Source organism: Labrus bergylta, chromosome 16, assembly GCF_963930695.1.
Source record: "Labrus bergylta chromosome 16, fLabBer1.1, whole genome shotgun sequence".
Taxonomy (NCBI): domain Eukaryota; kingdom Metazoa; phylum Chordata; class Actinopteri; order Labriformes; family Labridae; genus Labrus; species Labrus bergylta.
The window spans coordinates 19,242,689-19,386,867 of NC_089210.1; the positions used below are offsets into that span (position 1 = coordinate 19,242,689).

General features: G+C 40.3%; 22 long non-coding RNA genes across 25 annotated transcripts in view; 21 read left to right on the forward strand and 1 right to left on the reverse strand.

Moving 5' to 3' along the window:
- The first annotated feature begins 3,213 nt into the window (after positions 1-3,213).
- Positions 3,214-12,729, forward strand: LOC110004405 (uncharacterized). The gene is made up of 3 exons (XR_010668925.1): positions 3,214-3,439; positions 9,500-9,601; positions 12,320-12,729. It is a non-coding gene; the product is annotated as an uncharacterized lncRNA (long non-coding RNA).
- Positions 12,730-14,098: 1,369 nt separating this feature from the next.
- Positions 14,099-15,706, forward strand: LOC136183113 (uncharacterized). The gene is made up of 4 exons (XR_010668928.1): positions 14,099-14,232; positions 14,436-14,591; positions 14,671-14,846; positions 14,944-15,706. It is a non-coding gene; the product is annotated as an uncharacterized lncRNA (long non-coding RNA).
- Positions 15,707-16,096: 390 nt separating this feature from the next.
- Positions 16,097-17,703, forward strand: LOC114922066 (uncharacterized). Of its 2 annotated transcripts, none has more exons than XR_010668927.1 (5): positions 16,097-16,228; positions 16,367-16,606; positions 16,701-16,849; positions 16,941-17,032; positions 17,564-17,703. It is a non-coding gene; the product is annotated as an uncharacterized lncRNA (long non-coding RNA). The 2 variants fall into 2 exon arrangements; XR_010668926.1 differs by having other exon boundaries at positions 17,561-17,700.
- Positions 17,704-26,448: 8,745 nt separating this feature from the next.
- LOC136183114 (uncharacterized) lies at positions 26,449-36,033 on the forward strand. The gene is made up of 3 exons (XR_010668929.1): positions 26,449-26,674; positions 32,735-32,836; positions 35,554-36,033. It is a non-coding gene; the product is annotated as an uncharacterized lncRNA (long non-coding RNA).
- Positions 36,034-37,338: 1,305 nt separating this feature from the next.
- LOC136183116 (uncharacterized) lies at positions 37,339-38,301 on the forward strand. The gene is made up of 4 exons (XR_010668932.1): positions 37,339-37,473; positions 37,677-37,832; positions 37,912-38,087; positions 38,185-38,301. It is a non-coding gene; the product is annotated as an uncharacterized lncRNA (long non-coding RNA).
- Positions 38,302-39,345: 1,044 nt separating this feature from the next.
- Positions 39,346-41,327, forward strand: LOC136183115 (uncharacterized). 2 transcript variants are annotated; one of them, XR_010668930.1, is made up of 5 exons: positions 39,346-39,469; positions 39,608-39,844; positions 39,939-40,087; positions 40,179-40,270; positions 40,799-41,327. It is a non-coding gene; the product is annotated as an uncharacterized lncRNA (long non-coding RNA). The 2 variants fall into 2 exon arrangements; XR_010668931.1 differs by having other exon boundaries at positions 40,802-41,327.
- An 8,527-nt stretch (positions 41,328-49,854) lies between these two features.
- On the forward strand, positions 49,855-59,440 carry LOC136183104 (uncharacterized). The gene is made up of 3 exons (XR_010668916.1): positions 49,855-50,080; positions 56,141-56,242; positions 58,961-59,440. It is a non-coding gene; the product is annotated as an uncharacterized lncRNA (long non-coding RNA).
- Positions 59,441-60,746: 1,306 nt separating this feature from the next.
- On the forward strand, positions 60,747-61,718 carry LOC136183107 (uncharacterized). Its single transcript, XR_010668919.1, has 4 exons — positions 60,747-60,880; positions 61,084-61,239; positions 61,319-61,494; positions 61,592-61,718. It is a non-coding gene; the product is annotated as an uncharacterized lncRNA (long non-coding RNA).
- An 89-nt stretch (positions 61,719-61,807) lies between these two features.
- Positions 61,808-65,013, reverse strand: LOC136183106 (uncharacterized). The gene is made up of 3 exons (XR_010668918.1): positions 64,070-65,013; positions 62,318-62,896; positions 61,808-61,897 (listed from the first exon to the last, which is right to left on the reverse strand). It is a non-coding gene; the product is annotated as an uncharacterized lncRNA (long non-coding RNA).
- On the forward strand, positions 62,753-64,345 carry LOC136183105 (uncharacterized). The gene is made up of 5 exons (XR_010668917.1): positions 62,753-62,876; positions 63,015-63,251; positions 63,346-63,494; positions 63,586-63,677; positions 64,206-64,345. It is a non-coding gene; the product is annotated as an uncharacterized lncRNA (long non-coding RNA).
- Positions 65,014-68,229: 3,216 nt separating the features above from the next.
- LOC136183117 (uncharacterized) lies at positions 68,230-74,575 on the forward strand. Its single transcript, XR_010668934.1, has 2 exons — positions 68,230-71,377; positions 74,096-74,575. It is a non-coding gene; the product is annotated as an uncharacterized lncRNA (long non-coding RNA).
- A 1,306-nt stretch (positions 74,576-75,881) lies between these two features.
- LOC136183118 (uncharacterized) lies at positions 75,882-77,229 on the forward strand. The gene is made up of 4 exons (XR_010668935.1): positions 75,882-76,015; positions 76,219-76,374; positions 76,454-76,629; positions 76,727-77,229. It is a non-coding gene; the product is annotated as an uncharacterized lncRNA (long non-coding RNA).
- Positions 77,230-77,887: 658 nt separating this feature from the next.
- LOC114918036 (uncharacterized) lies at positions 77,888-79,480 on the forward strand. The gene is made up of 5 exons (XR_003806670.2): positions 77,888-78,011; positions 78,150-78,386; positions 78,481-78,629; positions 78,721-78,812; positions 79,341-79,480. It is a non-coding gene; the product is annotated as an uncharacterized lncRNA (long non-coding RNA).
- Positions 79,481-90,301: 10,821 nt separating this feature from the next.
- LOC136183128 (uncharacterized) lies at positions 90,302-91,274 on the forward strand. The gene is made up of 4 exons (XR_010668950.1): positions 90,302-90,436; positions 90,640-90,795; positions 90,875-91,050; positions 91,148-91,274. It is a non-coding gene; the product is annotated as an uncharacterized lncRNA (long non-coding RNA).
- Positions 91,275-92,308: 1,034 nt separating this feature from the next.
- On the forward strand, positions 92,309-93,901 carry LOC114921532 (uncharacterized). Its single transcript, XR_010668949.1, has 5 exons — positions 92,309-92,432; positions 92,571-92,807; positions 92,902-93,050; positions 93,142-93,233; positions 93,762-93,901. It is a non-coding gene; the product is annotated as an uncharacterized lncRNA (long non-coding RNA).
- Positions 93,902-104,722: 10,821 nt separating this feature from the next.
- On the forward strand, positions 104,723-105,699 carry LOC136183127 (uncharacterized). The gene is made up of 4 exons (XR_010668946.1): positions 104,723-104,857; positions 105,061-105,216; positions 105,296-105,472; positions 105,570-105,699. It is a non-coding gene; the product is annotated as an uncharacterized lncRNA (long non-coding RNA).
- Positions 105,700-106,722: 1,023 nt separating this feature from the next.
- On the forward strand, positions 106,723-109,063 carry LOC114922065 (uncharacterized). Of its 2 annotated transcripts, none has more exons than XR_010668945.1 (5): positions 106,723-106,854; positions 106,993-107,232; positions 107,327-107,475; positions 107,567-107,658; positions 108,190-109,063. It is a non-coding gene; the product is annotated as an uncharacterized lncRNA (long non-coding RNA). The 2 variants fall into 2 exon arrangements; XR_003810270.2 differs by having other exon boundaries at positions 108,187-109,062.
- Positions 109,064-118,069: 9,006 nt separating this feature from the next.
- On the forward strand, positions 118,070-127,653 carry LOC109976275 (uncharacterized). The gene is made up of 3 exons (XR_010668922.1): positions 118,070-118,295; positions 124,356-124,457; positions 127,174-127,653. It is a non-coding gene; the product is annotated as an uncharacterized lncRNA (long non-coding RNA).
- A 1,300-nt stretch (positions 127,654-128,953) lies between these two features.
- LOC136183112 (uncharacterized) lies at positions 128,954-129,925 on the forward strand. The gene is made up of 4 exons (XR_010668924.1): positions 128,954-129,087; positions 129,291-129,446; positions 129,526-129,701; positions 129,799-129,925. It is a non-coding gene; the product is annotated as an uncharacterized lncRNA (long non-coding RNA).
- Positions 129,926-130,959: 1,034 nt separating this feature from the next.
- On the forward strand, positions 130,960-132,552 carry LOC136183111 (uncharacterized). The gene is made up of 5 exons (XR_010668923.1): positions 130,960-131,083; positions 131,222-131,458; positions 131,553-131,701; positions 131,793-131,884; positions 132,413-132,552. It is a non-coding gene; the product is annotated as an uncharacterized lncRNA (long non-coding RNA).
- Positions 132,553-136,588: 4,036 nt separating this feature from the next.
- On the forward strand, positions 136,589-142,068 carry LOC136183121 (uncharacterized). Its single transcript, XR_010668939.1, has 2 exons — positions 136,589-138,870; positions 141,589-142,068. It is a non-coding gene; the product is annotated as an uncharacterized lncRNA (long non-coding RNA).
- A 1,305-nt stretch (positions 142,069-143,373) lies between these two features.
- The window catches only part of LOC136183120 (uncharacterized), a 977-nt gene continuing 171 nt past the window's right edge, over positions 143,374-144,179 (forward strand). Inside the window, exons 1-3 of the long non-coding RNA XR_010668938.1 lie at positions 143,374-143,508; positions 143,712-143,867; positions 143,947-144,123. This is a non-coding gene — a long non-coding RNA (uncharacterized lncRNA). The remainder of the gene's footprint in view (positions 143,509-143,711; positions 143,868-143,946; positions 144,124-144,179) is intronic.

Here is a 144,179-nt window from a genome sequence, read left to right on the forward strand (position 1 = left end):
CAGACAACACGCTCCCCCTGCTGGCGCAAAACCGGAAGTGTAAAACAATAACAAAAGCTTAAGACCAAACCAATCAATTACCAATATGCTTTTAAACTTAACCTTAGCAGCATGAATTAACATTAAATTATAACTAGTTTTTTTTAGCATTTTTAAAGGATATACAACATTTTAGAAAGACACTAGTTTTAACATGTATTATTAATTTAACTTAGTGCACAATCTTATATCCATTACACTAGCTGGCAGTTATTTGCTTGATTTGTAGTTATATGAGCATGAGTTATTATTCCGCTTGCTGCTTTCACTTATTACTTGTCTCTCCATATTAAGTCCGAATTATTTTGCCACTGTTACTTTGTCATAACCAGAGCTTGAAACTAACTTTTGTCAGGAAGCTGGGTTCAGAGTTTCAGCAGTTGATATTATTTTATTTGCAGTCTAAACCTGGTTGAGCTGCCTACATGTCAGGTGAAACTTACACACTTCTTAACCACAGCCAACATTTGGCTGAGAGCAGGTGAATTTCAAGACCCATTCAAAACATTAGAACACCTACATTGATTGAGCAAGTATGTATTATTATGTCTTTTTGTAATTTCTGGGTCATGCTCCCATCAGCTCCCATCAGCCATCAGAATTCAGAGGTTAAAGTCACATAGGCCTTACCAAAGTTTTAATAATGTCAACATATGTTTTTGTGTACATTGTGACGGCCCCTGCTTGTATTTTTATAAGCTGGTGTCTATGTACTAATGTGCCTGTGTTTTCCTCGAGATGCCAAAGGAGATGGTCTGCATCCACTTCAGTTGGAGCACCTGGGTCTGTTGCCCAGCCGCAGCTTTCTGCAATCTTGCTCTTTTTTTGCCCTGCCAGACCAGTGCCTGCACCTTTCGTTTCATGAAGCACTTTGTGTAAGTGCACTCTTCAATACCTTCCACCACACTATGTTTTCACACACACCCACACGCAAGTCTGTGCGTTAAGATAACTGATTGTAGATTCATATTTTCTGTGTCTGTTTCACAGCAAATCAATGGTACAGCATTTTCCTAAACACATGAAAAATCCTTGAGCAGATGTTGACCAGCTTGAAAACGTGAAAAAAAACAAAACAATATTGAAGAGTTCCAAAGAGTTCATCAAGCATAATCAAAGCTCAAACGCTCACTTTTTAATGAAAACGATCCATCAGCGTGATCGTAGTAGATTTGAATGCCATCTACACTACTTCAAACAATATTTTTTTATTAAATCACACTCATGATTGATGTGGATAAATACGAGAGGAGGGTGAGCAGAGCAATATTCCCCGACGTGACAACCATGTCACTTTACTTATAATAACTTTTTATTAATCTTAACCTTTAATAATTAATTAGTCAATGATTAAAACTGTAGGCTATGTGTTGCTACTTTGAGAGACCAAGTACATTGTCCATGAAGACAATTCAAAAGATGTCCCATTTGCACTGGGAGCTGCAGCGTTACTACAGCAGTTGTTGGGACACCCCCACATGTAAAGCGGTCAATCAAAACTCACAACAGTGACAGTTCGCCTGAATGATGCAGACGCACAGTGACGGCCCGAATAAGGCTGCTCAAAAGTGGTGCAAGTTAACAAACAAATGAGAAGAAGTTTTGATGCTAACTTTAAGATGCTGGTGATAAAACTAGCAGAGTCGACAATCAACTGCCAAGCAGCGAAGAAATATGGTGACGCAGAATGCAATGTACAGATATGGCGAACCCAAAAACACCGTCTTAAAAATGCTGACAGTCAAAGAAAAGCTTTCCGTGGTTCTGTGGTAATTATTGTCCATTAATGCATAAAAATAAAATAAAATATTTTTCTGCGTTTATCTTATAATTGCAGGACAATCTGCCAAGTATGGGGGCAAACGGTATGTATTTGAATTAAACAATGATAAAAAATTAATTTGTGTTTGAAAATCTTTTGTCTTGTGACCAAGGATTGGGAAAAAAATGGATGCGCTTGCAAAAATAACCAAAACACAGGATGTTGGTTTGTGAAGGAAGAGCGTGATAAAGCGCCTTTACTGGTCGGAATCAACTTTAGCATTAGGGGAGGAGGTTGTGGCCAGGTGGAGTTCCGTAGCCAACCACATCCAAAATGTCCACACGACACGATATATTGTTTCATCGTCATCATGATGTGCGCATGCGCAATAGTCACATCGCAGGACATGCATCTACAAAAGAAGTATGTCTGGAATAAGATAATTTACTCTTTATTTGGGTAATTGCAGGGGTCTGCAAAAGAGACATTTTTGCCAGTAGCTCCACCCAAAAAAATCTGTCTGGAGCCGCAAAATATAGGCTAGGCTATTTGAACCTTTCAATGACGTTTATACAGCCTGTCTATGTAATGGATATAAGATTGTGCACTAAGTTAAATTAATAATACATGTTAAAACTAGTGTCTTTCTAAAATGTTGTATATCCTTTAAAAATGCTAAAAAGCTAGTTATAATTTAATGTTAATTCATGCTGCTAAGGTTAAGTTTAAAAGCATATCGGTAATTGATTGGTTTGGTCTTAAGCTTTTGTTATTGTTTTACACTTCCGGTTTTACGCCAGCAGGGGGAGCGTGTTGTCTGAGCGTCATTCATTACACCATTGAATGAAAGCCAGCAACAAGGTGTTTGTTTCTTTCTTCTTTATTTCTCCCCTTACAGGTAAGAATACTGGTTAAAAGTGAATAAAACCAAGTATAAATGTGTTGTAAGTTTCCGGGAACAAGTTAGTGATATGTTTTCTGTATACAAAGTAATTTCAGTATGTTTATGAAGCAGTTTAAGCATGAATGTGTTTGCCGTGATGCGTGCATGCTAGCTTGAATCACACAGACAGAGAGCAATAGAGACACGTGTAGTGCGTCTACTGAGAGTGTGTTATTTAAGTTGTATCGGTCAGTTGAACAATTACAGTTACATGGTACAGTTTAAAGAAATATCACTCTGCAAGTGTGTATGTGTATAACTACTAAAGCAACTAAGAAAGAGTTAAATGTGTTTACATCAAACAAGCAGTAGATTATACAATATTGAGAAATACTAGCCTGTTATATGACAGATGTAAAGGTATTAAACAGTGCATGTATGTTCATCTAAGTGTATAATATTGTACAATGATAATATGATGTGTTATTGCATATTATTCATTACACCATTGAATGAAAGCCAGCAACAACGTGTTTGTTTCTTTCTTCTTTATTTCTCCCCTTACAGTACGCTGTACAGGGGTGTAACATTTGGAGGCACCGCTGGGATTGTGTGTTGCCTGGGCCAGTGTCTACTCGAGATTGATGTCCCAGAGCATCGTACAGCCCTTTTACATCTACCAGACATCGAGAGCAGGAGGTGAACCGGCTGCAGTGGTATCCCGACACCTGAGAAAAGTGTGCATGCAATCTGAGGTATCACGACATACTAGGAGGGCAACTACCACTCCTCAAAGGTCAAAGGCACTACTTAACCCAGACACCTAAGCTCTTCTGTTGAAAGATGGATTCATCAGAGTTAGAGAAGTTACAGCTTGAAATAATAGGAGGATTGTGTGCAATGTCCAGAGCCATTTTGGTGGAATTACGTGACAATCTCTTCATCGCAGGCCCAGAATTTGAGCATGTCACTGGCATGGGTCGTGCAGCACTCATCACACTCATTTCAAACCACATCCAGAGAGCGGAGTTAGAGAAACTGGAGGACAAAGGTATGTCTGACTTACTCCATCTACAAGACACAATTTCTGAGCTCCAGGTAGCTGAAAAGAAAGATAAATCAGGACAGATAAATGCCCAAGGAACACAATTAACAGAACAACAAAGAGAACGAAATCAAGAAGAGGAAAGGCTAGTGAAAGAAATTGAGGCTCTGCAGCTTCAGTTGACGACAACACAGGGGCACGGGAAAACAGATGATCAAGAAAATATAGATATCAACAACAAGGCTTCTAGCAGAACATCTACACAGAGCGCATCTCACTGTCATCCACCTTGGCATAAAGACTTTAAAATATCTGGTTAAATTGGTGAGCCTGGACAGAAGGAGAGACTCACTTTTTCAAGTTTAGCTCGACAAATCGAACATGGCCTGAGCAAAGGAGTTCCAGAATCTGAGATTGTGGATGCCGTGATAAAAGCAATCTCCCCTGGCATGCAAATTCGTAGCTACCTAGAGGGAAAAGCTAACTTGACCTTACCCACATTAAGACGGATACTTCGTTCTCATTACCAGGAAAAGAGTGCAACCGAACTCTACAAACAGCTGACCTCAGAAGTTCAAGGCATCAAAGAAACTCTGCAGAACTTCCTCATTCGTGCTTTTGACCTCAGACAAAAGATTTTGTTTGCCTCACAAGAAGCAGAGTCAGGCCTCAAATATGACCCAGGTTTAGTACAGAACATGTTTCTTCACACTGTGTTAACTGGGCTACAAAATGATAACATAAAACGTGACCTTCGACCATACCTTGAACAAACTGACATCTCTGATGAACTGTTACTTGAGCGAATGAACACAGCATGTGCTTATGAGACGGAGAGCCAAAATAAAAGGAAGCTGTTGGGACAACAACGTCCTATAAATATTCACTCAGCCCAGTCCAACACTGCTCCTGTTGAAAAGAATGAAAAACCATCAACTCAACAGAACTCAGGTAAAATTCCCTCAACTGTATTGACTCAGCTTGAAGAAATGAGGTCTGAAATGACTTTGCTGAAAGATCTTAAAGTCGAAGTATCCCAGATAAGAGAGTCTATGCAGCAGCCCCAGTACATGTATAGAGATCAGCAGCCTCAAACAAGAGGATTGGATGGCACATCAGCTCAGCAGTTCCCAGGTCATCAGATGCAAGAATTGCCCCAGAGATACTGGTACACGCCTGGCCCCGGACAGAGAGGTGAGACTGCACAGTATCAGCAAAAGTTTGCCCCACAGCGCAGCTTCCCACCACAAAATCAGAGACGTATGAGGAGATGTTTTAGCTGTCAACAGCGGGGAGCTGAGGACTACTGTACACACTGTTTCAGGTGCGGCAGCAGTGAGCATTTCCTGGCTGGTTGTCGAGCTAGAGGACAAAGACATGTTGGAGGTGACCCTTTAAACGGGGAAAGGTCGCTCGCGCGGGACAGGGAGTGACCAGTCATACAGAGAGGTCCCAGCACTGTGCTCACTGTGGGAAAGAAGGTGAAGAGATGAGACTGAAACAATGTGCATCATGTAAAAATGAACTCTACTGTTCTAAGTCATGTCAAGTTAATGGTTGGGCTGTGCACCAAGAAAAATGTGTGCCATTTTCATGTATGACTGTGAACACTCACTCAAAAGGAAGAAAACAAGCAAAAGTGGCTCCTCTGGTAGGAAAAAAATATGTGATCGACTGTTACATTCAACATGAAAGAGTTCAAGCTTTGTGGGACTCAGGTTCCCAAGTAACAATAATGGATGAACAATGGAAACAAGAACACGTACCAGACTTGAGACTGAGAGACATTTCTGAAATTCTGGACAGTGCAGATACTCTTGACATTGTGGCAGCAAATGGTGAGAATATACCATATGCAGGCTGGGTGAAGATTACTTTCAGACTAGCTCCAGGAGAAGCAGTCACCACAGAAGTTATAGTTCCAACACTTGTGATGAAAGGTAACAATCTGTTTCGTCCCATAATTGGCTCTAATGTTATCGATCTCATTATAAACAGTGAATCAAAACAGTCCAGCTCTAACAACAGAGAACGCCTCAGTCACGCAGTGAGGGCAGCATTCCCTGATCTCAAGCCAAACCAAGCAGAAGCCTTTGTACAGCAAGTAAGTGTTGAGCAAAATCATGAATATGTTGTGAAGACAAAAAAAGACAGGATCAACATACCAAAACACATGTCTGTCAAAGTTGAGTGCCATGTAAATGTGTCTGCACCAGATGAAGATACAACACTTATCTTTGAGCCAGATGTGAACCCACGCTGGGCTGAGGGACTTCAATTCTGTGACACGCTTGTAAAAGTGGGAAAAGGTAATAAACCATCTATTACTGTTAGTGTACAGAATCCTACAGACCATGACATAGTGCTGGCAGGAAGGACTGTGATTGGGACTGTGCAGCAGATTCAGGCAGTTTATCCAGCTTCCATGCTAGAGGGTTGCCGCCCTCCACCTCCAGCAACTATGAATCACATCAGAGTTGAAAAGAAACACAGTAATGACAATTTATGGGACCCACCTGTGAATCTGAGCCACCTCAGCGAACCCGAGAAGGAGATAGCTCACCAGATGTTGAGAGAGGAGTCGGCTTCATTCTCAAAAACAGATGATGATATCGGCTGCATAGAGAAACTGCAACTCAGCATATCTCTGAAAGACACTGAACCTGTCGCAAAAACATACCTCTCTGTACCTAAGCCACTTTACAGAGAGATGAAAGATTACTTGCATGACCTCATCGCACAAGGCTGGGTGGAGAAGTCAAACTCACCGTATGCATCACCAGTGGTTTGTGTACGAAAAAAAGATGGAACTCTGCGGCTGTGTATTGACTTCCGTGAAGTGAACAAGAAAACCCTTCCTGATCGCCAACCGATTCCCAGAGTGCAAGACATCATGGATGGCCTAGGTGGAAATTCCTGGTTCTCTCTCTTAGATCAAGGTAAAGCTTACCATCAGGGCTTCATGGCTAAAGAAAGCAGACCTATGACAGCTTTTGTGACACCTTGGGGTCTTTATGAATGGATTCGAATACCCTTTGGTTTGATGAATGCCCCAGCTGCCTTCCAGCGATGTATGGAAGAATGTTTGGAAGGGCTGCGTGATGAGATCTTCATACCATACCTGGATGACACGCTTGTCTTTAGCAAATCATTTGAGGACCATGTTGAGGATGTGAGAACAGTGTTACAGCGACTACGTCAGCATGGGATAAAGTTGAAACCAAGTAAGTGTGAAGTCTTCAAGCGTGAGGTTCGTTATTTAGGACGTATATCTGCAGAGGGCAGCAAAATGGACCCTGCTGATACGCTTGCTGTCAGAGCTTTAAAGGAGAAGAAACCAAAGACTGTGGGAGAGCTGAGAGCTGTCATGGGACTACTGAGCTACAGGGGTGTAACACTAGCAAGCCAAAGACACAATATGAAATGTGCCCTGTCATATAGGTTCACTTTGCTAGTTTTCTGTCTTGTTAATAACGACCCTGGCCTCTTACAAAGTGGTCTTGTATCCTTGTTTTAAGCTTGCCAGTTTGTCATTTTACGACACATAGGCTAACTCAAAGTCTGTCTTCTTGTTTGACATTTTATAAATATGACCACTGATGACTGACTTGTGCTCTTAACTTCTGTAGTTTCTAATACCATACGAACCTGGAAGTGTTTTACAACTTGACAAAGTCAGCTGGTTTAGGTATCATAATATTTTGTTGTAAATCCCCTCGCATAGTTTCGCGCACCTCGCCGTACTTCCGGTGCCAAACTGCGCAGGCGCGTACGATCGCTAACATACGTCATCATTGTGTCAACAGGGTTGAGTAGACACTTTGATGTGTGATGTAACAATCCATAACTCGCTTATAATTAGATTTAGGATTTTCAGATCAAGATTGTGAACAGACAGTCAAATTTATCAGAATAACTATATCCCTTTAACTGAACCCAGAGAAGTCCATCATAGCGAACAGTCATGAAATCAAACAAAAAGAAAGGAAGGAAGGAGAAAACTTTAAAAAGCTCTCAACAGAAAAAGTCTAATCTCAAACAAAGCACAATGGATCCATCTAACATGGAAAAGGAAGCAGCATCTTTATAACGATCAACACAACGCAGGGGATAATTAATATGGACACAACTTCGTCCCTTTGCAATCATTTGGAAATGGATGATGAAGAGGAACACTTTGCTGAGAAAGTAATGCTACTGAAAAATAGCTTTTGTATTATATTCAAGTCATTCTTTGACAGCCTTACTAAGAGGCAAAAAAATGATTTAAGCAGAGGCATATTGGACATGGAGGGGAAGAAGAAGCTGACCAGCATGTATGCAGATGTGCTGAGATTTTCCGTAGAGACAGTCGCTCCACTGTATTTTCATGATATCGTTTGCAACGAGTTGAACTTAGGTTTAGGTCATAGAAGGGCCAGTAAAATCTACAATGAAAAAATGGAACAGAATTTAAAAGGCTCCTTCAGCGAGGCTTTCTGGGAAGTGGTTGGTGCTGACGCATCGATCAGAGTTACTCCCACATTTGCAGAGGCTTTCCTCAATATGTTCACCAATGGCGATGACTCCATTATCTTAAAGGCTATGAAAGATTTAAAACAACCCTTTGTTGTCCATTCTGGTACCTGTGCCAAGTGCCCAAACTGCAGAGCATGCAGAGGGGTGTTCAAAGGTGTCATAAGGACATTGAAAGATGTTCTCAAAAGCCTTTGCAAACAAATTGACACTTCAAGGAGCCACAGAAATGCAGATATCAAAAGTGAAGTCCCAGAGAAGAAGTCAGTCAATTGGCGGAGCAATGAAAAGATCGACACAGAGCAGGGGATAATTAATATGGACACAACTCCGTCCCTTCGCAATCATTTGGAAATGGATGAACTTTATGAGTTTGCTAATACAGAGGAAAGCTTTGTTGAGCAAGAAGCAGAGAAGAAGTCAAAGTGGTGGAGCATCTTCATCAAACAGAAAAAGAATAATGTTCAGCCAACTATTTCTGAAGAACAAGTCATAGTCAAGTCAAATAGGTGGAGCTGGTTTAAGAAACTGAGGATGAATAAAGTGCAGCAAGTTGGAGTCAAGTCAAATAAGGGCAAGAAGAAGGAGGAGAAAAATACTCCATGGCGATTCCTCTGTTGCTGTGACTGCGAAGTCTTGGAATAGCCCCCCCTCTATACCTCACCAACCGTTCATTTTCTCCCCTTTTATCTCCCCCTTTAGCTCCACCCCCTCCCCAAACCTTTCACTTTATCACCTTATTCCCTCAGTTCTATAAAAACTGAAGCTGATAAAGTTGATTGTTGAAATTATAAATAGTGCACAACAACTGCACAACTTATTGAAAAGTAATTAATATTAGACCCTAGCTTTCCCTTTTCTACCTTTTAATCCTTGTCTCTCTTATTTAGGTTTACTCCGGGTGCTCCGGTTCCCCTAACACGAATTCTTAATTCGACTATAAAAAAAAATCCAATTTGAAAAAGAATAAATAAAGTAATTGACTTGAACCAGAAAATGACATGGAAAAAGTGATTATTTGCAAGTTATCTTAGGTTGACTGTTTTTTTCAGAGTTGATCTATGCCACCCACCATTCTGATGTAGGCTACTACACAATGTCTTCTGTTTCTGTCAAAAGAAATCAAAACATTTTAACCCTAACAATATACTGTCTCCCAATTTGGTGTCTTACTACAATTTAACTTTTGTAATGGAACTTTTAATCTTTTCCTGTATATTATATTAATTGAAATGTCTTTGTTGCCATTTAACAGGGGATCCAGCCAGAGTCAGTGGATGAGATGGTGGTTCGGAAACCAAAATTGAAGTTGGTGTCAAATCAGGTGTAAAATCCACCTTGTATGCAGCATATTCAGGTGAGTCAACCATATGAATGTTATTCTAAACATCTAGGATAGGATAGGATAGGATAATACTTTATTGATCCCCAGAGGGGAAATTCGGGCGTTACAGCAGCACAGACAAGAAAGCTCAAATACACATTAAACAGAATAGATGAGATAAATAAAAATAAAAATAAAAAATAAAAACAGGGGGTATATACAGTACAAAAATGAATGTTGAAGTTAACTGGGGGGAATTGAGAATTGAAACAGTATTTGAAGAGAATGACAAGATAAAGTGACAAGTGATGATTAAAGTGACTTGGTATGATAAATAAATGGTATAATATAGTGCAATATGAACAATATAGTGTAATATAATGAAATGTTATATAATATAGACTAGTATAATAATAAATATATAGAATGTACAGTATATATGTATATATATCTATGTATATACGCACACACCTTGAGGATCCTGGGACTGATGTTGTCTGGTCCACTGGCTTTTCTGATGTGGAGTCTGGAGAGTTCTCTTTGTACCTGGCTGGTAGTAAGAGTGAGAGTGGGACAGTGAGCGGGGTGAGGGTGAGGGTGGGCTGTCCTTTGAAGCTGCTGATGAGGAGCTGAGAGAGGGGGGGGAGGTGGTCAGGACCTTGATGGGAGGAAGAGGAAGAGCAGAGTCTCCAGCAGAGGTGTGCAAACAATTGCAGTTGGCAGTTCTATTAAAAACACACAAAATATAACTGATGAATCCTCATATAATCTTGTGTGGTGGGGCCCCTTCCTGACCCGGGTGTGATGTCTGTTGGAGAGAAATTGAAAGACATTTAGCCACAGCTGGGGATCTGTAAGATTCTTCATGGACTTGAGGAACTCACCATGGTGGAGTCCAAATTTGGTCTTGTGCCCTTCGGATCAGTTCTATCATACCAGTGCCCCTTAGAGGCTACTAGGGAAATAATGAAACATCCAAATGCCCCAGAATTCCCTCTGCTGCCTGTTGAAGGCTACAGGTTTCTAGCTGACTTTGAGTTTACTGCTGACTATGAGCAGCATTACCACCTTGAGAGCCTAAAGGTGTCTCACGAACTCTCTGCTGCCATAGAAGCTGAGACCAGGCAACAGTCTGTCAGCCCGCTGTGGGTCTCAGTACGAAAGCCAAGAGTGACTGCCAGCAGGTTCAGGGAGGCATGTCATGTACGTGGTGAGTTCTCAGCAAAAGCCCTGGCAGCGCATATTCTTAAAGGAGCGCCACAGACCCTGGCAATGAAAAGGGGTCTGAAGCAGGAGCCTGACATAATAAAACAGTTTTCTGATTTGTTTAATTTGTCTTCATTGTGCACCCTGATGCACCTCACCTTGGTGTCAGCCCAGATGGCAAAGTTTTTGACCCGACTGAAACTCCACCATTTGGACTGGTGGAAGTGAAATGCTGCAGTACCGATTCTGTTGCTGAGGTTAAGCACCTAACACCAGTCAGAGGTCAGGCCACACTTAAAAAGGGTCATAAATATTACTGGCAGGTTCAGGGCCAACTTGCCATCAGCGGACTGGAGTGGTGTGACTTTGTAACTGACACGCACACACACAGATCTCACAGTTCAGAGGGTCTGGAGGGATGAAGACACCATTCGTTCAATGAGGCAGCAGCTTGACATGTTCTATTACAACATCTATATGGATGTGTTTCTCAAGTCCAAACATTGAGTACTGTATGTGCTATCAATGCAGTTTATGAATTGTTGAGTGAAAAATCATAACCTTGTAAATAAGACTGTTTAATTAATGTTAAATGAAATGTTTACATGTGCCTTTTAATGAATTAAAACTAAAATGTATTTGTGTAACTGACTACAGTTCTGTTTTTTATGCTGCACTAAATAGTTATTCTACTTGACATGCTGTGATCCCATTTTAGATAAAAATGAGGAATATGTGATGTGAGGGTCTGTGTTTACTTCTTTTTTATTCAAATGTTAATCTCTTGACTTTGTAATGTAAATAAGTAACATATCATACACAAAATAATGAACATCACATATATACAATTCATGTGTTAATCTCTTGATTTGTAATGTAAATAACATATAAACAAAATAATATACATTACAGATATACAATTCATGTATACATTACATTTGATTAATTGTCATTAATAACTGGGGAATGTGCTAAATCCAACCAGCTAGACAGGCTTGTCACCTTTGATGTCCAGGGGGCCTTGGTAGTTCGTCAACAGGCAGCAAACTGCCCATAGTTGGTTGATGGAGCCGGCCAAGGAGAGAGGAACAACCCCATCCCAGATATGGTATTCCTTGACACGTCGTATTATCCTCTCCACCAACACTCTCAGGCAGGCAATAGCTTGAGTTTTTCCAGTGTCTGATGTGCTGAGCTGAGGGGCGGTTTTTAGTGGGGGGATGATCAGTGATGCCCCTACCTCTGCCAGCATATCCTCAATTAAAAACCCTTTGTCATTTATTATAAGACATTTGTTTTCTATTGAACCCCGTGAAGTCATGGAGTCTGTGGACAGTGTCAGCTTCACACCAAAAAATTTAAGTATTAGAAAAAATAGTGTTTAAGACTGGCATCTATTATGATGAGCTGCAGCTACCTTGTTCAATATTATTCCTGCAGATGTGGCTAATAACAAAAAAAACACCCTGAACTGTCACATGTAGTTAACTGTACATTTTGTCTTGTCTGAGGCATTAATTGAACACCTTTGTATTTCTCCTATAGACACAGTGTGGATTATTGGTGACTGGTCCGTCGAGGTGCCCAGAGAGCTGCAGAGACAGAGGAAGAAACCTGAGCTTCAACAACATCTGCATTTGTTGGTTCTTCTGGGGTGGATTTCGGTTGCTTCTCTTCAACAGCTCGCTGTGAGGGAGGTCTCCCCCGGATGGCCTGAGTGATGACACCCACAGACTGAGAGCTGAGACGTGTTTTAAGCCTCTTGACAAACCGTTACACCGCGCCCGCCTGTCAAGCTGGTCAGCTACACGCCTTATTGTGAATAACTCTTATCCTTCATCAAATCAAAACTGATGAGTCATCAAAACATTCACCCCCCCGTACAGTGTGTGTCGATCGAGACATGAGCTAATCACACCTATTTGTTTGTTTTGTACCAAGCTGTAAACATGTTAATCTCTGCTATAAAAACAGACTTTTTTTAATGTTTTTCAGATTAAATAAATATTTCTATATAAATGCACTCCTTTATGTCTACTTATGAGTATACATTTCAGATTTGAAATGACAAGACTAAAATGTGCATTAATGCTCAACTCAATAGCTTAGGGAAGGAAGTCTACTTTTACACAACTTTTTATTCTTTTGATAAATACTAATGCAGTTCATTTCTTAAAATGGGATGGAACAGAGTCATTGCAAAATGATGACCTTAAACACAGCCCCATTCTTAAATCAATATACATGGAGAGTAAATAAGATCAATAACTTGTGAATAAAAGCACAGTTAAAAATGATTTAGAAATGTAGTCTTCCCAGATCAATATCACATAATATCAACTTCTCCCATCTAAACTGGACAAAGGGTTTTAAAATGGGAAGAAAATGGTTTGATTGCAAGTTGTTTGGAGGAGATCTATTTTTATTTGAACAGCTGAAGCATGAATACAGTCTTCCAAGGTGCAAACCCTCCTCCTCCTCCTGAAGCTTGTGGAGCTCCTTGATGTACTGCTGTCTTATCTGCTGGCGATCTTCTCTCACCAGAACTTTGACTGTTGAAATGTCATTCTGAAGAAGCTCGAACATGTGACACGGATCCAGGAGAACATGGACTTTTAGTGAGGGGTCTTCAGGATGGCAAAGAAAGAGAGAAAATATCAGTTATTCATTAAATCATTTTTTTTGTTCTCATCTATTTTTCTGTATTCATCTGTGTGTAAGATTACATTTATAAATTCAACAGTGTACTACCCAGACAACAAAGGTCCAGTATTCAGGTAATCAACATCTATTCAAAGTTAAGAAGATAAACCTTATTGTAATCATTCTATTTTCAGCTCTCTCACTCACTCACACAATGATATTCCACATCAAATGATCTCAGATTTTGGGTGAGGAAAAATTAAGCAGCTTATTGTGGATAGTACTTATTCTTAACATGAAACAAATATAACCTGAATTATTTAAATCATTAACAGGTCCCAACTCTCTGTGCTTTAGTACAGAACATACAGTAACTCATTTATTATTAACATGAGCTCAGTACATGGCTGTATTCTTCAAACTATTTCTTATACTTTATATCTATGTGCTTTATATCTTATTTTCATTCCATATTTATATTTTATATTTCTACTGCTATATTCTGTAAATGAGTTCAGTGAAAATTAATATGGTTATTAATATAGTTACACAGTACACATTGCTGCGAGAGCTAAAAGCACTGCTAGGGAGAGTCAGGATGGGATAGGATGTGGGTAATGGAGAGAGAGAAATAGGAGAGGAGGACAACAGCAAACACAGATGCAGAAGCAGGTCAGGTCAGAAAAGCACATTTCCTTAGAAATAGGCCTCATTTCTATTCTTCTGTGCTTTGTAGACAGGACATCAAGCACAGAGGCACTGATCCAGAGTGGCTGAGAATGCCTCAAAGACTTGGCTGTACCACACACAGCATGGTAAGTTACATTTTTACCTGCATAATTTGTTCTATCATGAATAATCTTTTTTTCCCCCCATTTTCTTTCTTATTTCCTTAGCTACTTGTTATTATATGTGATCTTATTGTGTTGTGCATAATTCAATCACAAAAAAAGAATAAATTAACAGGTATATCTGTGGATATTTAGCTAATTTGATCAATGATTGCTTTACTTTTTAGGGATGTTTTGTTGACTGTGCTGCAAATAAGAAAGGCAGGGCAAAGAGAGCTTTTCTTGAGGTCGGAGTGACTGTATACAGAAAAGATTACTTGGAACGGCACGTCACTGAAGCACCACCAGGAGAGCATCAGATGTCAGGCCTCTTGTTTCATCTGGTGGGTTCTGATTTCAACAGCCGTTTTGTAATAACTTCAGTATATTCAAATCCATTTTTAATAACTTTGTCATTTACAGGCATCTCAATGATGGATTCCTCTGAGCCAACTGTTGTTTTAGAGCACGAGGCAATCATTGGTGGGTTCAAGGGCCTTTACTGGCTCATAAAAAAGTAACTGGCCCCCCACACAAACTACCCAAAGCTGTTGAGCCTGGCTGAGCTTCTAGGATGTAACTATTTCAAGAGATTAAAGGTAAAGGTCCCCTAGCCATAATTTCAAATTTAATTCAATCTTAACATTAATGAATACATTTTTTAAATATTTTATATTTTACTTTTCCCAACGTCAGATTGACCAGAGGAATAATTATAGATCTCATCGTATCATTGACGGAATGCTTGAGATCTTAGCAGGAGTCATCGAGGAGCCGACTTCCAGGCTAGCACTGATGTCTCTATGTCCAGACTGCTTCATTTGCATGTCTGCTATAGGACCATTTATTTTGTCTGATTTTAGAATTGCATACATCCTTGGTCCGAATGAACTTTTAATACTAAATACTTGCCTTTGCTTTCTCTCAGATACCTGGATAAAGAGGGACATGTGTTGAGTCAATTCCTGGACTTGGTCTCTATTGACGATGGCAAAGCAGACTCTGTGTTGTGACAGCCATCAAGGATGTAATCTTGAGGAAGGGCCTCCCAACAGAGAAACTCTATGGACTTGGGACTGAGGGGGCAGCCGTGATGACAGGTAAATATTTAATGCCTATGTGAGCTTGTTTTGTCTGTTGTATCCCATGCTTGTCACTCATTGATTTTATATACATTTTGGCGGCGTGTGAATGGGGTCCCTATTCAATGGGGGTGAATAGGGACCACCTTTAAGAACTTCATTTATTTTTCAGAAACAGTGCAAATCGTACTGCAACACTCGGGGCAGCATCGGCTACCCTGGGTGTCAGTGATCTGAAAATAAAGGTAATAGTTATTTGATACCATTGTAGTTATCTTCTGTCTATTCATAACTAATCATTCTGTCCTTTATTGCAACATTTTCAGGAAGTGAAGGATACAAGCTGGCTCTTTCAGCACAGGGTCATCGAGACCCTACTGAGGAACTTGAGTGCATTCCTTGGAGCCTTGGCAGAGGAGGCAGAGATGAGAAGATGTCCAGTGGCAAAGGGACCCTACACATTCTGTGCTACATACAGATAAAGCGGCAGCAGTTTACCTCCAGGCTGATGTTTTGCCCCACCTCGCATGTCTGTCCAAAATCTTTCAAAAAGCAAATGTCAACTTTTTACAAATCAAGGAGCAGGTAAGCTTAATGTGTTTATTATCTATATTATCATCTATTTATTAAAATCTGTTTGATTTCACACATTGAAATGAGGGTTGTTTGCAGGTCTGACCAATACTTAACAGCATCTTTTCTTTTTTATATATAGGTTCCTGTCACAATTCAGTCTCTGGCTGGACAGACTCCACTCCCTGGATCATGCCTGCCTCGCCTCCATCAGGACCTCGATGATCCCCAAGGACTCGGAGCCAGCACGAGGAGGAGAGGAATAGGAGAGGGCGAGATGTCATGAAGCGCTGAGGGAGGAGCAGTGAGCCAGAACCCAGCGAGAGGTAAATGTCCAATTTTGAAACTATGAATGAGAGAAAATGGAATTTATACTCCTGAATAGACTATGGCCTGGCCCTTAATGACGGAGGTAACAGTGGGTGTAGGCTCTTTCTAAAAATATGTTGATTTATTCATTGTAGGTCATCCACCCTTACATAACTGGCCTGGAAACACACCTGGAGAGGAGGTTTCATGATCTGGACATTCTTGGGGCCTTCAGTATCTTGGGACCCGCACCGCAATCAACCACTCTACAAGATGATACAATCAACATCTCTCATCTGCGGACTCTTGCCAGGAAATGTTGCCCTGAACATGAGAATGAGGTCCTGCAGGAGTGGTCCTCGTTCAAAAATCATGTCCTTCCTGGGGCATTCACGGTGGGTCAATTAAGCTGATTCTGACTACAATCAACTACAGTTCACAATACACACACATAGACTAATGCCTTGGTAAACCAAATGTTGTTTCAAGAACAATAACCAGGAGATCATGAGTCTGCTGGCAAGCGAGTTTGATGAGTGGACCAACCTCTACTCCTGTCTGAGCCTCCTTGCAGGCATTGCACTTGTTTTACCCGTTTCCTGTGTCAATTACAACGTGATTTCTCAACGGTGAACAGGGTAAGAGCATGACCTTGAACAGGACAACAAATAATCATGCATTTTCTTCATATTAGTGCAGTTTGTGGTATTTTCTTTGCTTTATCCTCAGGTGAAAACAGACCTGAAACCAGCTTCAAGGTGAACACCTGGCTGCCTGCCTGAGGATCTCCATAAACGGACCCCATCCTGAGGCCTTCTCATGTAATAGGGCATTGGAATATTTTTTCAGAAAGCCCCATAAAATAAAATGTTCAAACACATCTTGCAAACTTTGCAACAAGTAGGCTGTGGAGCAGTCAAATGAGCGCTCTGTATATAATTTGAAAGTAAGGCACAACTGGCTTTCTGTCAGGCTGTCACAGTCTGTAGTAAGATGCCAAAGGGGAAACATGTTATGCTATTATTTGGATTTATTATTTATATTTATTTATGTTATATTTGAATAAACAAATCTAATACCCCGATCTTATGTACATTCTATTATTATTATTATTATTGTTATGTATGCACTCGGAAACACTGGGCAGGTACTATACTGTACTATATACTATAAAATGAATGTACAACTTCAGGACATAATTCAGTAAACTTACCCATGTCCCTCCGGCTTGTGTCACTCACATGCTCCATCATTTCTACATTTGATTTTATACAGAAAATGATTAAACTGTTTCCCCTGTATTAGAGAAGCCTGCATGTTTTATGACGCTTCCTCTTGTTTCCGTGCAGCAGATTCTTCAGAGGACCCATTCAGCTCCCGTCAGGATGAATCCTCAGAGGGCGTGAGTCACAACTTTGTGGTGGAGGGTCTCCTCCAGGGGACCAGAGATTTAAGCATCACACCCAGAGACAACCAGGGGGACGTGTTTAGCAGGAAGGCCCGTTCTTTCATCACAGAGGAGATCCTGGAAGCCCTTCGCAAGGCTGACCGCAAGGGCCGGGACGTGGTGGTGGGCCTGTCCAACGCCTGCTGCAAGTGGGGCTGCAGCAAGAGCGAGATCAGCTCCCTTTGCTGAGAGACCCCCACACCCTTCATGTGAGAGGGAAGACACAGGCAGACGAATATGTGTACAACACACATTTATACATCCGCACTTCTGTTTCACTCTTTATATATCAATCAAATGTCTTCAGTGAAACCGTTAAACAAAAGTTTAAATTGTTGTTTTATTTTGAGTCTGAATGAATGGAAAGGGCTGCTTGTGTCCATAAAGTTTCTGTGTAATTTCTGCAAAATAAAACTCATTTTTGGCTTTTTACATATCATTCAGTTGTTTTTACCTTCTTATATTTTGCTCGACTGTCTAAAATGTGAGCACTAAGCAACATTTAGCGAAGTTACAGTGGCAAGAAAAAAACTGCGTTTAGGAGTCAGAAACCGCAAGCAGAACCGGACTCATGTTGAACGGACGTCTGCTGAAACTACGCTGGGCTCAAAGGCTTTAAATATTTAGGCTGGGCTTGTAAACTGGGATAGAGGGAGATGTAGAAAGAAAGAGATGGATAGAAACAAACAGAGCATCAACAACAACAATGAATACAACAGACGTGACTCTCAAGATTATGTATGTTATTAATCTTGTGTTTGTATAATTCCTTATACACACCAGTAGTTTGCGTGATAGAAATTCATACCACCACTATTTTACTGACAGTGCTTTGTGTTGTTGTTGTTGTTGTTAAGGCTATTCTAAGTTTCATGGTAAGTAAAAGTACTTCATAGTACCTGTGCATGTAGTCTAAGAAGTACTAAGTCCAACCATATCAGAATCATTGTGTACTTATGGAGGAAAATGTTTTTACAAGACATCAAAGTCAGAAAAAAAGGCTCATTATAGTGATTTATAAGGGACTTTGACAGTGGATTTCTCAGAAAGCACACAGTAAAAGTACTTCATAGTACCTGTGCAATATCAGAATCACTGTTTACTTAGGTAAGAAAATATATATAATTATTGTTTTCTCCAAAAAAACTGTTTTGTTTTGTTTTTTAATTGTGAACACCTTATTTTGAAAAACGGAAGTTACCGCAGACTCGCAGTATTATTCTCACACTAACTTCCCCGACCTCCGAAGCTATTCCCTGAACAGTATTGTGTTTACTCCCGTTTCATACACGTGTATCTCATAGTCAGTTTTATGGTAAGACCTAGACATTTAGCACTTGACTTCATCGCTCTCTCTGTCTGTTCCTCCTGCTCGCTCTGGAGTCCGGAGCATTTACCATAAAGATCAGAATACGTGGGCACTTGAAATTTAGGGGCGGCTCACTTCACCATGTAAACTCAAGGAGCGGCTGACTTCTTGTTTGACATTTTATAAATATGACCACTGATGACTGACTTGTGCTCTTAACTTCTGTAGTTTCTAATACCATACGAACCTGGAAGTGTTTTACAACTTGACAAAGTCAGCTGGTTTAGGTATCATAATATTTTGTTGTAAATCCCCTCGCATAGTTTCGCGCACCTCGCCGTACTTCCGGTGCCAAACTGCGCAGGCGCGTACGATCGCTAACATACGTCATCATTGTGTCAACAGGGTTGAGTAGACGCTTTGATGTGTGACGTAACAATCCATAACTCGCTTATAATTAGATTTAGGATTTTCAGATCAAGATTGTGAACAGACAGTCAAATTTATCAGAATAATTATATCCCTTTAACTGAACCCAGAGAAGTTCATCAAAGCGAACAGTCATGAAATCAAACAAAAAGAAAGGAAGGAAGGGGAAAACTTCAAAAAGCTCTCAACAGAAAAAGTCTAATCTCAAACAAAGCACAATGGATCCATCTAACATGGAAAAGGAAGCAGCATCTTTAGCTCCTAGAGACAATTCCTCTACCCAGACTGATGCTCCTGTCCAAGACAAGACCAAGGATATGTGCAGAGAATCTGAAGAGAAGAATGACAAAAATGATATGGTGAAAGAAGAAGAGGAAGCATTAATTACCCCAGAAGAATATACCGAATGGCTAATCCAGGATGCAATGAAGACGGCCTTCGAAGGCCTCCAAGAGATAAAAGAGAAAGAAGCCATGTGGGAAGCCGAAGGCATAGACTATGAAGAATACTGCCGGAGGTTGGATGAGTATTATGATGAGTATTATTCAGCCCGTGAGATGGAAGCTGAAAATCTAACAAAGTGTAAGGCTAGGTTTCTTATTTGGAGGAAAAATAAATCAGAGAAAGAGAAAGTTCCTGCAACTTCGTCCTCCACCGATTCAATTGTGAAGCCTGAGGTCATGGTGGAAGAACATGTTAGAAATAACACACCACCTTCTGCAGAGGTTAGAGAGATGAGATCTAGCTCTCCCCCCTCAAGGAGCCACAGAAATGCAGATATCAAAAGTGAAGTCCCAGAGAAGTAAAAGTGTCTTCATCAAAAATCTTCATCAAACAGAAAAAGAATAAGCCCCCCCCTCTATACCTCACCAACCATTCATTTTCTCCCCTTTTATCTCCCCCTTTAGCTCCACCCCCTCCCCAAACCTTTCACTTTATCACCTTATTCCCTCAGTTCTATAAAAACTGAAGCTGATAAAGTTGATTGTTGAAATTATAAATAGTGCACAACAACTGCACAATTTGTTGAAAAGTAATCAATATTAGACCCTAGCTTTCCCTTTTCTGCCTTTTAATCCTTGTCTCTCTTATTTAGGTTTACTCCGGGTGCTCCGGTTCCCCTAACACGAATTCTTAATTCGACTATAAAAAAAAATCCAATTTGAAAAAGAATAAATAAAGTAATTGACTTGAACCAGAAAATGACATGGAAAAAGTGATTATTTGCAAGTTATCTTAGGTTGACTGTTTTTTCAGAGTTGATCTATGCCACCCACCATTCTGATGTAGGCTACTACACAATGTCTTCTGTTTCTGTCAAAAGAAATCAAAACATTTTGACATTTTTGGGGCACTGGTGGGGCAGTGGTTAGTGCGCACGCCCCATGTATGGAGGCTGTCGTCTCAAGCAGGCGGGCCGCTTCCCGCCTGTGGCTTCTTTCCCGCATGTCGTTCCCCACTCTCTCTCCCTGATTTCCGACTCTATCCACTGTCCTATCTATCCATTAAAGGCACAAAAAGCCCAAAAATAAATCTTTAAAACAAAACATTTTGACATTTTTGTTGCCTACATAGTAAATCTGTTAAGGTAAGATCTGGAGAAAACAAATGTAACTCTTCAAGATCGTGTTTTCTGGTGAGTAAAAAAAAAAGTGTGCTCAAACAGACCGTTTGGAGACTTTCCCTTCATGAAATCACAAAGGGCAGTAACTTCTCCCCCAGGTGGGTGACACTCCCACAGCTAGGTGAGAAAGCCTGAGCCACCCAAGCCTGTAGCAATCTGTAGCATATTAGTTTAAAAAAAAAGTCTTCCTGGCAGAATGTACACCCCTGTATTCTTGACTGCACTCACAGATCATGAGTAACCGTAGTAGTTTTTGAGAAAAATAAATGTAAATTCTGCTCAAATTGCATTGAGATGCTTTGATATTTTAGTCATATTGATTATTTTATTTTGAAGAAATCTCTGACAGATATTTCAATGGATTCTTGTGCCTCATGTCCCTGGCTGTCATCCTGAGAATTTTCAGCAGATTTTACTCATATGCTGATAATTCTCAGGATAACATCCAGGGACATGAAGAGAAAGAATCCATTGAAAGATCTTTGTCACCTCTTTTTCAAAATGAAATAATCTAAATGAGTAAAATATCAAAGCATCTCAATGCAATTTGAGCAGAATTTCCCTTCATTTTTCTCAAAAACTATACAGTCAAATCTGCTGCTAATTCTCAGGATAACAACCAGGGACATGACGAACAAGAACCCATTGAAAGAGCTTTGTCACCTGTCATAGATTTTTCAAAATAAAATAATCAATATGACTAAAATATCAAAGCGTCTCAATGCAATTTGAGCAGAATTAAACTTAATCTTTCTCAAAAACTTTTCAGTTAAAGCATCTTAAAATGTAGAGAACTCATACAATTTTTAAATACATTTTTATATTATTTTACACGTCTTATTTAATAACAATTTCTCAAAATACGCGGCCGCATTTCTCATTTTTGGGTGCTACGAGCACCCGTACTGTAATTCCTTGTTTAGACACTTTTTAAGCACCGGCTGGCTTGACCGGGTTTTGCAAAAGACGGCTCACTTGACCACGGTAAAAGAAGGAATGCGGCCGTGCAAAAGATACCGTCAATAATAACGGCTGACAGAAAAAAAAACACTATGTTAAGACAAGAAACTTTCACTGGATTCTTATTCCTCGTGTCCCTGGCTGTAGTCCTGAGAATTTTCAGCAGATCTTACTGTATAGTTTCTGACATAATTAAAGGTAAAGTCTGCTCAAATTGCATGAGTGATATCTCGAGGTGAAATATTTGACAAATATTTCAATTACAAAAAAGAAGAATAAACATCATTATATGAAGAGAAATCCATAGATTACACTTTCATAGTGCAGCAGGATCTGTTTACACCTTCATAAGTATTCAAATAAATGTAATTCAGTAGGCCTAGATGTTTTTTAATAAAATGCAAGATCTTTTAACCGTCCTGAACTGTGTTAATAGATTGTAGTTCTGTAGTCATCCAGTAGAGTTTAGTGTTGGACTGAGTCCAAACACATGACCGTCTTTATACCTCCAAACCCTTTTCTTTATATAACTAACTTTGTGGTTAACTCCGTTTACTTTACCATTTGTAGTCTTTTAATGTCCGAATGTCGTTGGAAGTTATTTTCCATGTTTAATAATCATGAAGTGGCTCTTACAGACATGTCTTCTTCATGATACCTTGCATGGTGATACATTTATTTGGAGATGCAGAGTGAAATCCAAAGTGGTAAAAAGCTTCTGTATTTCAAATAAATCCCAAAATATGTAAAAGTAGTATAATAGTTCAAACTCAGAGATTGTAGGTAAAAGACAAATCTACATAGCAAGTTATTTGTTTGTTTTTGTATTATTTATATATTTGTTTATTCATTCATCAGCTGGGATTAATATTGATTTCTAATTCATTGAATCCATTTTTTCACTGTATCTTGCATTATTTGATTTACTATTTCTGTCTACTTTTTTTCCATAAGTGGGTGTGTTACTTTATGTTCAACTTATTGTTACTGAACAGAAACTGTCTACCTTTTCTGCCCTGATGGTCGTGGCTTTTAACCTCCATCAAACATGAAATAAGGCCTGCAGACATACCCATGTTGCACGTGTCTGCAGGTCTTCTCTCAGCTCACAATGAGCCGGTACATCAGCTCAGTGGTTTCTTGTTGAGTGTTGGCAGGCAGGCAGGCAGGCAGGCAGGCAGGCAGGCAGGCAGGCAGGCAGGCAGGCAGGCAGGCAGGCAGGCAGGCAGGCAGGCAGGCAGGCAGGCAGGCAGGCAGGCAGGCAGGCAGGCAGGCTGGCAGGCAGGCAGGCAGGCAGGCTGGCAGAAAGACGGGGTGATTGATTAGATCCCAGCTGGAGAGTTGTCACTTAATGTGGTAAAGTATATAAATAAATGCTCATTTAGTTATATTAGAAATGTGAGTGGGCTTAGATGTTACACCCCTGTACAGCGTACTGTAAGGGGAGAAATAAAGAAGAAAGAAACAAACACCTTGTTGCTGGCTTTCATTCAATGGTGTAATGAATGACGCTCAGACAACACGCTCCCCCTGCTGGCGCAAAACCGGAAGTGTAAAACAATAACAAAAGCTTAAGACCAAACCAATCAATTACCAATATGCTTTTAAACTTAACCTTAGCAGCATGAATTAACATTAAATTATAACTAGTTTTTTAGCATTTTTAAAGGATTTACAACATTTTAGAAAGACACTAGTTTTAACATGTATTATTAATTTAACTTAGTGCACAATCTTATATCCATTACACTAGCTGGCAGTTATTTGCTTGATTTGTAGTTATATGAGCATGAGTTATTATTCCGCTTGCTGCTTTCACTTATTACTTGTCTCTCCATATTAAGTCCGAATTATTTTGCCACTGTTACTTTGTCATAACCAGAGCTTGAAACTAACTTTTGTCAGGAAGCTGGGTTCAGAGTTTCAGCAGTTGATATTATTTTATTTGCAGTCTAAACCTGGTTGAGCTGCCTACATGTCAGGTGAAACTTACACACTTCTTAACCACAGCCAACATTTGGCTGAGAGCAGGTGAATTTCAAGACCCATTCAAAACATTAGAACACCTACATTGATTGAGCAAGTATGTATTATTATGTCTTTTTGTAATTTCTGGGTCATGCTCCCATCAGCTCCCATCAGCCATCAGAATTCAGAGGTTAAAGTCACATAGGCCTTACCAAAGTTTTAATAATGTCAACATATGTTTTTGTGTACATTGTGACGGCCCCTGCTTGTATTTTTATAAGCTGGTGTCTATGTACTAATGTGCCTGTGTTTTCCTCGAGATGCCAAAGGAGATGGTCTGCATCCACTTCAGTTGGAGCACCTGGGTCTGTTGCCCAGCCGCAAAACGTGAAAAAAAAAAAACAATATTGAAGAGTTCCAAAGAGTTCATCAAGCATAATCAAAGCTCAAACGCTCACTTTTTAATGAAAACGATCCATCAGCGTGATCGTAGTAGATTTGAATGCCATCTACACTACTTCAAACAATATTTTTTTATTAAATCACACTCATGATTGATGTGGATAAATACGAGAGGAGGGTGAGCAGAGCAATATTCCCCGACGTGACAACCATGTCACTTTACTTATAATAACTTTTTATTAATCTTAACCTTTAATAATTAATTAGTCAATGATTAAAACTGTAGGCTATGTGTTGCTACTTTGAGAGACCAAGTACATTGTCCATGAAGACAATTCAAAAGATGTCCCATTTGCACTGGGAGCTGCAGCATTACTACAGCAGTTGTTGGGACACCCCCACATGTAAAGCGGTCAATCAAAACTCACAACAGTGACAGTTCGCCTGAATGATGCAGACGCACAGTGACGGCCCGAATAAGGCTGCTCAAAAGTGGTGCAAGTTAACAAACAAATGAGAAGAAGTTTTGATGCTAACTTTAAGATGCTGGTGATAAAACTAGCAGAGTCGACAATCAACTGCCAAGCAGCGAAGAAATATGGTGACGCAGAATGCAATGTACAGATATGGCGAACCCAAAAACACCGTCTTAAAAATGCTGACAGTCAAAGAAAAGCTTTCCGTGGTTCTGTGGTAATTATTGTCCATTAATGCATAAAAATAAAATAAAATATTTTTCTGCGTTTATCTTATAATTGCAGGACAATCTGCCAAGTATGGGGGCAAACGGTATGTATTTGAATTAAACAATGATAAAAAATTAATTTGTGTTTGAAAATCTTTTGTCTTGTGACCAAGGATTGGGAAAAAAATGGATGCGCTTGCAAAAATAACCAAAACACAGGATGTTGGTTTGTGAAGGAAGAGCGTGATAAAGCGCCTTTACTGGTCGGAATCAACTTTAGCATTAGGGGAGGAGGTTGTGGCCAGGTGGAGTTCCGTAGCCAACCACATCCAAAATGTCCACACGACACGATATATTGTTTCATCGTCATCATGATGTGCGCATGCGCAATAGTCACATCGCAGGACATGCATCTACAAAAGAAGTATGTCTGGAATAAGATAATTTACTCTTTATTTGGGTAATTGCAGGGGTCTGCAAAAGAGACATTTTTGCCAGTAGCTCCACCCAAAAAAATCTGTCTGGAGCCGCAAAATATAGGCTAGGCTATTTGAACCTTTCAATGACGTTTATACAGCCTGTCTATGTAATGGATATAAGATTGTGCACTAAGTTAAATTAATAATACATGTTAAAACTAGTGTCTTTCTAAAATGTTGTATATCCTTTAAAAATGCTAAAAAGCTAGTTATAATTTAATGTTAATTCATGCTGCTAAGGTTAAGTTTAAAAGCATATCGGTAATTGATTGGTTTGGTCTTAAGCTTTTGTTATTGTTTTACACTTCCGGTTTTACGCCAGCAGGGGGAGCGTGTTGTCTGAGCGTCATTCATTACACCATTGAATGAAAGCCAGCAACAAGGTGTTTGTTTCTTTCTTCTTTATTTCTCCCCTTACAGGTAAGAATACTGGTTAAAAGTGAATAAAACCAAGTATAAATGTGTTGTAAGTTTCCGGGAACAAGTTAGTGATATGTTTTCTGTATACAAAGTAATTTCAGTATGTTTATGAAGCAGTTTAAGCATGAATGTGTTTGCCGTGATGCGTGCATGCTAGCTTGAATCACACAGACAGAGAGCAATAGAGACAGGTGTAGTGCGTCTACTGAGAGTGTGTTATTTAAGTTGTATCGGTCAGTTGAACAATTACAGTTACATGGTACAGTTTAAAGAAATATCACTCTGCAAGTGTGTATGTGTATAACTACTAAAGCAACTAAGAAAGAGTTAAATGTGTTTACATCAAACAAGCAGTAGATTATACAATATTGAGAAATACTAGCCTGTTATATGACAGATGTAAAGGTATTAAACAGTGCATGTATGTTCATCTAAGTGTATAATATTGTACAATGATAATATGATGTGTTATTGCATATTATTCATTACACCATTGAATGAAAGCCAGCAACAACGTGTTTGTTTCTTTCTTCTTTATTTCTCCCCTTACAGTACGCTGTACAGGGGTGTAACATTTGGAGGCACCGCTGGGATTGTGTGTTGCCTGGGCCAGTGTCTACTCGAGATTGATGTCCCAGAGCATCGTACAGCCCTTTTACATCTACCAGACATCGAGAGCAGGAGGTGAACCGGCTGCAGTGGTATCCCGACACCTGAGAAAAGTGTGCATGCAATCTGAGGTATCACGACATACTAGGAGGGCAACTACCACTCCTCAAAGGTCAAAGGCACTACTTAACCCAGACACCTAAGCTCTTCTGTTGAAAGATGGATTCATCAGAGTTAGAGAAGTTACAGCTTGAAATAATAGGAGGATTGTGTGCGCTGTCCAGAGCCATTTTGGTGGAATTACGTGACAATCTCTTCATCGCAGGCCCAGAATTTGAGCATGTCACTGGCAAGGGTCGTGCAGCACTCATCACACTCATTTCAAACCACACCCAGAGAGCGGAGTTAGAGAAACTGGAGGACAAAGGTATGTCTGACTTACTCCATCTACAAGACACAATTTCTGAGCTCCAGGTAGCTGAAAAGAAAGATAAATCAGGACAGATAAATGCCCAAGGAACACAATTAACAGAGCAACAAAGAGAACGAAATCAAGAAGAGGAAAGGCTAGTGAAAGAAATTGAGGCTCTGCAGCTTCAGTTGACGACAACACAGGGGCACGGGAAAACAGATGATCAAGAAAATATAGATATCAACAACAAGGCTTCTAGCAGAACATCTACACAGAGCGCATCTCACTGTCATCCACCTTGGCATAAAGACTTTAAAATATCTGGTTAAATTGGTGAGCCTGGACAGAAGGAGAGACTCACTTTTTCAAGTTTAGCTCGACAAATCGAACATGGCCTGAGCAAAGGAGTTCCAGAATCTGAGATTGTGGATGCCGTGATAAAAGCAATCTCCCCTGGCATGCAAATTCGTAGCTACCTAGAGGGAAAAGCTAACTTGACCGTACCCACATTAAGACGGATACTTCGTTCTCATTACCAGGAAAAGAGTGCAACCGAACTCTACAAACAGCTGACCTCAGAAGTTCAAGGCATCAAAGAAACTCTGCAGAACTTCCTCATTCGTGCTTTTGACCTCAGACAAAAGATTTTGTTTGCCTCACAAGAAGCAGAGTCAGGCCTCAAATATGACCCAGGTTTAGTACAGAACATGTTTCTTCACACTGTGTTAACTGGGCTACAAAATGATAACATAAAACGTGACCTTCGACCATACCTTGAACAAACTGACATCTCTGATGAACTGTTACTTGAGCGAATGAACACAGCATGTGCTTATGAGACGGAGAGCCAAAATAAAAGGAAGCTGTTGGGACAACAACGTCCTATAAATATTCACTCAGCCCAGTCCAACACTGCTCCTGTTGAAAAGAATGAAAAACCATCAACTCAACAGAACTCAGGTAAAATTCCCTCAACTGTATTGACTCAGCTTGAAGAAATGAGGTCTGAAATGACTTTGCTGAAAGATCTTAAAGTCGAAGTATCCCAGATAAGAGAGTCTATGCAGCAGCCCCAGTACATGTATAGAGATCAGCAGCCTCAAACAAGAGGATTGGATGGCACATCAGCTCAGCAGTTCCCAGGTCATCAGATGCAAGAATTGCCCCAGAGATACTGGTACACGCCTGGCCCCGGACAGAGAGGTGAGACTGCACAGTATCAGCAAAAGTTTGCCCCACAGCGCAGCTTCCCACCACAAAATCAGAGACGTATGAGGAGATGTTTTAGCTGTCAACAGCGGGGAGCTGAGGACTACTGTACACACTGTTTCAGGTGCGGCAGCAGTGAGCATTTCCTGGCTGGTTGTCGAGCTAGAGGACAAAGACATGTTGGAGGTGACCCTTTAAACGGGGAAAGGTCGCTCGCGCGGGACAGGGAGTGACCAGTCATACAGAGAGGTCCCAGCACTGTGCTCACTGTGGGAAAGAAGGTGAAGAGATGAGACTGAAACAATGTGCATCATGTAAAAATGAACTCTACTGTTCTAAGTCATGTCAAGTTAATGGTTGGGCTGTGCACCAAGAAAAATGTGTGCCATTTTCATGTATGACTGTGAACACTCACTCAAAAGGAAGAAAACAAGCAAAAGTGGCTCCTCTGGTAGGAAAAAAATATGTGATCGACTGTTACATTCAACATGAAAGAGTTCAAGCTTTGTGGGACTCAGGTTCCCAAGTAACAATAATGGATGAACAATGGAAACAAGAACACGTACCAGACTTGAGACTGAGAGACATTTCTGAAATTCTGGACAGTGCAGATACTCTTGACATTGTGGCAGCAAATGGTGAGAATATACCATATGCAGGCTGGGTGAAGATTACTTTCAGACTAGCTCCAGGAGAAGCAGTCACCACAGAAGTTATAGTTCCAACACTTGTGATGAAAGGTAACAATCTGTTTCGTCCCATAATTGGCTCTAATGTTATCGATCTCATTATAAACAGTGAATCAAAACAGTCCAGCTCTAACAACAGAGAACGCCTCAGTCACGCAGTGAGGGCAGCATTCCCTGATCTCAAGCCAAACCAAGCAGAAGCCTTTGTACAGCAAGTAAGTGTTGAGCAAAATCATGAATATGTTGTGAAGACAAAAAAAGACAGGATCAACATACCAAAACACATGTCTGTCAAAGTTGAGTGCCATGTAAATGTGTCTGCACCAGATGAAGATACAACACTTATCTTTGAGCCAGATGTGAACCCACGCTGGGCTGAGGGACTTCAATTCTGTGACACGCTTGTAAAAGTGGGAAAAGGTAATAAACCATCTATTACTGTTAGTGTACAGAATCCTACAGACCATGACATAGTGCTGGCAGGAAGGACTGTGATTGGGACTGTGCAGCAGATTCAGGCAGTTTATCCAGCTTCCATGCTAGAGGGTTGCCGCCCTCCACCTCCAGCAACTATGAATCACATCAGAGTTGAAAAGAAACACAGTAATGACAATTTATGGGACCCACCTGTGAATCTGAGCCACCTCAGCGAACCCGAGAAGGAGATAGCTCACCAGATGTTGAGAGAGGAGTCGGCTTCATTCTCAAAAACAGATGATGATATCGGCTGCATAGAGAAACTGCAACTCAGCATATCTCTGAAAGACACTGAACCTGTCGCAAAAACATACCTCTCTGTACCTAAGCCACTTTACAGAGAGATGAAAGATTACTTGCATGACCTCATCGCACAAGGCTGGGTGGAGAAGTCAAACTCACCGTATGCATCACCAGTGGTTTGTGTACGAAAAAAAGATGGAACTCTGCGGCTGTGTATTGACTTCCGTGAAGTGAACAAGAAAACCCTTCCTGATCGCCAACCGATTCCCAGAGTGCAAGACATCATGGATGGCCTAGGTGGAAATTCCTGGTTCTCTCTCTTAGATCAAGGTAAAGCTTACCATCAGGGCTTCATGGCTAAAGAAAGCAGACCTATGACAGCTTTTGTGACACCTTGGGGTCTTTATGAATGGATTCGAATACCCTTTGGTTTGATGAATGCCCCAGCTGCCTTCCAGCGATGTATGGAAGAATGTTTGGAAGGGCTGCGTGATGAGATCTTCATACCATACCTGGATGACACGCTTGTCTTTAGCAAATCATTTGAGGACCATGTTGAGGATGTGAGAACAGTGTTACAGCGACTACGTCAGCATGGGATAAAGTTGAAACCAAGTAAGTGTGAAGTCTTCAAGCGTGAGGTTCGTTATTTAGGACGTATATCTGCAGAGGGCAGCAAAATGGACCCTGCTGATACGCTTGCTGTCAGAGCTTTAAAGGAGAAGAAACCAAAGACTGTGGGAGAGCTGAGAGCTGTCATGGGACTACTGAGCTACAGGGGTGTAACACTAGCAAGCCAAAGACACAATATGAAATGTGCCCTGTCATATAGGTTCACTTTGCTAGTTTTCTGTCTTGTTAATAACGACCCTGGCCTCTTACAAAGTGGTCTTGTATCCTTGTTTTAAGCTTGCCAGTTTGTCATTTTACGACACATAGGCTAACTCAAAGTCTGTCTTCTTGTTTGACATTTTATAAATATGACCACTGATGACTGACTTGTGCTCTTAACTTCTGTAGTTTCTAATACCATACGAACCTGGAAGTGTTTTACAACTTGACAAAGTCAGCTGGTTTAGGTATCATAATATTTTGTTGTAAATCCCCTCGCATAGTTTCGCGCACCTCGCCGTACTTCCGGTGCCAAACTGCGCAGGCGCGTACGATCGCTAACATACGTCATCATTGTGTCAACAGGGTTGAGTAGACACTTTGATGTGTGATGTAACAATCCATAACTCGCTTATAATTAGATTTAGGATTTTCAGATCAAGATTGTGAACAGACAGTCAAATTTATCAGAATAACTATATCCCTTTAACTGAACCCAGAGAAGTCCATCATAGCGAACAGTCATGAAATCAAACAAAAAGAAAGGAAGGAAGGAGAAAACTTTAAAAAGCTCTCAACAGAAAAAGTCTAATCTCAAACAAAGCACAATGGATCCATCTAACATGGAAAAGGAAGCAGCATCTTTATAACGATCAACACAAAGCAGGGGATAATTAATATGGACACAACTTCGTCCCTTTGCAATCATTTGGAAATGGATGATGAAGAGGAACACTTTGCTGAGAAAGTAATGCTACTGAAAAATAGCTTTTGTATTATATTCAAGTCATTCTTTGACAGCCTTACTAAGAGGCAAAAAAATGATTTAAGCAGAGGCATATTGGACATGGAGGGGAAGAAGAAGCTGACCAGCATGTATGCAGATGTGCTGAGATTTTCCGTAGAGACAGTCGCTCCACTGTATTTTCATGATATCGTTTGCAACGAGTTGAACTTAGGTTTAGGTCATAGAAGGGCCAGTAAAATCTACAATGAAAAAATGGAACAGAATTTAAAAGGCTCCTTCAGCGAGGCTTTCTGGGAAGTGGTTGGTGCTGACGCATCGATCAGAGTTACTCCCACATTTGCAGAGGCTTTCCTCAATATGTTCACCAATGGCGATGACTCCATTATCTTAAAGGCTATGAATGATTTAAAACAACCCTTTGTTGTCCATTCTGGTACCTGTGCCAAGTGCCCAAACTGCAGAGCATGCAGAGGGGTGTTCAAAGGTGTCATAAGGACATTGAAAGATGTTCTCAAAAGCCTTTGCAAACAAATTGACACTTCAAGGAGCCACAGAAATGCAGATATCAAAAGTGAAGTCCCAGAGAAGAAGTCAGTCAATTGGCGGAGCAATGAAAAGATCGACACAGAGCAGGGGATAATTAATATGGACACAACTCCGTCCCTTCGCAATCATTTGGAAATGGATGAACTTTATGAGTTTGCTAATACAGAGGAAAGCTTTGTTGAGCAAGAAGCAGAGAAGAAGTCAAAGTGGTGGAGCATCTTCATCAAACAGAAAAAGAATAATGTTCAGCCAACTATTTCTGAAGAACAAGTCAGAGTCAAGTCAAATAGGTGGAGCTGGTTTAAGAAACTGAGGATGAATAAAGTGCAGCAAGTTGGAGTCAAGTCAAATAAGGGCAAGAAGAAGGAGGAGAAAAATACTCCATGGCGATTCCTCTGTTGCTGTGACTGCGAAGTCTTGGAATAGCCCCCCCTCTATACCTCACCAACCGTTCATTTTCTCCCCTTTTATCTCCCCCTTTAGCTCCACCCCCTCCCCAAACCTTTCACTTTATCACCTTATTCCCTCAGTTCTATAAAAACTGAAGCTGATAAAGTTGATTGTTGAAATTATAAATAGTGCACAACAACTGCACAACTTATTGAAAAGTAATTAATATTAGACCCTAGCTTTCCCTTTTCTACCTTTTAATCCTTGTCTCTCTTATTTAGGTTTACTCCGGGTGCTCCGGTTCCCCTAACACGAATTCTTAATTCGACTATAAAAAAAAATCCAATTTGAAAAAGAATAAATAAAGTAATTGACTTGAACCAGAAAATGACATGGAAAAAGTGATTATTTGCAAGTTATCTTAGGTTGACTGTTTTTTTCAGAGTTGATCTATGCCACCCACCATTCTGATGTAGGCTACTACACAATGTCTTCTGTTTCTGTCAAAAGAAATCAAAACATTTTAACCCTAACAATATACTGTCTCCCAATTTGGTGTCTTACTACAATTTAACTTTTGTAATGGAACTTTTAATCTTTTCCTGTATATTATATTAATTGAAATGTCTTTGTTGCCATTTAACAGGGGATCCAGCCAGAGTCAGTGGATGAGATGGTGGTTCGGAAACCAAAATTGAAGTTGGTGTCAAATCAGGTGTAAAATCCACCTTGTATGCAGCATATTCAGGTGAGTCAACCATATGAATGTTATTCTAAACATCTAGGATAGGATAGGATAGGATAATACTTTATTGATCCCCAGAGGGGAAATTCGGGCGTTACAGCAGCACAGACAAGAAAGCTCAAATACACATTAAACAGAATAGATGAGATAAATAAAAATAAAAATAAAAAATAAAAACAGGGGGTATATACAGTACAAAAATGAATGTTGAAGTTAACTGGGGGGAATTGAGAATTGAAACAGTATTTGAAGAGAATGACAAGATAAAGTGACAAGTGATGATTAAAGTGACTTGGTATGATAAATAAATGGTATAATATAGTGCAATATGAACAATATAGTGTAATATAATGAAATGTTATATAATATAGACTAGTATAATAATAAATATATAGAATGTACAGTATATATGTATATATATCTATGTATATACGCACACACCTTGAGGATCCTGGGACTGATGTTGTCTGGTCCACTGGCTTTTCTGATGTGGAGTCTGGAGAGTTCTCTTTGTACCTGGCTGGTAGTAAGAGTGAGAGTGGGACAGTGAGCGGGGTGAGGGTGAGGGTGGGCTGTCCTTTGAAGCTGCTGATGAGGAGCTGAGAGAGGGGGGGGAGGTGGTCAGGACCTTGATGGGAGGAAGAGGAAGAGCAGAGTCTCCAGCAGAGGTGTGCAAACAATTGCAGTTGGCAGTTCTATTAAAAACACACAAAATATAACTGATGAATCCTCATATAATCTTGTGTGGTGGGGCCCCTTCCTGACCCGGGTGTGATGTCTGTTGGAGAGAAATTGAAAGACATTTAGCCACAGCTGGGGATCTGTAAGATTCTTCATGGACTTGAGGAACTCACCATGGTGGAGTCCAAATTTGGTCTTGTGCCCTTCGGATCAGTTCTATCATACCAGTGCCCCTTAGAGGCTACTAGGGAAATAATGAAACATCCAAATGCCCCAGAATTCCCTCTGCTGCCTGTTGAAGGCTACAGGTTTCTAGCTGACTTTGAGTTTACTGCTGACTATGAGCAGCATTACCACCTTGAGAGCCTAAAGGTGTCTCACGAACTCTCTGCTGCCATAGAAGCTGAGACCAGGCAACAGTCTGTCAGCCCGCTGTGGGTCTCAGTACGAAAGCCAAGAGTGACTGCCAGCAGGTTCAGGGAGGCATGTCATGTACGTGGTGAGTTCTCAGCAAAAGCCCTGGCAGCGCATATTCTTAAAGGAGCGCCACAGACCCTGGCAATGAAAAGGGGTCTGAAGCAGGAGCCTGACATAATAAAACAGTTTTCTGATTTGTTTAATTTGTCTTCATTGTGCACCCTGATGCACCTCACCTTGGTGTCAGCCCAGATGGCAAAGTTTTTGACCCGACTGAAACTCCACCATTTGGACTGGTGGAAGTGAAATGCTGCAGTACCGATTCTGTTGCTGAGGTTAAGCACCTAACACCAGTCAGAGGTCAGGCCACACTTAAAAAGGGTCATAAATATTACTGGCAGGTTCAGGGCCAACTTGCCATCAGCGGACTGGAGTGGTGTGACTTTGTAACTGACACGCACACACACAGATCTCACAGTTCAGAGGGTCTGGAGGGATGAAGACACCATTCGTTCAATGAGGCAGCAGCTTGACATGTTCTATTACAACATCTATATGGATGTGTTTCTCAAGTCCAAACATTGAGTACTGTATGTGCTATCAATGCAGTTTATGAATTGTTGAGTGAAAAATCATAACCTTGTAAATAAGACTGTTTAATTAATGTTAAATGAAATGTTTACATGTGCCTTTTAATGAATTAAAACTAAAATGTATTTGTGTAACTGACTACAGTTCTGTTTTTTATGCTGCACTAAATAGTTATTCTACTTGACATGCTGTGATCCCATTTTAGATAAAAATGAGGAATATGTGATGTGAGGGTCTGTGTTTACTTCTTTTTTATTCAAATGTTAATCTCTTGACTTTGTAATGTAAATAAGTAACATATCATACACAAAATAATGAACATCACATATATACAATTCATGTGTTAATCTCTTGATTTGTAATGTAAATAACATATAAACAAAATAATATACATTACAGATATACAATTCATGTATACATTACATTTGATTAATTGTCATTAATAACTGGGGAATGTGCTAAATCCAACCAGCTAGACAGGCTTGTCACCTTTGATGTCCAGGGGGCCTTGGTAGTTCGTCAACAGGCAGCAAACTGCCCATAGTTGGTTGATGGAGCCGGCCAAGGAGAGAGGAACAACCCCATCCCAGATATGGTATTCCTTGACACGTCGTATTATCCTCTCCACCAACACTCTCAGGCAGGCAATAGCTTGAGTTTTTCCAGTGTCTGATGTGCTGAGCTGAGGGGCGGTTTTTAGTGGGGGGATGATCAGTGATGCCCCTACCTCTGCCAGCATATCCTCAATTAAAAACCCTTTGTCATTTATTATAAGACATTTGTTTTCTATTGAACCCCGTGAAGTCATGGAGTCTGTGGACAGTGTCAGCTTCACACCAAAAAATTTAAGTATTAGAAAAAATAGTGTTTAAGACTGGCATCTATTATGATGAGCTGCAGCTACCTTGTTCAATATTATTCCTGCAGATGTGGCTAATAACAAAAAAACACCCTGAACTGTCACATGTAGTTAACTGTACATTTTGTCTTGTCTGAGGCATTAATTGAACACCTTTGTATTTCTCCTATAGACACAGTGTGGATTATTGGTGACTGGTCCGTCGAGGTGCCCAGAGAGCTGCAGAGACAGAGGAAGAAACCTGAGCTTCAACAACATCTGCATTTGTTGGTTCTTCTGGGGTGGATTTCGGTTGCTTCTCTTCAACAGCTCGCTGTGAGGGAGGTCTCCCCCGGATGGCCTGAGTGATGACACCCACAGACTGAGAGCTGAGACGTGTTTTAAGCCTCTTGACAAACCGTTACACCGCGCCCGCCTGTCAAGCTGGTCAGCTACACGCCTTATTGTGAATAACTCTTATCCTTCATCAAATCAAAACTGATGAGTCATCAAAACATTCACCCCCCGTACAGTGTGTGTCGATCGAGACATGAGCTAATCACACCTATTTGTTTGTTTTGTACCAAGCTGTAAACATGTTAATCTCTGCTATAAAAACAGACTTTTTTTAATGTTGTTTTTCAGATTAAATAAATATTTCTATATAAATGCACTCCTTTATGTCTACTTATGAGTATACATTTCAGATTTGAAATGACAAGACTAAAATGTGCATTAATGCTCAACTCAATAGCTTAGGGAAGGAAGTCTACTTTTACACAACTTTTTATTCTTTTGATAAATACTAATGCAGTTCATTTCTTAAAATGGGATGGAACAGAGTCATTGCAAAATGATGACCTTAAACACAGCCCCATTCTTAAATCAATATACATGGAGAGTAAATAAGATCAATAACTTGTGAATAAAAGCACAGTTAAAAATGATTTAGAAATGTAGTCTTCCCAGATCAATATCACATAATATCAACTTCTCCCATCTAAACTGGACAAAGGGTTTTAAAATGGGAAGAAAATGGTTTGATTGCAAGTTGTTTGGAGGAGATCTATTTTTATTTGAACAGCTGAAGCATGAATACAGTCTTCCAAGGTGCAAACCCTCCTCCTCCTCCTGAAGCTTGTGGAGCTCCTTGATGTACTGCTGTCTTATCTGCTGGCGATCTTCTCTCACCAGAACTTCAACTGTTGAAATGTCATTCTGAAGAAGCTCGAACATGTGACACGGATCCAGGAGAACATGGACTTTTAGTGAGGGGTCTTCAGGATGGCAAAGAAAGAGAGAAAATATCAGTTATTCATTAAATCATTTTTTTTGTTCTCATCTATTTTTCTGTATTCATCTGTGTGTAAGATTACATTTATAAATTCAACAGTGTACTACCCAGACAACAAAGGTCCAGTATTCAGGTAATCAACATCTATTCAAAGTTAAGAAGATAAACCTTATTGTAATCATTCTATTTTCAGCTCTCTCACTCACTCACACAATGATATTCCACATCAAATGATCTCAGATTTTGGGTGAGGAAAAATTAAGCAGCTTATTGTGGATAGTACTTCATCTTAACATGAAACAAATATAACCTGAATTATTTAAATCATTAACAGGTCCCAACTCTCTGTGCTTTAGTACAGAACATACAGTAACTCATTTATTATTAACATGAGCTCAGTACATGGCTGTATTCTTCAAACTATTTCTTATACTTTATATCTATGTGCTTTATATCTTATTTTCATTCCATATGTTATTTATATTTTATATTTCTACTGCTATATTCTGTAAATGAGTTCAGTGAAAATTAATATGGTTATTAATATAGTTACACAGTACACATTGCTGCGAGAGCTAAAAGCACTGCTAGGGAGAGTCAGGATGGGATAGGATGTGGGTAATGGAGAGAGAGAAATAGGAGAGGAGGACAACAGCAAACACAGATGCAGAAGCAGGTCAGGTCAGAAAAGCACATTTCCTTAGAAATAGGCCTCATTTCTATTCTTCTGTGCTTTGTAGACAGGACATCAAGCACAGAGGCACTGATCCAGAGTGGCTGAGAATGCCTCAAAAACTTGGCTGTACCACACACAGCATGGTAAGTTACATTTTTACCTGCATAATTTGTTCTATCATGAATAATCTTTTTTTCCCCCCATTTTCTTTCTTATTTCCTTAGCTACTTGTTATTATATGTGATCTTATTGTGTTGTGCATAATTCAATCACAAAAAAAGAATAAATTAACAGGTATATCTGTGGATATTTAGCTAATTTGATCAATGATTGCTTTACTTTTTAGGGATGTTTTGTTGACTGTGCTGCAAATAAGAAAGGCAGGGCAAAGAGAGCTTTTCTTGAGGTCGGAGTGACTGTATACAGAAAAGATTACTTGGAACGGCACGTCACTGAAGCACCACCAGGAGAGCATCAGATGTCAGGCCTCTTGTTTCATCTGGTGGGTTCTGATTTCAACAGCCGTTTTGTAATAACTTCAGTATATTCAAATCCATTTTTATTAACTTTGTCATTTACAGGCATCTCAATGATGGATTCCTCTGAGCCAACTGTTGTTTTAGAGCACGAGGCAATCATTGGTGGGTTCAAGGGCCTTTACTGGCTCATAAAAAAGTAACTGGCCCCCCACACAAACTACCCAAAGCTGTTGAGCCTGGCTGAGCTTCTAGGATGTAACTATTTCAAGAGATTAAAGGTAAAGGTCCCCTAGCCATAATTTCAAATTTAATTCAATCTTAACATTAATGAATACATTTTTTAAGTATTTTATATTTTACTTTTCCCAACGTCAGATTGACCAGAGGAATAATTATAGATCTCATCGTATCATTGACGGAATGCTTGAGATCTTAGCAGGAGTCATCGAGGAGCCGACTTCCAGGCTAGCACTGATGTCTCTATGTCCAGACTGCTTCATTTGCATGTCTGCTATAGGACCATTTATTTTGTCTGATTTTAGAATTGCATACATCCTTGGTCCGAATGAACTTTTAATACTAAATACTTGCCTTTGCTTTCTCTCAGATACCTGGATAAAGAGGGACATGTGTTCAGTCAATTCCTGGACTTGGTCTCTATTGACGATGGCAAAGCAGACTCTGTGTTGTGACAGCCATCAAGGATGTAATCTTGAGGAAGGGCCTCCCAACAGAGAAACTCTATGGACTTGGGACTGAGGGGGCAGCCGTGATGACAGGTAAATATTTAATGCCTATGTGAGCTTGTTTTGTCTGTTGTATCCCATGCTTGTCACTCATTGATTTTATATACATTTTGGCGGCGTGTGAATGGGGTCCCTATTCAATGGGGGTGAATAGGGACCACCTTTAAGAACTTCATTTATTTTTCAGAAACAGTGCAAATCGTACTGCAACACTCGGGGCAGCATCGGCTACCCTGGGTGTCAGTGATCTGAAAATAAAGGTAATAGTTATTTGATACCATTGTAGTTATCTTCTGTCTATTCATAACTAATCATTCTGTCCTTTATTGCAACATTTTCAGGAAGTGAAGGATACAAGCTGGCTCTTTCAGCACAGGGTCATCGAGACCCTACTGAGGAACTTGAGTGCATTCCTTGGAGCCTTGGCAGAGGAGGCAGAGATGAGAAGATGTCCAGTGGCAAAGGGACCCTACACATTCTGTGCTACATACAGATAAAGCGGCAGCAGTTTACCTCCAGGCTGATGTTTTGCCCCACCTCGCATGTCTGTCCAAAATCTTTCAAAAAGCAAATGTCAACTTTTTACAAATCAAGGAGCAGGTAAGCTTAATGTGTTTATTATCTATATTATCATCTATTTATTCAAATCTGTTTGATTTCACACATTGAAATGAGGGTTGTTTGCAGGTCTGACCAATACTTAACAGCATCTTTTCTTTTTTATATATAGGTTCCTGTCACAATTCAGTCTCTGGCTGGACAGACTCCACTCCCTGGATCATGCCTGCCTCGCCTCCATCAGGACCTCGATGATCCCCAAGGACTCGGAGCCAGCACGAGGAGGAGAGGAATAGGAGAGGGCGAGATGTCATGAAGCGCTGAGGGAGGAGCAGTGAGCCAGAACCCAGCGAGAGGTAAATGTCCAATTTTGAAACTATGAATGAGAGAAAATGGAATTTATACTCCTGAATAGACTATGGCCTGGCCCTTAATGACGGAGGTAACAGTGGGTGTAGGCTCTTTCTAAAAATATGTTGATTTATTCATTGTAGGTCATCCACCCTTACATAACTGGCCTGGAAACACACCTGGAGAGGAGGTTTCATGATCTGGACATTCTTGGGGCCTTCAGTATCTTGGGACCCGCACCGCAATCAACCACTCTACAAGATGATACAATCAACATCTCTCATCTGCGGACTCGCAGGAAATGTTGCCCTGAACATGAGAATGAGGTCCTGCAGGAGTGGTCCTCGTTCAAAAATCATGTCCTTCCTGGGGCATTCACGGTGGGTCAATTAAGCTGATTCTGACTACAATCAACTACAGTTCACAATACACACACATAGACTAATGCCTTGGTAAACCAAATGTTGTTTCAAGAACAATAACCAGGAGATCATGAGTCTGCTGGCAAGCGAGTTTGATGAGTGGACCAACCTCTACCCCTGTCTGAGCCTCCTTGCAGGCATTGCACTTGTTTTACCCGTTTCCTGTGTCAATTACAACGTGATTTCTCAACGGTGAACAGGGTAAGAGCATGACCTTGAACAGGACAACAAATAATCATGCATTTTCTTCATATTAGTGCAGTTTGTGGTATTTTCTTTGCTTTATCCTCAGGTGAAAACAGACCTGAAACCAGCTTCAAGGTGAACACCTGGCTGCCTGCCTGAGGATCTCCATAAACGGACCCCATCCTGAGGCCTTCTCATGTAATAGGGCATTGGAATATTTTTTCAGAAAGCCCCATAAAATAAAATGTTCAAACACATCTTGCAAACTTTGCAACAAGTAGGCTGTGGAGCAGTCAAATGAGCGCTCTGTATATAATTTGAAAGTAAGGCACAACTGGCTTTCTGTCAGGCTGTCACAGTCTGTAGTAAGATGCCAAAGGGGAAACATGTTATGCTATTATTTGGATTTATTATTTATATTTATTTATGTTATATTTGAATAAACAAATCTAATACCCCGATCTTATGTACATTCTATTATTATTATTATTATTGTTATGTATGCACTCGGAAACACTGGGCAGGTACTATACTGTACTATATACTATAAAATGAATGTACAACTTCAGGACATAATTCAGTAAACTTACCCATGTCCCTCCGGCTTGTGTCACTCACATGCTCCATCATTTCTACATTTGATTTTATACAGAAAATGATTAAACTGTTTCCCCTGTATTAGAGAAGCCTGCATGTTTTATGACGCTTCCTCTCGTTTCCGTGCAGCAGATTCTTCAGAGGACCCATTCAGCTCCCGTCAGGATGAATCCTCAGAGGGCGTGAGTCACAACTTTGTGGTGGAGGGTCTCCTCCAGGGGACCAGAGATTTAAGCATCACACCCAGAGACAACCGTGTTTAGCAGGAAGGCCCGTTCTTTCATCACAGAGGAGATCCTGGAAGCCCTTCGCAAGGCTGACCGCAAGGGCCGGGACGTGGTGGTGGGCCTGTCCAACGCCTGCTGCAAGTGGGGCTGCAGCAAGAGCGAGATCAGCTCCCTTTGCTGAGAGACCCCCACACCCTTCATGTGAGAGGGAAGACACAGGCAGACGAATATGTGTACAACACACATTTATACATCCGCACTTCTGTTTCACTCTTTATAAATCAATCAAATGTCTTCAGTGAAACCGTTAAACAAAAGTTTAAATTGTTGTTTTATTTTGAGTCTGAATGAATGGAAAGGGCTGCTTGTGTCCATAAAGTTTCTGTGTAATTTCTGCAAAATAAAACTCATTTTTGGCTTTTTACATATCATTCAGTTGTTTTTACCTTCTTATATTTTGCTCGACTGTCTGAAATGTGAGCACTAAGCAACATTTAGCGAAGTTACAGTGGCAAGAAAAAAACTGCGTTTAGGAGTCAGAAACCGCAAGCAGAACCGGACTCATGTTGAACGGACGTCTGCTGAAACTACGCTGGGCTCAAAGGCTTTAAATATTTAGGCTGGGCTTGTAAACTGGGATAGAGGGAGATGTAGAAAGAAAGAGATGGATAGAAACAAACAGAGCATCAACAACAACAATGAATACAACAGACGTGACTCTCAAGATTATGTATGTTATTAATCTTGTGTTTGTATAATTCCTTATACACACCAGTAGTTTGCGTGATAGAAATTCATACCACCACTATTTTACTGACAGTGCTTTGTGTTGTTGTTGTTGTTGTTAAGGCTATTCTAAGTTTCATGGTAAGTAAAAGTACTTCATAGTACCTGTGCATGTAGTCTAAGAAGTACTAAGTCCAACCATATCAGAATCATTGTGTACTTATGGAGGAAAATGTTTTTACAAGACATCAAAGTCAGAAAAAAAGGCTCATTATAGTGATTTATAAGGGACTTTGACAGTGGATTTCTCAGAAAGCACACAGTAAAAGTACTTCATAGTACCTGTGCAATATCAGAATCACTGTTTACTTAGGTAAGAAAATATATATAATTATTGTTTTCTCCAAAAAAACTGTTTTGTTTTGTTTTTTAATTGTGAACACCTTATTTTGAAAAACGGAAGTTACCGCAGACTCGCAGTATTATTCTCACACTAACTTCCCCGACCTCCGAAGCTATTCCCTGAACAGTATTGTGTTTACTCCCGTTTCATACACGTGTATCTCATAGTCAGTTTTATGGTAAGACCTAGACATTTAGCACTTGACTTCATCGCTCTCTCTGTCTGTTCCTCCTGCTCGCTCTGGAGTCCGGAGCATTTACCATAAAGATCAGAATACGTGGGCACTTGAAATTTAGGGGCGGCTCACTTCACCATGTAAACTCGAGGAGCGGCTGTCTTCTTGTTTGACATTTTATAAATATGACCACTGATGACTGACTTGTGCTCTTAACTTCTGTAGTTTCTAATACCATACGAACCTGGAAGTGTTTTACAACTTGACAAAGTCAGCTGGTTTAGGTATCATAATATTTTGTTGTAAATCCCCTCGCATAGTTTCGCGCACCTCGCCGTACTTCCGGTGCCAAACTGCGCAGGCGCGTACGATCGCTAACATACGTCATCATTGTGTCAACAGGGTTGAGTAGACGCTTTGATGTGTGACGTAACAATCCATAACTCGCTTATAATTAGATTTAGGATTTTCAGATCAAGATTGTGAACAGACAGTCAAATTTATCAGAATAACTATATCCCTTTAACTGAACCCAGAGAAGTTCATCAAAGCGAACAGTCATGAAATCAAACAAAAAGAAAGGAAGGAAGGGGAAAACTTCAAAAAGCTCTCAACAGAAAAAGTCTAATCTCAAACAAAGCACAATGGATCCATCTAACATGGAAAAGGAAGCAGCATCTTTAGCTCCTAGAGACAATTCCTCTACCCAGACTGATGCTCCTGTCCAAGACAAGACCAAGGATATGTGTAGAGAATCTGAAGAGAAGAATGACAAAAATGATATGGTGAAAGAAGACGAGGAAGCATTAATTACCCCAGAAGAATATACCGAATGGCTAATCCAGGATGCAATGAAGACGGCCTTCGAAGGCCTCCAAGAGATAAAAGAGAAAGAAGCCATGTGGGAAGCCGAAGGCATAGACTATGAAGAATACTGCCGGAGGTTGGATGAGTATTATGATGAGTATTATTCAGCCCGTGAGATGGAAGCTGAAAATCTAACAAAGTGTAAGGCTAGGTTTCTTATTTGGAGGAAAAATAAATCAGAGAAAGAGAAAGTTCCTGCAACTTCGTCCTCCACCGATTCAATTGTGAAGCCTGAGGTCATGGTGGAAGAACATGTTAGAAATAACACACCACCTTCTGCAGAGGTTAGAGAGATGAGATCTAGCTCTCCCCCCTCAAGGAGCCACAGAAATGCAGATATCAAAAGTGAAGTCCCAGAGAAGTAAAAGTGTCTTCATCAAAAATCTTCATCAAACAGAAAAAGAATAAGCCCCCCCCTCTATACCTCACCAACCATTCATTTTCTCCCCTTTTATCTCCCCCTTTAGCTCCACCCCCTCCCCAAACCTTTCACTTTATCACCTTATTCCCTCAGTTCTATAAAAACTGAAGCTGATAAAGTTGATTGTTGAAATTATAAATAGTGCACAACAACTGCACAATTTGTTGAAAAGTAATCAATATTAGACCCTAGCTTTCCCTTTTCTGCCTTTTAATCCTTGTCTCTCTTATTTAGGTTTACTCCGGGTGCTCCGGTTCCCCTAACACGAATTCTTAATTCGACTATAAAAAAAAATCCAATTTGAAAAAGAATAAATAAAGTAATTGACTTGAACCAGAAAATGACATGGAAAAAGTGATTATTTGCAAGTTATCTTAGGTTGACTGTTTTTTCAGAGTTGATCTATGCCACCCACCATTCTGATGTAGGCTACTACACAATGTCTTCTGTTTCTGTCAAAAGAAATCAAAACATTTTGACATTTTTGGGGCACTGGTGGGGCAGTGGTTAGTGCGCACGCCCCATGTATGGAGGCTGTCGTCTCAAGCAGGCGGGCGGCTTCCCGCCTGTGGCTTCTTTCCCGCATGTCGTTCCCCACTCTCTCTCCCTGATTTCCGACTCTATCCACTGTCCTATCTATCCATTAAAGGCACAAAAAGCCCAAAAATAAATCTTTAAAACAAAACATTTTGACATTTTTGTTGCCTACATAGTAAATCTGTTAAGGTAAGATCTGGAGAAAACAAATGTAACTCTTCAAGATCGTGTTTTCTGGTGAGTAAAAAAAAAAAGTGTGCTCAAACAGACCGTTTGGAGACTTTCCCTTCATGAAATCACAAAGGGCAGTAACCCCTCCCCCAGGTGGGTGACACTCCCACAGCTAGGTGAGAAAGCCTGAGCCACCCAAGCCTGTAGCAATCTGTAGCATATTAGTTTAAAAAAAAAGTCTTCCTGGCAGAATGTACACCCCTGTATTCTTGACTGCACTCACAGATCATGAGTAACCGTAGTAGTTTTTGAGAAAAATAAATGTAAATTCTGCTCAAATTGCATTGAGATGCTTTGATATTTTAGTCATATTGATTATTTTATTTTGAAGAAATCTCTGACAGATATTTCAATGGATTCTTGTGCCTCATGTCCCTGGCTGTCATCCTGAGAATTTTCAGCAGATTTTACTCATATGCTGATAATTCTCAGGATAACATCCAGGGACATGAAGAGAAAGAATCCATTGAAAGATCTTTGTCACCTCTTTTTCAAAATGAAATAATCTAAATGAGTAAAATATCAAAGCATCTCAATGCAATTTGAGCAGAATTTCCCTTCATTTTTCTCAAAAACTATACAGTCAAATCTGCTGCTAATTCTCAGGAAACAGCCAGGGACATGACGAACAAGAACCCATTGAAAGAGCTTTGTCACCTGTCATAGATTTTTCAAAATAAAATAATCAATATGACTAAAATATCAAAGCGTCTCAATGCAATTTGAGCAGAATTAAACTTAATCTTTCTCAAAAACTTTTCAGTTAAAGCATCTTAAAATGTAGAGAACTCATACAATTTTTAAATACATTTTTATATTATTTTACACGTCTTATTTAATAACAATTTCTCAAAATACGCGGCCGCATTTCTCATTTTTGGGTGCTACGAGCACCCGTACTGTAATTCCTTGTTTAGACACTTTTTAAGCACCGGCTGGCTTGACCGGGTTTTGCAAAAGACGGCTCACTTGACCACGGTAAAAGAAGGAATGCGGCCGTGCAAAAGATACCGTCAATAATAACGGCTGACAGAAAAAAAAAACACTATGTTAAGACAAGAAACTTTCACTGTATTCTTATTCCTCGTGTCCCTGGCTGTAGTCCTGAGAATTTTCAGCAGATCTTACTGTATAGTTTCTGACATAATTAAAGGTAAAGTCTGCTCAAATTGCATGAGTGATATCTCGAGGTGAAATATTTGACAAATATTTCAATTACAAAAAAGAAGAATAAACATCATTATATGAAGAGAAATCCATAGATTACACTTTCATAGTGCAGCAGGATCTGTTTACACCTTCATAAGTATTCAAATAAATGTAATTCAGTAGGCCTAGATGTTTTTTAATAAAATGCAAGATCTTTTAACCGTCCTGAACTGTGTTAATAGATTGTAGTTCTGTAGTCATCCAGTAGAGTTTAGTGTTGGACTGAGTCCAAACACATGACCGTCTTTATACCTCCAAACCCTTTTCTTTATATAACTAACTTTGTGGTTAACTCCGTTTACTTTACCATTTGTAGTCTTTTAATGTCCGAATGTCGTTGGAAGTTATTTTCCATGTTTAATAATCATGAAGTGGCTCTTACAGACATGTCTTCTTCATGATACCTTGCATGGTGATACATTTATTTGGAGATGCAGAGTGAAATCCAAAGTGGTAAAAAGCTTCTGTATTTCAAATAAATCCCAAAATATGTAAAAGTAGTATAATAGTTCAAACTCAGAGACTTGTAGGTAAAAGACAAATCTACATAGCAAGTTATTTGTTTGTTTTTGTATTATTTATATATTTGTTTATTCATTCATCAGCTGGGATTAATATTGATTTCTAATTCATTGAATCCATTTTTTCACTGTATCTTGCATTATTTGATTTACTATTTCTGTCTACTTTTTTTCCATAAGTGGGTGTGTTACTTTATGTTAAACTTATTGTTACTGAACAGAAACTGTCTACCTTTTCTGCCCTGATGGTCGTGGCTTTTAACCTCCATCAAACATGAAATAAGGCCTGCAGACATACCCATGTTGCACGTGTCTGCAGGTCTTCTCTCAGCTCACAATGAGCCGGTACATCAGCTCAGTGGTTTCTTGTTGAGTGTTGGCTGGCTGGCTGGCAGGCAGGCAGGCAGGCAGGCAGGCAGGCAGGCAGGCAGGCAGGCAGGCAGGCAGAAAGACGGGGTGATTGATGAGATCCCAGCTGGAGAGTTGTCACTTAATGTGGTAAAGTATATAAATAAATGCTCATTTAGTTATATTAGAAATGTGAGTGGGCTTAGATGTTACACCCCTGTACAGCGTACTGTAAGGGGAGAAATAAAGAAGAAAGAAACAAACACCTTGTTGCTGGCTTTCATTCAATGGTGTAATGAATGACGCTCAGACAACACGCTCCCCCTGCTGGCGCAAAACCGGAAGTGTAAAACAATAACAAAAGCTTAAGACCAAACCAATCAATTACCAATATGCTTTTAAACTTAACCTTAGCAGCATGAATTAACATTAAATTATAACTAGTTTTTTTTAGCATTTTTAAAGGATATACAACATTTTAGAAAGACACTAGTTTTAACATGTATTATTAATTTAACTTAGTGCACAATCTTATATCCATTACACTAGCTGGCAGTTATTTGCTTGATTTGTAGTTATATGAGCATGAGTTATTATTCCGCTTGCTGCTTTCACTTATTACTTGTCTCTCCATATTAAGTCCGAATTATTTTGCCACTGTTACTTTGTCATAACCAGAGCTTGAAACTAACTTTTGTCAGGAAGCTGGGTTCAGAGTTTCAGCAGTTGATATTATTTTATTTGCAGTCTAAACCTGGTTGAGCTGCCTACATGTCAGGTGAAACTTACACACTTCTTAACCACAGCCAACATTTGGCTGAGAGCAGGTGAATTTCAAGACCCATTCAAAACATTAGAACACCTACATTGATTGAGCAAGTATGTATTATTATGTCTTTTTGTAATTTCTGGGTCATGCTCCCATCAGCTCCCATCAGCCATCAGAATTCAGAGGTTAAAGTCACATAGGCCTTACCAAAGTTTTAATAATGTCAACATATGTTTTTGTGTACATTGTGACGGCCCCTGCTTGTATTTTTATAAGCTGGTGTCTATGTACTAATGTGCCTGTGTTTTCCTCGAGATGCCAAAGGAGATGGTCTGCATCCACTTCAGTTGGAGCACCTGGGTCTGTTGCCCAGCCGCAGCTTTCTGCAATCTTGCTCTTTTTTTGCCCTGCCAGACCAGTGCCTGCACCTTTCGTTTCATGAAGCACTTTGTGTAAGTGCACTCTTCAATACCTTCCACCACACTATGTTTTCACACACACCCACACGCAAGTCTGTGCGTTAAGATAACTGATTGTAGATTCATATTTTCTGTGTCTGTTTCACAGCAAATCAGTGGTACAGCATTTTCCTAAACACATGAAAAATCCTTGAGCAGATGTTGACCAGCTTGAAAACGTGAAAAAAAAAAAAACAATATTGAAGAGTTCCAAAGAGTTCATCAAGCATAATCAAAGCTCAAACGCTCACTTTTTAATGAAAACGATCCATCAGCGTGATCGTAGTAGATTTGAATGCCATCTACACTACTTCAAACAATATTTTTTTATTAAATCACACTCATGATTGATGTGGATAAATACGAGAGGAGGGTGAGCGGAGCAATATTCCCCGACGTGACAACCATGTCACTTTACTTATAATAACTTTTTATTAATCTTAACCTTTAATAATTAATTAGTCAATGATTAAAACTGTAGGCTATGTGTTGCTACTTTGAGAGACCAAGTACATTGTCCATGAAGACAATTCAAAAGATGTCCCATTTGCACTGGGAGCTGCAGCATTACTACAGCAGTTGTTGGGACACCCCCACATGTAAAGCGGTCAATCAAAACTCACAACAGTGACAGTTCGCCTGAATGATGCAGACGCACAGTGACGGCCCGAATAAGGCTGCTCAAAAGTGGTGCAAGTTAACAAACAAATGAGAAGAAGTTTTGATGCTAACTTTAAGATGCTGGTGATAAAACTAGCAGAGTCGACAATCAACTGCCAAGCAGCGAAGAAATATGGTGACGCAGAATGCAATGTACAGATATGGCGAACCCAAAAACACCGTCTTAAAAATGCTGACAGTCAAAGAAAAGCTTTCCGTGGTTCTGTGGTAATTATTGTCCATTAATGCATAAAAATAAAATAAAATATTTTTCTGCGTTTATCTTATAATTGCAGGACAATCTGCCAAGTATGGGGGCAAACGGTATGTATTTGAATTAAACAATGATAAAAAATTAATTTGTGTTTGAAAATCTTTTGTCTTGTGACCAAGGATTGGGAAAAAAATGGATGCGCTTGCAAAAATAACCAAAACACAGGATGTTGGTTTGTGAAGGAAGAGCGTGATAAAGCGCCTTTACTGGTCGGAATCAACTTTAGCATTAGGGGAGGAGGTTGTGGCCAGGTGGAGTTCCGTAGCCAACCACATCCAAAATGTCCACACGACACGATATATTGTTTCATCGTCATCATGATGTGCGCATGCGCAATAGTCACATCGCAGGACATGCATCTACAAAAGAAGTATGTCTGGAATAAGATAATTTACTCTTTATTTGGGTAATTGCAGGGGTCTGCAAAAGAGACATTTTTGCCAGTAGCTCCACCCAAAAAAATCTGTCTGGAGCCGCAAAATATAGGCTAGGCTATTTGAACCTTTCAATGACGTTTATACAGCCTGTCTATGTAATGGATATAAGATTGTGCACTAAGTTAAATTAATAATACATGTTAAAACTAGTGTCTTTCTAAAATGTTGTATATCCTTTAAAAATGCTAAAAAGCTAGTTATAATTTAATGTTAATTCATGCTGCTAAGGTTAAGTTTAAAAGCATATCGGTAATTGATTGGTTTGGTCTTAAGCTTTTGTTATTGTTTTACACTTCCGGTTTTACGCCAGCAGGGGGAGCGTGTTGTCTGAGCGTCATTCATTACACCATTGAATGAAAGCCAGCAACAAGGTGTTTCTTTCTTTCTTCTTTATTTCTCCCCTTACAGGTAAGAATACTGGTTAAAAGTGAATAAAACCAAGTATAAATGTGTTGTAAGTTTCCGGGAACAGGTTAGTGATATGTTTTCTGTATACAAAGTAATTTCAGTATGTTTATGAAGCAGTTTAAGCATGAATGTGTTTGCCGTGATGCGTGCATGCTAGCTTGAATCACACAGACAGAGAGCAATAGAGACACGTGTAGTGCGTCTACTGAGAGTGTGTTATTTAAGTTGTATCGGTCAGTTGAACAATTACAGTTACATGGTACAGTTTAAAGAAATATCACTCTGCAAGTGTGTATGTGTATAACTACTAAAGCAACTAAGAAAGAGTTAAATGTGTTTACATCAAACAAGCAGTAGATTATACAATATTGAGAAATACTAGCCTGTTATATGACAGATGTAAAGGTATTAAACAGTGCATGTATGTTCATCTAAGTGTATAATATTGTACAATGATAATATGATGTGTTATTGCATATTATTCATTACACCATTGAATGAAAGCCAGCAACAACGTGTTTGTTTCTTTCTTCTTTATTTCTCCCCTTACAGTACGCTGTACAGGGGTGTAACATTTGGAGGCACCGCTGGGATTGTGTGTTGCCTGGGCCAGTGTCTACTCGAGATTGATGTCCCAGAGCATCGTACAGCCCTTTTACATCTACCAGACATCGAGAGCAGGAGGTGAACCGGCTGCAGTGGTATCCCGACACCTGAGAAAAGTGTGCATGCAATCTGAGGTATCACGACATACTAGGAGGGCAACTACCACTCCTCAAAGGTCAAAGGCACTACTTAACCCAGACACCTAAGCTCTTCTGTTGAAAGATGGATTCATCAGAGTTAGAGAAGTTACAGCTTGAAATAATAGGAGGATTGTGTGCGCTGTCCAGAGCCATTTTGGTGGAATTACGTGACAATCTCTTCATCGCAGGCCCAGAATTTGAGCATGTCACTGGCAAGGGTCGTGCAGCACTCATCACACTCATTTCAAACCACATCCAGAGAGCGGAGTTAGAGAAACTGGAGGACAAAGGTATGTCTGACTTACTCCATCTACAAGACACAATTTCTGAGCTCCAGGTAGCTGAAAAGAAAGATAAATCAGGACAGATAAATGCCCAAGGAACACAATTAACAGAGCAACAAAGAGAACGAAATCAAGAAGAGGAAAGGCTAGTGAAAGAAATTGAGGCTCTGCAGCTTCAGTTGACGACAACACAGGGGCACGGGAAAACAGATGATCAAGAAAATATAGATATCAACAACAAGGCTTCTAGCAGAACATCTACACAGAGCGCATCTCACTGTCATCCACCTTGGCATAAAGACTTTAAAATATCTGGTTAAATTGGTGAGCCTGGACAGAAGGAGAGACTCACTTTTTCAAGTTTAGCTCGACAAATCGAACATGGCCTGAGCAAAGGAGTTCCAGAATCTGAGATTGTGGATGCCGTGATAAAAGCAATCTCCCCTGGCATGCAAATTCGTAGCTACCTAGAGGGAAAAGCTAACTTGACCGTACCCACATTAAGACGGATACTTCGTTCTCATTACCAGGAAAAGAGTGCAACCGAACTCTACAAACAGCTGACCTCAGAAGTTCAAGGCATCAAAGAAACTCCGCAGAACTTCCTCATTCGTGCTTTTGACCTCAGACAAAAGATTTTGTTTGCCTCACAAGAAGCAGAGTCAGGCCTCAAATATGACCCAGGTTTAGTACAGAACATGTTTCTTCACACTGTGTTAACTGGGCTACAAAATGATAACATAAAACGTGACCTTCGACCATACCTTGAACAAACTGACATCTCTGATGAACTGTTACTTGAGCGAATGAACACAGCATGTGCTTATGAGACGGAGAGCCAAAATAAAAGGAAGCTGTTGGGACAACAACGTCCTATAAATATTCACTCAGCCCAGTCCAACACTGCTCCTGTTGAAAAGAATGAAAAACCATCAACTCAACAGAACTCAGGTAAAATTCCCTCAACTGTATTGACTCAGCTTGAAGAAATGAGGTCTGAAATGACTTTGCTGAAAGATCTTAAAGTCGAAGTATCCCAGATAAGAGAGTCTATGCAGCAGCCCCAGTACATGTATAGAGATCAGCAGCCTCAAACAAGAGGATTGGATGGCACATCAGCTCAGCAGTTCCCAGGTCATCAGATGCAAGAATTGCCCCAGAGATACTGGTACACGCCTGGCCCCGGACAGAGAGGTGAGACTGCACAGTATCAGCAAAAGTTTGCCCCACAGCGCAGCTTCCCACCACAAAATCAGAGACGTATGAGGAGATGTTTTAGCTGTCAACAGCGGGGAGCTGAGGACTACTGTACACACTGTTTCAGGTGCGGCAGCAGTGAGCATTTCCTGGCTGGTTGTCGAGCTAGAGGACAAAGACATGTTGGAGGTGACCCTTTAAACGGGGAAAGGTCGCTCGCGCGGGACAGGGAGTGACCAGTCATACAGAGAGGTCCCAGCACTGTGCTCACTGTGGGAAAGAAGGTGAAGAGATGAGACTGAAACAATGTGCATCATGTAAAAATGAACTCTACTGTTCTAAGTCATGTCAAGTTAATGGTTGGGCTGTGCACCAAGAAAAATGTGTGCCATTTTCATGTATGACTGTGAACACTCACTCAAAAGGAAGAAAACAAGCAAAAGTGGCTCCTCTGGTAGGAAAAAAATATGTGATCGACTGTTACATTCAACATGAAAGAGTTCAAGCTTTGTGGGACTCAGGTTCCCAAGTAACAATAATGGATGAACAATGGAAACAAGAACACGTACCAGACTTGAGACTGAGAGACATTTCTGAAATTCTGGACAGTGCAGATACTCTTGACATTGTGGCAGCAAATGGTGAGAATATACCATATGCAGGCTGGGTGAAGATTACTTTCAGACTAGCTCCAGGAGAAGCAGTCACCACAGAAGTTATAGTTCCAACACTTGTGATGAAAGGTAACAATCTGTTTCGTCCCATAATTGGCTCTAATGTTATCGATCTCATTATAAACAGTGAATCAAAACAGTCCAGCTCTAACAACAGAGAACGCCTCAGTCACGCAGTGAGGGCAGCATTCCCTGATCTCAAGCCAAACCAAGCAGAAGCCTTTGTACAGCAAGTAAGTGTTGAGCAAAATCATGAATATGTTGTGAAGACAAAAAAAGACAGGATCAACATACCAAAACACATGTCTGTCAAAGTTGAGTGCCATGTAAATGTGTCTGCACCAGATGAAGATACAACACTTATCTTTGAGCCAGATGTGAACCCACGCTGGGCTGAGGGACTTCAATTCTGTGACACGCTTGTAAAAGTGGGAAAAGGTAATAAACCATCTATTACTGTTAGTGTACAGAATCCTACAGACCATGACATAGTGCTGGCAGGAAGGACTGTGATTGGGACTGTGCAGCAGATTCAGGCAGTTTATCCAGCTTCCATGCTAGAGGGTTGCCGCCCTCCACCTCCAGCAACTATGAATCACATCAGAGTTGAAAAGAAACACAGTAATGACAATTTATGGGACCCACCTGTGAATCTGAGCCACCTCAGCGAACCCGAGAAGGAGATAGCTCACCAGATGTTGAGAGAGGAGTCGGCTTCATTCTCAAAAACAGATGATGATATCGGCTGCATAGAGAAACTGCAACTCAGCATATCTCTGAAAGACACTGAACCTGTCGCAAAAACATACCTCTCTGTACCTAAGCCACTTTACAGAGAGATGAAAGATTACTTGCATGACCTCATCGCACAAGGCTGGGTGGAGAAGTCAAACTCACCGTATGCATCACCAGTGGTTTGTGTACGAAAAAAAGATGGAACTCTGCGGCTGTGTATTGACTTCCGTGAAGTGAACAAGAAAACCCTTCCTGATCGCCAACCGATTCCCAGAGTGCAAGACATCATGGATGGCCTAGGTGGAAATTCCTGGTTCTCTCTCTTAGATCAAGGTAAAGCTTACCATCAGGGCTTCATGGCTAAAGAAAGCAGACCTATGACAGCTTTTGTGACACCTTGGGGTCTTTATGAATGGATTCGAATACCCTTTGGTTTGATGAATGCCCCAGCTGCCTTCCAGCGATGTATGGAAGAATGTTTGGAAGGGCTGCGTGATGAGATCTTCATACCATACCTGGATGACACGCTTGTCTTTAGCAAATCATTTGAGGACCATGTTGAGGATGTGAGAACAGTGTTACAGCGACTACGTCAGCATGGGATAAAGTTGAAACCAAGTAAGTGTGAAGTCTTCAAGCGTGAGGTTCGTTATTTAGGACGTATATCTGCAGAGGGCAGCAAAATGGACCCTGCTGATACGCTTGCTGTCAGAGCTTTAAAGGAGAAGAAACCAAAGACTGTGGGAGAGCTGAGAGCTGTCATGGGACTACTGAGCTACAGGGGTGTAACACTAGCAAGCCAAAGACACAATATGAAATGTGCCCTGTCATATAGGTTCACTTTGCTAGTTTTCTGTCTTGTTAATAACGACCCTGGCCTCTTACAAAGTGGTCTTGTATCCTTGTTTTAAGCTTGCCAGTTTGTCATTTTACGACACATAGGCTAACTCAAAGTCTGTCTTCTTGTTTGACATTTTATAAATATGACCACTGATGACTGACTTGTGCTCTTAACTTCTGTAGTTTCTAATACCATACGAACCTGGAAGTGTTTTACAACTTGACAAAGTCAGCTGGTTTAGGTATCATAATATTTTGTTGTAAATCCCCTCGCATAGTTTCGCGCACCTCGCCGTACTTCCGGTGCCAAACTGCGCAGGCGCGTACGATCGCTAACATACGTCATCATTGTGTCAACAGGGTTGAGTAGACACTTTGATGTGTGATGTAACAATCCATAACTCGCTTATAATTAGATTTAGGATTTTCAGATCAAGATTGTGAACAGACAGTCAAATTTATCAGAATAACTATATCCCTTTAACTGAACCCAGAGAAGTCCATCATAGCGAACAGTCATGAAATCAAACAAAAAGAAAGGAAGGAAGGAGAAAACTTTAAAAAGCTCTCAACAGAAAAAGTCTAATCTCAAACAAAGCACAATGGATCCATCTAACATGGAAAAGGAAGCAGCATCTTTATAACGATCAACACAAAGCAGGGGATAATTAATATGGACACAACTTCGTCCCTTTGCAATCATTTGGAAATGGATGATGAAGAGGAACACTTTGCTGAGAAAGTAATGCTACTGAAAAATAGCTTTTGTATTATATTCAAGTCATTCTTTGACAGCCTTACTAAGAGGCAAAAAAATGATTTAAGCAGAGGCATATTGGACATGGAGGGGAAGAAGAAGCTGACCAGCATGTATGCAGATGTGCTGAGATTTTCCGTAGAGACAGTCACTTCATTGTATTTTGATGATATAGTTTGCAACGAGTTGAACTTAGGTTTAGGTCATAGAAGGGCCAGTAAAATCTACAATGAAAAAATGGAACAGAATTTAAAAGGCTCCTTCAGCGAGGCTTTCTGGGAAGTGGTTGGTGCTGACGCATCGATCAGAGTTACTCCCACATTTGCAGAGGCTTTCCTCAATATGTTCACCAATGGCGATGACTCCATTATCTTAAAGGCTATGAAAGATTTAAAACAACCCTTTGTTGTCCATTCTGGTACCTGTGCCAAGTGCCCAAACTGCAGAGCATGCAGAGGGGTGTTCAAAGGTGTCATAAGGACATTGAAAGATGTTCTCAAAAGCCTTTGCAAACAAATTGACACTTCAAGGAGCCACAGAAATGCAGATATCAAAAGTGAAGTCCCAGAGAAGAAGTCAGTCAAGTGGCGGAGCAATGAAAAGATCGACACAGAGCAGGGGATAATTAATATGGACACAACTCCGTCCCTTCGCAATCATTTGGAAATGGATGAACTTTATGAGTTTGCTAATACAGAGGAAAGCTTTGTTGAGCAAGAAGCAGAGAAGAAGTCAAAGTGGTGGAGCATCTTCATCAAACAGAAAAAGAATAATGTGCAGCCAACTATTTCTGAAGAACAAGTCAGAGTCAAGTCAAATAGGTGGAGCTGGTTTAAGAAACTGAGGATGAATAAAGTGCAGCAAGTTGGAGTCAAGTCAAATAAGGGCAAGAAGAAGGAGGAGAAAAATACTCCATGGCGATTCCTCTGTTGCTGTGACTGCGAAGTCTTGGAATAGCCCCCCCTCTATACCTCACCAACCGTTCATTTTCTCCCCTTTTATCTCCCCCTTTAGCTCCACCCCCTCCCCAAACCTTTCACTTTATCACCTTATTCCCTCAGTTCTATAAAAACTGAAGCTGATAAAGTTGATTGTTGAAATTATAAATAGTGCACAACAACTGCACAACTTATTGAAAAGTAATTAATATTAGACCCTAGCTTTCCCTTTTCTACCTTTTAATCCTTGTCTCTCTTATTTAGGTTTACTCCGGGTGCTCCGGTTCCCCTAACACGAATTCTTAATTCGACTATAAAAAAAAATCCAATTTGAAAAAGAATAAATAAAGTAATTGACTTGAACCAGAAAATGACATGGAAAAAGTGATTATTTGCAAGTTATCTTAGGTTGACTGTTTTTTTCAGAGTTGATCTATGCCACCCACCATTCTGATGTAGGCTACTACACAATGTCTTCTGTTTCTGTCAAAAGAAATCAAAACATTTTAACCCTAACAATATACTGTCTCCCAATTTGGTGTCTTACTACAATTTAACTTTTGTAATGGAACTTTTAATCTTTTCCTGTATATTATATTAATTGAAATGTCTTTGTTGCCATTTAACAGGGGATCCAGCCAGAGTCAGTGGATGAGATGGTGGTTCGGAAACCAAAATTGAAGTTGGTGTCAAATCAGGTGTAAAATCCACCTTGTATGCAGCATATTCAGGTGAGTCAACCATATGAATGTTATTCTAAACATCTAGGATAGGATAGGATAGGATAATACTTTATTGATCCCCAGAGGGGAAATTCGGGCGTTACAGCAGCACAGACAAGAAAGCTCAAATACACATTAAACAGAATAGATGAGATAAATAAAAATAAAAATAAAAAATAAAAACAGGGGGTATATACAGTACAAAAATGAATGTTGAAGTTAACTGGGGGGAATTGAGAATTGAAACAGTATTTGAAGAGAATGACAAGATAAAGTGACAAGTGATGATTAAAGTGACTTGGTATGATAAATAAATGGTATAATATAGTGCAATATGAACAATATAGTGTAATATAATGAAATGTTATATAATATAGACTAGTATAATAATAAATATATAGAATGTACAGTATATATGTATATATATCTATGTATATACGCACACACCTTGAGGATCCTGGGACTGATGTTGTCTGGTCCACTGGCTTTTCTGATGTGGAGTCTGGAGAGTTCTCTTTGTACCTGGCTGGTAGTAAGAGTGAGAGTGGGACAGTGAGCGGGGTGAGGGTGAGGGTGGGCTGTCCTTTGAAGCTGCTGATGAGGAGCTGAGAGAGGGGGGGGAGGTGGTCAGGACCTTGATGGGAGGAAGAGGAAGAGCAGAGTCTCCAGCAGAGGTGTGCAAACAATTGCAGTTGGCAGTTCTATTAAAAACACACAAAATATAACTGATGAATCCTCATATAATCTTGTGTGGTGGGGCCCCTTCCTGACCCGGGTGTGATGTCTGTTGGAGAGAAATTGAAAGACATTTAGCCACAGCTGGGGATCTGTAAGATTCTTCATGGACTTGAGGAACTCACCATGGTGGAGTCCAAATTTGGTCTTGTGCCCTTCGGATCAGTTCTATCATACCAGTGCCCCTTAGAGGCTACTAGGGAAATAATGAAACATCCAAATGCCCCAGAATTCCCTCTGCTGCCTGTTGAAGGCTACAGGTTTCTAGCTGACTTTGAGTTTACTGCTGACTATGAGCAGCATTACCACCTTGAGAGCCTAAAGGTGTCTCACGAACTCTCTGCTGCCATAGAAGCTGAGACCAGGCAACAGTCTGTCAGCCCGCTGTGGGTCTCAGTACGAAAGCCAAGAGTGACTGCCAGCAGGTTCAGGGAGGCATGTCATGTACTTGGTGAGTTCTCAGCAAAAGCCCTGGCAGCGCATATTCTTAAAGGAGCGCCACAGACCCTGGCAATGAAAAGGGGTCTGAAGCAGGAGCCTGACATAATAAAACAGTTTTCTGATTTGTTTAATTTGTCTTCATTGTGCACCCTGATGCACTTCACCTTGGTGTCAGCCCAGATGGCAAAGTTTTTGACCCGACTGAAACTCCACCATTTGGACTGGTGGAAGTGAAATGCTGCAGTACCGATTCTGTTGCTGAGGTTAAGCACCTAACACCACTCAGAGGTCAGGCCACACTTAAAAAGGGTCATAAATATTACTGGCAGGTTCAGGGCCAACTTGCCATCAGCGGACTGGAGTGGTGTGACTTTGTAACTGACACGCACACACACAGATCTCACAGTTCAGAGGGTCTGGAGGGATGAAGACACCATTCGTTCAATGAGGCAGCAGCTTGACATGTTCTATTACAACATCTATATGGATGTGTTTCTCAAGTCCAAACATTGAGTACTGTATGTGCTATCAATGCAGTTTATGAATTGTTGAGTGAAAAATCATAACCTTGTAAATAAGACTGTTTAATTAATGTTAAATGAAATGTTTACATGTGCCTTTTAATGAATTAAAACTAAAATGTATTTGTGTAACTGACTACAGTTCTGTTTTTTATGCTGCACTAAATAGTTATTCTACTTGACATGCTGTGATCCCATTTTAGATAAAAATGAGGAATATGTGATGTGAGGGTCTGTGTTTACTTCTTTTTTATTCAAATGTTAATCTCTTGACTTTGTAATGTAAATAAGTAACATATCATACACAAAATAATGAACATCACATATATACAATTCATGTGTTAATCTCTTGATTTGTAATGTAAATAACATATAAACAAAATAATATACATTACAGATATACAATTCATGTATACATTACATTTGATTAATTGTCATTAATAACTGGGGAATGTGCTAAATCCAACCAGCTAGACAGGCTTGTCACCTTTGATGTCCAGGGGGCCTTGGTAGTTCGTCAACAGGCAGCAAACTGCCCATAGTTGGTTGATGGAGCCGGCCAAGGAGAGAGGAACAACCCCATCCCAGATATGGTATTCCTTGACACGTCGTATTATCCTCTCCACCAACACTCTCAGGCAGGCAATAGCTTGAGTTTTTCCAGTGTCTGATGTGCTGAGCTGAGGGGCGGTTTTTAGTGGGGGGATGATCAGTGATGCCCCTACCTCTGCCAGCATATCCTCAATTAAAAACCCTTTGTCATTTATTATAAGACATTTGTTTTCTATTGAACCCCGTGAAGTCATGGAGTCTGTGGACAGTGTCAGCTTCACACCAAAAAATTTAAGTATTAGAAAAAATAGTGTCTAAGACTGGCATCTATTATGATGAGCTGCAGCTACCTTGTTCAATATTATTCCTGCAGATGTGGCTAATAACAAAAAAAACACCCTGAACTGTCACATGTAGTTAACTGTACATTTTGTCTTGTCTGAGGCATTAATTGAACACCTTTGTATTTCTCCTATAGACACAGTGTGGATTATTGGTGACTGGTCCGTCGAGGTGCCCAGAGAGCTGCAGAGACAGAGGAAGAAACCTGAGCTTCAACAACATCTGCATTTGTTGGTTCTTCTGGGGTGGATTTCGGTTGCTTCTCTTCAACAGCTCGCTGTGAGGGAGGTCTCCCCCGGATGGCCTGAGTGATGACACCCACAGACTGAGAGCTGAGACGTGTTTTAAGCCTCTTGACAAACCGTTACACCGCGCCCGCCTGTCAAGCTGGTCAGCTACACGCCTTATTGTGAATAACTCTTATCCTTCATCAAATCAAAACTGATGAGTCATCAAAACATTCACCCCCCGTACAGTGTGTGTCGATCGAGACATGAGCTAATCACACCTATTTGTTTGTTTTGTACCAAGCTGTAAACATGTTAATCTCTGCTATAAAAACAGACTTTTTTTAATGTTGTTTTTCAGATTAAATAAATATTTCTATATAAATGCACTCCTTTATGTCTACTTATGAGTATACATTTCAGATTTGAAATGACAAGACTAAAATGTGCATTAATGCTCAACTCAATAGCTTAGGGAAGGAAGTCTACTTTTACACAACTTTTTATTCTTTTGATAAATACTAATGCAGTTCATTTCTTAAAATGGGATGGAACAGAGTCATTGCAAAATGATGACCTTAAACACAGCCCCATTCTTAAATCAATATACATGGAGAGTAAATAAGATCAATAACTTGTGAATAAAAGCACAGTTAAAAATGATTTAGAAATGTAGTCTTCCCAGATCAATATCACATAATATCAACTTCTCCCATCTAAACTGGACAAAGGGTTTTAAAATGGGAAGAAAATGGTTTGATTGCAAGTTGTTTGGAGGAGATCTATTTTTATTTGAACAGCTGAAGCATGAATACAGTCTTCCAAGGTGCAAACCCTCCTCCTCCTCCTGAAGCTTGTGGAGCTCCTTGATGTACTGCTGTCTTATCTGCTGGCGATCTTCTCTCACCAGAACTTTGACTGTTGAAATGTCATTCTGAAGAAGCTCGAACATGTGACACGGATCCAGGAGAACATGGACTTTTAGTGAGGGGTCTTCAGGATGGCAAAGAAAGAGAGAAAATATCAGTTATTCATTAAATCATTTTTTTTGTTCTCATCTATTTTTCTGTATTCATCTGTGTGTAAGATTACATTTATAAATTCAACAGTGTACTACCCAGACAACAAAGGTCCAGTATTCAGGTAATCAACATCTATTCAAAGTTAAGAAGATAAACCTTATTGTAATCATTCTATTTTCAGCTCTCTCACTCACTCACACAATGATATTCCACATCAAATGATCTCAGATTTTGGGTGAGGAAAAATTAAGCAGCTTATTGTGGATAGTACTTCATCTTAACATGAAACAAATATAACCTGAATTATTTAAATCATTAACAGGTCCCAACTCTCTGTGCTTTAGTACAGAACATACAGTAACTCATTTATTATTAACATGAGCTCAGTACATGGCTGTATTCTTCAAACTATTTCTTATACTTTATATCTATGTGCTTTATATCTTATTTTCATTCCATATGTTATTTATATTTTATATTTCTACTGCTATATTCTGTAAATGAGTTCAGTGAAAATTAATATGGTTATTAATATAGTTACACAGTACACATTGCTGCGAGAGCTAAAAGCACTGCTAGGGAGAGTCAGGATGGGATAGGATGTGGGTAATGGAGAGAGAGAAATAGGAGAGGAGGACAACAGCAAACACAGATGCAGAAGCAGGTCAGGTCAGAAAAGCACATTTCCTTAGAAATAGGCCTCATTTCTATTCTTCTGTGCTTTGTAGACAGGACATCAAGCACAGAGGCACTGATCCAGAGTGGCTGAGAATGCCTCAAAGACTTGGCTGTACCACACACAGCATGGTAAGTTACATTTTTACCTGCATAATTTGTTCTATCATGAATAATCTTTTTTTCCCCCCATTTTCTTTCTTATTTCCTTAGCTACTTGTTATTATATGTGATCTTATTGTGTTGTGCATAATTCAATCACAAAAAAAGAATAAATTAACAGGTATATCTGTGGATATTTAGCTAATTTGATCAATGATTGCTTTACTTTTTAGGGATGTTTTGTTGACTGTGCTGCAAATAAGAAAGGCAGGGCAAAGAGAGCTTTTCTTGAGGTCGGAGTGACTGTATACAGAAAAGATTACTTGGAACGGCACGTCACTGAAGCACCACCAGGAGAGCATCAGATGTCAGGCCTCTTGTTTCATCTGGTGGGTTCTGATTTCAACAGCCGTTTTGTAATAACTTCAGTATATTCAAATCCATTTTTAATAACTTTGTCATTTACAGGCATCTCAATGATGGATTCCTCTGAGCCAACTGTTGTTTTAGAGCACGAGGCAATCATTGGTGGGTTCAAGGGCCTTTACTGGCTCATAAAAAAGTAACTGGCCCCCCACACAAACTACCCAAAGCTGTTGAGCCTGGCTGAGCTTCTAGGATGTAACTATTTCAAGAGATTAAAGGTAAAGGTCCCCTAGCCATAATTTCAAATTTAATTCAATCTTAACATTAATGAATACATTTTTTAAATATTTTATATTTTACTTTTCCCAACGTCAGATTGACCAGAGGAATAATTATAGATCTCATCGTATCATTGACGGAATGCTTGAGATCTTAGCAGGAGTCATCGAGGAGCCGACTTCCAGGCTAGCACTGATGTCTCTATGTCCAGACTGCTTCATTTGCATGTCTGCTATAGGACCATTTATTTTGTCTGATTTTAGAATTGCATACATCCTTGGTCCGAATGAACTTTTAATACTAAATACTTGCCTTTGCTTTCTCTCAGATACCTGGATAAAGAGGGACATGTGTTGAGTCAATTCCTGGACTTGGTCTCTATTGACGATGGCAAAGCAGACTCTGTGTTGTGACAGCCATCAAGGATGTAATCTTGAGGAAGGGCCTCCCAACAGAGAAACTCTATGGACTTGGGACTGAGGGGGCAGCCGTGATGACAGGTAAATATTTAATGCCTATGTGAGCTTGTTTTGTCTGTTGTATCCCATGCTTGTCACTCATTGATTTTATATACATTTTGGCGGCGTGTGAATGGGGTCCCTATTCAATGGGGGTGAATAGGGACCACCTTTAAGAACTTCATTTATTTTTCAGAAACAGTGCAAATCGTACTGCAACACTCGGGGCAGCATCGGCTACCCTGGGTGTCAGTGATCTGAAAATAAAGGTAATAGTTATTTGATACCATTGTAGTTATCTTCTGTCTATTCATAACTAATCATTCTGTCCTTTATTGCAACATTTTCAGGAAGTGAAGGATACAAGCTGGCTCTTTCAGCACAGGGTCATCGAGACCCTACTGAGGAACTTGAGTGCATTCCTTGGAGCCTTGGCAGAGGAGGCAGAGATGAGAAGATGTCCAGTGGCAAAGGGACCCTACACATTCTGTGCTACATACAGATAAAGCGGCAGCAGTTTACCTCCAGGCTGATGTTTTGCCCCACCTCGCATGTCTGTCCAAAATCTTTCAAAAAGCAAATGTCAACTTTTTACAAATCAAGGAGCAGGTAAGCTTAATGTGTTTATTATCTATATTATCATCTATTTATTCAAATCTGTTTGATTTCACACATTGAAATGAGGGTTGTTTGCAGGTCTGACCAATACTTAACAGCATCTTTTCTTTTTTATATATAGGTTCCTGTCACAATTCAGTCTCTGGCTGGACAGACTCCACTCCCTGGATCATGCCTGCCTCGCCTCCATCAGGACCTCGATGATCCCCAAGGACTCGGAGCCAGCACGAGGAGGAGAGGAATAGGAGAGGGCGAGATGTCATGAAGCGCTGAGGGAGGAGCAGTGAGCCAGAACCCAGCGAGAGGTAAATGTCCAATTTTGAAACTATGAATGAGAGAAAATGGAATTTATACTCCTGAATAGACTATGGCCTGGCCCTTAATGACGGAGGTAACAGTGGGTGTAGGCTCTTTCTTAAAATATGTTGATTTATTCATTGTAGGTCATCCACCCTTACATAACTGGCCTGGAAACACACCTGGAGAGGAGGTTTCATGATCTGGACATTCTTGGGGCCTTCAGTATCTTGGGACCCGCACCGCAATCAACCACTCTACAAGATGATACAATCAACATCTCTCATCTGCGGACTCGCAGGAAATGTTGCCCTGAACATGAGAATGAGGTCCTGCAGGAGTGGTCCTCGTTCAAAAATCATGTCCTTCCTGGGGCATTCACGGTGGGTCAATTAAGCTGATTCTGACTACAATCAACTACAGTTCACAATACACACACATAGACTAATGCCTTGGTAAACCAAATGTTGTTTCAAGAACAATAACCAGGAGATCATGAGTCTGCTGGCAAGCGAGTTTGATGAGTGGACCAACCTCTACCCCTGTCTGAGCCTCCTTGCAGGCATTGCACTTGTTTTACCCGTTTCCTGTGTCAATTACAACGTGATTTCTCAACGGTGAACAGGGTAAGAGCATGACCTTGAACAGGACAACAAATAATCATGCATTTTCTTCATATTAGTGCAGTTTGTGGTATTTTCTTTGCTTTATCCTCAGGTGAAAACAGACCTGAAACCAGCTTCAAGGTGAACACCTGGCTGCCTGCCTGAGGATCTCCATAAACGGACCCCATCCTGAGGCCTTCTCATGTAATAGGGCATTGGAATATTTTTTCAGAAAGCCCCATAAAATAAAATGTTCAAACACATCTTGCAAACTTTGCAACAAGTAGGCTGTGGAGCAGTCAAATGAGCGCTCTGTATATAATTTGAAAGTAAGGCACAACTGGCTTTCTGTCAGGCTGTCACAGTCTGTAGTAAGATGCCAAAGGGGAAACATGTTATGCTATTATTTGGATTTATTATTTATATTTATTTATGTTATATTTGAATAAACAAATCTAATACCCCGATCTTATGTACATTCTATTATTATTATTATTATTGTTATGTATGCACTCGGAAACACTGGGCAGGTACTATACTGTACTATATACTATAAAATGAATGTACAACTTCAGGACATAATTCAGTAAACTTACCCATGTCCCTCCGGCTTGTGTCACTCACATGCTCCATCATTTCTACATTTGATTTTATACAGAAAATGATTAAACTGTTTCCCCTGTATTAGAGAAGCCTGCATGTTTTATGACGCTTCCTCTTGTTTCCGTGCAGCAGATTCTTCAGAGGACCCATTCAGCTCCCGTCAGGATGAATCCTCAGAGGGCGTGAGTCACAACTTTGTGGTGGAGGGTCTCCTCCAGGGGACCAGAGATTTAAGCATCACACCCAGAGACAACCAGGGGGACGTGTTTAGCAGGAAGGCCCGTTCTTTCATCACAGAGGAGATCCTGGAAGCCCTTCGCAAGGCTGACCGCAAGGGCCGGGACGTGGTGGTGGGCCTGTCCAACGCCTGCTGCAAGTGGGGCTGCAGCAAGAGCGAGATCAGCTCCCTTTGCTGAGAGACCCCCACACCCTTCATGTGAGAGGGAAGACACAGGCAGACGAATATGTGTACAACACACATTTATACATCCGCACTTCTGTTTCACTCTTTATAAATCAATCAAATGTCTTCAGTGAAACCGTTAAACAAAAGTTTAAATTGTTGTTTTATTTTGAGTCTGAATGAATGGAAAGGGCTGCTTGTGTCCATAAAGTTTCTGTGTAATTTCTGCAAAATAAAACTCATTTTTGGCTTTTTACATATCATTCAGTTGTTTTTACCTTCTTATATTTTGCTCGACTGTCTAAAATGTGAGCACTAAGCAACATTTAGCGAAGTTACAGTGGCAAGAAAAAAACTGCGTTTAGGAGTCAGAAACCGCAAGCAGAACCGGACTCATGTTGAACGGACGTCTGCTGAAACTACGCTGGGCTCAAAGGCTTTAAATATTTAGGCTGGGCTTGTAAACTGGGATAGAGGGAGATGTAGAAAGAAAGAGATGGATAGAAACAAACAGAGCATCAACAACAACAATGAATACAACAGACGTGACTCTCAAGATTATGTATGTTATTAATCTTGTGTTTGTATAATTCCTTATACACACCAGTAGTTTGCGTGATAGAAATTCATACCACCACTATTTTACTGACAGTGCTTTGTGTTGTTGTTGTTGTTGTTAAGGCTATTCTAAGTTTCATGGTAAGTAAAAGTACTTCATAGTACCTGTGCATGTAGTCTAAGAAGTACTAAGTCCAACCATATCAGAATCATTGTGTACTTATGGAGGAAAATGTTTTTACAAGACATCAAAGTCAGAAAAAAAGGCTCATTATAGTGATTTATAAGGGACTTTGACAGTGGATTTCTCAGAAAGCACACAGTAAAAGTACTTCATAGTACCTGTGCAATATCAGAATCACTGTTTACTTAGGTAAGCAAATATATATAATTATTGTTTTCTCCAAAAAAACTGTTTTGTTTTGTTTTTTAATTGTGAACACCTTATTTTGAAAAACGGAAGTTACCGCAGACTCGCAGTATTATTCTCACACTAACTTCCCCGACCTCCGAAGCTATTCCCTGAACAGTATTGTGTTTACTCCCGTTTCATACACGTGTATCTCATAGTCAGTTTTATGGTAAGACCTAGACATTTAGCACTTGACTTCATCGCTCTCTCTGTCTGTTCCTCCTGCTCGCTCTGGAGTCCGGAGCATTTACCATAAAGATCAGAATACGTGGGCACTTGAAATTTAGGGGCGGCTCACTTCACCATGTAAACTCGAGGAGCGGCTGACTTCTTGTTTGACATTTTATAAATATGACCACTGATGACTGACTTGTGCTCTTAACTTCTGTAGTTTCTAATACCATACGAACCTGGAAGTGTTTTACAACTTGACAAAGTCAGCTGGTTTAGGTATCATAATATTTTGTTGTAAATCCCCTCGCATAGTTTCGCGCACCTCGCCGTACTTCCGGTGCCAAACTGCGCAGGCGCGTACGATCGCTAACATACGTCATCATTGTGTCAACAGGGTTGAGTAGACGCTTTGATGTGTGATGTAACAATCCATAACTCGCTTATAATTAGATTTAGGATTTTCAGATCAAGATTGTGAACAGACAGTCAAATTTATCAGAATAACTATATCCCTTTAACTGAACCCAGAGAAGTTCATCAAAGCGAACAGTCATGAAATCAAACAAAAAGAAAGGAAGGAAGGGGAAAACTTCAAAAAGCTCTCAACAGAAAAAGTCTAATCTCAAACAAAGCACAATGGATCCATCTAACATGGAAAAGGAAGCAGCATCTTTAGCTCCTAGAGACAAAAATGATATGGTGAAAGAAGACGAGGAAGCATTAATTACCCCAGAAGAATATACCGAATGGCTAATCCAGGATGCAATGAAGACGGCCTTCGAAGGCCTCCAAGAGATAAAAGAGAAAGAAGCCATGTGGGAAGCCGAAGGCATAGACTATGAAGAATACTGCCGGAGGTTGGATGAGTATTATGATGAGTATTATTCAGCCCGTGAGATGGAAGCTGAAAATCTAACAAAGTGTAAGGCTAGGTTTCTTATTTGGAGGAAAAATAAATCAGAGAAAGAGAAAGTTCCTGCAACTTCGTCCTCCACCGATTCAATTGTGAAGCCTGAGGTCATGGTGGAAGAACATGTTAGAAATAACACACCACCTTCTGCAGAGGTTAGAGAGATGAGATCTAGCTCTCCCCTTCCTAAAGATTCATCTCCATCCACCTCAATGTGCTCCAGTGAGGTTGTAACGATCGACACAAAGCAGGGGATAATTAATTTGGACACAACTCCGTCCCTTTGCAATCATTTGGAAATGGATGAACTTTTTGAGTTTGCTAATACAGAGGAAAACTTTGCTGAGCAAGAAGACCCGAGCTCTGCCCTTGTGGAAGCAGCATCTTTAGCACCTAGAGACAATTCCTCTACCCAGACTGATGCTCCTGTCCAAGACAAGACCAAGGATATGTGTAGAGAATCTGAAGAGAAGAATGACAAAAATTATATGGTGGAAGAAGAAGAGGAAGCAGAAATTGACGCAGATGAATATGCCGTATGGCTCCTCCAGGACGCAATGAAGACGGCCTTAGAAGGCCTCCAAGAGATAGACGAGAAAGAAGCCATGTGGGAAGCCAAAGGCATAGACTATGAAGAATACTGCCGGAGGTTGGATGAGTATTCTGATGAGTATTTTTCAGCCCGCGACATGGAAGCTGAAAATCAAACAGAGTGTAAGGCTAGGTTTCTTATTTGGAAGCAAAATGAATCAGAGAAAGAGAAAGTTCCTTCAACTTCGTCCTCCACCGATTCATTTGTGAAGCCTGAGGTCATGGTGGAAGAACATGTTAGAAATAACACACCACCTTCTGCAGAGGTTAGAGAGATGAGATTTAGCTCTCCCCTTCCTAAAGATTCATCTCCATCCACCTCAATGTGCTCCAGTGAGGTTGTAACGATCGACACAAAGCAGGGGATAATTAATATGGACACAACTCCGTCCCTTTGCAATCATTTGGAAATGGATGAACTTTTTGAGTTTGCTAATACAGAGGAAAACTTTGCTGAGCAAGAAGACCCGAGCTCTGTCCTTGTGGAAGCAGCATCTTTAGCACCTAGAGACAATTCCTCTACCCAGACTGATGCTCCTGTCCAAGACAAGACCAAGGATATGTGTAGAGAATCTGAAGAGAAGAATGACAAAAATTATATGGTGGAAGAAGAAGAGGAAGCAGAAATTGACGCAGATGAATATGCCGTATGGCTCCTCCAGGACGCAATGAAGACGGCCTTAGAAGGCCTCCAAGAGATAGACGAGAAAGAAGCCATGTGGGAAGCCAAAGGCATAGACTATGAAGAATACTGCCGGAGGTTGGATGAGTATTCTGATGAGTATTTTTCAGCCCGCGACATGGAAGCTGAAAATCAAACAGAGTGTAAGGCTAGGTTTCTTATTTGGAAGCAAAATGAATCAGAGAAAGAGAAAGTTCCTTCAACTTCGTCCTCCACCGATTCATTTGTGAAGCCTGAGGTCATGGTGGAAGAACATGTTAGAAATAACACACCACCTTCTGCAGAGGTTAGAGAGATGAGATTTAGCTCTCCCCTTCCTAAAGATTCATCTCCATCCACCTCAATGTGCTCCAGTGAGGTTGTAACGATCGACACAAAGCAGGGGATAATTAATATGGACACAATTCCGTCCCTTTGCAATCATTTGGAAATGGATGATGAAGAGGAACACTTTGCTGAGAAAGTAATGCTACTGAAAAATAGCTTTTGTATTATATTCAAGTCATTCTTTGACAGCCTTACTAAGAGGCAAAAAAATGATTTAAGCAGAGGCATATTGGACATGGAGGGGAAGAAGAAGCTGACCAGCATGTATGCAGATGTGCTGAGATTTTCCGTAGAGACAGTCGCTCCACTGTATTTTCATGATATCGTTTGCAACGAGTTGAACTTAGGTTTAGGTCATAGAAGGGCCAGTAAAATCTACAATGAAAAAATGGAACAGAATTTAAAAGGCTCCTTCAGCGAGGCTTTCTGGGAAGTGGTTGGTGCTGACGCATCGATCAGAGTTACTCCCACATTTGCAGAGGCTTTCCTCAATATGTTCACCAATGACGATGACTCCATTATCTTAAAGGCTATGAAAGATTTAAAACAACCCTTTGTTGTCCATTCTGGTACCTGTGCCAAGTGCCCAAACTGCAGAGCATGCAGAGGGGTGTTCAAAGGTGTCATAAGGACATTGAAAGATGTTCTCAAAAGCCTTTGCAAACAAATTGACACTTCAAGGAGCCACAGAAATGCAGATATCAAAAGTGAAGTCCCAGAGAAGAAGTCAGTCAAGTGGCGGAGCAATGAAAAGATCGACACAGAGCAGGGGATAATTAATATGGACACAACTCCGTCCCTTTGCAATCATTTGGAAATGGATGATGAAGAGGAACACTTTGCTGAGAAAGTAATGCTACTGAAAAATAGCTTTTGTATTATATTCAAGTCATTCTTTGACAGCCTTACTAAGAGGCAAAAAAATGATTTAAGCAGAGGCATATTGGACATGGACGGGAAAAAGAAGCTGACCAGCATGTATGCAGATGTGCTGAGATTTTCCGTAGAGACAGTCGCTCCACTGTATTTTCATGATATCGTTTGCAACGAGTTGAACTTAGGTTTAGGTCATAGAAGGGCCAGTAAAATCTACAATGAAAAAATGGAACAGAATTTAAAAGGCTCCTTCAGCGAGGCTTTCTGGGAAGTGGTTGGTGCTGACGCATCGATCAGAGTTACTCCCACATTTGCAGAGGCTTTCCTCAATATGTTCACCAATGGCGATGACTCCATTATCTTAAAGGCTATGAAAGATTTAAAACAACCCTTTGTTGTCCATTCTGGTACCTGTGCCAAGTGCCCAAACTGCAGAGCATGCAGAGGGGTGTTCAAAGGTGTCATAAGGACATTGAAAGATGTTCTCAAAAGCCTTTGCAAACAAATTGACACTTCAAGGAGCCACAGAAATGCAGATATCAAAAGTGAAGTCCCAGAGAAGAAGTCAGTCAAGTGGCGGAGCAATGAAAAGATCGACACAGAGCAGGGGATAATTAATATGGACACAACTCCGTCCCTTTGCAATCATTTGGAAATGGATGATGAAGAGGAACACTTTGCTGAGAAAGTAATGCTACTGAAAAATAGCTTTTGTATTATATTCAAGTCATTCTTTGACAGCCTTACTAAGAGGCAAAAAAATGATTTAAGCAGAGGCATATTGGACATGGACGGGAAAAAGAAGCTGACCAGCATGTATGCAGATGTGCTGAGATTTTCCGTAGAGACAGTCGCTCCACTGTATTTTCATGATATCGTTTGCAACGAGTTGAACTTAGGTTTAGGTCATAGAAGGGCCAGTAAAATCTACAATGAAAAAATGGAACAGAATTTAAAAGGCTCCTTCAGCGAGGCTTTCTGGGAAGTGGTTGGTGCTGACGCATCGATCAGAGTTACTCCCACATTTGCAGAGGCTTTCCTCAATATGTTCACCAATGGCGATGACTCCATTATCTTAAAGGCTATGAAAGATTTAAAACAACCCTTTGTTGTCCATGCTGGTACCTGTGCCAAGTGCCCAAACTGCAGAGCATGCAGAGGGGTGTTCAAAGGTGTCATAAGGACATTGAAAGATGTTCTCAAAAGCCTTTGCAAACAAATTGACACTTCAAGGAGCCACAGAAATGCAGATATCAAAAGTGAAGTCCCAGAGAAGAAGTCAGTCAAGTGGCGGAGCAATGAAAAGATCGACACAAAGCAGGGGATAATTAATATGGACACAACTCCGTCCCTTTGCAATCATTTGGAAATGGATGAACTTTATGAGTTTGCTAATACAGAGGAAAACTTTGTTGAGCAAGAAGCAGAGAAGAAGTCAAAGTGGTGGAGCATTTTCTTCAAACAGAAAAAGAATAATGTGCAGCCAACTTCTGACGAACAAGTCAGAGTCAAGTCAAATAGGTGGAGCTGGTTTAAGAAACTGAGGATGAATAAAGTGCAGCAAGTTGGAGTCAAGTCAAATAAGGGCAAGAAGAAGGAGGAGAAAAATACTCCATGGCGATTCCTCTGTTGCTGTGACTGCGAAGTCTTGGAATAGCCCCCCCTCTATACCTCACCAACCGTTCATTTTCTCCCCTTTTATCTCCCCCTTTAGCTCCACCCCCTCCCCAAACCTTTCACTTTATCACCTTATTCCCTCAGTTCTATAAAAACTGAAGCTGATAAAGTTGATTGTTGAAATTATAAATAGTGCACAACAACTGCACAACTTATTGAAAAGTAATTAATATTAGACCCTAGCTTTCCCTTTTCTACCTTTTAATCCTTGTCTCTCTTATTTAGGTTTACTCCGGGTGCTCCGGTTCCCCTAACACGAATTCTTAATTCGACTATAAAAAAAAATCCAATTTGAAAAAGAATAAATAAAGTAATTGACTTGAACCAGAAAATGACATGGAAAAAGTGATTATTTGCAAGTTATCTTAGGTTGACTGTTTTTTCAGAGTTGATCTATGCCACCCACCATTCTGATGTAGGCTACTACACAATGTCTTCTGTTTCTGTCAAAAGAAATCAAAACATTTTAACCCTAACAATATACTGTCTCCCAATTTGGTGTCTTACTACAATTTAACTTTTGTAATGGAACTTTTAATCTTTTCCTGTATATTATATTAATTGAAATGTCTTTGTTGCCATTTAACAGGGGATCCAGCCAGAGTCAGTGGATGAGATGGTGGTTCGGAAACCAAAATTGAAGTTGGTGTCAAATCAGGTGTAAAATCCACCTTGTATGCAGCATATTCAGGTGAGTCAACCATATGAATGTTATTCTAAACATCTAGGATAGGATAGGATAGGATAATACTTTATTGATCCCCAGAGGGGAAATTCGGGCGTTACAGCAGCACAGACAAGAAAGCTCAAATACACATTAAACAGAATAGATGAGATAAATAAAAATAAAAATAAAAAATAAAAACAGGGGGTATATACAGTACAAAAATGAATGTTGAAGTTAACTGGGGGGAATTGAGAATTGAAACAGTATTTGAAGAGAATGACAAGATAAAGTGACAAGTGATGATTAAAGTGACTTGGTATGATAAATAAATGGTATAATATAGTGCAATATGAACAATATAGTGTAATATAATGAAATGTTTTATAATATAGACTAGTATAATAATAAATATATAGAATGTACAGTATATATGTATATATATCTATGTATATACGCACACACCTTGAGGATCCTGGGACTGATGTTGTCTGGTCCACTGGCTTTTCTGATGTGGAGTCTGGAGAGTTCTCTTTGTACCTGGCTGGTAGTAAGAGTGAGAGTGGGACAGTGAGCGGGGTGAGGGTGAGGGTGGGCTGTCCTTTGAAGCTGCTGATGAGGAGCTGAGAGAGGGGGGGGAGGTGGTCAGGACCTTGATGGGAGGAAGAGGAAGAGCAGAGTCTCCAGCAGAGGTGTGCAAACAATTGCAGTTGGCAGTTCTATTAAAAACACACAAAATATAACTGATGAATCCTCATATAATCTTGTGTGGTGGGGCCCCTTCCTGACCCGGGTGTGATGTCTGTTGGAGAGAAATTGAAAGACATTTAGCCACAGCTGGGGATCTGTAAGATTCTTCATGGACTTGAGGAACTCACCATGGTGGAGTCCAAATTTGGTCTTGTGCCCTTCGGATCAGTTCTATCATACCAGTGCCCCTTAGAGGCTACTAGGGAAATAATGAAACATCCAAATGCCCCAGAATTCCCTCTGCTGCCTGTTGAAGGCTACAGGTTTCTAGCTGACTTTGAGTTTACTGCTGACTATGAGCAGCATTACCACCTTGAGAGCCTAAAGGTGTCTCACGAACTCTCTGCTGCCATAGAAGCTGAGACCAGGCAACAGTCTGTCAGCCCGCTGTGGGTCTCAGTACGAAAGCCAAGAGTGACTGCCAGCAGGTTCAGGGAGGCATGTCATGTACGTGGTGAGTTCTCAGCAAAAGCCCTGGCAGCGCATATTCTTAAAGGAGCGCCACAGACCCTGGCAATGAAAAGGGGTCTGAAGCAGGAGCCTGACATAATAAAACAGTTTTCTGATTTGTTTAATTTGTCTTCATTGTGCACCCTGATGCACCTCACCTTGGTGTCAGCCCAGATGGCAAAGTTTTTGACCCGACTGAAACTCCACCATTTGGACTGGTGGAAGTGAAATGCTGCAGTACCGATTCTGTTGCTGAGGTTAAGCACCTAACACCAGTCAGAGGTCAGGCCACACTTAAAAAGGGTCATAAATATTACTGGCAGGTTCAGGGCCAACTTGCCATCAGCGGACTGGAGTGGTGTGACTTTGTAACTGACACGCACACACACAGATCTCACAGTTCAGAGGGTCTGGAGGGATGAAGACACCATTCGTTCAATGAGGCAGCAGCTTGACATGTTCTATTACAACATCTATATGGATGTGTTTCTCAAGTCCAAACATTGAGTACTGTATGTGCTATCAATGCAGTTTATGAATTGTTGAGTGAAAAATCATAACCTTGTAAATAAGACTGTTTAATTAATGTTAAATGAAATGTTTACATGTGCCTTTTAATGAATTAAAACTAAAATGTATTTGTGTAACTGACTACAGTTCTGTTTTTTATGCTGCACTAAATAGTTATTCTACTTGACATGCTGTGATCCCATTTTAGATAAAAATGAGGAATATGTGATGTGAGGGTCTGTGTTTACTTCTTTTTTATTCAAATGTTAATCTCTTGACTTTGTAATGTAAATAAGTAACATATCATACACAAAATAATGAACATCACATATATACAATTCATGTGTTAATCTCTTGATTTGTAATGTAAATAACATATAAACAAAATAATATACATTACAGATATACAATTCATGTATACATTACATTTGATTAATTGTCATTAATAACTGGGGAATGTGCTAAATCCAACCAGCTAGACAGGCTTGTCACCTTTGATGTCCAGGGGGCCTTGGTAGTTCGTCAACAGGCAGCAAACTGCCCATAGTTGGTTGATGGAGCCGGCCAAGGAGAGAGGAACAACCCCATCCCAGATATGGTATTCCTTGACACGTCGTATTATCCTCTCCACCAACACTCTCAGGCAGGCAATAGCTTGAGTTTTTCCAGTGTCTGATGTGCTGAGCTGAGGGGCGGTTTTTAGTGGGGGGATGATCAGTGATGCCCCTACCTCTGCCAGCATATCCTCAATTAAAAACCCTTTGTCATTTATTAGAAGACATTTGTTTTCTATTGAACCCCGTGAAGTCATGGAGTCTGTGGACAGTGTCAGCTTCACACCAAAAAATTTAAGTATTAGAAAAAATAGTGTCTAAGACTGGCATCTATTATGATGAGCTGCAGCTACCTTGTTCAATATTATTCCTGCAGATGTGGCTAATAACAAAAAAAACACCCTGAACTGTCACATGTAGTTAACTGTACATTTTGTCTTGTCTGAGGCATTAATTGAACACCTTTGTATTTCTCCTATAGACACAGTGTGGATTATTGGTGACTGGTCCGTCGAGGTGCCCAGAGAGCTGCAGAGACAGAGGAAGAAACCTGAGCTTCAACAACATCTGCATTTGTTGGTTCTTCTGGGGTGGATTTCGGTTGCTTCTCTTCAACAGCTCGCTGTGAGGGAGGTCTCCCCCGGATGGCCTGAGTGATGACACCCACAGACTGAGAGCTGAGACGTGTTTTAAGCCTCTTGACAAACCGTTACACCGCGCCCGCCTGTCAAGCTGGTCAGCTACACGCCTTATTGTGAATAACTCTTATCCTTCATCAAATCAAAACTGATGAGTCATCAAAACATTCACCCCCCGTACAGTGTGTGTCGATCGAGACATGAGCTAATCACACCTATTTGTTTGTTTTGTACCAAGCTGTAAACATGTTAATCTCTGCTATAAAAACAGACTTTTTTTAATGTTGTTTTTCAGATTAAATAAATATTTCTATATAAATGCACTCCTTTATGTCTACTTATGAGTATACATTTCAGATTTGAAATGACAAGACTAAAATGTGCATTAATGCTCAACTCAATAGCTTAGGGAAGGAAGTCTACTTTTACACAACTTTTTATTCTTTTGATAAATACTAATGCAGTTCATTTCTTAAAATGGGATGGAACAGAGTCATTGCAAAATGATGACCTTAAACACAGCCCCATTCTTAAATCAATATACATGGAGAGTAAATAAGATCAATAACTTGTGAATAAAAGCACAGTTAAAAATGATTTAGAAATGTAGTCTTCCCAGATCAATATCACATAATATCAACTTCTCCCATCTAAACTGGACAAAGGGTTTTAAAATGGGAAGAAAATGGTTTGATTGCAAGTTGTTTGGAGGAGATCTATTTTTATTTGAACAGCTGAAGCATGAATACAGTCTTCCAAGGTGCAAACCCTCCTCCTCCTCCTGAAGCTTGTGGAGCTCCTTGATGTACTGCTGTCTTAGCTGCTGGCGATCTTCTCTCACCAGAACTTTGACTGTTGAAATGTCATTCTGAAGAAGCTCGAACATGTGACACGGATCCAGGAGAACATGGACTTTTAGTGAGGGGTCTTCAGGATGGCAAAGAAAGAGAGAAAATATCAGTTATTCATTAAATCATTTTTTTTGTTCTCATCTATTTTTCTGTATTCATCTGTGTGTAAGATTACATTTATAAATTCAACAGTGTACTACCCAGACAACAAAGGTCCAGTATTCAGGTAATCAACATCTATTCAAAGTTAAGAAGATAAACCTTATTGTAATCATTCTATTTTCAGCTCTCTCACTCACTCACACAATGATATTCCACATCAAATGATCTCAGATTTTGGGTGAGGAAAAATTAAGCAGCTTATTGTGGATAGTACTTCATCTTAACATGAAACAAATATAACCTGAATTATTTAAATCATTAACAGGTCCCAACTCTCTGTGCTTTAGTACAGAACATACAGTAACTCATTTATTATTAACATGAGCTCAGTACATGGCTGTATTCTTCAAACTATTTCTTATACTTTATATCTATGTGCTTTATATCTTATTTTCATTCCATATGTTATTTATATTTTATATTTCTACTGCTATATTCTGTAAATGAGTTCAGTGAAAATTAATATGGTTATTAATATAGTTACACAGTACACATTGCTGCGAGAGCTAAAAGCACTGCTAGGGAGAGTCAGGATGGGATAGGATGTGGGTAATGGAGAGAGAGAAATAGGAGAGGAGGACAACAGCAAACACAGATGCAGAAGCAGGTCAGGTCAGAAAAGCACATTTCCTTAGAAATAGGCCTCATTTCTATTCTTCTGTGCTTTGTAGACAGGACATCAAGCACAGAGGCACTGATCCAGAGTGGCTGAGAATGCCTCAAAGACTTGGCTGTACCACACACAGCATGGTAAGTTACATTTTTACCTGCATAATTTGTTCTATCATGAATAATCTTTTTTTCCCCCCATTTTCTTTCTTATTTCCTCAGCTACTTGTTATTATATGTGATCTTATTGTGTTGTGCATAATTCAATCACAAAAAAAGAATAAATTAACAGGTATATCTGTGGATATTTAGCTAATTTGATCAATGATTGCTTTACTTTTTAGGGATGTTTTGTTGACTGTGCTGCAAATAAGAAAGGCAGGGCAAAGAGAGCTTTTCTTGAGGTCGGAGTGACTGTATACAGAAAAGATTACTTGGAACGGCACGTCACTGAAGCACCACCAGGAGAGCATCAGATGTCAGGCCTCTTGTTTCATCTGGTGGGTTCTGATTTCAACAGCCGTTTTGTAATAACTTCAGTATATTCAAATCCATTTTTAATAACTTTGTCATTTACAGGCATCTCAATGATGGATTCCTCTGAGCCAACTGTTGTTTTAGAGCACGAGGCAATCATTGGTGGGTTCAAGGGCCTTTACTGGCTCATAAAAAAGTAACTGGCCCCCCACACAAACTACCCAAAGCTGTTGAGCCTGGCTGAGCTTCTAGGATGTAACTATTTCAAGAGATTAAAGGTAAAGGTCCCCTAGCCATAATTTCAAATTTAATTCAATCTTAACATTAATGAATACATTTTTTAAATATTTTATATTTTACTTTTCCCAACGTCAGATTGACCAGAGGAATAATTATAGATCTCATCGTATCATTGACGGAATGCTTGAGATCTTAGCAGGAGTCATCGAGGAGCCGACTTCCAGGCTAGCACTGATGTCTCTATGTCCAGACTGCTTCATTTGCATGTCTGCTATAGGACCATTTATTTTGTCTGATTTTAGAATTGCATACATCCTTGGTCCGAATGAACTTTTAATACTAAATACTTGCCTTTGCTTTCTCTCAGATACCTGGATAAAGAGGGACATGTGTTGAGTCAATTCCTGGACTTGGTCTCTATTGACGATGGCAAAGCAGACTCTGTGTTGTGACAGCCATCAAGGATGTAATCTTGAGGAAGGGCCTCCCAACAGAGAAACTCTATGGACTTGGGACTGAGGGGGCAGCCGTGATGACAGGTAAATATTTAATGCCTATGTGAGCTTGTTTTGTCTGTTGTATCCCATGCTTGTCACTCATTGATTTTATATACATTTTGGCGGCGTGTGAATGGGGTCCCTATTCAATGGGGGTGAATAGGGACCACCTTTAAGAACTTCATTTATTTTTCAGAAACAGTGCAAATCGTACTGCAACACTCGGGGCAGCATCGGCTACCCTGGGTGTCAGTGATCTGAAAATAAAGGTAATAGTTATTTGATACCATTGTAGTTATCTTCTGTCTATTCATAACTAATCATTCTGTCCTTTATTGCAACATTTTCAGGAAGTGAAGGATACAAGCTGGCTCTTTCAGCACAGGGTCATCGAGACCCTACTGAGGAACTTGAGTGCATTCCTTGGAGCCTTGGCAGAGGAGGCAGAGATGAGAAGATGTCCAGTGGCAAAGGGACCCTACACATTCTGTGCTACATACAGATAAAGCGGCAGCAGTTTACCTCCAGGCTGATGTTTTGCCCCACCTCGCATGTCTGTCCAAAATCTTTCAAAAAGCAAATGTCAACTTTTTACAAATCAAGGAGCAGGTAAGCTTAATGTGTTTATTATCTATATTATCATCTATTTATTCAAATCTGTTTGATTTCACACATTGAAATGAGGGTTGTTTGCAGGTCTGACCAATACTTAACAGCATCTTTTCTTTTTTATATATAGGTTCCTGTCACAATTCAGTCTCTGGCTGGACAGACTCCACTCCCTGGATCATGCCTGCCTCGCCTCCATCAGGACCTCGATGATCCCCAAGGACTCGGAGCCAGCACGAGGAGGAGAGGAATAGGAGAGGGCGAGATGTCATGAAGCGCTGAGGGAGGAGCAGTGAGCCAGAACCCAGCGAGAGGTAAATGTCCAATTTTGAAACTATGAATGAGAGAAAATGGAATTTATACTCCTGAATAGACTATGGCCTGGCCCTTAATGACGGAGGTAACAGTGGGTGTAGGCTCTTTCTAAAAATATGTTGATTTATTCATTGTAGGTCATCCACCCTTACATAACTGGCCTGGAAACACACCTGGAGAGGAGGTTTCATGATCTGGACATTCTTGGGGCCTTCAGTATCTTGGGACCCGCACCGCAATCAACCACTCTACAAGATGATACAATCAACATCTCTCATCTGCGGACTCGCAGGAAATGTTGCCCTGAACATGAGAATGAGGTCCTGCAGGAGTGGTCCTCGTTCAAAAATCATGTCCTTCCTGGGGCATTCACGGTGGGTCAATTAAGCTGATTCTGACTACAATCAACTACAGTTCACAATACACACACATAGACTAATGCCTTGGTAAACCAAATGTTGTTTCAAGAACAATAACCAGGAGATCATGAGTCTGCTGGCAAGCGAGTTTGATGAGTGGACCAACCTCTACCCCTGTCTGAGCCTCCTTGCAGGCATTGCACTTGTTTTACCCGTTTCCTGTGTCAATTACAACGTGATTTCTCAACGGTGAACAGGGTAAGAGCATGACCTTGAACAGGACAACAAATAATCATGCATTTTCTTCATATTAGTGCAGTTTGTGGTATTTTCTTTGCTTTATCCTCAGGTGAAAACAGACCTGAAACCAGCTTCAAGGTGAACACCTGGCTGCCTGCCTGAGGATCTCCATAAACGGACCCCATCCTGAGGCCTTCTCATGTAATAGGGCATTGGAATATTTTTTCAGAAAGCCCCATAAAATAAAATGTTCAAACACATCTTGCAAACTTTGCAACAAGTAGGCTGTGGAGCAGTCAAATGAGCGCTCTGTATATAATTTGAAAGTAAGGCACAACTGGCTTTCTGTCAGGCTGTCACAGTCTGTAGTAAGATGCCAAAGGGGAAACATGTTATGCTATTATTTGGATTTATTATTTATATTTATTTATGTTATATTTGAATAAACAAATCTAATACCCCGATCTTATGAACATTCTATTATTATTATTATTATTGTTATGTATGCACTCGGAAACACTGGGCAGGTACTATACTGTACTATATACTATAAAATGAATGTACAACTTCAGGACATAATTCAGTAAACTTACCCATGTCCCTCCGGCTTGTGTCACTCACATGCTCCATCATTTCTACATTTGATTTTATACAGAAAATGATTAAACTGTTTCCCCTGTATTAGAGAAGCCTGCATGTTTTATGACGCTTCCTCTTGTTTCCGTGCAGCAGATTCTTCAGAGGACCCATTCAGCTCCCGTCAGGATGAATCCTCAGAGGGCGTGAGTCACAACTTTGTGGTGGAGGGTCTCCTCCAGGGGACCAGAGATTTAAGCATCACACCCAGAGACAACCAGGGGGACGTGTTTAGCAGGAAGGCCCGTTCTTTCATCACAGAGGAGAACCTGGAAGCCCTTCGCAAGGCTGACCGCAAGGGCCGGGACGTGGTGGTGGGCCTGTCCAACGCCTGCTGCAAGTGGGGCTGCAGCAAGAGCGAGATCAGCTCCCTTTGCTGAGAGACCCCCACACCCTTCATGTGAGAGGGAAGACACAGGCAGACGAATATGTGTACAACACACATTTATACATCCGCACTTCTGTTTCACTCTTTATAAATCAATCAAATGTCTTCAGTGAAACCGTTAAACAAAAGTTTAAATTGTTGTTTTATTTTGAGTCTGAATGAATGGAAAGGGCTGCTTGTGTCCATAAAGTTTCTGTGTAATTTCTGCAAAATAAAACTCATTTTTGGCTTTTTACATATCATTCAGTTGTTTTTACCTTCTTATATTTTGCTCGACTGTCTAAAATGTGAGCACTAAGCAACATTTAGCGAAGTTACAGTGGCAAGAAAAAAACTGCGTTTAGGAGTCAGAAACCGCAAGCAGAACCGGACTCATGTTGAACGGACGTCTGCTGAAACTACGCTGGGCTCAAAGGCTTTAAATATTTAGGCTGGGCTTGTAAACTGGGATAGAGGGAGATGTAGAAAGAAAGAGATGGATAGAAACAAACAGAGCATCAACAACAACAATGAATACAACAGACGTGACTCTCAAGATTATGTATGTTATTAATCTTGTGTTTGTATAATTCCTTATACACACCAGTAGTTTGCGTGATAGAAATTCATACCACCACTATTTTACTGACAGTGCTTTGTGTTGTTGTTGTTGTTGTTAAGGCTATTCTAAGTTTCATGGTAAGTAAAAGTACTTCATAGTACCTGTGCATGTAGTCTAAGAAGTACTAAGTCCAACCATATCAGAATCATTGTGTACTTATGGAGGAAAATGTTTTTACAAGACATCAAAGTCAGAAAAAAAGGCTCATTATAGTGATTTATAAGGGACTTTGACAGTGGATTTCTCAGAAAGCACACAGTAAAAGTACTTCATAGTACCTGTGCAATATCAGAATCACTGTTTACTTAGGTAAGAAAATATATATAATTATTGTTTTCTCCAAAAAAACTGTTTTGTTTTGTTTTTTAATTGTGAACACCTTATTTTGAAAAACGGAAGTTACCGCAGACTCGCAGTATTATTCTCACACTAACTTCCCCGACCTCCGAAGCTATTCCCTGAACAGTATTGTGTTTACTCCCGTTTCATACACGTGTATCTCATAGTCAGTTTTATGGTAAGACCTAGACATTTAGCACTTGACTTCATCGCTCTCTCTGTCTGTTCCTCCTGCTCGCTCTGGAGTCCGGAGCATTTACCATAAAGATCAGAATACGTGGGCACTTGAAATTTAGGGGCGGCTCACTTCACCATGTAAACTCAAGGAGCGGCTGACTTCTTGTTTGACATTTTATAAATATGACCACTGATGACTGACTTGTGCTCTTAACTTCTCTAGTTTCTAATACCATACGAACCTGGAAGTGTTTTACAACTTGACAAAGTCAGCTGGTTTAGGTATCATAATATTTTGTTGTAAATCCCCTCGCATAGTTTCGCGCACCTCGCCGTACTTCCGGTGCCAAACTGCGCAGGCGCGTACGATCGCTAACATACGTCATCATTGTGTCAACAGGGTTGAGTAGACGCTTTGATGTGTGACGTAACAATCCATAACTCGCTTATAATTAGATTTAGGATTTTCAGATCAAGATTGTGAACAGACAGTCAAATTTATCAGAATAACTATATCCCTTTAACTGAACCCAGAGAAGTTCATCAAAGCGAACAGTCATGAAATCAAACAAAAAGAAAGGAAGGAAGGGGAAAACTTCAAAAAGCTCTCAACAGAAAAAGTCTAATCTCAAACAAAGCACAATGGATCCATCTAACATGGAAAAGGAAGCAGCATCTTTAGCTCCTAGAGACAAAAATGATATGGTGAAAGAAGACGAGGAAGCATTAATTACCCCAGAAGAATATACCGAATGGCTAATCCAGGATGCAATGAAGACGGCCTTCGAAGGCCTCCAAGAGATAAAAGAGAAAGAAGCCATGTGGGAAGCCGAAGGCATAGACTATGAAGAATACTGCCGGAGGTTGGATGAGTATTATGATGAGTATTATTCAGCCCGTGAGATGGAAGCTGAAAATCTAACAAAGTGTAAGGCTAGGTTTCTTATTTGGAGGAAAAATAAATCAGAGAAAGAGAAAGTTCCTGCAACTTCGTCCTCCACCGATTCAATTGTGAAGCCTGAGGTCATGGTGGAAGAACATAGTAGAAATAACACACCACCTTCTGCAGAGGTTAGAGAGATGAGATTTAGCTCTCCCCTTCCTAAAGATTCATCTCCATCCACCTCAATGTGCTCCAGTGAGGTTGTAACGATCGACACAAAGCAGGGGATAATTAATTTGGACACAACTCCGTCCCTTTGCAATCATTTGGAAATGGATGAACTTTTTGAGTTTGCTAATACAGAGGAAAACTTTGCTGAGCAAGAAGACCCGAGCTCTGCCCTTGTGGAAGCAGCATCTTTAGCACCTAGAGACAATTCCTCTACCCAGACTGATGCTCCTGTCCAAGACAAGACCAAGGATATGTGTAGAGAATCTGAAGAGAAGAATGACAAAAATTATATGGTGGAAGAAGAAGAGGAAGCAGAAATTGACGCAGATGAATATGCCGTATGGCTCCTCCAGGACGCAATGAAGACGGCCTTAGAAGGCCTCCAAGAGATAGACGAGAAAGAAGCCATGTGGGAAGCCAAAGGCATAGACTATGAAGAATACTGCCGGAGGTTGGATGAGTATTCTGATGAGTATTTTTCAGCCCGCGACATGGAAGCTGAAAATCAAACAGAGTGTAAGGCTAGGTTTCTTATTTGGAAGCAAAATGAATCAGAGAAAGAGAAAGTTCCTTCAACTTCGTCCTCCACCGATTCATTTGTGAAGCCTGAGGTCATGGTGGAAGAACATGTTAGAAATAACACACCACCTTCTGCAGAGGTTAGAGAGATGAGATTTAGCTCTCCCCTTCCTAAAGATTCATCTCCATCCACCTCAATGTGCTCCAGTGAGGTTGTAACGATCGACACAAAGCAGGGGATAATTAATATGGACACAACTCCGTCCCTTTGCAATCATTTGGAAATGGATGAACTTTTTGAGTTTGCTAATACAGAGGAAAACTTTGCTGAGCAAGAAGACCCGAGCTCTGTCCTTGTGGAAGCAGCATCTTTAGCACCTAGAGACAATTCCTCTACCCAGACTGATGCTCCTGTCCAAGACAAGACCAAGGATATGTGTAGAGAATCTGAAGAGAAGAATGACAAAAATTATATGGTGGAAGAAGAAGAGGAAGCAGAAATTGACGCAGATGAATATGCCGTATGGCTCCTCCAGGACGCAATGAAGACGGCCTTAGAAGGCCTCCAAGAGATAGATGAGAAAGAAGCCATGTGGGAAGCCAAAGGCATAGACTATGAAGAATACTGCCGGAGGTTGGATGAGTATTCTGATGAGTATTTTTCAGCCCGCGACATGGAAGCTGAAAATCAAACAGAGTGTAAGGCTAGGTTTCTTATTTGGAAGCAAAATGAATCAGAGAAAGAGAAAGTTCCTTCAACTTCGTCCTCCACCGATTCATTTGTGAAGCCTGAGGTCATGGTGGAAGAACATGTTAGAAATAACACACCACCTTCTGCAGAGGTTAGAGAGATGAGATTTAGCTCTCCCCTTCCTAAAGATTCATCTCCATCCACCTCAATGTGCTCCAGTGAGGTTGTAACGATCGACACAAAGCAGGGGATAATTAATATGGACACAATTCCGTCCCTTTGCAATCATTTGGAAATGGATGATGAAGAGGAACACTTTGCTGAGAAAGTAATGCTACTGAAAAATAGCTTTTGTATTATATTCAAGTCATTCTTTGACAGCCTTACTAAGAGGCAAAAAAATGATTTAAGCAGAGGCATATTGGACATGGAGGGGAAGAAGAAGCTGACCAGCATGTATGCAGATGTGCTGAGATTTTCCGTAGAGACAGTCGCTCCACTGTATTTTCATGATATCGTTTGCAACGAGTTGAACTTAGGTTTAGGTCATAGAAGGGCCAGTAAAATCTACAATGAAAAAATGGAACAGAATTTAAAAGGCTCCTTCAGCGAGGCTTTCTGGGAAGTGGTTGGTGCTGACGCATCGATCAGAGTTACTCCCACATTTGCAGAGGCTTTCCTCAATATGTTCACCAATGACGATGACTCCATTATCTTAAAGGCTATGAAAGATTTAAAACAACCCTTTGTTGTCCATTCTGGTACCTGTGCCAAGTGCCCAAACTGCAGAGCATGCAGAGGGGTGTTCAAAGGTGTCATAAGGACATTGAAAGATGTTCTCAAAAGCCTTTGCAAACAAATTGACACTTCAAGGAGCCACAGAAATGCAGATATCAAAAGTGAAGTCCCAGAGAAGAAGTCAGTCAAGTGGCGGAGCAATGAAAAGATCGACACAGAGCAGGGGATAATTAATATGGACACAACTCCGTCCCTTTGCAATCATTTGGAAATGGATGATGAAGAGGAACACTTTGCTGAGAAAGTAATGCTACTGAAAAATAGCTTTTGTATTATATTCAAGTCATTCTTTGACAGCCTTACTAAGAGGCAAAAAAATGATTTAAGCAGAGGCATATTGGACATGGACGGGAAAAAGAAGCTGACCAGCATGTATGCAGATGTGCTGAGATTTTCCGTAGAGACAGTCGCTCCACTGTATTTTCATGATATCGTTTGCAACGAGTTGAACTTAGGTTTAGGTCATAGAAGGGCCAGTAAAATCTACAATGAAAAAATGGAACAGAATTTAAAAGGCTCCTTCAGCGAGGCTTTCTGGGAAGTGGTTGGTGCTGACGCATCGATCAGAGTTACTCCCACATTTGCAGAGGCTTTCCTCAATATGTTCACCAATGGCGATGACTCCATTATCTTAAAGGCTATGAAAGATTTAAAACAACCCTTTGTTGTCCATGCTGGTACCTGTGCCAAGTGCCCAAACTGCAGAGCATGCAGAGGGGTGTTCAAAGGTGTCATAAGGACATTGAAAGATGTTCTCAAAAGCCTTTGCAAACAAATTGACACTTCAAGGAGCCACAGAAATGCAGATATCAAAAGTGAAGTCCCAGAGAAGAAGTCAGTCAAGTGGCGGAGCAATGAAAAGATCGACACAAAGCAGGGGATAATTAATATGGACACAACTCCGTCCCTTTGCAATCATTTGGAAATGGATGAACTTTATGAGTTTGCTAATACAGAGGAAAACTTTGTTGAGCAAGAAGCAGAGAAGAAGTCAAAGTGGTGGAGCATTTTCTTCAAACAGAAAAAGAATAATGTGCAGCCAACTTCTGACGAACAAGTCAGAGTCAAGTCAAATAGGTGGAGCTGGTTTAAGAAACTGAGGATGAATAAAGTGCAGCAAGTTGGAGTCAAGTCAAATAAGGGCAAGAAGAAGGAGGAGAAAAATACTCCATGGCGATTCCTCTGTTGCTGTGACTGCGAAGTCTTGGAATAGCCCCCCCTCTATACCTCACCAACCGTTCATTTTCTCCCCTTTTATCTCCCCCTTTAGCTCCACCCCCTCCCCAAACCTTTCACTTTATCACCTTATTCCCTCAGTTCTATAAAAACTGAAGCTGATAAAGTTGATTGTTGAAATTATAAATAGTGCACAACAACTGCACAACTTATTGAAAAGTAATTAATATTAGACCCTAGCTTTCCCTTTTCTACCTTTTAATCCTTGTCTCTCTTATTTAGGTTTACTCCGGGTGCTCCGGTTCCCCTAACACGAATTCTTAATTCGACTATAAAAAAAAATCCAATTTGAAAAAGAATAAATAAAGTAATTGACTTGAACCAGAAAATGACATGGAAAAAGTGATTATTTGCAAGTTATCTTAGGTTGACTGTTTTTTCAGAGTTGATCTATGCCACCCACCATTCTGATGTAGGCTACTACACAATGTCTTCTGTTTCTGTCAAAAGAAATCAAAACATTTTAACCCTAACAATATACTGTCTCCCAATTTGGTGTCTTACTACAATTTAACTTTTGTAATGGAACTTTTAATCTTTTCCTGTATATTATATTAATTGAAATGTCTTTGTTGCCATTTAACAGGGGATCCAGCCAGAGTCAGTGGATGAGATGGTGGTTCGGAAACCAAAATTGAAGTTGGTGTCAAATCAGGTGTAAAATCCACCTTGTATGCAGCATATTCAGGTGAGTCAACCATATGAATGTTATTCTAAACATCTAGGATAGGATAGGATAGGATAATACTTTATTGATCCCCAGAGGGGAAATTCGGGCGTTACAGCAGCACAGACAAGAAAGCTCAAATACACATTAAACAGAATAGATGAGATAAATAAAAATAAAAATAAAAAATAAAAACAGGGGGTATATACAGTACAAAAATGAATGTTGAAGTTAACTGGGGGGAATTGAGAATTGAAACAGTATTTGAAGAGAATGACAAGATAAAGTGACAAGTGATGATTAAAGTGACTTGGTATGATAAATAAATGGTATAATATAGTGCAATATGAACAATATAGTGTAATATAATGAAATGTTTTATAATATAGACTAGTATAATAATAAATATATAGAATGTACAGTATATATGTATATATATCTATGTATATACGCACACACCTTGAGGATCCTGGGACTGATGTTGTCTGGTCCACTGGCTTTTCTGATGTGGAGTCTGGAGAGTTCTCTTTGTACCTGGCTGGTAGTAAGAGTGAGAGTGGGACAGTGAGCGGGGTGAGGGTGAGGGTGGGCTGTCCTTTGAAGCTGCTGATGAGGAGCTGAGAGAGGGGGGGGAGGTGGTCAGGACCTTGATGGGAGGAAGAGGAAGAGCAGAGTCTCCAGCAGAGGTGTGCAAACAATTGCAGTTGGCAGTTCTATTAAAAACACACAAAATATAACTGATGAATCCTCATATAATCTTGTGTGGTGGGGCCCCTTCCTGACCCGGGTGTGATGTCTGTTGGAGAGAAATTGAAAGACATTTAGCCACAGCTGGGGATCTGTAAGATTCTTCATGGACTTGAGGAACTCACCATGGTGGAGTCCAAATTTGGTCTTGTGCCCTTCGGATCAGTTCTATCATACCAGTGCCCCTTAGAGGCTACTAGGGAAATAATGAAACATCCAAATGCCCCAGAATTCCCTCTGCTGCCTGTTGAAGGCTACAGGTTTCTAGCTGACTTTGAGTTTACTGCTGACTATGAGCAGCATTACCACCTTGAGAGCCTAAAGGTGTCTCACGAACTCTCTGCTGCCATAGAAGCTGAGACCAGGCAACAGTCTGTCAGCCCGCTGTGGGTCTCAGTACGAAAGCCAAGAGTGACTGCCAGCAGGTTCAGGGAGGCATGTCATGTACGTGGTGAGTTCTCAGCAAAAGCCCTGGCAGCGCATATTCTTAAAGGAGCGCCACAGACCCTGGCAATGAAAAGGGGTCTGAAGCAGGAGCCTGACATAATAAAACAGTTTTCTGATTTGTTTAATTTGTCTTCATTGTGCACCCTGATGCACCTCACCTTGGTGTCAGCCCAGATGGCAAAGTTTTTGACCCGACTGAAACTCCACCATTTGGACTGGTGGAAGTGAAATGCTGCAGTACCGATTCTGTTGCTGAGGTTAAGCACCTAACACCAGTCAGAGGTCAGGCCACACTTAAAAAGGGTCATAAATATTACTGGCAGGTTCAGGGCCAACTTGCCATCAGCGGACTGGAGTGGTGTGACTTTGTAACTGACACGCACACACACAGATCTCACAGTTCAGAGGGTCTGGAGGGATGAAGACACCATTCGTTCAATGAGGCAGCAGCTTGACATGTTCTATTACAACATCTATATGGATGTGTTTCTCAAGTCCAAACATTGAGTACTGTATGTGCTATCAATGCAGTTTATGAATTGTTGAGTGAAAAATCATAACCTTGTAAATAAGACTGTTTAATTAATGTTAAATGAAATGTTTACATGTGCCTTTTAATGAATTAAAACTAAAATGTATTTGTGTAACTGACTACAGTTCTGTTTTTTATGCTGCACTAAATAGTTATTCTACTTGACATGCTGTGATCCCATTTTAGATAAAAATGAGGAATATGTGATGTGAGGGTCTGTGTTTACTTCTTTTTTATTCAAATGTTAATCTCTTGACTTTGTAATGTAAATAAGTAACATATCATACACAAAATAATGAACATCACATATATACAATTCATGTGTTAATCTCTTGATTTGTAATGTAAATAACATATAAACAAAATAATATACATTACAGATATACAATTCATGTATACATTACATTTGATTAATTGTCATTAATAACTGGGGAATGTGCTAAATCCAACCAGCTAGACAGGCTTGTCACCTTTGATGTCCAGGGGGCCTTGGTAGTTCGTCAACAGGCAGCAAACTGCCCATAGTTGGTTGATGGAGCCGGCCAAGGAGAGAGGAACAACCCCATCCCAGATATGGTATTCCTTGACACGTCGTATTATCCTCTCCACCAACACTCTCAGGCAGGCAATAGCTTGAGTTTTTCCAGTGTCTGATGTGCTGAGCTGAGGGGCGGTTTTTAGTGGGGGGATGATCAGTGATGCCCCTACCTCTGCCAGCATATCCTCAATTAAAAACCCTTTGTCATTTATTATAAGACATTTGTTTTCTATTGAACCCCGTGAAGTCATGGAGTCTGTGGACAGTGTCAGCTTCACACCAAAAAATTTAAGTATTAGAAAAAATAGTGTCTAAGACTGGCATCTATTATGATGAGCTGCAGCTACCTTGTTCAATATTATTCCTGCAGATGTGGCTAATAACAAAAAAAACACCCTGAACTGTCACATGTAGTTAACTGTACATTTTGTCTTGTCTGAGGCATTAATTGAACACCTTTGTATTTCTCCTATAGACACAGTGTGGATTATTGGTGACTGGTCCGTCGAGGTGCCCAGAGAGCTGCAGAGACAGAGGAAGAAACCTGAGCTTCAACAACATCTGTATTTGTTGGTTCTTCTGGGGTGGACTTCGGTTGCTTCTCTTCAACAGCTCGCTGTGAGGGAGGTCTCCCCCGGATGGCCTGAGTGATGACACCCACAGACTGAGAGCTGAGACGTGTTTTAAGCCTCTTGACAAACCGTTACACCGCGCCCGCCTGTCAAGCTGGTCAGCTACACGCCTTATTGTGAATAACTCTTATCCTTCATCAAATCAAAACTGATGAGTCATCAAAACATTCACCCCCCGTACAGTGTGTGTCGATCGAGACATGAGCTAATCACACCTATTTGTTTGTTTTGTACCAAGCTGTAAACATGTTAATCTCTGCTATAAAAACAGACTTTTTTTAATGTTGTTTTTCAGATTAAATAAATATTTCTATATAAATGCACTCCTTTATGTCTACTTATGAGTATACATTTCAGATTTGAAATGACAAGACTAAAATGTGCATTAATGCTCAACTCAATAGCTTAGGGAAGGAAGTCTACTTTTACACAACTTTTTATTCTTTTGATAAATACTAATGCAGTTCATTTCTTAAAATGGGATGGAACAGAGTCATTGCAAAATGATGACCTTAAACACAGCCCCATTCTTAAATCAATATACATGGAGAGTAAATAAGATCAATAACTTGTGAATAAAAGCACAGTTAAAAATGATTTAGAAATGTAGTCTTCCCAGATCAATATCACATAATATCAACTTCTCCCATCTAAACTGGACAAAGGGTTTTAAAATGGGAAGAAAATGGTTTGATTGCAAGTTGTTTGGAGGAGATCTATTTTTATTTGAACAGCTGAAGCATGAATACAGTCTTCCAAGGTGCAAACCCTCCTCCTCCTCCTGAAGCTTGTGGAGCTCCTTGATGTACTGCTGTCTTATCTGCTGGCGATCTTCTCTCACCAGAACTTCAACTGTTGAAATGTCATTCTGAAGAAGCTCGAACATGTGACACGGATCCAGGAGAACATGGACTTTTAGTGAGGGGTCTTCAGGATGGCAAAGAAAGAGAGAAAATATCAGTTATTCATTAAATCATTTTTTTTGTTCTCATCTATTTTTCTGTATTCATCTGTGTGTAAGATTACATTTATAAATTCAACAGTGTACTACCCAGACAACAAAGGTCCAGTATTCAGGTAATCAACATCTATTCAAAGTTAAGAAGATAAACCTTATTGTAATCATTCTATTTTCAGCTCTCTCACTCACTCACACAATGATATTCCACATCAAATGATCTCAGATTTTGGGTGAGGAAAAATTAAGCAGCTTATTGTGGATAGTACTTCATCTTAACATGAAACAAATATAACCTGAATTATTTAAATCATTAACAGGTCCCAACTCTCTGTGCTTTAGTACAGAACATACAGTAACTCATTTATTATTAACATGAGCTCAGTACATGGCTGTATTCTTCAAACTATTTCTTATACTTTATATCTATGTGCTTTATATCTTATTTTCATTCCATATGTTATTTATATTTTATATTTCTACTGCTATATTCTGTAAATGAGTTCAGTGAAAATTAATATGGTTATTAATATAGTTACACAGTACACATTGCTGCGAGAGCTAAAAGCACTGCTAGGGAGAGTCAGGATGGGATAGGATGTGGGTAATGGAGAGAGAGAAATAGGAGAGGAGGACAACAGCAAACACAGATGCAGAAGCAGGTCAGGTCAGAAAAGCACATTTCCTTAGAAATAGGCCTCATTTCTATTCTTCTGTGCTTTGTAGACAGGACATCAAGCACAGAGGCACTGATCCAGAGTGGCTGAGAATGCCTCAAAAACTTGGCTGTACCACACACAGCATGGTAAGTTACATTTTTACCTGCATAATTTGTTCTATCATGAATAATCTTTTTTTCCCCCCATTTTCTTTCTTATTTCCTTAGCTACTTGTTATTATATGTGATCTTATTGTGTTGTGCATAATTCAATCACAAAAAAAGAATAAATTAACAGGTATATCTGTGGATATTTAGCTAATTTGATCAATGATTGCTTTACTTTTTAGGGATGTTTTGTTGACTGTGCTGCAAATAAGAAAGGCAGGGCAAAGAGAGCTTTTCTTGAGGTCGGAGTGACTGTATACAGAAAAGATTACTTGGAACGGCACGTCACTGAAGCACCACCAGGAGAGCATCAGATGTCAGGCCTCTTGTTTCATCTGGTGGGTTCTGATTTCAACAGCCGTTTTGTAATAACTTCAGTATATTCAAATCCATTTTTATTAACTTTGTCATTTACAGGCATCTCAATGATGGATTCCTCTGAGCCAACTGTTGTTTTAGAGCACGAGGCAATCATTGGTGGGTTCAAGGGCCTTTACTGGCTCATAAAAAAGTAACTGGCCCCCCACACAAACTACCCAAAGCTGTTGAGCCTGGCTGAGCTTCTAGGATGTAACTATTTCAAGAGATTAAAGGTAAAGGTCCCCTAGCCATAATTTCAAATTTAATTCAATCTTAACATTAATGAATACATTTTTTAAGTATTTTATATTTTACTTTTCCCAACGTCAGATTGACCAGAGGAATAATTATAGATCTCATCGTATCATTGACGGAATGCTTGAGATCTTAGCAGGAGTCATCGAGGAGCCGACTTCCAGGCTAGCACTGATGTCTCTATGTCCAGACTGCTTCATTTGCATGTCTGCTATAGGACCATTTATTTTGTCTGATTTTAGAATTGCATACATCCTTGGTCCGAATGAACTTTTAATACTAAATACTTGCCTTTGCTTTCTCTCAGATACCTGGATAAAGAGGGACATGTGTTGAGTCAATTCCTGGACTTGGTCTCTATTGACGATGGCAAAGCAGACTCTGTGTTGTGACAGCCATCAAGGATGTAATCTTGAGGAAGGGCCTCCCAACAGAGAAACTCTATGGACTTGGGACTGAGGGGGCAGCCGTGATGACAGGTAAATATTTAATGCCTATGTGAGCTTGTTTTGTCTGTTGTATCCCATGCTTGTCACTCATTGATTTTATATACATTTTGGCGGCGTGTGAATGGGGTCCCTATTCAATGGGGGTGAATAGGGACCACCTTTAAGAACTTCATTTATTTTTCAGAAACAGTGCAAATCGTACTGCAACACTCGGGGCAGCATCGGCTACCCTGGGTGTCAGTGATCTGAAAATAAAGGTAATAGTTATTTGATACCATTGTAGTTATCTTCTGTCTATTCATAACTAATCATTCTGTCCTTTATTGCAACATTTTCAGGAAGTGAAGGATACAAGCTGGCTCTTTCAGCACAGGGTCATCGAGACCCTACTGAGGAACTTGAGTGCATTCCTTGGAGCCTTGGCAGAGGAGGCAGAGATGAGAAGATGTCCAGTGGCAAAGGGACCCTACACATTCTGTGCTACATACAGATAAAGCGGCAGCAGTTTACCTCCAGGCTGATGTTTTGCCCCACCTCGCATGTCTGTCCAAAATCTTTCAAAAAGCAAATGTCAACTTTTTACAAATCAAGGAGCAGGTAAGCTTAATGTGTTTATTATCTATATTATCATCTATTTATTCAAATCTGTTTGATTTCACACATTGAAATGAGGGTTGTTTGCAGGTCTGACCAATACTTAACAGCATCTTTTCTTTTTTATATATAGGTTCCTGTCACAATTCAGTCTCTGGCTGGACAGACTCCACTCCCTGGATCATGCCTGCCTCGCCTCCATCAGGACCTCGATGATCCCCAAGGACTCGGAGCCAGCACGAGGAGGAGAGGAATAGGAGAGGGCGAGATGTCATGAAGCGCTGAGGGAGGAGCAGTGAGCCAGAACCCAGCGAGAGGTAAATGTCCAATTTTGAAACTATGAATGAGAGAAAATGGAATTTATACTCCTGAATAGACTATGGCCTGGCCCTTAATGACGGAGGTAACAGTGGGTGTAGGCTCTTTCTAAAAATATGTTGATTTATTCATTGTAGGTCATCCACCCTTACATAACTGGCCTGGAAACACACCTGGAGAGGAGGTTTCATGATCTGGACATTCTTGGGGCCTTCAGTATCTTGGGACCCGCACCGCAATCAACCACTCTACAAGATGATACAATCAACATCTCTCATCTGCGGACTCGCAGGAAATGTTGCCCTGAACATGAGAATGAGGTCCTGCAGGAGTGGTCCTCGTTCAAAAATCATGTCCTTCCTGGGGCATTCACGGTGGGTCAATTAAGCTGATTCTGACTACAATCAACTACAGTTCACAATACACACACATAGACTAATGCCTTGGTAAACCAAATGTTGTTTCAAGAACAATAACCAGGAGATCATGAGTCTGCTGGCAAGCGAGTTTGATGAGTGGACCAACCTCTACCCCTGTCTGAGCCTCCTTGCAGGCATTGCACTTGTTTTACCCGTTTCCTGTGTCAATTACAACGTGATTTCTCAACGGTGAACAGGGTAAGAGCATGACCTTGAACAGGACAACAAATAATCATGCATTTTCTTCATATTAGTGCAGTTTGTGGTATTTTCTTTGCTTTATCCTCAGGTGAAAACAGACCTGAAACCAGCTTCAAGGTGAACACCTGGCTGCCTGCCTGAGGATCTCCATAAACGGACCCCATCCTGAGGCCTTCTCATGTAATAGGGCATTGGAATATTTTTTCAGAAAGCCCCATAAAATAAAATGTTCAAACACATCTTGCAAACTTTGCAACAAGTAGGCTGTGGAGCAGTCAAATGAGCGCTCTGTATATAATTTGAAAGTAAGGCACAACTGGCTTTCTGTCAGGCTGTCACAGTCTGTAGTAAGATGCCAAAGGGGAAACATGTTATGCTATTATTTGGATTTATTATTTATATTTATTTATGTTATATTTGAATAAACAAATCTAATACCCTGATCTTATGAACATTCTATTATTATTATTATTATTGTTATGTATGCACTCGGAAACACTGGGCAGGTACTATACTGTACTATATACTATAAAATGAATGTACAACTTCAGGACATAATTCAGTAAACTTACCCATGTCCCTCCGGCTTGTGTCACTCACATGCTCCATCATTTCTACATTTGATTTTATACAGAAAATGATTAAACTGTTTCCCCTGTATTAGAGAAGCCTGCATGTTTTATGACGCTTCCTCTTGTTTCCGTGCAGCAGATTCTTCAGAGGACCCATTCAGCTCCCGTCAGGATGAATCCTCAGAGGGCGTGAGTCACAACTTTGTGGTGGAGGGTCTCCTCCAGGGGACCAGAGATTTAAGCATCACACCCAGAGACAACCAGGGGGACGTGTTTAGCAGGAAGGCCCGTTCTTTCATCACAGAGGAGAACCTGGAAGCCCTTCGCAAGGCTGACCGCAAGGGCCGGGACGTGGTGGTGGGCCTGTCCAACGCCTGCTGCAAGTGGGGCTGCAGCAAGAGCGAGATCAGCTCCCTTTGCTGAGAGACCCCCACACCCTTCATGTGAGAGGGAAGACACAGGCAGACGAATATGTGTACAACACACATTTATACATCCGCACTTCTGTTTCACTCTTTATAAATCAATCAAATGTCTTCAGTGAAACCGTTAAACAAAAGTTTAAATTGTTGTTTTATTTTGAGTCTGAATGAATGGAAAGGGCTGCTTGTGTCCATAAAGTTTCTGTGTAATTTCTGCAAAATAAAACTCATTTTTGGCTTTTTACATATCATTCAGTTGTTTTTACCTTCTTATATTTTGCTCGACTGTCTAAAATGTGAGCACTAAGCAACATTTAGCGAAGTTACAGTGGCAAGAAAAAAACTGCGTTTAGGAGTCAGAAACCGCAAGCAGAACCGGACTCATGTTGAACGGACGTCTGCTGAAACTACGCTGGGCTCAAAGGCTTTAAATATTTAGGCTGGGCTTGTAAACTGGGATAGAGGGAGATGTAGAAAGAAAGAGATGGATAGAAACAAACAGAGCATCAACAACAACAATGAATACAACAGACGTGACTCTCAAGATTATGTATGTTATTAATCTTGTGTTTGTATAATTCCTTATACACACCAGTAGTTTGCGTGATAGAAATTCATACCACCACTATTTTACTGACAGTGCTTTGTGTTGTTGTTGTTGTTGTTAAGGCTATTCTAAGTTTCATGGTAAGTAAAAGTACTTCATAGTACCTGTGCATGTAGTCTAAGAAGTACTAAGTCCAACCATATCAGAATCATTGTGTACTTATGGAGGAAAATGTTTTTACAAGACATCAAAGTCAGAAAAAAAGGCTCATTATAGTGATTTATAAGGGACTTTGACAGTGGATTTCTCAGAAAGCACACAGTAAAAGTACTTCATAGTACCTGTGCAATATCAGAATCACTGTTTACTTAGGTAAGAAAATATATATAATTATTGTTTTCTCCAAAAAAACTGTTTTGTTTTGTTTTTTAATTGTGAACACCTTATTTTGAAAAACGGAAGTTACCGCAGACTCGCAGTATTATTCTCACACTAACTTCCCCGACCTCCGAAGCTATTCCCTGAACAGTATTGTGTTTACTCCCGTTTCATACACGTGTATCTCATAGTCAGTTTTATGGTAAGACCTAGACATTTAGCACTTGACTTCATCGCTCTCTCTGTCTGTTCCTCCTGCTCGCTCTGGAGTCCGGAGCATTTACCATAAAGATCAGAATACGTGGGCACTTGAAATTTAGGGGCGGCTCACTTCACCATGTAAACTCAAGGAGCGGCTGACTTCTTGTTTGACATTTTATAAATATGACCACTGATGACTGACTTGTGCTCTTAACTTCTCTAGTTTCTAATACCATACGAACCTGGAAGTGTTTTACAACTTGACAAAGTCAGCTGGTTTAGGTATCATAATATTTTGTTGTAAATCCCCTCGCATAGTTTCGCGCACCTCGCCGTACTTCCGGTGCCAAACTGCGCAGGCGCGTACGATCGCTAACATACGTCATCATTGTGTCAACAGGGTTGAGTAGACGCTTTGATGTGTGACGTAACAATCCATAACTCGCTTATAATTAGATTTAGGATTTTCAGATCAAGATTGTGAACAGACAGTCAAATTTATCAGAATAACTATATCCCTTTAACTGAACCCAGAGAAGTTCATCAAAGCGAACAGTCATGAAATCAAACAAAAAGAAAGGAAGGAAGGGGAAAACTTCAAAAAGCTCTCAACAGAAAAAGTCTAATCTCAAACAAAGCACAATGGATCCATCTAACATGGAAAAGGAAGCAGCATCTTTAGCTCCTAGAGACAAAAATGATATGGTGAAAGAAGACGAGGAAGCATTAATTACCCCAGAAGAATATACCGAATGGCTAATCCAGGATGCAATGAAGACGGCCTTCGAAGGCCTCCAAGAGATAAAAGAGAAAGAAGCCATGTGGGAAGCCGAAGGCATAGACTATGAAGAATACTGCCGGAGGTTGGATGAGTATTATGATGAGTATTATTCAGCCCGTGAGATGGAAGCTGAAAATCTAACAAAGTGTAAGGCTAGGTTTCTTATTTGGAGGAAAAATAAATCAGAGAAAGAGAAAGTTCCTGCAACTTCGTCCTCCACCGATTCAATTGTGAAGCCTGAGGTCATGGTGGAAGAACATAGTAGAAATAACACACCACCTTCTGCAGAGGTTAGAGAGATGAGATTTAGCTCTCCCCTTCCTAAAGATTCATCTCCATCCACCTCAATGTGCTCCAGTGAGGTTGTAACGATCGACACAAAGCAGGGGATAATTAATTTGGACACAACTCCGTCCCTTTGCAATCATTTGGAAATGGATGAACTTTTTGAGTTTGCTAATACAGAGGAAAACTTTGCTGAGCAAGAAGACCCGAGCTCTGCCCTTGTGGAAGCAGCATCTTTAGCACCTAGAGACAATTCCTCTACCCAGACTGATGCTCCTGTCCAAGACAAGACCAAGGATATGTGTAGAGAATCTGAAGAGAAGAATGACAAAAATTATATGGTGGAAGAAGAAGAGGAAGCAGAAATTGACGCAGATGAATATGCCGTATGGCTCCTCCAGGACGCAATGAAGACGGCCTTAGAAGGCCTCCAAGAGATAGACGAGAAAGAAGCCATGTGGGAAGCCAAAGGCATAGACTATGAAGAATACTGCCGGAGGTTGGATGAGTATTCTGATGAGTATTTTTCAGCCCGCGACATGGAAGCTGAAAATCAAACAGAGTGTAAGGCTAGGTTTCTTATTTGGAAGCAAAATGAATCAGAGAAAGAGAAAGTTCCTTCAACTTCGTCCTCCACCGATTCATTTGTGAAGCCTGAGGTCATGGTGGAAGAACATGTTAGAAATAACACACCACCTTCTGCAGAGGTTAGAGAGATGAGATTTAGCTCTCCCCTTCCTAAAGATTCATCTCCATCCACCTCAATGTGCTCCAGTGAGGTTGTAACGATCGACACAAAGCAGGGGATAATTAATATGGACACAACTCCGTCCCTTTGCAATCATTTGGAAATGGATGAACTTTTTGAGTTTGCTAATACAGAGGAAAACTTTGCTGAGCAAGAAGACCCGAGCTCTGTCCTTGTGGAAGCAGCATCTTTAGCACCTAGAGACAATTCCTCTACCCAGACTGATGCTCCTGTCCAAGACAAGACCAAGGATATGTGTAGAGAATCTGAAGAGAAGAATGACAAAAATTATATGGTGGAAGAAGAAGAGGAAGCAGAAATTGACGCAGATGAATATGCCGTATGGCTCCTCCAGGACGCAATGAAGACGGCCTTAGAAGGCCTCCAAGAGATAGACGAGAAAGAAGCCATGTGGGAAGCCAAAGGCATAGACTATGAAGAATACTGCCGGAGGTTGGATGAGTATTCTGATGAGTATTTTTCAGCCCGCGACATGGAAGCTGAAAATCAAACAGAGTGTAAGGCTAGGTTTCTTATTTGGAAGCAAAATGAATCAGAGAAAGAGAAAGTTCCTTCAACTTCGTCCTCCACCGATTCATTTGTGAAGCCTGAGGTCATGGTGGAAGAACATGTTAGAAATAACACACCACCTTCTGCAGAGGTTAGAGAGATGAGATTTAGCTCTCCCCTTCCTAAAGATTCATCTCCATCCACCTCAATGTGCTCCAGTGAGGTTGTAACGATCGACACAAAGCAGGGGATAATTAATATGGACACAATTCCGTCCCTTTGCAATCATTTGGAAATGGATGATGAAGAGGAACACTTTGCTGAGAAAGTAATGCTACTGAAAAATAGCTTTTGTATTATATTCAAGTCATTCTTTGACAGCCTTACTAAGAGGCAAAAAAATGATTTAAGCAGAGGCATATTGGACATGGAGGGGAAGAAGAAGCTGACCAGCATGTATGCAGATGTGCTGAGATTTTCCGTAGAGACAGTCGCTCCACTGTATTTTCATGATATCGTTTGCAACGAGTTGAACTTAGGTTTAGGTCATAGAAGGGCCAGTAAAATCTACAATGAAAAAATGGAACAGAATTTAAAAGGCTCCTTCAGCGAGGCTTTCTGGGAAGTGGTTGGTGCTGACGCATCGATCAGAGTTACTCCCACATTTGCAGAGGCTTTCCTCAATATGTTCACCAATGACGATGACTCCATTATCTTAAAGGCTATGAAAGATTTAAAACAACCCTTTGTTGTCCATTCTGGTACCTGTGCCAAGTGCCCAAACTGCAGAGCATGCAGAGGGGTGTTCAAAGGTGTCATAAGGACATTGAAAGATGTTCTCAAAAGCCTTTGCAAACAAATTGACACTTCAAGGAGCCACAGAAATGCAGATATCAAAAGTGAAGTCCCAGAGAAGAAGTCAGTCAAGTGGCGGAGCAATGAAAAGATCGACACAGAGCAGGGGATAATTAATATGGACACAACTCCGTCCCTTTGCAATCATTTGGAAATGGATGATGAAGAGGAACACTTTGCTGAGAAAGTAATGCTACTGAAAAATAGCTTTTGTATTATATTCAAGTCATTCTTTGACAGCCTTACTAAGAGGCAAAAAAATGATTTAAGCAGAGGCATATTGGACATGGACGGGAAAAAGAAGCTGACCAGCATGTATGCAGATGTGCTGAGATTTTCCGTAGAGACAGTCGCTCCACTGTATTTTCATGATATCGTTTGCAACGAGTTGAACTTAGGTTTAGGTCATAGAAGGGCCAGTAAAATCTACAATGAAAAAATGGAACAGAATTTAAAAGGCTCCTTCAGCGAGGCTTTCTGGGAAGTGGTTGGTGCTGACGCATCGATCAGAGTTACTCCCACATTTGCAGAGGCTTTCCTCAATATGTTCACCAATGGCGATGACTCCATTATCTTAAAGGCTATGAAAGATTTAAAACAACCCTTTGTTGTCCATGCTGGTACCTGTGCCAAGTGCCCAAACTGCAGAGCATGCAGAGGGGTGTTCAAAGGTGTCATAAGGACATTGAAAGATGTTCTCAAAAGCCTTTGCAAACAAATTGACACTTCAAGGAGCCACAGAAATGCAGATATCAAAAGTGAAGTCCCAGAGAAGAAGTCAGTCAAGTGGCGGAGCAATGAAAAGATCGACACAAAGCAGGGGATAATTAATATGGACACAACTCCGTCCCTTTGCAATCATTTGGAAATGGATGAACTTTATGAGTTTGCTAATACAGAGGAAAACTTTGTTGAGCAAGAAGCAGAGAAGAAGTCAAAGTGGTGGAGCATTTTCTTCAAACAGAAAAAGAATAATGTGCAGCCAACTTCTGACGAACAAGTCAGAGTCAAGTCAAATAGGTGGAGCTGGTTTAAGAAACTGAGGATGAATAAAGTGCAGCAAGTTGGAGTCAAGTCAAATAAGGGCAAGAAGAAGGAGGAGAAAAATACTCCATGGCGATTCCTCTGTTGCTGTGACTGCGAAGTCTTGGAATAGCCCCCCCTCTATACCTCACCAACCGTTCATTTTCTCCCCTTTTATCTCCCCCTTTAGCTCCACCCCCTCCCCAAACCTTTCACTTTATCACCTTATTCCCTCAGTTCTATAAAAACTGAAGCTGATAAAGTTGATTGTTGAAATTATAAATAGTGCACAACAACTGCACAACTTATTGAAAAGTAATTAATATTAGACCCTAGCTTTCCCTTTTCTACCTTTTAATCCTTGTCTCTCTTATTTAGGTTTACTCCGGGTGCTCCGGTTCCCCTAACACGAATTCTTAATTCGACTATAAAAAAAAATCCAATTTGAAAAAGAATAAATAAAGTAATTGACTTGAACCAGAAAATGACATGGAAAAAGTGATTATTTGCAAGTTATCTTAGGTTGACTGTTTTTTCAGAGTTGATCTATGCCACCCACCATTCTGATGTAGGCTACTACACAATGTCTTCTGTTTCTGTCAAAAGAAATCAAAACATTTTAACCCTAACAATATACTGTCTCCCAATTTGGTGTCTTACTACAATTTAACTTTTGTAATGGAACTTTTAATCTTTTCCTGTATATTATATTAATTGAAATGTCTTTGTTGCCATTTAACAGGGGATCCAGCCAGAGTCAGTGGATGAGATGGTGGTTCGGAAACCAAAATTGAAGTTGGTGTCAAATCAGGTGTAAAATCCACCTTGTATGCAGCATATTCAGGTGAGTCAACCATATGAATGTTATTCTAAACATCTAGGATAGGATAGGATAGGATAATACTTTATTGATCCCCAGAGGGGAAATTCGGGCGTTACAGCAGCACAGACAAGAAAGCTCAAATACACATTAAACAGAATAGATGAGATAAATAAAAATAAAAATAAAAAATAAAAACAGGGGGTATATACAGTACAAAAATGAATGTTGAAGTTAACTGGGGGGAATTGAGAATTGAAACAGTATTTGAAGAGAATGACAAGATAAAGTGACAAGTGATGATTAAAGTGACTTGGTATGATAAATAAATGGTATAATATAGTGCAATATGAACAATATAGTGTAATATAATGAAATGTTTTATAATATAGACTAGTATAATAATAAATATATAGAATGTACAGTATATATGTATATATATCTATGTATATACGCACACACCTTGAGGATCCTGGGACTGATGTTGTCTGGTCCACTGGCTTTTCTGATGTGGAGTCTGGAGAGTTCTCTTTGTACCTGGCTGGTAGTAAGAGTGAGAGTGGGACAGTGAGCGGGGTGAGGGTGAGGGTGGGCTGTCCTTTGAAGCTGCTGATGAGGAGCTGAGAGAGGGGGGGGAGGTGGTCAGGACCTTGATGGGAGGAAGAGGAAGAGCAGAGTCTCCAGCAGAGGTGTGCAAACAATTGCAGTTGGCAGTTCTATTAAAAACACACAAAATATAACTGATGAATCCTCATATAATCTTGTGTGGTGGGGCCCCTTCCTGACCCGGGTGTGATGTCTGTTGGAGAGAAATTGAAAGACATTTAGCCACAGCTGGGGATCTGTAAGATTCTTCATGGACTTGAGGAACTCACCATGGTGGAGTCCAAATTTGGTCTTGTGCCCTTCGGATCAGTTCTATCATACCAGTGCCCCTTAGAGGCTACTAGGGAAATAATGAAACATCCAAATGCCCCAGAATTCCCTCTGCTGCCTGTTGAAGGCTACAGGTTTCTAGCTGACTTTGAGTTTACTGCTGACTATGAGCAGCATTACCACCTTGAGAGCCTAAAGGTGTCTCACGAACTCTCTGCTGCCATAGAAGCTGAGACCAGGCAACAGTCTGTCAGCCCGCTGTGGGTCTCAGTACGAAAGCCAAGAGTGACTGCCAGCAGGTTCAGGGAGGCATGTCATGTACGTGGTGAGTTCTCAGCAAAAGCCCTGGCAGCGCATATTCTTAAAGGAGCGCCACAGACCCTGGCAATGAAAAGGGGTCTGAAGCAGGAGCCTGACATAATAAAACAGTTTTCTGATTTGTTTAATTTGTCTTCATTGTGCACCCTGATGCACCTCACCTTGGTGTCAGCCCAGATGGCAAAGTTTTTGACCCGACTGAAACTCCACCATTTGGACTGGTGGAAGTGAAATGCTGCAGTACCGATTCTGTTGCTGAGGTTAAGCACCTAACACCAGTCAGAGGTCAGGCCACACTTAAAAAGGGTCATAAATATTACTGGCAGGTTCAGGGCCAACTTGCCATCAGCGGACTGGAGTGGTGTGACTTTGTAACTGACACGCACACACACAGATCTCACAGTTCAGAGGGTCTGGAGGGATGAAGACACCATTCGTTCAATGAGGCAGCAGCTTGACATGTTCTATTACAACATCTATATGGATGTGTTTCTCAAGTCCAAACATTGAGTACTGTATGTGCTATCAATGCAGTTTATGAATTGTTGAGTGAAAAATCATAACCTTGTAAATAAGACTGTTTAATTAATGTTAAATGAAATGTTTACATGTGCCTTTTAATGAATTAAAACTAAAATGTATTTGTGTAACTGACTACAGTTCTGTTTTTTATGCTGCACTAAATAGTTATTCTACTTGACATGCTGTGATCCCATTTTAGATAAAAATGAGGAATATGTGATGTGAGGGTCTGTGTTTACTTCTTTTTTATTCAAATGTTAATCTCTTGACTTTGTAATGTAAATAAGTAACATATCATACACAAAATAATGAACATCACATATATACAATTCATGTGTTAATCTCTTGATTTGTAATGTAAATAACATATAAACAAAATAATATACATTACAGATATACAATTCATGTATACATTACATTTGATTAATTGTCATTAATAACTGGGGAATGTGCTAAATCCAACCAGCTAGACAGGCTTGTCACCTTTGATGTCCAGGGGGCCTTGGTAGTTCGTCAACAGGCAGCAAACTGCCCATAGTTGGTTGATGGAGCCGGCCAAGGAGAGAGGAACAACCCCATCCCAGATATGGTATTCCTTGACACGTCGTATTATCCTCTCCACCAACACTCTCAGGCAGGCAATAGCTTGAGTTTTTCCAGTGTCTGATGTGCTGAGCTGAGGGGCGGTTTTTAGTGGGGGGATGATCAGTGATGCCCCTACCTCTGCCAGCATATCCTCAATTAAAAACCCTTTGTCATTTATTATAAGACATTTGTTTTCTATTGAACCCCGTGAAGTCATGGAGTCTGTGGACAGTGTCAGCTTCACACCAAAAAATTTAAGTATTAGAAAAAATAGTGTCTAAGACTGGCATCTATTATGATGAGCTGCAGCTACCTTGTTCAATATTATTCCTGCAGATGTGGCTAATAACAAAAAAAACACCCTGAACTGTCACATGTAGTTAACTGTACATTTTGTCTTGTCTGAGGCATTAATTGAACACCTTTGTATTTCTCCTATAGACACAGTGTGGATTATTGGTGACTGGTCCGTCGAGGTGCCCAGAGAGCTGCAGAGACAGAGGAAGAAACCTGAGCTTCAACAACATCTGTATTTGTTGGTTCTTCTGGGGTGGACTTCGGTTGCTTCTCTTCAACAGCTCGCTGTGAGGGAGGTCTCCCCCGGATGGCCTGAGTGATGACACCCACAGACTGAGAGCTGAGACGTGTTTTAAGCCTCTTGACAAACCGTTACACCGCGCCCGCCTGTCAAGCTGGTCAGCTACACGCCTTATTGTGAATAACTCTTATCCTTCATCAAATCAAAACTGATGAGTCATCAAAACATTCACCCCCCGTACAGTGTGTGTCGATCGAGACATGAGCTAATCACACCTATTTGTTTGTTTTGTACCAAGCTGTAAACATGTTAATCTCTGCTATAAAAACAGACTTTTTTTAATGTTGTTTTTCAGATTAAATAAATATTTCTATATAAATGCACTCCTTTATGTCTACTTATGAGTATACATTTCAGATTTGAAATGACAAGACTAAAATGTGCATTAATGCTCAACTCAATAGCTTAGGGAAGGAAGTCTACTTTTACACAACTTTTTATTCTTTTGATAAATACTAATGCAGTTCATTTCTTAAAATGGGATGGAACAGAGTCATTGCAAAATGATGACCTTAAACACAGCCCCATTCTTAAATCAATATACATGGAGAGTAAATAAGATCAATAACTTGTGAATAAAAGCACAGTTAAAAATGATTTAGAAATGTAGTCTTCCCAGATCAATATCACATAATATCAACTTCTCCCATCTAAACTGGACAAAGGGTTTTAAAATGGGAAGAAAATGGTTTGATTGCAAGTTGTTTGGAGGAGATCTATTTTTATTTGAACAGCTGAAGCATGAATACAGTCTTCCAAGGTGCAAACCCTCCTCCTCCTCCTGAAGCCTGTGGAGCTCCTTCATGTACTGCTGTCTTATCTGCTGGCGATCTTCTCTCACCAGAACTTCAACTGTTGAAATGTCATTCTGAAGAAGCTCGAACATGTGACACGGATCCAGGAGAACATGGACTTTTAGTGAGGGGTCTTCAGGATGGCAAAGAAAGAGAGAAAATATCAGTTATTCATTAAATCATTTTTTTTGTTCTCATCTATTTTTCTGTATTCATCTGTGTGTAAGATTACATTTATAAATTCAACAGTGTACTACCCAGACAACAAAGGTCCAGTATTCAGGTAATCAACATCTATTCAAAGTTAAGAAGATAAACCTTATTGTAATCATTCTATTTTCAGCTCTCTCACTCACTCACACAATGATATTCCACATCAAATGATCTCAGATTTTGGGTGAGGAAAAATTAAGCAGCTTATTGTGGATAGTACTTCATCTTAACATGAAACAAATATAACCTGAATTATTTAAATCATTAACAGGTCCCAACTCTCTGTGCTTTAGTACAGAACATACAGTAACTCATTTATTATTAACATGAGCTCAGTACATGGCTGTATTCTTCAAACTATTTCTTATACTTTATATCTATGTGCTTTATATCTTATTTTCATTCCATATGTTATTTATATTTTATATTTCTACTGCTATATTCTGTAAATGAGTTCAGTGAAAATTAATATGGTTATTAATATAGTTACACAGTACACATTGCTGCGAGAGCTAAAAGCACTGCTAGGGAGAGTCAGGATGGGATAGGATGTGGGTAATGGAGAGAGAGAAATAGGAGAGGAGGACAACAGCAAACACAGATGCAGAAGCAGGTCAGGTCAGAAAAGCACATTTCCTTAGAAATAGGCCTCATTTCTATTCTTCTGTGCTTTGTAGACAGGACATCAAGCACAGAGGCACTGATCCAGAGTGGCTGAGAATGCCTCAAAAACTTGGCTGTACCACACACAGCATGGTAAGTTACATTTTTACCTGCATAATTTGTTCTATCATGAATAATCTTTTTTTCCCCCCATTTTCTTTCTTATTTCCTTAGCTACTTGTTATTATATGTGATCTTATTGTGTTGTGCATAATTCAATCACAAAAAAAGAATAAATTAACAGGTATATCTGTGGATATTTAGCTAATTTGATCAATGATTGCTTTACTTTTTAGGGATGTTTTGTTGACTGTGCTGCAAATAAGAAAGGCAGGGCAAAGAGAGCTTTTCTTGAGGTCGGAGTGACTGTATACAGAAAAGATTACTTGGAACGGCACGTCACTGAAGCACCACCAGGAGAGCATCAGATGTCAGGCCTCTTGTTTCATCTGGTGGGTTCTGATTTCAACAGCCGTTTTGTAATAACTTCAGTATATTCAAATCCATTTTTAATAACTTTGTCATTTACAGGCATCTCAATGATGGATTCCTCTGAGCCAACTGTTGTTTTAGAGCACGAGGCAATCATTGGTGGGTTCAAGGGCCTTTACTGGCTCATTAAAAAAGTAACTGGCCCCCCACACAAACTACCCAAAGCTGTTGAGCCTGGCTGAGCTTCTAGGATGTAACTATTTCAAGAGATTAAAGGTAAAGGTCCCCTAGCCATAATTTCAAATTTAATTCAATCTTAACATTAATGAATACATTTTTTAAATATTTTATATTTTACTTTTCCCAACGTCAGATTGACCAGAGGAATAATTATAGATCTCATCGTATCATTGACGGAATGCTTGAGATCTTAGCAGGAGTCATCGAGGAGCCGACTTCCAGGCTAGCACTGATGTCTCTATGTCCAGACTGCTTCATTTGCATGTCTGCTATAGGACCATTTATTTTGTCTGATTTTAGAATTGCATACATCCTTGGTCCGAATGAACTTTTAATACTAAATACTTGCCTTTGCTTTCTCTCAGATACCTGGATAAAGAGGGACATGTGTTCAGTCAATTCCTGGACTTGGTCTCTATTGACGATGGCAAAGCAGACTCTGTGTTGTGACAGCCATCAAGGATGTAATCTTGAGGAAGGGCCTCCCAACAGAGAAACTCTATGGACTTGGGACTGAGGGGGCAGCCGTGATGACAGGTAAATATTTAATGCCTATGTGAGCTTGTTTTGTCTGTTGTATCCCATGCTTGTCACTCATTGATTTTATATACATTTTGGCGGCGTGTGAATGGGGTCCCTATTCAATGGGGGTGAATAGGGACCACCTTTAAGAACTTCATTTATTTTTCAGAAACAGTGCAAATCGTACTGCAACACTCGGGGCAGCATCGGCTACCCTGGGTGTCAGTGATCTGAAAATAAAGGTAATAGTTATTTGATACCATTGTAGTTATCTTCTGTCTATTCATAACTAATCATTCTGTCCTTTATTGCAACATTTTCAGGAAGTGAAGGATACAAGCTGGCTCTTTCAGCACAGGGTCATCGAGACCCTACTGAGGAACTTGAGTGCATTCCTTGGAGCCTTGGCAGAGGAGGCAGAGATGAGAAGATGTCCAGTGGCAAAGGGACCCTACACATTCTGTGCTACATACAGATAAAGCGGCAGCAGTTTACCTCCAGGCTGATGTTTTGCCCCACCTCGCATGTCTGTCCAAAATCTTTCAAAAAGCAAATGTCAACTTTTTACAAATCAAGGAGCAGGTAAGCTTAATGTGTTTATTATCTATATTATCATCTATTTATTCAAATCTGTTTGATTTCACACATTGAAATGAGGGTTGTTTGCAGGTCTGACCAATACTTAACAGCATCTTTTCTTTTTTATATATAGGTTCCTGTCACAATTCAGTCTCTGGCTGGACAGACTCCACTCCCTGGATCATGCCTGCCTCGCCTCCATCAGGACCTCGATGATCCCCAAGGACTCGGAGCCAGCACGAGGAGGAGAGGAATAGGAGAGGGCGAGATGTCATGAAGCGCTGAGGGAGGAGCAGTGAGCCAGAACCCAGCGAGAGGTAAATGTCCAATTTTGAAACTATGAATGAGAGAAAATGGAATTTATACTCCTGAATAGACTATGGCCTGGCCCTTAATGACGGAGGTAACAGTGGGTGTAGGCTCTTTCTAAAAATATGTTGATTTATTCATTGTAGGTCATCCACCCTTACATAACTGGCCTGGAAACACACCTGGAGAGGAGGTTTCATGATCTGGACATTCTTGGGGCCTTCAGTATCTTGGGACCCGCACCGCAATCAACCACTCTACAAGATGATACAATCAACATCTCTCATCTGCGGACTCTTGCCAGGAAATGTTGCCCTGAACATGAGAATGAGGTCCTGCAGGAGTGGTCCTCGTTCAAAAATCATGTCCTTCCTGGGGCATTCACGGTGGGTCAATTAAGCTGATTCTGACTACAATCAACTACAGTTCACAATACACACACATAGACTAATGCCTTGGTAAACCAAATGTTGTTTCAAGAACAATAACCAGGAGATCATGAGTCTGCTGGCAAGCGAGTTTGATGAGTGGACCAACCTCTACCCCTGTCTGAGCCTCCTTGCAGGCATTGCACTTGTTTTACCCGTTTCCTGTGTCAATTACAACGTGATTTCTCAACGGTGAACAGGGTAAGAGCATGACCTTGAACAGGACAACAAATAATCATGCATTTTCTTCATATTAGTGCAGTTTGTGGTATTTTCTTTGCTTTATCCTCAGGTGAAAACAGACCTGAAACCAGCTTCAAGGTGAACACCTGGCTGCCTGCCTGAGGATCTCCATAAACGGACCCCATCCTGAGGCCTTCTCATGTAATAGGGCATTGGAATATTTTTTCAGAAAGCCCCATAAAATAAAATGTTCAAACACATCTTGCAAACTTTGCAACAAGTAGGCTGTGGAGCAGTCAAATGAGCGCTCTGTATATAATTTGAAAGTAAGGCACAACTGGCTTTCTGTCAGGCTGTCACAGTCTGTAGTAAGATGCCAAAGGGGAAACATGTTATGCTATTATTTGGATTTATTATTTATATTTATTTATGTTATATTTGAATAAACAAATCTAATACCCCGATCTTATGTACATTCTATTATTATTATTATTATTGTTATGTATGCACTCGGAAACACTGGGCAGGTACTATACTGTACTATATACTATAAAATGAATGTACAACTTCAGGACATAATTCAGTAAACTTACCCATGTCCCTCCGGCTTGTGTCACTCACATGCTCCATCATTTCTACATTTGATTTTATACAGAAAATGATTAAACTGTTTCCCCTGTATTAGAGAAGCCTGCATGTTTTATGACGCTTCCTCTCGTTTCCGTGCAGCAGATTCTTCAGAGGACCCATTCAGCTCCCGTCAGGATGAATCCTCAGAGGGCGTGAGTCACAACTTTGTGGTGGAGGGTCTCCTCCAGGGGACCAGAGATTTAAGCATCACACCCAGAGACAACCGTGTTTAGCAGGAAGGCCCGTTCTTTCATCACAGAGGAGATCCTGGAAGCCCTTCGCAAGGCTGACCGCAAGGGCCGGGACGTGGTGGTGGGCCTGTCCAACGCCTGCTGCAAGTGGGGCTGCAGCAAGAGCGAGATCAGCTCCCTTTGCTGAGAGACCCCCACACCCTTCATGTGAGAGGGAAGACACAGGCAGACGAATATGTGTACAACACACATTTATACATCCGCACTTCTGTTTCACTCTTTATAAATCAATCAAATGTCTTCAGTGAAACTGTTAAACAAAAGTTTAAATTGTTGTTTTATTTTGAGTCTGAATGAATGGAAAGGGCTGCTTGTGTCCATAAAGTTTCTGTGTAATTTCTGCAAAATAAAACTCATTTTTGGCTTTTTACATATCATTCAGTTGTTTTTACCTTCTTATATTTTGCTCGACTGTCTGAAATGTGAGCACTAAGCAACATTTAGCGAAGTTACAGTGGCAAGAAAAAAACTGCGTTTAGGAGTCAGAAACCGCAAGCAGAACCGGACTCATGTTGAACGGACGTCTGCTGAAACTACGCTGGGCTCAAAGGCTTTAAATATTTAGGCTGGGCTTGTAAACTGGGATAGAGGGAGATGTAGAAAGAAAGAGATGGATAGAAACAAACAGAGCATCAACAACAACAATGAATACAACAGACGTGACTCTCAAGATTATGTATGTTATTAATCTTGTGTTTGTATAATTCCTTATACACACCAGTAGTTTGCGTGATAGAAATTCATACCACCACTATTTTACTGACAGTGCTTTGTGTTGTTGTTGTTGTTGTTAAGGCTATTCTAAGTTTCATGGTAAGTAAAAGTACTTCATAGTACCTGTGCATGTAGTCTAAGAAGTACTAAGTCCAACCATATCAGAATCATTGTGTACTTATGGAGGAAAATGTTTTTACAAGACATCAAAGTCAGAAAAAAAGGCTCATTATAGTGATTTATAAGGGACTTTGACAGTGGATTTCTCAGAAAGCACACAGTAAAAGTACTTCATAGTACCTGTGCAATATCAGAATCACTGTTTACTTAGGTAAGAAAATATATATAATTATTGTTTTCTCCAAAAAAACTGTTTTGTTTTGTTTTTTACTTGTGAACACCTTATTTTGAAAAACGGAAGTTACCGCAGACTCGCAGTATTATTCTCACACTAACTTCCCCGACCTCCGAAGCTATTCCCTGAACAGTATTGTGTTTACTCCCGTTTCATACACGTGTATCTCATAGTCAGTTTTATGGTAAGACCTAGACATTTAGCACTTGACTTCATCGCTCTCTCTGTCTGTTCCTCCTGCTCGCTCTGGAGTCCGGAGCATTTACCATAAAGATCAGAATACGTGGGCACTTGAAATTTAGGGGCGGCTCACTTCACCATGTAAACTCAAGGAGCGGCTGTCTTCTTGTTTGACATTTTATAAATATGACCACTGATGACTGACTTGTGCTCTTAACTTCTGTAGTTTCTAATACCATACGAACCTGGAAGTGTTTTACAACTTGACAAAGTCAGCTGGTTTAGGTATCATAATATTTTGTTGTAAATCCCCTCGCATAGTTTCGCGCACCTCGCCGTACTTCCGGTGCCAAACTGCGCAGGCGCGTACGATCGCTAACATACGTCATCATTGTGTCAACAGGGTTGAGTAGACGCTTTGATGTGTGACGTAACAATCCATAACTCGCTTATAATTAGATTTAGGATTTTCAGATCAAGATTGTGAACAGACAGTCAAATTTATCAGAATAACTATATCCCTTTAACTGAACCCAGAGAAGTTCATCAAAGCGAACAGTCATGAAATCAAACAAAAAGAAAGGAAGGAAGGGGAAAACTTCAAAAAGCTCTCAACAGAAAAAGTCTAATCTCAAACAAAGCACAATGGATCCATCTAACATGGAAAAGGAAGCAGCATCTTTAGCTCCTAGAGACAATTCCTCTACCCAGACTGATGCTCCTGTCCAAGACAAGACCAAGGATATGTGCAGAGAATCTGAAGAGAAGAATGACCAAAATGATATGGTGAAAGAAGAAGAGGAAGCATTAATTACCCCAGAAGAATATACTGAATGGCTAATCCAGGATGCAATGAAGACGGCCTTCGAAGGCCTCCAAGAGATAAAAGAGAAAGAAGCCATGTGGGAAGCCGAAGGCATAGACTATGAAGAATACTGCCGGAGGTTGGATGAGTATTATGATGAGTATTATTCAGCCCGTGAGATGGAAGCTGAAAATCTAACAAAGTGTAAGGCTAGGTTTCTTATTTGGAGGAAAAATAAATCAGAGAAAGAGAAAGTTCCTGCAACTTCGTCCTCCACCGATTCAATTGTGAAGCCTGAGGTCATGGTGGAAGAACATGTTAGAAATAACACACCACCTTCTGCAGAGGTTAGAGAGATGAGATCTAGCTCTCCCCTTCCTAAAGATTCATCTCCATCCACCTCAATGTGCTCCAGTGAGGTTGTAACGATCGACACAAAGCAGGGGATAATTAATATGGACACAACTCCGTCCCTTTGCAATCATTTGGAAATGGATGAACTTTTTGAGTTTGCTAATACAGAGGAAAACTTTGCTGAGCAAGAAGACCCGAGCTCTGTCCTTGTGGAAGCAGCATCTTTAGCACCTAGAGACAATTCCTCTACCCAGACTGATGCTCCTGTCCAAGACAAGACCAAGGATATGTGTAGAGAATCTGAAGAGAAGAATGACAAAAATGATATGGTGAAAGAAGAAGAGGAAGCATTAATTACCCCAGAAGAATATACCGAATGGCTAATCCAGGATGCAATGAAGACGGCCTTCGAAGGCCTCCAAGAGATAAAAGAGAAAGAAGCCATGTGGGAAGCCGAAGGCATAGACTATGAAGAATACTGCCGGAGGTTGGATGAGTATTATGATGAGTATTATTCAGCACGTGAGATGGAAGCTGAAAATCTAACAAAGTGTAAGGCTAGGTTTCTTATTTGGAGGAAAAATAAATCAGAGAAAGAGAAAGTTCCTGCAACTTCGTCCTCCACCGATTCAATTGTGAAGCCTGAGGTCATGGTGGAAGAACATGTTAGAAATAACACACCACCTTCTGCAGAGGTTAGAGAGATGAGATCTAGCTCTCCCCCCTCAAGGAGCCACAGAAATGCAGATATCAAAAGTGAAGTCCCAGAGAAGTAAAAGTGTCTTCATCAAAAATCTTCATCAAACAGAAAAAGAATAAGCCCCCCCCTTTATACCTCACCAACCATTCATTTTCTCCCCTTTTATCTCCCCCTTTAGCTCCACCCCCTCCCCAAACCTTTCACTTTATCACCTTATTCCCTCAGTTCTATAAAAACTGAAGCTGATAAAGTTGATTGTTGAAATTATAAATAGTGCACAACAACTGCACAATTTGTTGAAAAGTAATCAATATTAGACCCTAGCTTTCCCTTTTCTGCCTTTTAATCCTTGTCTCTCTTATTTAGGTTTACTCCGGGTGCTCCGGTTCCCCTAACACGAATTCTTAATTCGACTATAAAAAAAAATCCAATTTGAAAAAGAATAAATAAAGTAATTGACTTGAACCAGAAAATGACATGGAAAAAGTGATTATTTGCAAGTTATCTTAGGTTGACTGTTTTTTCAGAGTTGATCTATGCCACCCACCATTCTGATGTAGGCTACTACACAATGTCTTCTGTTTCTGTCAAAAGAAATCAAAACATTTTGACATTTTTGGGGCACTGGTGGGGCAGTGGTTAGTGCGCACGCCCCATGTATGGAGGCTGTCGTCTCAAGCAGGCGGGCCGCTTCCCGCCTGTGGCTTCTTTCCCGCATGTCGTTCCCCACTCTCTCTCCCTGATTTCCGACTCTATCCACTGTCCTATCTATCCATTAAAGGCACAAAAAGCCCAAAAATAAATCTTTAAAACAAAACATTTTGACATTTTTGTTGCCTACATAGTAAATCTGTTAAGGTAAGATCTGGAGAAAACAAATGTAACTCTTCAAGATCGTGTTTTCTGGTGAGTAAAAAAAAAAGTGTGCTCAAACAGACCGTTTGGAGACTTTTCCTTCATGAAATCACAAAGGGCAGTAACCCCTCCCCCAGGTGGGTGACACTCCCACAGCTAGGTGAGAAAGCCTGAGCCACCCAAGCCTGTAGCAATCTGTAGCATATTAGTTTAAAAAAAAAGTCTTCCTGGCAGAATGTACACCCCTGTATTCTTGACTGCACTCACAGATCATGAGTAACCGTAGTAGTTTTTGAGAAAAATAAATGTAAATTCTGCTCAAATTGCATTGAGATGCTTTGATATTTTAGTCATATTGATTATTTTATTTTGAAGAAATCTCTGACAGATATTTCAATGGATTCTTGTGCCTCATGTCCCTGGCTGTCATCCTGAGAATTTTCAGCAGATTTTACTCATATGCTGATAATTCTCAGGATAACATCCAGGGACATGAAGAGAAAGAATCCATTGAAAGATCTTTGTCACCTCTTTTTCAAAATGAAATAATCTAAATGAGTAAAATATCAAAGCATCTCAATGCAATTTGAGCAGAATTTCCCTTCATTTTTCTCAAAAACTATACAGTCAAATCTGCTGCTAATTCTCAGGAAACAGGCCAGGGACATGACGAACAAGAACCCATTGAAAGAGCTTTGTCACCTGTCATAGATTTTTCAAAATAAAATAATCAATATGACTAAAATATCAAAGCGTCTCAATGCAATTTGAGCAGAATTAAACTTAATCTTTCTCAAAAACTTTTCAGTTAAAGCATCTTAAAATGTAGAGAACTCATACAATTTTTAAATACATTTTTATATTATTTTACACGTCTTATTTAATAACAATTTCTCAAAATACGCGGCCGCATTTCTCATTTTTGGGTGCTACGAGCACCCGTACTGTAATTCCTTGTTTAGACACTTTTTAAGCACCGGCTGGCTTGACCGGGTTTTGCAAAAGACGGCTCACTTGACCACGGTAAAAGAAGGAATGCGGCCGTGCAAAAGATACCGTCAATAATAACGGCTGACAGAAAAAAAAAACACTATGTTAAGACAAGAAACTTTCACTGGATTCTTATTCCTCGTGTCCCTGGCTGTAGTCCTGAGAATTTTCAGCAGATCTTACTGTATAGTTTCTGACATAATTAAAGGTAAAGTCTGCTCAAATTGCATGAGTGATATCTCGAGGTGAAATATTTGACAAATATTTCAATTACAAAAAAGAAGAATAAACATCATTATATGAAGAGAAATCCATAGATTACACTTTCATAGTGCAGCAGGATCTGTTTACACCTTCATAAGTATTCAAATAAATGTAATTCAGTAGGCCTAGATGTTTTTTAATAAAATGCAAGATCTTTTAACCGTCCTGAACTGTGTTAATAGATTGTAGTTCTGTAGTCATCCAGTAGAGTTTAGTGTTGGACTGAGTCCAAACACATGACCGTCTTTATACCTCCAAACCCTTTTCTTTATATAACTAACTTTGTGGTTAACTCCGTTTACTTTACCATTTGTAGTCTTTTAATGTCCGAATGTCGTTGGAAGTTATTTTCCATGTTTAATAATCATGAAGTGGCTCTTACAGACATGTCTTCTTCATGATACCTTGCATGGTGATACATTTATTTGGAGATGCAGAGTGAAATCCAAAGTGGTAAAAAGCTTCTGTATTTCAAATAAATCCCAAAATATGTAAAAGTAGTATAATAGTTCAAACTCAGAGACTTGTAGGTAAAAGACAAATCTACATAGCAAGTTATTTGTTTGTTTTTGTATTATTTATATATTTGTTTATTCATTCATCAGCTGGGATTAATATTGATTTCTAATTCATTGAATCCATTTTTTCACTGTATCTTGCATTATTTGATTTACTATTTCTGTCTACTTTTTTTCCATAAGTGGGTGTGTTACTTTATGTTCAACTTATTGTTACTGAACAGAAACTGTCTACCTTTTCTGCCCTGATGGTCGTGGCTTTTAACCTCCATCAAACATGAAATAAAGCCTGCAGACATACCCATGTTGCACGTGTCTGCAGGTCTTCTCTCAGCTCACAATGAGCCGGTACATCAGCTCAGTGGTTTCTTGTTGAGTGTTGGCTGGCAGGCAGGCAGGCAGGCAGGCAGGCAGGCAGGCAGGCAGGCAGGCAGGCAGGCAGGCAGGCAGGCAGGCAGGCAGGCAGGCAGGCAGGCAGGCAGGCAGGCAGGCAGGCAGGCAGGCAGGCAGGCAGGCAGGCAGGCAGGCAGGCAGGCTGGCAGGCAGGCAGGCAGGCAGGCAGGCAGGCAGGCTGGCAGAAAGACGGGGTGATTGATTAGATCCCAGCTGGAGAGTTGTCACTTAATGTGGTAAAGTATATAAATAAATGCTCATTTAGTTATATTAGAAATGTGAGTGGGCTTAGATGTTACACCCCTGTACAGCGTACTGTAAGGGGAGAAATAAAGAAGAAACAAACAAACACCTTGTTGCTGGCTTTCATTCAATGGTGTAATGAATGACGCTCAGACAACACGCTCCCCCTGCTGGCGCAAAACCGGAAGTGTAAAACAATAACAAAAGCTTAAGACCAAACCAATCAATTACCAATATGCTTTTAAACTTAACCTTAGCAGCATGAATTAACATTAAATTATAACTACTTTTTTAGCATTTTTAAAGGATATACAACATTTTAGAAAGACACTAGTTTTAACATGTATTATTAATTTAACTTAGTGCACAATCTTATATCCATTACACTAGCTGGCAGTTATTTGCTTGATTTGTAGTTATATGAGCATGAGTTATTATTCCGCTTGCTGCTTTCACTTATTACTTGTCTCTCCATATTAAGTCCGAATTATTTTGCCACTGTTACTTTGTCATAACCAGAGCTTGAAACTAACTTTTGTCAGGAAGCTGGGTTCAGAGTTTCAGCAGTTGATATTATTTTATTTGCAGTCTAAACCTGGTTGAGCTGCCTACATGTCAGGTGAAACTTACACACTTCTTAACCACAGCCAACATTTGGCTGAGAGCAGGTGAATTTCAAGACCCATTCAAAACATTAGAACACCTACATTGATTGAGCAAGTATGTATTATTATGTCTTTTTGTAATTTCTGGGTCATGCTCCCATCAGCTCCCATCAGCCATCAGAATTCAGAGGTTAAAGTCACATAGGCCTTACCAAAGTTTTAATAATGTCAACATATGTTTTTGTGTACACTGTGACGGCCCCTGCTTGTATTTTTATAAGCTGGTGTCTATGTACTAATGTGCCTGTGTTTTCCTCGAGATGCCAAAGGAGATGGTCTGCATCCACTTCAGTTGGAGCACCTGGGTCTGTTGCCCAGCCGCAGCTTTCTGCAATCTTGCTCTTTTTTTGCCCTGCCAGACCAGTGCCTGCACCTTTCGTTTCATGAAGCACTTTGTGTAAGTGCACTCTTCAATACCTTCCACCACACTATGTTTTCACACACACCCACACGCAAGTCTGTGTGTTAAGATAACTGATTGTAGATTCATATTTTCTGTGTCTGTTTCACAGCAAATCAGTGGTACAGCATTTTCCTAAACACATGAAAAATCCTTGAGCAGATGTTGACCAGCTTGAAAACGTGAAAAAAAAAAAACAATATTGAAGAGTTCCAAAGAGTTCATCAAGCATAATCAAAGCTCAAACGCTCACTTTTTAATGAAAACGATCCATCAGCGTGATCGTAGTAGATTTGAATGCCATCTACACTACTTCAAACAATATTTTTTTATTAAATCACACTCATGATTGATGTGGATAAATACGAGAGGAGGGTGAGCAGAGCAATATTCCCCGACGTGACAACCATGTCACTTTACTTATAATAACTTTTTATTAATCTTAACCTTTAATAATTAATTAGTCAATGATTAAAACTGTAGGCTATGTGTTGCTACTTTGAGAGACCAAGTACATTGTCCATGAAGACAATTCAAAAGATGTCCCATTTGCACTGGGAGCTGCAGCGTTACTACAGCAGTTGTTGGGACACCCCCACATGTAAAGCGGTCAATCAAAACTCACAACAGTGACAGTTCGCCTGAATGATGCAGACGCACAGTGACGGCCCGAATAAGGCTGCTCAAAAGTGGTGCAAGTTAACAAACAAATGAGAAGAAGTTTTGATGCTAACTTTAAGATGCTGGTGATAAAACTAGCAGAGTCGACAATCAACTGCCAAGCAGCGAAGAAATATGGTGACGCAGAATGCAATGTACAGATATGGCGAACCCAAAAACACCGTCTTAAAAATGCTGACAGTCAAAGAAAAGCTTTCCGTGGTTCTGTGGTAATTATTGTCCATTAATGCATAAAAATAAAATAAAATATTTTTCTGCGTTTATCTTATAATTGCAGGACAATCTGCCAAGTATGGGGGCAAACGGTATGTATTTGAATTAAACAATGATAAAAAATTAATTTGTGTTTGAAAATCTTTTGTCTTGTGACCAAGGATTGGGAAAAAAATGGATGCGCTTGCAAAAATAACCAAAACACAGGATGTTGGTTTGTGAAGGAAGAGCGTGATAAAGCGCCTTTACTGGTCGGAATCAACTTTAGCATTAGGGGAGGAGGTTGTGGCCAGGTGGAGTTCCGTAGCCAACCACATCCAAAATGTCCACACGACACGATATATTGTTTCATCGTCATCATGATGTGCGCATGCGCAATAGTCACATCGCAGGACATGCATCTACAAAAGAAGTATGTCTGGAATAAGATAATTTACTCTTTATTTGGGTAATTGCAGGGGTCTGCAAAAGAGACATTTTTGCCAGTAGCTCCACCCAAAAAAATCTGTCTGGAGCCGCAAAATATAGGCTAGGCTATTTGAACCTTTCAATGACGTTTATACAGCCTGTCTATGTAATGGATATAAGATTGTGCACTAAGTTAAATTAATAATACATGTTAAAACTAGTGTCTTTCTAAAATGTTGTATATCCTTTAAAAATGCTAAAAAGCTAGTTATAATTTAATGTTAATTCATGCTGCTAAGGTTAAGTTTAAAAGCATATCGGTAATTGATTGGTTTGGTCTTAAGCTTTTGTTATTGTTTTACACTTCCGGTTTTACGCCAGCAGGGGGAGCGTGTTGTCTGAGCTTCATTCATTACACCATTGAATGAAAGCCAGCAACAAGGTGTTTGTTTCTTTCTTCTTTATTTCTCCCCTTACAGGTAAGAATACTGGTTAAAAGTGAATAAAACCAAGTATAAATGTGTTGTAAGTTTCCGGGAACAAGTTAGTGATATGTTTTCTGTATACAAAGTAATTTCAGTATGTTTATGAAGCAGTTTAAGCATGAATGTGTTTGCCGTGATGCGTGCATGCTAGCTTGAATCACACAGACAGAGAGCAATAGAGACACGTGTAGTGCGTCTACTGAGAGTGTGTTATTTAAGTTGTATCGGTCAGTTGAACAATTACAGTTACATGGTACAGTTTAAAGAAATATCACTCTGCAAGTGTGTATGTGTATAACTACTAAAGCAACTAAGAAAGAGTTAAATGTGTTTACATCAAACAAGCAGTAGATTATACAATATTGAGAAATACTAGCCTGTTATATGACAGATGTAAAGGTATTAAACAGTGCATGTATGTTCATCTAAGTGTATAATATTGTACAATGATAATATGATGTGTTATTGCATATTATTCATTACACCATTGAATGAAAGCCAGCAACAACGTGTTTGTTTCTTTCTTCTTTATTTCTCCCCTTACAGTACGCTGTACAGGGGTGTAACATTTGGAGGCACCGCTGGGATTGTGTGTTGCCTGGGCCAGTGTCTACTCGAGATTGATGTCCCAGAGCATCGTACAGCCCTTTTACATCTACCAGACATCGAGAGCAGGAGGTGAACCGGCTGCAGTGGTATCCCGACACCTGAGAAAAGTGTGCATGCAATCTGAGGTATCACGACATACTAGGAGGGCAACTACCACTCCTCAAAGGTCAAAGGCACTACTTAACCCAGACACCTAAGCTCTTCTGTTGAAAGATGGATTCATCAGAGTTAGAGAAGTTACAGCTTGAAATAATAGGAGGATTGTGTGCGCTGTCCAGAGCCATTTTGGTGGAATTACGTGACAATCTCTTCATCGCAGGCCCAGAATTTGAGCATGTCACTGGCAAGGGTCGTGCAGCACTCATCACACTCATTTCAAACCACATCCAGAGAGCGGAGTTAGAGAAACTGGAGGACAAAGGTATGTCTGACTTACTCCATCTACAAGACACAATTTCTGAGCTCCAGGTAGCTGAAAAGAAAGATAAATCAGGACAGATAAATGCCCAAGGAACACAATTAACAGAGCAACAAAGAGAACGAAATCAAGAAGAGGAAAGGCTAGTGAAAGAAATTGAGGCTCTGCAGCTTCAGTTGACGACAACACAGGGGCACGGGAAAACAGATGATCAAGAAAATATAGATATCAACAACAAGGCTTCTAGCAGAACATCTACACAGAGCGCATCTCACTGTCATCCACCTTGGCATAAAGACTTTAAAATATCTGGTTAAATTGGTGAGCCTGGACAGAAGGAGAGACTCACTTTTTCAAGTTTAGCTCGACAAATCGAACATGGCCTGAGCAAAGGAGTTCCAGAATCTGAGATTGTGGATGCCGTGATAAAAGCAATCTCCCCTGGCATGCAAATTCGTAGCTACCTAGAGGGAAAAGCTAACTTGACCTTACCCACATTAAGACGGATACTTCGTTCTCATTACCAGGAAAAGAGTGCAACCGAACTCTACAAACAGCTGACCTCAGAAGTTCAAGGCATCAAAGAAACTCTGCAGAACTTCCTCATTCGTGCTTTTGACCTCAGACAAAAGATTTTGTTTGCCTCACAAGAAGCAGAGTCAGGCCTCAAATATGACCCAGGTTTAGTACAGAACATGTTTCTTCACACTGTGTTAACTGGGCTACAAAATGATAACATAAAACGTGACCTTCGACCATACCTTGAACAAACTGACATCTCTGATGAACTGTTACTTGAGCGAATGAACACAGCATGTGCTTATGAGACGGAGAGCCAAAATAAAAGGAAGCTGTTGGGACAACAACGTCCTATAAATATTCACTCAGCCCAGTCCAACACTGCTCCTGTTGAAAAGAATGAAAAACCATCAACTCAACAGAACTCAGGTAAAATTCCCTCAACTGTATTGACTCAGCTTGAAGAAATGAGGTCTGAAATGACTTTGCTGAAAGATCTTAAAGTCGAAGTATCCCAGATAAGAGAGTCTATGCAGCAGCCCCAGTACATGTATAGAGATCAGCAGCCTCAAACAAGAGGATTGGATGGCACATCAGCTCAGCAGTTCCCAGGTCATCAGATGCAAGAATTGCCCCAGAGATACTGGTACACGCCTGGCCCCGGACAGAGAGGTGAGACTGCACAGTATCAGCAAAAGTTTGCCCCACAGCGCAGCTTCCCACCACAAAATCAGAGACGTATGAGGAGATGTTTTAGCTGTCAACAGCGGGGAGCTGAGGACTACTGTACACACTGTTTCAGGTGCGGCAGCAGTGAGCATTTCCTGGCTGGTTGTCGAGCTAGAGGACAAAGACATGTTGGAGGTGACCCTTTAAACGGGGAAAGGTCGCTCGCGCGGGACAGGGAGTGACCAGTCATACAGAGAGGTCCCAGCACTGTGCTCACTGTGGGAAAGAAGGTGAAGAGATGAGACTGAAACAATGTGCATCATGTAAAAATGAACTCTACTGTTCTAAGTCATGTCAAGTTAATGGTTGGGCTGTGCACCAAGAAAAATGTGTGCCATTTTCATGTATGACTGTGAACACTCACTCAAAAGGAAGAAAACAAGCAAAAGTGGCTCCTCTGGTAGGAAAAAAATATGTGATCGACTGTTACATTCAACATGAAAGAGTTCAAGCTTTGTGGGACTCAGGTTCCCAAGTAACAATAATGGATGAACAATGGAAACAAGAACACGTACCAGACTTGAGACTGAGAGACATTTCTGAAATTCTGGACAGTGCAGATACTCTTGACATTGTGGCAGCAAATGGTGAGAATATACCATATGCAGGCTGGGTGAAGATTACTTTCAGACTAGCTCCAGGAGAAGCAGTCACCACAGAAGTTATAGTTCCAACACTTGTGATGAAAGGTAACAATCTGTTTCGTCCCATAATTGGCTCTAATGTTATCGATCTCATTATAAACAGTGAATCAAAACAGTCCAGCTCTAACAACAGAGAACGCCTCAGTCACGCAGTGAGGGCAGCATTCCCTGATCTCAAGCCAAACCAAGCAGAAGCCTTTGTACAGCAAGTAAGTGTTGAGCAAAATCATGAATATGTTGTGAAGACAAAAAAAGACAGGATCAACATACCAAAACACATGTCTGTCAAAGTTGAGTGCCATGTAAATGTGTCTGCACCAGATGAAGATACAACACTTATCTTTGAGCCAGATGTGAACCCACGCTGGGCTGAGGGACTTCAATTCTGTGACACGCTTGTAAAAGTGGGAAAAGGTAATAAACCATCTATTACTGTTAGTGTACAGAATCCTACAGACCATGACATAGTGCTGGCAGGAAGGACTGTGATTGGGACTGTGCAGCAGATTCAGGCAGTTTATCCAGCTTCCATGCTAGAGGGTTGCCGCCCTCCACCTCCAGCAACTATGAATCACATCAGAGTTGAAAAGAAACACAGTAATGACAATTTATGGGACCCACCTGTGAATCTGAGCCACCTCAGCGAACCCGAGAAGGAGATAGCTCACCAGATGTTGAGAGAGGAGTCGGCTTCATTCTCAAAAACAGATGATGATATCGGCTGCATAGAGAAACTGCAACTCAGCATATCTCTGAAAGACACTGAACCTGTCGCAAAAACATACCTCTCTGTACCTAAGCCACTTTACAGAGAGATGAAAGATTACTTGCATGACCTCATCGCACAAGGCTGGGTGGAGAAGTCAAACTCACCGTATGCATCACCAGTGGTTTGTGTACGAAAAAAAGATGGGACTCTGCGGCTGTGTATTGACTTCCGTGAAGTGAACAAGAAAACCCTTCCTGATCGCCAACCGATTCCCAGAGTGCAAGACATCATGGATGGCCTAGGTGGAAATTCCTGGTTCTCTCTCTTAGATCAAGGTAAAGCTTACCATCAGGGCTTCATGGCTAAAGAAAGCAGACCTATGACAGCTTTTGTGACACCTTGGGGTCTTTATGAATGGATTCGAATACCCTTTGGTTTGATGAATGCCCCAGCTGCCTTCCAGCGATGTATGGAAGAATGTTTGGAAGGGCTGCGTGATGAGATCTTCATACCATACCTGGATGACACGCTTGTCTTTAGCAAATCATTTGAGGACCATGTTGAGGATGTGAGAACAGTGTTACAGCGACTACGTCAGCATGGGATAAAGTTGAAACCAAGTAAGTGTGAAGTCTTCAAGCGTGAGGTTCGTTATTTAGGACGTATATCTGCAGAGGGCAGCAAAATGGACCCTGCTGATACGCTTGCTGTCAGAGCTTTAAAGGAGAAGAAACCAAAGACTGTGGGAGAGCTGAGAGCTGTCATGGGACTACTGAGCTACAGGGGTGTAACACTAGCAAGCCAAAGACACAATATGAAATGTGCCCTGTCATATAGGTTCACTTTGCTAGTTTTCTGTCTTGTTAACAACGACCCTGGCCTCTTACAAAGTGGTCTTGTATCCTTGTTTTAAGCTTGCCAGTTTGTCATTTTACGACACATAGGCTAACTCAAAGTCTGTCTTCTTGTTTGACATTTTATAAATATGACCACTGATGACTGACTTGTGCTCTTAACTTCTGTAGTTTCTAATACCATACGAACCTGGAAGTGTTTTACAACTTGACAAAGTCAGCTGGTTTAGGTATCATAATATTTTGTTGTAAATCCCCTCGCATAGTTTCGCGCACCTCGCCGTACTTCCGGTGCCAAACTGCGCAGGCGCGTACGATCGCTAACATACGTCATCATTGTGTCAACAGGGTTGAGTAGACACTTTGATGTGTGATGTAACAATCCATAACTCGCTTATAATTAGATTTAGGATTTTCAGATCAAGATTGTGAACAGACAGTCAAATTTATCAGAATAACTATATCCCTTTAACTGAACCCAGAGAAGTTCATCATAGCGAACAGTCATGAAATCAAACAAAAAGAAAGGAAGGAAGGAGAAAACTTTAAAAAGCTCTCAACAGAAAAAGTCTAATCTCAAACAAAGCACAATGGATCCATCTAACATGGAAAAGGAAGCAGCATCTTTATAACGATCAACACAAAGCAGGGGATAATTAATATGGACACAACTTCGTCCCTTTGCAATCATTTGGAAATGGATGATGAAGAGGAACACTTTGCTGAGAAAGTAATGCTACTGAAAAATAGCTTTTGTATTATATTCAAGTCATTCTTTGACAGCCTTACTAAGAGGCAAAAAAATGATTTAAGCAGAGGCATATTGGACATGGAGGGGAAGAAGAAGCTGACCAGCATGTATGCAGATGTGCTGAGATTTTCCGTAGAGACAGTCACTTCATTGTATTTTGATGATATAGTTTGCAACGAGTTGAACTTAGGTTTAGGTCATAGAAGGGCCAGTAAAATCTACAATGAAAAAATGGAACAGAATTTAAAAGGCTCCTTCAGCGAGGCTTTCTGGGAAGTGGTTGGTGCTGACGCATCGATCAGAGTTACTCCCACATTTGCAGAGGCTTTCCTCAATATGTTCACCAATGGCGATGACTCCATTATCTTAAAGGCTATGAAAGATTTAAAACAACCCTTTGTTGTCCATTCTGGTACCTGTGCCAAGTGCCCAAACTGCAGAGCATGCAGAGGGGTGTTCAAAGGTGTCATAAGGACATTGAAAGATGTTCTCAAAAGCCTTTGCAAACAAATTGACACTTCAAGGAGCCACAGAAATGCAGATATCAAAAGTGAAGTCCCAGAGAAGAAGTCAGTCAATTGGCGGAGCAATGAAAAGATCGACACAGAGCAGGGGATAATTAATATGGACACAACTCCGTCCCTTCGCAATCATTTGGAAATGGATGAACTTTATGAGTTTGCTAATACAGAGGAAAGCTTTGTTGAGCAAGAAGCAGAGAAGAAGTCAAAGTGGTGGAGCATCTTCATCAAACAGAAAAAGAATAATGTGCAGCCAACTATTTCTGAAGAACAAGTCAGAGTCAAGTCAAATAGGTGGAGCTGGTTTAAGAAACTGAGGATGAATAAAGTGCAGCAAGTTGGAGTCAAGTCAAATAAGGGCAAGAAGAAGGAGGAGAAAAATACTCCATGGCGATTCCTCTGTTGCTGTGACTGCGAAGTCTTGGAATAGCCCCCCCTCTATACCTCACCAACCGTTCATTTTCTCCCCTTTTATCTCCCCCTTTAGCTCCACCCCCTCCCCAAACCTTTCACTTTATCACCTTATTCCCTCAGTTCTATAAAAACTGAAGCTGATAAAGTTGATTGTTGAAATTATAAATAGTGCACAACAACTGCACAACTTATTGAAAAGTAATTAATATTAGACCCTAGCTTTCCCTTTTCTACCTTTTAATCCTTGTCTCTCTTATTTAGGTTTACTCCGGGTGCTCCGGTTCCCCTAACACAAATTCTTAATTCGACTATAAAAAAAAATCCAATTTGAAAAAGAATAAATAAAGTAATTGACTTGAACCAGAAAATGACATGGAAAAAGTGATTATTTGCAAGTTATCTTAGGTTGACTGTTTTTTTCAGAGTTGATCTATGCCACCCACCATTCTGATGTAGGTTACTACACAATGTCTTCTGTTTCTGTCAAAAGAAATCAAAACATTTTAACCCTAACAATATACTGTCTCCCAATTTGGTGTCTTACTACAATTTAACTTTTGTAATGGAACTTTTAATCTTTTCCTGTATATTATATTAATTGAAATGTCTTTGTTGCCATTTAACAGGGGATCCAGCCAGAGTCAGTGGATGAGATGGTGGTTCGGAAACCAAAATTGAAGTTGGTGTCAAATCAGGTGTAAAATCCACCTTGTATGCAGCATATTCAGGTGAGTCAACCATATGAATGTTATTCTAAACATCTAGGATAGGATAGGATAGGATAATACTTTATTGATCCCCAGAGGGGAAATTCGGGCGTTACAGCAGCACAGACAAGAAAGCTCAAATACACATTAAACAGAATAGATGAGATAAATAAAAATAAAAATAAAAAATAAAAACAGGGGGTATATACAGTACAAAAATGAATGTTGAAGTTAACTGGGGGAATTGAGAATTGAAACAGTATTTGAAGAGAATGACAAGATAAAGTGACAAGTGATGATTAAAGTGACTTGGTATGATAAATAAATGGTATAATATAGTGCAATATGAACAATATAGTGTAATATAATGAAATGTTATATAATATAGACTAGTATAATAATAAATATATAGAATGTACAGTATATATGTATATATATCTATGTATATACGCACACACCTTGAGGATCCTGGGACTGATGTTGTCTGGTCCACTGGCTTTTCTGATGTGGAGTCTGGAGAGTTCTCTTTGTACCTGGCTGGTAGTAAGAGTGAGAGTGGGACAGTGAGCGGGGTGAGGGTGAGGGTGGGCTGTCCTTTGAAGCTGCTGATGAGGAGCTGAGAGAGGGGGGGAGGTGGTCAGGACCTTGATGGGAGGAAGAGGAAGAGCAGAGTCTCCAGCAGAGGTGTGCAAACAATTGCAGTTGGCAGTTCTATTAAAAACACACAAAATATAACTGATGAATCCTCATATAATCTTGTGTGGTGGGGCCCCTTCCTGACCCGGGTGTGATGTCTGTTGGAGAGAAATTGAAAGACATTTAGCCACAGCTGGGGATCTGTAAGATTCTTCATGGACTTGAGGAACTCACCATGGTGGAGTCCAAATTTGGTCTTGTGCCCTTCGGATCAGTTCTATCATACGAGTGCCCCTTAGAGGCTACTAGGGAAATAATGAAACATCCAAATGCCCCAGAATTCCCTCTGCTGCCTGTTGAAGGCTACAGGTTTCTAGCTGACTTTGAGTTTACTGCTGACTATGAGCAGCATTACCACCTTGAGAGCCTAAAGGTGTCTCACGAACTCTCTGCTGCCATAGAAGCTGAGACCAGGCAACAGTCTGTCAGCCCGCTGTGGGTCTCAGTACGAAAGCCAAGAGTGACTGCCAGCAGGTTCAGGGAGGCATGTCATGTACGTGGTGAGTTCTCAGCAAAAGCCCTGGCAGCGCATATTCTTAAAGGAGCGCCACAGACCCTGGCAATGAAAAGGGGTCTGAAGCAGGAGCCTGACATAATAAAACAGTTTTCTGATTTGTTTAATTTGTCTTCATTGTGCACCCTGATGCACCTCACCTTGGTGTCAGCCCAGATGGCAAAGTTTTTGACCCGACTGAAACTCCACCATTTGGACTGGTGGAAGTGAAATGCTGCAGTACCGATTCTGTTGCTGAGGTTAAGCACCTAACACCAGTCAGAGGTCAGGCCACACTTAAAAAGGGTCATAAATATTACTGGCAGGTTCAGGGCCAACTTGCCATCAGCGGACTGGAGTGGTGTGACTTTGTAACTGACACGCACACACACAGATCTCACAGTTCAGAGGGTCTGGAGGGATGAAGACACCATTCGTTCAATGAGGCAGCAGCTTGACATGTTCTATTACAACATCTATATGGATGTGTTTCTCAAGTCCAAACATTGAGTACTGTATGTGCTATCAATGCAGTTTATGAATTGTTGAGTGAAAAATCATAACCTTGTAAATAAGACTGTTTAATTAATGTTAAATGAAATGTTTACATGTGCCTTTTAATGAATTAAAACTAAAATGTATTTGTGTAACTGACTACAGTTCTGTTTTTTATGCTGCACTAAATAGTTATTCTACTTGACATGCTGTGATCCCATTTTAGATAAAAATGAGGAATATGTGATGTGAGGGTCTGTGTTTACTTCTTTTTTATTCAAATGTTAATCTCTTGACTTTGTAATGTAAATAAGTAACATATCATACACAAAATAATGAACATCACATATATACAATTCATGTGTTAATCTCTTGATTTGTAATGTAAATAACATATAAACAAAATAATATACATTACAGATATACAATTCATGTATACATTACATTTGATTAATTGTCATTAATAACTGGGGAATGTGCTAAATCCAACCAGCTAGACAGGCTTGTCACCTTTGATGTCCAGGGGGCCTTGGTAGTTCGTCAACAGGCAGCAAACTGCCCATAGTTGGTTGATGGAGCCGGCCAAGGAGAGAGGAACAACCCCATCCCAGATATGGTATTCCTTGACACGTCGTATTATCCTCTCCACCAACACTCTCAGGCAGGCAATAGCTTGAGTTTTTCCAGTGTCTGATGTGCTGAGCTGAGGGGCGGTTTTTAGTGGGGGGATGATCAGTGATGCCCCTACCTCTGCCAGCATATCCTCAATTAAAAACCCTTTGTCATTTATTATAAGACATTTGTTTTCTATTGAACCCCGTGAAGTCATGGAGTCTGTGGACAGTGTCAGCTTCACACCAAAAAATTTAAGTATTAGAAAAAATAGTGTCTAAGACTGGCATCTATTATGATGAGCTGCAGCTACCTTGTTCAATATTATTCCTGCAGATGTGGCTAATAACAAAAAAAACACCCTGAACTGTCACATGTAGTTAACTGTACATTTTGTCTTGTCTGAGGCATTAATTGAACACCTTTGTATTTCTCCTATAGACACAGTGTGGATTATTGGTGACTGGTCCGTCGAGGTGCCCAGAGAGCTGCAGAGACAGAGGAAGAAACCTGAGCTTCAACAACATCTGCATTTGTTGGTTCTTCTGGGGTGGATTTCGGTTGCTTCTCTTCAACAGCTCGCTGTGAGGGAGGTCTCCCCCGGATGGCCTGAGTGATGACACCCACAGACTGAGAGCTGAGACGTGTTTTAAGCCTCTTGACAAACCGTTACACCGCGCCCGCCTGTCAAGCTGGTCAGCTACACGCCTTATTGTGAATAACTCTTATCCTTCATCAAATCAAAACTGATGAGTCATCAAAACATTCACCCCCCGTACAGTGTGTGTCGATCGAGACATGAGCTAATCACACCTATTTGTTTGTTTTGTACCAAGCTGTAAACATGTTAATCTCTGCTATAAAAACAGACTTTTTTTAATGTTGTTTTTCAGATTAAATAAATATTTCTATATAAATGCACTCCTTTATGTCTACTTATGAGTATACATTTCAGATTTGAAATGACAAGACTAAAATGTGCATTAATGCTCAACTCAATAGCTTAGGGAAGGAAGTCTACTTTTACACAACTTTTTATTCTTTTGATAAATACTAATGCAGTTCATTTCTTAAAATGGGATGGAACAGAGTCATTGCAAAATGATGACCTTAAACACAGCCCCATTCTTAAATCAATATACATGGAGAGTAAATAAGATCAATAACTTGTGAATAAAAGCACAGTTAAAAATGATTTAGAAATGTAGTCTTCCCAGATCAATATCACATAATATCAACTTCTCCCATCTAAACTGGACAAAGGGTTTTAAAATGGGAAGAAAATGGTTTGATTGCAAGTTGTTTGGAGGAGATCTATTTTTATTTGAACAGCTGAAGCATGAATACAGTCTTCCAAGGTGCAAACCCTCCTCCTCCTCCTGAAGCTTGTGGAGCTCCTTGATGTACTGCTGTCTTATCTGCTGGCGATCTTCTCTCACCAGAACTTTGACTGTTGAAATGTCATTCTGAAGAAGCTCGAACATGTGACACGGATCCAGGAGAACATGGACTTTTAGTGAGGGGTCTTCAGGATGGCAAAGAAAGAGAGAAAATATCAGTTATTCATTAAATCATTTTTTTTGTTCTCATCTATTTTTCTGTATTCATCTGTGTGTAAGATTACATTTATAAATTCAACAGTGTACTACCCAGACAACAAAGGTCCAGTATTCAGGTAATCAACATCTATTCAAAGTTAAGAAGATAAACCTTATTGTAATCATTCTATTTTCAGCTCTCTCACTCACTCACACAATGATATTCCACATCAAATGATCTCAGATTGAGGAAAAATTAAGCAGCTTATTGTGGATAGTACTTCATTTTAACATGAAACAAATATAACCTGAATTATTTAAATCATTAACAGGTCCCAACTCTCTGTGCTTTAGTACAGAACATACAGTAACTCATTTATTATTAACATGAGCTCAGTACATGGCTGTATTCTTCAAACTATTTCTTATACTTTATATCTATGTGCTTTATATCTTATTTTCATTCCATATGTTATTTATATTTTATATTTCTACTGCTATATTCTGTAAATGAGTTCAGTGAAAATTAATATGGTTATTAATATAGTTACACAGTACACATTGCTGCGAGAGCTAAAAGCACTGCTAGGGAGAGTCAGGATGGGATAGGATGTGGGTAATGGAGAGAGAGAAATAGGAGAGGAGGACAACAGCAAACACAGATGCAGAAGCAGGTCAGGTCAGAAAAGCACATTTCCTTAGAAATAGGCCTCATTTCTATTCTTCTGTGCTTTGTAGACAGGACATCAAGCACAGAGGCACTGATCCAGAGTGGCTGAGAATGCCTCAAAGACTTGGCTGTACCACACACAGCATGGTAAGTTACATTTTTACCTGCATAATTTGTTCTATCATGAATAATCTTTTTTTCCCCCCATTTTCTTTCTTATTTCCTTAGCTACTTGTTATTATATGTGATCTTATTGTGTTGTGCATAATTCAATCACAAAAAAAGAATAAATTAACAGGTATATCTGTGGATATTTAGCTAATTTGATCAATGATTGCTTTACTTTTTAGGGATGTTTTGTTGACTGTGCTGCAAATAAGAAAGGCAGGGCAAAGAGAGCTTTTCTTGAGGTCGGAGTGACTGTATACAGAAAAGATTACTTGGAACGGCACGTCACTGAAGCACCACCAGGAGAGCATCAGATGTCAGGCCTCTTGTTTCATCTGGTGGGTTCTGATTTCAACAGCCGTTTTGTAATAACTTCAGTATATTCAAATCCATTTTTATTAACTTTGTCATTTACAGGCATCTCAATGATGGATTCCTCTGAGCCAACTGTTGTTTTAGAGCACGAGGCAATCATTGGTGGGTTCAAGGGCCTTTACTGGCTCATAAAAAAGTAACTGGCCCCCCACACAAACTACCCAAAGCTGTTGAGCCTGGCTGAGCTTCTAGGATGTAACTATTTCAAGAGATTAAAGGTAAAGGTCCCCTAGCCATAATTTCAAATTTAATTCAATCTTAACATTAATGAATACATTTTTTAAGTATTTTATATTTTACTTTTCCCAACGTCAGATTGACCAGAGGAATAATTATAGATCTCATCGTATCATTGACGGAATGCTTGAGATCTTAGCAGGAGTCATCGAGGAGCCGACTTCCAGGCTAGCACTGATGTCTCTATGTCCAGACTGCTTCATTTGCATGTCTGCTATAGGACCATTTATTTTGTCTGATTTTAGAATTGCATACATCCTTGGTCCGAATGAACTTTTAATACTAAATACTTGCCTTTGCTTTCTCTCAGATACCTGGATAAAGAGGGACATGTGTTGAGTCAATTCCTGGACTTGGTCTCTATTGACGATGGCAAAGCAGACTCTGTGTTGTGACAGCCATCAAGGATGTAATCTTGAGGAAGGGCCTCCCAACAGAGAAACTCTATGGACTTGGGACTGAGGGGGCAGCCGTGATGACAGGTAAATATTTAATGCCTATGTGAGCTTGTTTTGTCTGTTGTATCCCATGCTTGTCACTCATTGATTTTATATACATTTTGGCGGCGTGTGAATGGGGTCCCTATTCAATGGGGGTGAATAGGGACCACCTTTAAGAACTTCATTTATTTTTCAGAAACAGTGCAAATCGTACTGCAACACTCGGGGCAGCATCGGCTACCCTGGGTGTCAGTGATCTGAAAATAAAGGTAATAGTTATTTGATACCATTGTAGTTATCTTCTGTCTATTCATAACTAATCATTCTGTCCTTTATTGCAACATTTTCAGGAAGTGAAGGATACAAGCTGGCTCTTTCAGCACAGGGTCATCGAGACCCTACTGAGGAACTTGAGTGCATTCCTTGGAGCCTTGGCAGAGGAGGCAGAGATGAGAAGATGTCCAGTGGCAAAGGGACCCTACACATTCTGTGCTACATACAGATAAAGCGGCAGCAGTTTACCTCCAGGCTGATGTTTTGCCCCACCTCGCATGTCTGTCCAAAATCTTTCAAAAAGCAAATGTCAACTTTTTACAAATCAAGGAGCAGGTAAGCTTAATGTGTTTATTATCTATATTATCATCTATTTATTCAAATCTGTTTGATTTCACACATTGAAATGAGGGTTGTTTGCAGGTCTGACCAATACTTAACAGCATCTTTTCTTTTTTATATATAGGTTCCTGTCACAATTCAGTCTCTGGCTGGACAGACTCCACTCCCTGGATCATGCCTGCCTCGCCTCCATCAGGACCTCGATGATCCCCAAGGACTCGGAGCCAGCACGAGGAGGAGAGGAATAGGAGAGGGCGAGATGTCATGAAGCGCTGAGGGAGGAGCAGTGAGCCAGAACCCAGCGAGAGGTAAATGTCCAATTTTGAAACTATGAATGAGAGAAAATGGAATTTATACTCCTGAATAGACTATGGCCTGGCCCTTAATGACGGAGGTAACAGTGGGTGTAGGCTCTTTCTAAAAATATGTTGATTTATTCATTGTAGGTCATCCACCCTTACATAACTGGCCTGGAAACACACCTGGAGAGGAGGTTTCATGATCTGGACATTCTTGGGGCCTTCAGTATCTTGGGACCCGCACCGCAATCAACCACTCTACAAGATGATACAATCAACATCTCTCATCTGCGGACTCGCAGGAAATGTTGCCCTGAACATGAGAATGAGGTCCTGCAGGAGTGGTCCTCGTTCAAAAATCATGTCCTTCCTGGGGCATTCACGGTGGGTCAATTAAGCTGATTCTGACTACAATCAACTACAGTTCACAATACACACACATAGACTAATGCCTTGGTAAACCAAATGTTGTTTCAAGAACAATAACCAGGAGATCATGAGTCTGCTGGCAAGCGAGTTTGATGAGTGGACCAACCTCTACCCCTGTCTGAGCCTCCTTGCAGGCATTGCACTTGTTTTACCCGTTTCCTGTGTCAATTACAACGTGATTTCTCAACGGTGAACAGGGTAAGAGCATGACCTTGAACAGGACAACAAATAATCATGCATTTTCTTCATATTAGTGCAGTTTGTGGTATTTTCTTTGCTTTATCCTCAGGTGAAAACAGACCTGAAACCAGCTTCAAGGTGAACACCTGGCTGCCTGCCTGAGGATCTCCATAAACGGACCCCATCCTGAGGCCTTCTCATGTAATAGGGCATTGGAATATTTTTTCAGAAAGCCCCATAAAATAAAATGTTCAAACACATCTTGCAAACTTTGCAACAAGTAGGCTGTGGAGCAGTCAAATGAGCGCTCTGTATATAATTTGAAAGTAAGGCACAACTGGCTTTCTGTCAGGCTGTCACAGTCTGTAGTAAGATGCCAAAGGGGAAACATGTTATGCTATTATTTGGATTTATTATTTATATTTATTTATGTTATATTTGAATAAACAAATCTAATACCCTGATCTTATGAACATTCTATTATTATTATTATTATTGTTATGTATGCACTCGGAAACACTGGGCAGGTACTATACTGTACTATATACTATAAAATGAATGTACAACTTCAGGACATAATTCAGTAAACTTACCCATGTCCCTCCGGCTTGTGTCACTCACATGCTCCATCATTTCTACATTTGATTTTATACAGAAAATGATTAAACTGTTTCCCCTGTATTAGAGAAGCCTGCATGTTTTATGACGCTTCCTCTTGTTTCCGTGCAGCAGATTCTTCAGAGGACCCATTCAGCTCCCGTCAGGATGAATCCTCAGAGGGCGTGAGTCACAACTTTGTGGTGGAGGGTCTCCTCCAGGGGACCAGAGATTTAAGCATCACACCCAGAGACAACCAGGGGGACGTGTTTAGCAGGAAGGCCCGTTCTTTCATCACAGAGGAGAACCTGGAAGCCCTTCGCAAGGCTGACCGCAAGGGCCGGGACGTGGTGGTGGGCCTGTCCAACGCCTGCTGCAAGTGGGGCTGCAGCAAGAGCGAGATCAGCTCCCTTTGCTGAGAGACCCCCACACCCTTCATGTGAGAGGGAAGACACAGGCAGACGAATATGTGTACAACACACATTTATACATCCGCACTTCTGTTTCACTCTTTATAAATCAATCAAATGTCTTCAGTGAAACCGTTAAACAAAAGTTTAAATTGTTGTTTTATTTTGAGTCTGAATGAATGGAAAGGGCTGCTTGTGTCCATAAAGTTTCTGTGTAATTTCTGCAAAATAAAACTCATTTTTGGCTTTTTACATATCATTCAGTTGTTTTTACCTTCTTATATTTTGCTCGACTGTCTAAAATGTGAGCACTAAGCAACATTTAGCGAAGTTACAGTGGCAAGAAAAAAACTGCGTTTAGGAGTCAGAAACCGCAAGCAGAACCGGACTCATGTTGAACGGACGTCTGCTGAAACTACGCTGGGCTCAAAGGCTTTAAATATTTAGGCTGGGCTTGTAAACTGGGATAGAGGGAGATGTAGAAAGAAAGAGATGGATAGAAACAAACAGAGCATCAACAACAACAATGAATACAACAGACGTGACTCTCAAGATTATGTATGTTATTAATCTTGTGTTTGTATAATTCCTTATACACACCAGTAGTTTGCGTGATAGAAATTCATACCACCACTATTTTACTGACAGTGCTTTGTGTTGTTGTTGTTGTTGTTAAGGCTATTCTAAGTTTCATGGTAAGTAAAAGTACTTCATAGTACCTGTGCATGTAGTCTAAGAAGTACTAAGTCCAACCATATCAGAATCATTGTGTACTTATGGAGGAAAATGTTTTTACAAGACATCAAAGTCAGAAAAAAAGGCTCATTATAGTGATTTATAAGGGACTTTGACAGTGGATTTCTCAGAAAGCACACAGTAAAAGTACTTCATAGTACCTGTGCAATATCAGAATCACTGTTTACTTAGGTAAGAAAATATATATAATTATTGTTTTCTCCAAAAAAACTGTTTTGTTTTGTTTTTTAATTGTGAACACCTTATTTTGAAAAACGGAAGTTACCGCAGACTCGCAGTATTATTCTCACACTAACTTCCCCGACCTCCGAAGCTATTCCCTGAACAGTATTGTGTTTACTCCCGTTTCATACACGTGTATCTCATAGTCAGTTTTATGGTAAGACCTAGACATTTAGCACTTGACTTCATCGCTCTCTCTGTCTGTTCCTCCTGCTCGCTCTGGAGTCCGGAGCATTTACCATAAAGATCAGAATACGTGGGCACTTGAAATTTAGGGGCGGCTCACTTCACCATGTAAACTCAAGGAGCGGCTGACTTCTTGTTTGACATTTTATAAATATGACCACTGATGACTGACTTGTGCTCTTAACTTCTCTAGTTTCTAATACCATACGAACCTGGAAGTGTTTTACAACTTGACAAAGTCAGCTGGTTTAGGTATCATAATATTTTGTTGTAAATCCCCTCGCATAGTTTCGCGCACCTCGCCGTACTTCCGGTGCCAAACTGCGCAGGCGCGTACGATCGCTAACATACGTCATCATTGTGTCAACAGGGTTGAGTAGACGCTTTGATGTGTGACGTAACAATCCATAACTCGCTTATAATTAGATTTAGGATTTTCAGATCAAGATTGTGAACAGACAGTCAAATTTATCAGAATAACTATATCCCTTTAACTGAACCCAGAGAAGTTCATCAAAGCGAACAGTCATGAAATCAAACAAAAAGAAAGGAAGGAAGGGGAAAACTTCAAAAAGCTCTCAACAGAAAAAGTCTAATCTCAAACAAAGCACAATGGATCCATCTAACATGGAAAAGGAAGCAGCATCTTTAGCTCCTAGAGACAAAAATGATATGGTGAAAGAAGACGAGGAAGCATTAATTACCCCAGAAGAATATACCGAATGGCTAATCCAGGATGCAATGAAGACGGCCTTCGAAGGCCTCCAAGAGATAAAAGAGAAAGAAGCCATGTGGGAAGCCGAAGGCATAGACTATGAAGAATACTGCCGGAGGTTGGATGAGTATTATGATGAGTATTATTCAGCCCGTGAGATGGAAGCTGAAAATCTAACAAAGTGTAAGGCTAGGTTTCTTATTTGGAGGAAAAATAAATCAGAGAAAGAGAAAGTTCCTGCAACTTCGTCCTCCACCGATTCAATTGTGAAGCCTGAGGTCATGGTGGAAGAACATAGTAGAAATAACACACCACCTTCTGCAGAGGTTAGAGAGATGAGATTTAGCTCTCCCCTTCCTAAAGATTCATCTCCATCCACCTCAATGTGCTCCAGTGAGGTTGTAACGATCGACACAAAGCAGGGGATAATTAATTTGGACACAACTCCGTCCCTTTGCAATCATTTGGAAATGGATGAACTTTTTGAGTTTGCTAATACAGAGGAAAACTTTGCTGAGCAAGAAGACCCGAGCTCTGCCCTTGTGGAAGCAGCATCTTTAGCACCTAGAGACAATTCCTCTACCCAGACTGATGCTCCTGTCCAAGACAAGACCAAGGATATGTGTAGAGAATCTGAAGAGAAGAATGACAAAAATTATATGGTGGAAGAAGAAGAGGAAGCAGAAATTGACGCAGATGAATATGCCGTATGGCTCCTCCAGGACGCAATGAAGACGGCCTTAGAAGGCCTCCAAGAGATAGACGAGAAAGAAGCCATGTGGGAAGCCAAAGGCATAGACTATGAAGAATACTGCCGGAGGTTGGATGAGTATTCTGATGAGTATTTTTCAGCCCGCGACATGGAAGCTGAAAATCAAACAGAGTGTAAGGCTAGGTTTCTTATTTGGAAGCAAAATGAATCAGAGAAAGAGAAAGTTCCTTCAACTTCGTCCTCCACCGATTCATTTGTGAAGCCTGAGGTCATGGTGGAAGAACATGTTAGAAATAACACACCACCTTCTGCAGAGGTTAGAGAGATGAGATTTAGCTCTCCCCTTCCTAAAGATTCATCTCCATCCACCTCAATGTGCTCCAGTGAGGTTGTAACGATCGACACAAAGCAGGGGATAATTAATATGGACACAACTCCGTCCCTTTGCAATCATTTGGAAATGGATGAACTTTTTGAGTTTGCTAATACAGAGGAAAACTTTGCTGAGCAAGAAGACCCGAGCTCTGTCCTTGTGGAAGCAGCATCTTTAGCACCTAGAGACAATTCCTCTACCCAGACTGATGCTCCTGTCCAAGACAAGACCAAGGATATGTGTAGAGAATCTGAAGAGAAGAATGACAAAAATTATATGGTGGAAGAAGAAGAGGAAGCAGAAATTGACGCAGATGAATATGCCGTATGGCTCCTCCAGGACGCAATGAAGACGGCCTTAGAAGGCCTCCAAGAGATAGACGAGAAAGAAGCCATGTGGGAAGCCAAAGGCATAGACTATGAAGAATACTGCCGGAGGTTGGATGAGTATTCTGATGAGTATTTTTCAGCCCGCGACATGGAAGCTGAAAATCAAACAGAGTGTAAGGCTAGGTTTCTTATTTGGAAGCAAAATGAATCAGAGAAAGAGAAAGTTCCTTCAACTTCGTCCTCCACCGATTCATTTGTGAAGCCTGAGGTCATGGTGGAAGAACATGTTAGAAATAACACACCACCTTCTGCAGAGGTTAGAGAGATGAGATTTAGCTCTCCCCTTCCTAAAGATTCATCTCCATCCACCTCAATGTGCTCCAGTGAGGTTGTAACGATCGACACAAAGCAGGGGATAATTAATATGGACACAATTCCGTCCCTTTGCAATCATTTGGAAATGGATGATGAAGAGGAACACTTTGCTGAGAAAGTAATGCTACTGAAAAATAGCTTTTGTATTATATTCAAGTCATTCTTTGACAGCCTTACTAAGAGGCAAAAAAATGATTTAAGCAGAGGCATATTGGACATGGAGGGGAAGAAGAAGCTGACCAGCATGTATGCAGATGTGCTGAGATTTTCCGTAGAGACAGTCGCTCCACTGTATTTTCATGATATCGTTTGCAACGAGTTGAACTTAGGTTTAGGTCATAGAAGGGCCAGTAAAATCTACAATGAAAAAATGGAACAGAATTTAAAAGGCTCCTTCAGCGAGGCTTTCTGGGAAGTGGTTGGTGCTGACGCATCGATCAGAGTTACTCCCACATTTGCAGAGGCTTTCCTCAATATGTTCACCAATGACGATGACTCCATTATCTTAAAGGCTATGAAAGATTTAAAACAACCCTTTGTTGTCCATTCTGGTACCTGTGCCAAGTGCCCAAACTGCAGAGCATGCAGAGGGGTGTTCAAAGGTGTCATAAGGACATTGAAAGATGTTCTCAAAAGCCTTTGCAAACAAATTGACACTTCAAGGAGCCACAGAAATGCAGATATCAAAAGTGAAGTCCCAGAGAAGAAGTCAGTCAAGTGGCGGAGCAATGAAAAGATCGACACAGAGCAGGGGATAATTAATATGGACACAACTCCGTCCCTTTGCAATCATTTGGAAATGGATGATGAAGAGGAACACTTTGCTGAGAAAGTAATGCTACTGAAAAATAGCTTTTGTATTATATTCAAGTCATTCTTTGACAGCCTTACTAAGAGGCAAAAAAATGATTTAAGCAGAGGCATATTGGACATGGACGGGAAAAAGAAGCTGACCAGCATGTATGCAGATGTGCTGAGATTTTCCGTAGAGACAGTCGCTCCACTGTATTTTCATGATATCGTTTGCAACGAGTTGAACTTAGGTTTAGGTCATAGAAGGGCCAGTAAAATCTACAATGAAAAAATGGAACAGAATTTAAAAGGCTCCTTCAGCGAGGCTTTCTGGGAAGTGGTTGGTGCTGACGCATCGATCAGAGTTACTCCCACATTTGCAGAGGCTTTCCTCAATATGTTCACCAATGGCGATGACTCCATTATCTTAAAGGCTATGAAAGATTTAAAACAACCCTTTGTTGTCCATGCTGGTACCTGTGCCAAGTGCCCAAACTGCAGAGCATGCAGAGGGGTGTTCAAAGGTGTCATAAGGACATTGAAAGATGTTCTCAAAAGCCTTTGCAAACAAATTGACACTTCAAGGAGCCACAGAAATGCAGATATCAAAAGTGAAGTCCCAGAGAAGAAGTCAGTCAAGTGGCGGAGCAATGAAAAGATCGACACAAAGCAGGGGATAATTAATATGGACACAACTCCGTCCCTTTGCAATCATTTGGAAATGGATGAACTTTATGAGTTTGCTAATACAGAGGAAAACTTTGTTGAGCAAGAAGCAGAGAAGAAGTCAAAGTGGTGGAGCATTTTCTTCAAACAGAAAAAGAATAATGTGCAGCCAACTTCTGACGAACAAGTCAGAGTCAAGTCAAATAGGTGGAGCTGGTTTAAGAAACTGAGGATGAATAAAGTGCAGCAAGTTGGAGTCAAGTCAAATAAGGGCAAGAAGAAGGAGGAGAAAAATACTCCATGGCGATTCCTCTGTTGCTGTGACTGCGAAGTCTTGGAATAGCCCCCCCTCTATACCTCACCAACCGTTCATTTTCTCCCCTTTTATCTCCCCCTTTAGCTCCACCCCCTCCCCAAACCTTTCACTTTATCACCTTATTCCCTCAGTTCTATAAAAACTGAAGCTGATAAAGTTGATTGTTGAAATTATAAATAGTGCACAACAACTGCACAACTTATTGAAAAGTAATTAATATTAGACCCTAGCTTTCCCTTTTCTACCTTTTAATCCTTGTCTCTCTTATTTAGGTTTACTCCGGGTGCTCCGGTTCCCCTAACACGAATTCTTAATTCGACTATAAAAAAAAATCCAATTTGAAAAAGAATAAATAAAGTAATTGACTTGAACCAGAAAATGACATGGAAAAAGTGATTATTTGCAAGTTATCTTAGGTTGACTGTTTTTTCAGAGTTGATCTATGCCACCCACCATTCTGATGTAGGCTACTACACAATGTCTTCTGTTTCTGTCAAAAGAAATCAAAACATTTTAACCCTAACAATATACTGTCTCCCAATTTGGTGTCTTACTACAATTTAACTTTTGTAATGGAACTTTTAATCTTTTCCTGTATATTATATTAATTGAAATGTCTTTGTTGCCATTTAACAGGGGATCCAGCCAGAGTCAGTGGATGAGATGGTGGTTCGGAAACCAAAATTGAAGTTGGTGTCAAATCAGGTGTAAAATCCACCTTGTATGCAGCATATTCAGGTGAGTCAACCATATGAATGTTATTCTAAACATCTAGGATAGGATAGGATAGGATAATACTTTATTGATCCCCAGAGGGGAAATTCGGGCGTTACAGCAGCACAGACAAGAAAGCTCAAATACACATTAAACAGAATAGATGAGATAAATAAAAATAAAAATAAAAAATAAAAACAGGGGGTATATACAGTACAAAAATGAATGTTGAAGTTAACTGGGGGGAATTGAGAATTGAAACAGTATTTGAAGAGAATGACAAGATAAAGTGACAAGTGATGATTAAAGTGACTTGGTATGATAAATAAATGGTATAATATAGTGCAATATGAACAATATAGTGTAATATAATGAAATGTTTTATAATATAGACTAGTATAATAATAAATATATAGAATGTACAGTATATATGTATATATATCTATGTATATACGCACACACCTTGAGGATCCTGGGACTGATGTTGTCTGGTCCACTGGCTTTTCTGATGTGGAGTCTGGAGAGTTCTCTTTGTACCTGGCTGGTAGTAAGAGTGAGAGTGGGACAGTGAGCGGGGTGAGGGTGAGGGTGGGCTGTCCTTTGAAGCTGCTGATGAGGAGCTGAGAGAGGGGGGGGAGGTGGTCAGGACCTTGATGGGAGGAAGAGGAAGAGCAGAGTCTCCAGCAGAGGTGTGCAAACAATTGCAGTTGGCAGTTCTATTAAAAACACACAAAATATAACTGATGAATCCTCATATAATCTTGTGTGGTGGGGCCCCTTCCTGACCCGGGTGTGATGTCTGTTGGAGAGAAATTGAAAGACATTTAGCCACAGCTGGGGATCTGTAAGATTCTTCATGGACTTGAGGAACTCACCATGGTGGAGTCCAAATTTGGTCTTGTGCCCTTCGGATCAGTTCTATCATACCAGTGCCCCTTAGAGGCTACTAGGGAAATAATGAAACATCCAAATGCCCCAGAATTCCCTCTGCTGCCTGTTGAAGGCTACAGGTTTCTAGCTGACTTTGAGTTTACTGCTGACTATGAGCAGCATTACCACCTTGAGAGCCTAAAGGTGTCTCACGAACTCTCTGCTGCCATAGAAGCTGAGACCAGGCAACAGTCTGTCAGCCCGCTGTGGGTCTCAGTACGAAAGCCAAGAGTGACTGCCAGCAGGTTCAGGGAGGCATGTCATGTACGTGGTGAGTTCTCAGCAAAAGCCCTGGCAGCGCATATTCTTAAAGGAGCGCCACAGACCCTGGCAATGAAAAGGGGTCTGAAGCAGGAGCCTGACATAATAAAACAGTTTTCTGATTTGTTTAATTTGTCTTCATTGTGCACCCTGATGCACCTCACCTTGGTGTCAGCCCAGATGGCAAAGTTTTTGACCCGACTGAAACTCCACCATTTGGACTGGTGGAAGTGAAATGCTGCAGTACCGATTCTGTTGCTGAGGTTAAGCACCTAACACCAGTCAGAGGTCAGGCCACACTTAAAAAGGGTCATAAATATTACTGGCAGGTTCAGGGCCAACTTGCCATCAGCGGACTGGAGTGGTGTGACTTTGTAACTGACACGCACACACACAGATCTCACAGTTCAGAGGGTCTGGAGGGATGAAGACACCATTCGTTCAATGAGGCAGCAGCTTGACATGTTCTATTACAACATCTATATGGATGTGTTTCTCAAGTCCAAACATTGAGTACTGTATGTGCTATCAATGCAGTTTATGAATTGTTGAGTGAAAAATCATAACCTTGTAAATAAGACTGTTTAATTAATGTTAAATGAAATGTTTACATGTGCCTTTTAATGAATTAAAACTAAAATGTATTTGTGTAACTGACTACAGTTCTGTTTTTTATGCTGCACTAAATAGTTATTCTACTTGACATGCTGTGATCCCATTTTAGATAAAAATGAGGAATATGTGATGTGAGGGTCTGTGTTTACTTCTTTTTTATTCAAATGTTAATCTCTTGACTTTGTAATGTAAATAAGTAACATATCATACACAAAATAATGAACATCACATATATACAATTCATGTGTTAATCTCTTGATTTGTAATGTAAATAACATATAAACAAAATAATATACATTACAGATATACAATTCATGTATACATTACATTTGATTAATTGTCATTAATAACTGGGGAATGTGCTAAATCCAACCAGCTAGACAGGCTTGTCACCTTTGATGTCCAGGGGGCCTTGGTAGTTCGTCAACAGGCAGCAAACTGCCCATAGTTGGTTGATGGAGCCGGCCAAGGAGAGAGGAACAACCCCATCCCAGATATGGTATTCCTTGACACGTCGTATTATCCTCTCCACCAACACTCTCAGGCAGGCAATAGCTTGAGTTTTTCCAGTGTCTGATGTGCTGAGCTGAGGGGCGGTTTTTAGTGGGGGGATGATCAGTGATGCCCCTACCTCTGCCAGCATATCCTCAATTAAAAACCCTTTGTCATTTATTATAAGACATTTGTTTTCTATTGAACCCCGTGAAGTCATGGAGTCTGTGGACAGTGTCAGCTTCACACCAAAAAATTTAAGTATTAGAAAAAATAGTGTCTAAGACTGGCATCTATTATGATGAGCTGCAGCTACCTTGTTCAATATTATTCCTGCAGATGTGGCTAATAACAAAAAAAACACCCTGAACTGTCACATGTAGTTAACTGTACATTTTGTCTTGTCTGAGGCATTAATTGAACACCTTTGTATTTCTCCTATAGACACAGTGTGGATTATTGGTGACTGGTCCGTCGAGGTGCCCAGAGAGCTGCAGAGACAGAGGAAGAAACCTGAGCTTCAACAACATCTGTATTTGTTGGTTCTTCTGGGGTGGATTTCGGTTGCTTCTCTTCAACAGCTCGCTGTGAGGGAGGTCTCCCCCGGATGGCCTGAGTGATGACACCCACAGACTGAGAGCTGAGACGTGTTTTAAGCCTCTTGACAAACCGTTACACCGCGCCCGCCTGTCAAGCTGGTCAGCTACACGCCTTATTGTGAATAACTCTTATCCTTCATCAAATCAAAACTGATGAGTCATCAAAACATTCACCCCCCGTACAGTGTGTGTCGATCGAGACATGAGCTAATCACACCTATTTGTTTGTTTTGTACCAAGCTGTAAACATGTTAATCTCTGCTATAAAAACAGACTTTTTTTAATGTTGTTTTTCAGATTAAATAAATATTTCTATATAAATGCACTCCTTTATGTCTACTTATGAGTATACATTTCAGATTTGAAATGACAAGACTAAAATGTGCATTAATGCTCAACTCAATAGCTTAGGGAAGGAAGTCTACTTTTACACAACTTTTTATTCTTTTGATAAATACTAATGCAGTTCATTTCTTAAAATGGGATGGAACAGAGTCATTGCAAAATGATGACCTTAAACACAGCCCCATTCTTAAATCAATATACATGGAGAGTAAATAAGATCAATAACTTGTGAATAAAAGCACAGTTAAAAATGATTTAGAAATGTAGTCTTCCCAGATCAATATCACATAATATCAACTTCTCCCATCTAAACTGGACAAAGGGTTTTAAAATGGGAAGAAAATGGTTTGATTGCAAGTTGTTTGGAGGAGATCTATTTTTATTTGAACAGCTGAAGCATGAATACAGTCTTCCAAGGTGCAAACCCTCCTCCTCCTCCTGAAGCCTGTGGAGCTCCTTCATGTACTGCTGTCTTATCTGCTGGCGATCTTCTCTCACCAGAACTTCAACTGTTGAAATGTCATTCTGAAGAAGCTCGAACATGTGACACGGATCCAGGAGAACATGGACTTTTAGTGAGGGGTCTTCAGGATGGCAAAGAAAGAGAGAAAATATCAGTTATTCATTAAATCATTTTTTTTGTTCTCATCTATTTTTCTGTATTCATCTGTGTGTAAGATTACATTTATAAATTCAACAGTGTACTACCCAGACAACAAAGGTCCAGTATTCAGGTAATCAACATCTATTCAAAGTTAAGAAGATAAACCTTATTGTAATCATTCTATTTTCAGCTCTCTCACTCACTCACACAATGATATTCCACATCAAATGATCTCAGATTTTGGGTGAGGAAAAATTAAGCAGCTTATTGTGGATAGTACTTCATCTTAACATGAAACAAATATAACCTGAATTATTTAAATCATTAACAGGTCCCAACTCTCTGTGCTTTAGTACAGAACATACAGTAACTCATTTATTATTAACATGAGCTCAGTACATGGCTGTATTCTTCAAACTATTTCTTATACTTTATATCTATGTGCTTTATATCTTATTTTCATTCCATATGTTATTTATATTTTATATTTCTACTGCTATATTCTGTAAATGAGTTCAGTGAAAATTAATATGGTTATTAATATAGTTACACAGTACACATTGCTGCGAGAGCTAAAAGCACTGCTAGGGAGAGTCAGGATGGGATAGGATGTGGGTAATGGAGAGAGAGAAATAGGAGAGGAGGACAACAGCAAACACAGATGCAGAAGCAGGTCAGGTCAGAAAAGCACATTTCCTTAGAAATAGGCCTCATTTCTATTCTTCTGTGCTTTGTAGACAGGACATCAAGCACAGAGGCACTGATCCAGAGTGGCTGAGAATGCCTCAAAAACTTGGCTGTACCACACACAGCATGGTAAGTTACATTTTTACCTGCATAATTTGTTCTATCATGAATAATCTTTTTTTCCCCCCATTTTCTTTCTTATTTCCTTAGCTACTTGTTATTATATGTGATCTTATTGTGTTGTGCATAATTCAATCACAAAAAAAGAATAAATTAACAGGTATATCTGTGGATATTTAGCTAATTTGATCAATGATTGCTTTACTTTTTAGGGATGTTTTGTTGACTGTGCTGCAAATAAGAAAGGCAGGGCAAAGAGAGCTTTTCTTGAGGTCGGAGTGACTGTATACAGAAAAGATTACTTGGAACGGCACGTCACTGAAGCACCACCAGGAGAGCATCAGATGTCAGGCCTCTTGTTTCATCTGGTGGGTTCTGATTTCAACAGCCGTTTTGTAATAACTTCAGTATATTCAAATCCATTTTTAATAACTTTGTCATTTACAGGCATCTCAATGATGGATTCCTCTGAGCCAACTGTTGTTTTAGAGCACGAGGCAATCATTGGTGGGTTCAAGGGCCTTTACTGGCTCATTAAAAAAGTAACTGGCCCCCCACACAAACTACCCAAAGCTGTTGAGCCTGGCTGAGCTTCTAGGATGTAACTATTTCAAGAGATTAAAGGTAAAGGTCCCCTAGCCATAATTTCAAATTTAATTCAATCTTAACATTAATGAATA